Here is a 139,445-nt window from a genome sequence, read left to right as displayed (position 1 = left end):
ACTAGTGTTCACTTAGGAGAAGAAGTAATGGTCCCAGGGGGTGGCGATCCTGTTCAGATGATCCTAGTCTCATTAGGAGACAGTGAAATGGTCCCCACAAACTACCTGCCCTCTAACACTAAGAAATATGGGCAGGTGGTGACCATCAATGGTAGGAAAGCTGAGGCTCTTAGAGACACAGGAGCCAGTGTGACTGCAGTGAGGCAGCACCTGGTGTCTCAAGAGCAGGTTGTACCCCATGCCTACTGTAGGGTTGTCAACGCTGACAATTCTGAGAGCCAGTGTCCGATGGCTCAAGTTCCCTTCGAGTGGGGGGGGGTCTCTGGTACTCTACAGGTCTGTGTGAGGAAAACCATGCCTGTTGACTGTTTGCTAGGGAATGACTTGGAGGACTCCCCTTGGGAAAAGGTGGAGAAAACGACTCACCTGAAGATGGTGGGTCTACCTGACTGGGCGTGCGTGACCACCCGGTCAATGGCAGCCAGTAGGGGTGATCAAGAGGTCCTGGGACCTGAAGGAGAGGCCCAGGAACCGGCCTTAGAGAGAAGGCGCAGGGGGCGCGGGAAACCGGCCCCTGCTGTTCCCACGGTCCAGGAGGAAGCAGACCTTGAGGGGGATGCCCTGGAGCCTACAGGGGAACAGATTGCTGAACTGGGGGACCTGCCTGAGCTGACCCATTGGCAGCAAGAAGGAGGCCCCTCCAGGGAGGAATTCTGCAGGGAGCAGAAAGAATGCCCTTCTCTCGTGGGTATGCGGCAGCAGGCTGCAGACCAGGCCAATGGTGTTCAGGCCAAAACACATTATGTGTACTGGGAGAATGACCTCCTGTATTCAGAGCCTAAGGCTGCTGAACCTGGGTCAGCCCGTGTGCTGGTGGTACCCCAGAAGTTCAGAGCCTTCCTACTGGGACTGGCTCATGATGTGCCATTAGCAGGGCATTTGGGGATGGACAAGACCTATGACAGGCTTGTCACCCACTTTTACTGGCCCCAAATGCACAAGAGCTCAGATGCTCATTGTAGGACCTGTCCAACTTGCCAGGCAAGTGGGAAGAGTGGAGGGAAGAACAAGGCTCCCCTCCAGCCATTCCCTGTGGTCAGTACTCCATTCCAACGAGTGGGTATTGACATTGTTGGGCCTCTGGACCCCAAGACAGCCATGGGCAACAGGTTCATCCTGGTCTTGGTGGATCATGCCACCCGGTACCCTGAAGCCATCCCTCTGAGGACAGTGACGGCCCCCGTGGTGGGACGTGCACTGATGGGAATTTTCTCACGAGTGGGATTCCCTCTAGAGGTGGTGAGCGACAGGGGGACCAACTTCATATCCAAATATATGAAGTCCCTTTGGCAAGAGTGTGGTGTAACTTACAAGTTCACCACCCCTTACCATCCCCAAGGAAATGGGTTGGTTGAGAGATTCAACCGAACCCTGAAGGGCATGATCATGGGCCTGGAAGGTCCAATGAGGCGTAAGTGGGACGTCCTCTTGCCATGCCTGCTCTTTGCATACCGTGAGGTGCCCCAGAAGTCCCTAGGGTTCAGCCCCTTTGAACTGCTGTATGGTCACCCAGTGAGAGGACCACTGAGTTTGGTAAAGGAAGGCTGGGAGCAATCTCCCAGGAAACCTCCCCAGAATGTATACAGTTACATGCTGGCCTTCAGAAACCAGACCAGGCGCTTCAGACAACTTGCTGAGGCAAATCTGGAAGCCAGCCAGGAAGAGATGAAGCGGTGGTACGACCAGAATGCCACTCTGGTAGAGCTTCAGCCTGGACAAGAGGTGTATGTCTTGGCCCCAGTGGAACCCTGTGCACTTCAGGATAAGTGGACAGGTCCATTTGAGGTTGTGGAGCGCAAGAGCCCAGTGACATACTTGGTGGACATGAAGACGCCCAGGAATCCTTTAAGGGTCCTACATGTTAACCGCCTCAAGCCCCACTTGAAGAGGTCCGAAGTGGGCATGCTGTTGGCAACTGATGATGGAATGGAAGAGGAGTCTGAGCCTCTTCCTGACCTCTTAGTGGCCTGTGAGAAAGATGGGTCAGTGGATGGAGTTAACCTCTCACCCACCCTGACCCCTGAACAACAGGAAGACTGCCGCCAATTGCTGGGGCAGTTTCCAGATCTGTTCTCCCTGGTTCCTGGTGTCACAGATTGGTGCGTCCATGATGTAGACACAGGAGACAGCTTACCTGTGAAGCATAAGGCTTACAGAGTGACTGACAGGGTCAGGGCCTGCATCAAGGAGGAGGTCTCCAAGATGCTTGCTCTTAGGGTGGTTGAGTCTTCCAGCAGTCCTTGGTCCAGCCCCGTGGTCTTGGTCCCAAAGGCTGCTGCGCCGGGAGCCACACCTGAACTCCGGTTCTGTGTGGACTACAGAGGACTCAATTCAGTCACCAAGACTGACGCGCACCCTATCCCCAGAGCTGATGAGCTCATTGATCGGCTAGGGGCTGCCCGGTTCCTCAGCACGTTTGATTTAACGTCTGGGTACTGGCAGATCGCCTTGACCGATGGGGCAAAGGAGAGGTCAGCATTCTCCACACCAGATGGGCATTTCCAGTTCCGGGTTATGCCATTTGGGATGAAGAATGCCCCTGCCACCTTTCAGAGGTTGGTCAACCAGGTGTTGGTTGGGCTGGATGAGTTCAGTGCCGCCTACCTGGATGACATCGCAGTGTTCAGTGGTACCTGGCCAGAACACCTGCGACACCTCTGGGAAGTGTTGATGGCCCTGCGCAAGGCAGGCCTCACAATCAAGGCGAGCAAGTGCCAGATTGGGCAGGGTTCCGTGGTGTACTTGGGACACCAAGTGGGGAGTGGCAAGGTGGCACCCTTGCAACCCAAAATTGAGACCATCCTGGCTTGGGAACCCCCCAAGACCCAGACTGCAGTGAGAGCCTTCCTGGGGCTCACTGGGTATTACAGGAGGTTTGTCAAGGGCTATGGCACTATTGTGACCCCCTTGACAGAGCTGACTTCTAAGAAGCAGCCCAGGAATGTGATTTGGACTGACACCTGCCAGAAGGCTTTTGACACCCTGAAGACTGCCATGTGCACGGCGCCCGTGCTCCTGGCTCCTGATTTCTCCAAGGAATTCATAGTGCAAACAGACGCTTCAGAGCATGGTGTAGGGGCTGTTCTCTCACAGATGACTGAGGAGGGCTGGGACCAACCTGTAGCCTTCATCAGTAGGAGGTTACTTCCACGGGAAAGTAGGTGGAGTGCAATAGAGCGTGAAGCATTTGCTGTGGTCTGGGCACTGAAGAAGCTAAGACCCTACTTGTTTGGGTCTCACTTCCGGGTTCAGACAGACCACAGGCCCCTCAGATGGTTGATGCAAATGAGGGGTGAGAACCCAAAACTGTTGAGGTGGTCCATCTCCCTACAGGGTATGGACTTTACGGTGGAACACCGCCCTGGCACAGATCACGCCAACGCTGACGGTCTGTCCAGGTTTTTCCGCCTTAGTGATGTGGAACTCCCTGGGGAAGGGTAGTTCCCCCCACACTTCAGCTGGAGGGGACACGTGTTAGACCTGGCACCTTGGCGTGAGTTTCCCTTCCACTTTTTGCTGTTGTGCCTCAGATGTTTTTGCTGGTGTCCGCTACTCAGGGCACTGCGCCACGGCCAACCCGTGCCGCAGTGCAAGTGCTCCCTACTGTAAAGTGTACATGTGATTGATGTCCATGATTGGTTCATTGGATTTACTGTTAGTCCCCAGTAAAGTGCACCAGGAGTGCCAGGGCTTGTAAATGCCAATACTGCTAGTGGGCCTGCAGCGCTGGTTGCGCCACCCACAGAAGCAGCCTTAAAATGTGTCTAGGGTCTGCCATTGCAGAACCTGCGTGCAGTCTGGTACCGTCATGCTGGCTGGGCAAGTGCACACACTTGCCAGCCCCTAAACCTTCCCTTAACTTCATATTAGTCACCCCTATGGTAGGCCTGAGGGCAGGGTGCATTGTAAGTGTAAGGTAGAACATGCCCTGATGTGTGTGGCATGTCCTAATAGTGAATTACTGCCAAATTCGTTTTTCACTATTGTAAGGCTACCAGTTCCCCTCTAGGCCAGATGGGCTGCTGGAATTATTACACTCTATAATCCCAGCAGGCTCAGGGAACATGGTAGAAATTAATGTTTAGTATGCCTGAACTCAGAATAATAAAATACTTCTTTTAGTAAAGTTTATTTTAATATCCTGGGTTTGCAAATGCTACTTTTAGAAAGTTAGCATTTGCTTGTCTAACCATTTCAGCCCGCCTCTGCTCTTGTGTGTATCTGACTGTCTGAGTTGTGTGAGTGACAGGGCTGGGAGTTGACAGGTTGTGAATAGCAGGATGACACCTTAGTGGGTGGTGGGAGTTTCCCCTGAATGATGCATCAGGCTGTGCTCTGCCCCCACAATGCTGGCTCCGCCCTCCTGGGGAGCGACTGATGACTCAGCCTGCACCTGGCCCAGGAAGGACCGAAGCTTGTCAACAAAGTGCTCAAGCTGCCCCTGTCCTCACAATGCCGGCTCCGCCCCCCTGGGGAGCGGCTGATGTGCCTGCCCTCACACTGAATGCAGAAGCTGAAGTACCCACCACAAGTGCTCAGGAGCTGAGAGCAGTTATGCAGAGGCCCCCCTGGCCAGTGAGAACAAAAGAAACTGTGTATAAAAGTAGGAGCCCTGCTCCTTGTAAATCAGAATCCTGTTTTACCACGAAGGACCTCTACCCGACTAGAAGGAGAAGAGACGCTGGGAGGACTGGCCTGCTGCTTGCCTTGCTGAGAAAGGAGAGGAGAAGACTTGCTGAGAAAAGACTTTGCTTCTTTGTGCTTTAAACATTCTCCAAGGGCTTGATTGAGCTTGCCCCCTGACCTGGACCCCAGGACTAGTGGGTCCTTGGTGCTTTTGCTCGTCTTGACTTTCGAGCCGTGTGTGCTTCCCTGCTGGAGCCAGACTGCGCCCCTCATCGCCCCCTCCTAGGGCTGTGGCACTCGGGAGCTTGCCAGCCTCTGCCCTGTGAGAGCCTCGCTCCGATCGGAGTCGCTCTCTGCCCCCAGGCTTGGCTTCCTGCTCCTCTGCCCCTTGCCTGCTACTGGAGTGCCTTGAAGCGCTCTCACCCCTCCCGCCGGAATTTCCTTGGTGGATTGTGATCCACGCCGGGTCGACAGCTGCACAGTCCGTGCCCTGTGACCCCGCTTCGCAATTCCCGAGGTTGGCCAGGCCGCGCCGCCCCCGCTGAGGAGACCCCCGCACCGTCGTGCCCAGGGTCGCGGGCCGCGCCTGCCTGCCTGCATACGCCCGCTGGCGTCAAGATCCGAGAGTGCCCCCATCGTTGGAGTCGCACAAGCCTGTGCCGACTCTGATCCAAGTGACTGAGGTGTTCTGCCAAGTCTCCCTCGGGCTCGGGGCCCGCAACGCTTTCCTTCCCTGCCCTCCAGCTGTTGCTCGACTGAGAGCCGAGCCGAGAAGTCCCCGAGTGCCCAGGAGCCCCCACGGGTGAGTCAGAGCTGAGTGCTCCGTCTGCACTCCCCGTCAGGGACCCCGAGGCTCCTCTCACCCCTCCCTGCTCCTCACGGGGCTCCTCTCATCGCCTGCTTGCTGCTCTGCTCCGAGCTCAGCCCCCACCTCTGGAAAAGGCCCAGGGTTTTTCAAGCCCCTCTCTGGTGTCCATTCAAAGCCTACCGCGAGATGCGTGAGAGTTGGTAGGGGCCGAGTCAGTTTCACCCTTGAAGGCAGGAGAGGCGCTGCAAGGCGCTCCGAAGGCCCGGGGAGGGTCCCAAAGCCCCGGAACAGAGAGAGGCTATCCTTTGAAAGGGGATAACACGGAGAGAACACTTACAGAACTGTTTTTCTGAAGGAAAGCAATTGAATTATTTTCTTGGAACAAACAAACAACCATTGAAAGCTACAACTAAGAACCTTTGCCTATTTACAACCTGTGGTGCTACAAAAACGTTATTTGGTCTTGTGATAAGTCTGACCTAAGAGATATATATATTTTACATAAAGAAGCGTATTTTTATATACTCACAGCTTGGTGTCCATTTGTGGGGGGATTGGTGTATTTTACTGTGTGTGTGATTACAAATGCTTAACTAACTAACGCCTGGAGAATAGCCTTGGCTGCTCACGCCACGCACCTAGAGGGTGAGCAAGGGTCATTCTAAGGGGTCATCCTTCGCCCTGACTTAGAGGAGAGGGTCCCTGCTTGTCACAAGTGCATACTTGCGCCAACCAGAGACCCCCAATTCTAACACTGAAGTTCACCTCCAGTCTTGCAGGCAGGCCTACGAAGTGGCACACCCTATAGCGACAGTAACTTTGGCACTGAGGTCAAAGGACCCTTGACGCCCGTACACCTCACCCATTGGTGCCTCCATGGGCCTTGTTTCAGCAGTAGTAGTGCAACACGTCAAAAATGGACGTTGCAGGATTTGCTCCAACACTAAACAAAGTTCACGGTCCATCTGCTGGGTACATCAAACGCTCTCTTTTCTACTGAGGCATATCTGTCTACTTGGGTAACATAGCTTAAAAATATTGCCAAAGTCAATAGCTCCGGCTAATCACTTATAAGGTCCCAAAGGTTTATTTTCAAGGTTTTATATAGCGCTAGCTCCACCCGAGGGTATCAGAGCGCTTTACATTTGCAAGGTTATAAACAAGAAAGCAACAATTGTTATGAGTGAAACAAATTATACAAGGTGGTCTGACAGAGCAAAAAGAAAAATTTAGAGTACGTAGTGAGATGAGTGAGGAGAAGGTAAATTAAAAGAACAAGAATGTCTTTATTGATAACAATTTTACAGTATACCAAGGAGGGCTCGGCAGACTTGGTAGGGTGTGAGAGAATATAGGAAAGCGAAGAGTGGAGGGATTGAGAAAAGAATGGGTTGGTAAGGGAGGAGAGAGGGGTGTGGAGGGTGTCAGGAGGGTGGTGTGTGAGTGCGAGAGGTAGGCGGAGTTGCCTGAGGAAGGAGGAGGGAAAGTAGTCACAAAGGAGAAAAGGGAATTCATTTCCCCAATATTTAGTGAGAAAGTGTATTTTAAGGTCTCTTTTGAAGCTGGTGAGACCTATTGGCTATGCCAGTACTTGTTAATATATGTAAGTTACCCCTAAGGTAGGCCCTGGATAACCCCAAGAGCAGGGTGCAGTATTAAAAAAGTTGGGCATGTACTTTTATGTTTTACGTGTCCTGGCAGTGAAAAGCTCTTACATTTGTTTTTTACTACAGCGCAGCCTGTCATCCCATAGGATAACATTGGAGTTGCCGTGTTACATTTTAGAAGTGTAATTTCCTAATGGTAAGAGATGTTTGATTAAGGTTTGGTGTCTCTGGAATCCTGAATTAAAATCCTAACTCATGTTGATGTCGAATTTTAAATTACAATACTGAAATGCCACTTATAGAAAGTTACCTTACAAAATAATGGGGTTGCCCCATGTCCATCAGAACTGGGTTATTTAATTATATTGGCTACAATGTGTTCAGTTGGGTGTTGCAATTGCTTTGCGTGAAAAGTTAGTTCTAGAATATGTCACCAATGTATGCAGATCAATATGTGGCCTGGAAAATTAAGGAAACAAAAAGCACAACGCAGATAGAGTGTGACCCTATCCGGGATGTGGAAATATATATATATATTTTTTTTCAATTCAAATAATCTTTATTTCGATCATAAGAGATCATAAAAGATGTACAAATAAGTGCCACCATTAAAATCATTATAAAAATAAGCTATGTGTTTTAAAATACCCAAATCACAATTGCAATCTAATTAAGATAAATACATTTTTGGTTAAAAGCCAGGAGTTCATACAGCGTCAGAGTCCTTTATAATTCTTGCTCGTAGTCTCCATATTGCTGTCAGAAATGTTGCCATTACGAACACAGTTGGAGCTGTTAAGTCTGTTTTGAGCACTCTGTAGGCTGGGGCATAAGTTCGGAAGCCCAGGTTCCTTAAATAGGGGACCAGCCAATAGCTCCTAATTCTGCTATAGGCTCTGCAAAAGAGGACCACGTGAAGGTCACTTTCCAGTTTATAATTACATGCTGGGCAGTTCTCCGAGTCCAGGTTGCCGTCCCAAGATTTGGTGAGGGACCTCAGGGGAAGAGAACCGTACCTCCATTGCATAAAGATCTTCCTTGCAAAGACTGGCGTCATACCGTCTAAGACGTACTCAAGACTGTAGAAGTCTTTTACCTTGATAAATGTATCGGTTAAGGATCCTTCCCGTATAGAACTCAGAGATTTCTGGAGCATGAAGCTGTAAAATAATTTGGAAAGTTCTTTTCTCGGGAGCCTTGCAGACATTACTTCCGGATTGGACCATAACTCTGGGACTCCGAGGGTCGTACACATGTCCCTGATGTACTTTAGCCATGGGATTTTGGCCACGTGGATTAGTCTGAGGAGGTCTTGCAAATCACTTCTATAGTGTACCAGGTCCTGGCTGCTCCACAAGCGCCTCCAGTAAGTCAGGGGTTTGAGGCCCAGTTCCTCCGTAATTGGTCGTAGTGCCAGGTCCATTCTGAGTGGGAGAAGGGGAGTGCTCGGTGGAAGAGCAGCCAATTGTCTAATAAAGTTGTTTTCTGCAACTTGTATGGTCTTTAGCGGTGTGTGTCCCCATAAGTGATGCCCCCCCGGGCTTGGGCTTTGTAAATGTGTCTGGCAGGTGCCAGTGGGCGAAGAGGTGATTTTTTGGCGATTCTTGTAATGGCACCAGCCCTCTGAATTAATTTTGTGGTTGCTTTTGTTTTATGTGGCAGCCAGGTCAGGTTCTGGTTAAGGGTTATGCCGAGATATTCAATTTCATAGACTCTTTCTAGGATTATAGATCCCAGGCGGGGATTTGGGCAGCTTTTGGGTTTATGATTAAGAATCATGAATTTAGTCTTGGAGGGGTTTATTTCTAATCCCTTTTCGTTGCAGAACCCCCAAAACCCCCTCAAGACTCTCTGTAGCCCCATTGGTGTCTTTGACAACAGCAGGGTGTCGTCCGCGAACATAATCGCTGGCACCCTGCTATTGTTCAATTGTGGCGCGTCAATATTGGGGATCCTGCTCAAATGCTCAATCACCCCGTTCGTGAATAGGCAGAACAGGGTCGGCGCCAACACGCAGCCCTGCCTTACCCCTCTTCGGACGGGGAAATATTTTGCAAATCTAGTTGTCCAAGGGACAATAAGGTACAGAAATCTACTAGCACTGGATGTACGTCGTTAAACCGCGATGTTTTACATCGCAGTACTTTACGACGCATGTTTTACAACGCAAGTCGTTACCACGACTTGCATTGTTGGGGGCTGGATAGTGAATAGTTTAATTTACTATTCCAACTCCAGTCCCCATGGATAGTTGGGAAGGAGTTGGAGAGTAAATTAAACTATTTACTATCCTGGAGCGCCCCCAGCGCAATTCGTTGTTACAACTTGCGTTGTAAAAGTTGCGTCGTAAGGGAACTGCGGTGTAACATCCGCGTTGTAAAGGATGTTCCCCACTAGCACTGCACATAAATCAATTTGCCTGGCCTACTTCATAAATCAATTATACGGGCTTCCCAAAAAAATGTACCTCTTATGTGTAGTGCAGACTATGACAATATTGACTTTACACAGTGAAGCTTTCGCTTGAGGAAAAAAAGTTCTATAAAGTTTCATGGTGTCCACTGTACTGGAAAATCAGTATCATATATTTACACAGTATTCATTTTGCATAAGGTATTGCAAAGCAATAAAATACAGTAACAAGCATTTCAAACCCAAGCTGGTATTTACAAAACATCTGTGATCCAGCCGTAAGTCAGAAATGGACATAATGTTTGAGTGTATCTCAAGTACAGCTCTGTTTTCTCCGCCAATGCGAAGGTTAGCTTTTCTAATACATCAGGCAAGAGCAGGGGTGTGAGGAATCCTTTCTTAGGAGACAGTTCTGAAGACTTCATTTCAACTTACAGCAAAGTATCATCTCACAAGGTGTAAAGGATTCTCATTTGAATGACTGACATTGCAATACTTTATGGCCATATAGAAAACTCATTGGTGTACCCCAGCTTGACCTCACTGTGGGGCAAGCGGCAGGGTAGACAGGTTTATGACTGAGGTATTGCAGTCTTACCAGCAGTCCCAAACAGAACTTACAGTGATACTTGGTGATGAGTTTATAGGATCGTCAACGAACAAGACCTCATTTTTTTTACAGAGGCACAAAAAAAGGATTAACACTTCCCAAAGGAGAGTGCTACGTGAGAGTTGTGGAGGGCTTGATTAGACCCCAGAGCCATTTCCATTGCCTGTGCTAGCGAGGCACAACTGATGTGAGAACAAGCTGTGTAGCAATGCTCAAATATGAAATGGCTACCCTCGTGATTAGCCGGTATCAGGGCCAAGGAAGGGAAACTCTTATCAATCTTGTCTGTTCCCAGCAGGCTTTTGATGTTCCTTGGTACAAACTGTAAGGAATTCTGTGTATGGAAATGTGTTTATATGCTTATGATACACCGCTGGATGAATCCTGCGTCATCAGTATGAACATGGTATCAGAAAAGAAGGCAGTGCCATTGTAGTGTAGTTCCTATATTCCCAATAGGCTCTGCGCATTGGAATAACATAAACGATAGTTTAGACGTAGGACTGAGGTCATCTAGGTCTCTATTGAATATGTTAGACTTAATTGTGAATGCCAGCTAGCTCAGAGGTCACTAGAAAATTTCTCGAGGGAACAGGAAGGAGTTAACTTTCCTGATTAGACAAGAAGGGATTAGTTTCTGACAACCGCATAAACATGACAACTTTGGAGGAGAGGAGGAGAGGCCTGTCCAGGGTTGCAGAGGAGGAAAGGCCTGTCCAGGGGGAGGAGAGGAGGAGAGGCCTGTCCAGGGTTGCAGAGGAGGAAAGGCCTGTCCAGGGGGAGGAGAGGAGGAGAGGCCTGCCCAAGGGGGTGCAGAGGAGGTGAGTTCTGTCCAGGGGAGTACAAAGGAGTTGAGGCCTGTCCTGGGCTTGCGGTGCAGTGGAGGTGAGGCCTCTCCAGGGGTGCGGAGGCGTGAGGCCTGTCCAAGCGGGTGCAGAGGAGGTGAGGCCTGTCCAGGGTGTCCAGAGGAGTTGAGGCCTGTCCAAGGGGTGCAGAGGAAGTGAGGCCTGTCCATGGGGGTGCAGAGTAGATGAGGTGTGTGAAGGGGGCGCAGAGGAGGGGAGGCCTGTCCAAGGGGTGCAGAGGAGGTGAGGCCTGTCCAGGGTGTGCAGAGGAGTTGAGGCCTGTCCAGGGGGTGCAGAGGAGGTGAGGTGTGTACAGGGGGCGCAGTTTAGATGAGGCCTGTTGAAGGGATGCAGAGCAGGTGATGCCTGGCCAGGGGAGTGCAGAAGAGGTGATGCCTGTCCAGGGGTGAAGATGAAGTGATGCCTGTCCAGGGGGTGCAGAGGAAGCGATGCCTGTCCGGGGGTGCAGAGGATGTGAAGCCTGTCCAGAGGGTGCAGAGGAGGTGAAGCCTGTCCAGAGGGTGTGCAGAGGAAGTGGGGCCTGTCCTGAGAGGTGCAGAGGAAGTGAGGCCTTCCAGTGGGTGCAGAGGAAGTGAGACATGTCTAGGGGGTACAGAGTAGGTAAATCCTGTCATGGGGGGGTGCAGAAGAGGCGAGGCCTGTCTTGTCCTAGTGGGGGTGATGCAAAGGAGGTGAGCCCTATCCAGGGGTTACATTGGAGGTGAGGCCTGTCCAGGGGGTACAGTGGAGGTGAGTCCTGTCCAAGGGATTCAGAGGAGGTGTGGCCTGTCCAGGGGTGCAGAGGAGGTGAGGCCTGTCCAGGGGGTACAGAGGAAGTGAGTCCTGTCCAGGGGGTGTAGAGGAGATGAGGCCTGTCCAGGGGTGCAGAGGAGGTGAGGCCTGTCCAGGGGTGCAAATGAAGTGAGGCCTGTCCAGGGGTTACAGTGGAGGTGAGGCCTGTCCAAGGGGGTGCAGAGGAGGTGAGGCCTGTCCAGGGGGTGTAGAGGAGATGAGGCCTGTCCAGGGGTGCAGAGGAGGTGAGGCCTGTCCAGGGGTGCAAATGAAGTGAGGCCTGTCTAGGTGTGCAGAGGAGGTGATGCCTGTCCAGGGGTGCAGAGGAGGTGAGGCCTGTCCATGGTGCAGAGGAGGTGAGGCCTGTCCAGGGGGGGTGCAGAGGAGGCGAATCCTGTCCAGGGGTGCAGAGGAGCTGAGGTCTGTCCAGGGGAATGCAGAGGAGGTGAAGCCTGTCCTGCGCGGGTAGGAGGAGAGGCCTGTCTTGTCCTAGTGGGGCGATTCAAAGGAGGTGAGGCCTGTCCTGTGCTGTTATGAAACCTGCCATGTTGGGTTAGGAGGAGAAGCCTGGCTTTTTGAAAAGTATCCGGAGTTATTATCGAGCCCCAGATGGCTCCTGACAAAGGCACACATCTCCTCCAAGCATGGAGTTTATTTTTTAAACCACTGTCTTTAGTGAAGTAACGGATACTACAACCCCCAGAATGCACTTATGTATTATATGAAAGTACAGGCATGAATATTCAGGGGATCACTCTACAGAAATATTTGGTACCTTTCTGGGCATCGTGGCAGAGAAGAGAAGAACAGTTAATGTGCAAGGACTTTCATTCTCAGCCTCTTTCTGCAGATTGTGAATCCAGTGAGATCAGAGATAACGTGGATCTCTCTCAAGGAGATTTCACACAGTTTTATCTGTTTCAGGGAGAAATACAATGAAAAACTGGGGGTGCAAGTCCAGCGCCCCAGGCTCTGGTGTCCTTGGATCAATGTGCTGGCCCGTGCCTGGTCCTGCAAGAGAGGACGAACCGGCTGTTTAGCCTGGCCTCTGTAAGGGAGCGAGAGCTGGCTCAGTATCCTGGTCCACCAGACCCCCGGCTCAGCATCCTGGTCCTCACCATACTCCGGCTCACGTCCTGGTCCTCACAAGCCCCTGGCTCACGTCCTGGTCCTCACAAGGCCCCGGCTCACGTCCTGGTCCCAACCAGGCCAAGGCAGATAGGGAGATCCACTGGTTTTTGGCCACAATGCCACCTCAAACAGGAAGCAGACATATGCAAATTAGCTTTAGACTCCTTCCAATAGGAGCATTCCAGCCTGAAGAGCCAATCCAGATCCTTTCTGGACCGGAACAGAAGCAACCCAAGACTGGTTTCAGCCTATCTGGGCCTCGACTGTAGGGTGCGGCTTGATTCCAGCGGTGCAGCAAGCACGGGACCCACATCTGGGCCCTGACTCTAGGGTGCAGCTTGATTCCAGCGGTGCAGCGAGCACGGTACCCATATCTATGCACACCTCTCATATTTAGGAATAAGAGAAATGATGGGTGGAATGTTTGAGTTCATCACAGGCTCTGGTAATTACGCTGGGACACATCCAAGCCCAACCTTCTTGTTCCTGCCCTCCGTCGCACCTCAACCTGCAGCCATTCATAGTGTTTCACCCAACATTACTTCCAGATGTCTTCTCCAGTAGTCACAGCAGTTCTAACTCTAAGGATCGGCCTGTCTCTCTTCTCCTGATGTTCACCAAAGTAACTGAGGCCACGGTGAACAAGCAGCTCACCAAATACCTTGAGTCCCACCCACTTCTGCACAAAGTCCATCCAGGGCTCCCACAGAGCTCTCTGCAGAGACCGTGCTGGCTAAAGCCACGTGGGATATTAGAGACATTATGTAAGGTGGTGGGGGGGTGGGGGCTCTGATCTGATTAGATCTGTCTGCAGCCTTTGACACCATCTCCCACTCCACTTTACTACCGAGATTGCAGATGGTGGGTCTTAGGGGAAAGTGATTACCTGGTTCTTATCCTTTTTGAAAGATCTGACCCAAGGGGTGGCATCAGCTAACTTCGGCCCCTCAGACGATCACCACAGGAGGCCCCCAGGGACGTGTTTTGAGCCACAATCTTTTCAATCTTTACATGGCCCACTTGGCCAGCCTGATCGAGTCATTCGTTATCACCTCTACTCGAATATACACAAATCATTAGATTAGAATTAAATGCAGATAAAATGCCCAGTAATTTCAGGAGCTGCCGCCAGAAAGTTGATGATTGGATGACCTCAAATCCCTGACGCTGAAAAGTGAAAAAAACGGAAATAGTGGCATTTGGGTCCGGAGCCTCACGGCACAAGGGTAGTGTTCGGTGTCGTTGGGAGATCTGTCCACCCCATTCCATCTGGTCATTAACCTGGGAGTTTGGGTGGACTCTCATCTGTCCTTAAAAGGATACTTTAAAGTCACCTGCTCTACAGGCTTCTGACTGCTGAAAGTTATCAGAAAAATACTTCCGTTCATCCCGGCTTCATCTAGGAATGACCTGGTTCTGGTTCTGATCCTATCGAGAAGGAATTTCTGCATCTCTTTATACTTATCGCCTTCATAGATTGCTGCTGCTACAAAAACAGCAGCTGGGTTGGTTCTGAGGATAAAAAAATCAACGTCGATCTCCAACAAACTGGTCAAATTGCACCGGCTTCCTGTCCTGAAAAGATGTCAATTTAAAGCACTTTATGTCATAAACGCTCTACAACCAGGGGTTCATTCTTATTTGTCCTTTCTTTTTCCCTGGTATCAGCTGGCCGAAGGGTGAGATCCCACCATGCTTTTCTGGGTAAAGTCTCTAAGTTTAGCAAAATCAGAATAGATGGCTGCTCTCTGCCTGTGGTGACTGCAGGTACATGGAATGGTACCCCTTTTGTATCGCTTTGTTCGCCCTAAGTGTGGCAGGGTATGCTCAGACGTGAGTCCCTTGCTCACTTGGCCACTGGATTCAAGATAGCCTGGCTGATGAGGATTATGAATCCGAAACCGGTCCCAGGATGCTTGTTTCCGGTCCAGGGAAGACATGGCTTGGCAGTTCGGGCTGGACTGTTCCCATAAGGCACAGGGTCAGACTGATTTGCATATGGCCATGTCTGAAATGGGGTGGCAGAGTGGGCTAAAGAATGGTGATGGATTAAACCCAGATCAGTTGACTGGGGGTGAGTGTTTGATTTGCTCAAACGCTCCGTCCATCATCCCCTTTTGTATCACCTGGAATGGAATGCCCTCCCACCTGCCCTGTGCAACCAAGAAAACATGAGTTCTTTCAGGAAACAAATCAAAACCTTTCTGTTCGTGTTCAGGGGCCGTGGGATTTTGATACTTATGTGCTCATATTAGCGCCAGGACACTTCTATCCCGAACTAGCTGTGCAGCGCTATATGAATTGGCTTTCATATCCCGTCATAAGCCATCGCTCGCTGGGCCACAGATTGTTGCTGCAATAGACGCCCTAGGAGGAGGAAAGGCACCGGGATCTGAAGGTCTGGTGTCGAGTTTTACAAACAAATACCAGCTGCATACCTGCTGGAGGTGTATGCCGAGGCATTGAAGGGCGGTGTGTCGCTGGCGTCTATAAGTGATACAGTCATATCAGTGCCCCCTAAGCCTGGAAAAGAACCTGTAAGTGTACCTCTTATTGCCCTCTGCCACTGCGTAACAGTGATAATAAATTCCTGCCTGAGGTGATGCCACTCGGCTATCCCTCCTACTAGAGAAAATAACCTCCCCTGTACAGTTAGGATTTGTCCCTCATAAATCCACAGCGGTTAATCTACGGACGGTAGTCGCAGTTTTCGCAGTGCTGCATCAGGTGAACCCAAACATGAAGTCAGCTGATGCCGATAAGACGTTTGACTCCCTGGAGTAGCCTTTTGTGATCGAGACGTTTAGGCGGCTTGGTATGTCAGGGAGTTTGAGATCACGTATGAAGCTGCTGGACACACAGCCTATGGCCTGCGTTTACGTAAATGGGCTCAACTCAGACGGCATTCAGATCGCCTGGGGCACTAAGGTTAGTGTCATAATTTCTGATGTCTTTGTCTCAAAGTGGAGGGTCGCTAATTTGAATCCTGGTTGGTGCACAAGGGAATAGTGCAGCTCGGTGATGCCAGCACAATGATAACAGCCTGGTAGGGCGCACACAGCTCAGCTATAAAAGTCCTGCCCGTTGGGTAGCAGGAGCTTCCAGGCAGCAAGGATCCCGAAGTGAGTGTCCACATGCCAGTTTGTGGATCGTGTTCACAACCCCATCAAACCATATCAGCATGCTACGATTCTTTGCCGCCACCACACAAGCAAAGTGACCCAGGGTTACAAATTAGCCATGGCGGCTCCGGGCCATTGCTTACATTGATGGCCCACCCAGGTCTCTGGCCCTCTGAACAGCTATCTAAACAGAGGACATGCCCTTTTGAGAAGCTGGTAACCCCAGTGCTTCTTCGAACAGTTCTTTTATCGTGGCGCTCCATTTTAAGTGACCCACTCTCACCCCAATGGCCTCCCTCCTCAACAAGGTACGATGTTGGGTGACATTCATTCCGCAAATTCCTGAAGCGTGCATAAAGCACAAGCCCGAAACCCATCAGCCTATATCTTCCAGGATCAAGACCTAACAAGAAGAACAAACACAGAATTCAAATGTTTTGAAAGACCAATTTCATAGTCACAGTTTGATGAACCGTATTAGCAGGTCTTTTGTAATTAGGCGCTCCTACCTGGAGACTGTTGCTATGTGGTCACTATTAATAAGGGGTTATTGTCCGTCATTGCGGATACACTGTCTAACTTGATACTTCTGCTTTTCCTTAAACTTTGTGTTGATCTAAAAGTACAAGTAGGGGGGCATGGCTAAGATGGCGGCGGACTATGACGTCTTTCCCAGGCCCTCCGACACCGCCCAACTTTCAGCGTTGTGCAGCGCCCTACCTGGTGCCCATCCACGCCATTAAAGGGGCATAACAGGGCCTCGGTGCAGTCCCGATCCCGGTGGTACCCCCCTTTTTGCTCCTGGTGTGGGCATTTCGGCGATCGGCGTGGAGCAGCCCGGACTCCCCCTGGGCCCGGCTCGCCGCATGGTCTGCGCTGCGGAGACTGGCGTGCCGCTGGGCGGCGCATGGTGAGTGGAGAGCGGCTGCCCCTCGATCCGGGGCTTGAGAGAGGTGCAGGGGAAGCAGTGACTGTTGCAGAGCTCGGGCGGCCTCTCCCGGCGGAGCGGAGGTCGGCCCAGAGGTGATTGGAGAGGCAGGGGAGCTCCCGTGATACAGGCAGCGGTCGAGCTCCCCGGTTGCGGCCCAGAGGTGAGGAGCGAGTGGGCGGTCGGCCCGGGACTCGGTCTGCGGGTCGGCGGATGGCGTGGGGCCCCCGCGGGGGCTCCGGGTGGTGGGCCCCGGCATCGGCAGTGAGTGAGTGCGGACCCAAGTCTTGGCAGCTCTCCAGACCGCATGGGGCCTGTTGCTGAGTAGACCAGCGACGCTTCATCCCGACCCGCGGATCGGAGGGTGGCTCAGTGGGGGGCCCTTCCTCCTTGCAATCTGAAGAGCGTGACCGCCTGGGCTGGTGTGCGGCCTCCTTTCGGCCAGCAATTCGGCAGGCGGCCCACTCTGGCATTCCCTGACGTCCCCTGGCACTGGCGCTTCATTGAGGGGCCCCTCTCGGGGGTAGTAGATGGGGTGAGATGGCGGCCAGGCACAGTGAAGGGGAGAGACTTAGTGGACACCCAGATACTGACGTGAGAGCCTGGGTGTGGAGAGCCCGGGAGAGACGGCGGCCTACCTGGAGTGGTGCCTAGGAGGACCATAGGGTTTTCTGGACCTGACTGCTACTGCCTGCGAAGACTTTGGGGAGCACGTGGGGCCTTTGGTGGTATAGTGCCGCGATGGCTGGAGCGGCGGGGACGTGTGTAGGCGGCGGCCCTGGTGGAATCTAGTCCTCTGCAGTTGGTGGTGTAGGGGCCCACTCCCCCGTGGGCGCTGCCTAGGAGAGGAGATTGCTGGTGAGAGGAAAGTGCGTCATCGACCCGTGTGGCGGCAGGGGACGCTTTCGGGCGGTTACCTGTGCCCGGACTGAGCGGAGAGGTGCACTTGTAGCGGGAGCCTGTTGGTGCCTCATGGGGCCCTCATTAACATCGCTTTGTCGGCGGTTAGGGGCAAGAAGGATAAACCCCCGAAAGATCTACAGCAGAAGATGGTGGGTCCGACCGCCTCGCAGCCCTAACACCAAGCTGCGCAGCCTGCTGATGCGGACGCGCTGACGACTAAGGCCTTCATGATGGAGCTCTTTGCCGCCATTAAGGAGGACATCTTGGACCTCCGCTTCCAGCTCTCCTCAGATGTCCGGGAGATGCGCCGAGACGTCAATGCTATAGGGGAGAGAGTGGTGACTCTGGAGGAACCCGACTTGGGCGCTGCTGAGGAGATCCGCCAGCTCCAACAAGACGTTCACCGCCTGACGGAACAAAATCTGGACCTGTGAGCTTGCACCAAGCGGGGCCCTTTCGCAGGGGGGGAGACAATGGTTGCACGACGGGGGGCTGCATGATGTGTGGCGCGCTCACCACCCCGTAGAACGCGATTATACATATTACTCCTCAGCTCATAAAACTTATGCGCGCTTAGATCACTTTTTGGCTACGACCTCTCTCTTCCCCCACCTGTCCGCGGCAACTATCACCCCGCGCTCTTTGGCAGACCACGCCCTTATTTCTGTTCAGCTTACCGGTAGTGGGCAGCGGCCGCCATCGTCTGGCTGGCGTCTCCGAGATTCTCTCTGCCATTCGGAGTCGGGAGTCACTCGCATTAGGGAAGTTATCACCCAGTACTTCGCCACCAATGATGGAGATGGTATGGCCCTGGAGTCCGTTTGGGAAGCTCTCAAGCTAGCGGTCCGGGGAGAGTTTCTTGCGCTGTCTGCGACTTATGCTCGGATGCGTAGGAAGAAATGCACTGCACTGGAGAAGGAGGTGGGTGAACTGGAGGCGATACATAAGAGGACAGGGGCTCCATGCGTATGGAAGGAGTTAGAGACGAAGAGACGCATGCTAAAACACCTTGACCTAAATCGAGCGGAGTATGCCCTTTTGCACTTTCGTCACAAGTTTTATCTTACGGGGGACAAGGGGTGTCGGATGTTGGTGCACAGGTTGAGGGCTCGGGCGCAGCAGTCAGCCATCCAATCCATCAGGGACTCTCAATCAGTGGAGCAGACTACCGACTCCCTTATTGTGGACTCCTTCCAGCGGTTTTACCAATCCTTATATCAAGGAGAGCCCTCGGACCCCAAGCGAGTAACAGCTTATTTGACATCTAGCAGCGTTACGCCTCTCCTTCAGGTCTCGGCAGAGGCTTTGGATGCTGAGATACGTAACGAGGAAGTCATCTGTGCAATTGCGCGGCTGAAGTTGGCCAAATCTCCGGGGCCGGATGGCTATTCAGCTGTTTTTTATAAGACGTTTTGTGTGGAGCGGGCTCCCTTTTTAACACGCCTTTTTAATTCCTTTCTAGAGGTAGGAGAAGTGACCCCCTCCATGGCGGAGGCTGCTATCACAGTCATTCCCAACCCCGGAAAGGACCCCGCAGAGTGTGGATCATATTGTCCGATCTCGCTCCTTAACATTGACGCCATGCTCTTCGCCAGCATCTTAGCCGCACACCTCAGCCCGTTGATGGACTGCATCATAGATCCGGACCAAGCTGGTTTTATTCCGACGCGACAGGGGGGGGGACAACACTAAGAGACTTCTGCACCTCATGGATTTAATTAAACATTCTCGTGTGAAGGCCCTCTTTTTATCCATATACGCAGAGAAGGCCTTCGATCGCGTCGATTGGACATATCTGTTTGCTGTATTGAAAGCCTTCGGCCTGAGGGATAACTTCGTGCGATGGGTTCGCTGCCTGTATGCGGCTCCGAAGGCGGCAGTTCGTGTAAATGGGTGCAAGTCTGCTCTTTTCCCTATCACTAGAGGGACGAGGCAGGGGTACCCCTTGACCCGGCTGCTTTTTGCGCTCTATATGGAGCCCTTTGCTCAGCGGGTGCTGTCCAACGGGGGCGTTGCAGGGATTCAGTTTGGTGCAGATATACATAAAATCAGTTTGTACGCGGATGACGTGATTCTTTCGCTTACGCAATCCCACTCTTCCTTGCGGCACCTGTCGGCAGAACTGCACGAATTTTGTAGAGTAGCGGGATTTAAAGTTAATTTCTCCAAAGCGCAGATTTTTAATGTGTCGGTCCCGGCAGCTGATGTACTGGAACTGCAGAAGGACTTTGCCTTCCAATGGGTTCACTCCGACATCCCGTACCTGGGAATCCGCCTTGCCCCTACAATAGCACAGACAGCTTCCATTAACTACAAGCTGTTAGTGGACCAGACAGCTAAATCGCTGTCCGACTGGTCCCGTCTTCACCTGGCTTGGTTCAGAAGACTGGCGGCAGTTAAAATGATAGTACTCCCGCGCATCTTATACCTCTTTCAGATGCTCCCACTGAGTCCTCCGCCGGGTTCCATCCAGAAGCTACAAGGGCATATTAGTAAGTTTTTGTTGAATCATAAACGCCCACGGCTTCCTTTATCACTGATTACAGCCGCTAAGGCCAGCGGTGGGATGGGTTTCCCCTAGCTGAAGGCGTACTTTCAGGCAGCCTGCCTGCGGTACATCCTTTAATGTAATAGGCCATGGTCCAGGAAACACTGGAACTTCATGGACCAGACGGTGGCGGGGTGCAATATTTGGCGCGAGCTGTGGCTTCCTCGGAAACATAGAGCGTAGGGTCTCTACTCTTCCCCTGTGACGTCGCCGACTTGGAAGGTATGGGACCAACTGGCGCAGCGTAAGGGTTGGACTACTTTCTCGTCCCCTATGACGCCCATCGTAGATAATCTAGACTTCCCACCGGGCTGTGCTTCCCCGATCTTCCAGCGCTGGAGGGAGGAGGGTTGCAAGAGAGTGGGCTCCCTCTTTGATCTTGATGGCCTAATCCCGTTCCCCCTGCTTCGCCGGGACTATTTCTTTCTTTTAGAGTCCGATGCATTTCCTTATACGCAGGTAGCGCATAGCTATTGTTGCTGCCGATTTATTTTATTGCAGCACAGCAATGCCTCTATTATAAATCGAACATTGATTATTTGAATAGTATTGATTTAATTCCAGAGTGACTTTTGCACCATTAAGGCGATAAATAATACGTTGACCTCATATTTGAGTTGGATCGGTTAATACTGTTAGAGTCGTGTCCTTCGTCGTCGTTTTCTAGTGAGCGGCCTAGGCTCTAGAGGATCATAGGGCTCTCCCCCTCCTTTTGCTTCGACAGTGTTTGCCTTTGGAGATGCTGATATGCAGTGCGGAGACCTGCACTTAAGCAGCTCTGAACGAGTGAATAAAATCCATGCTGGTGGTTTGAGCTGGGATCGTGCCTTTCATGTTTATTTTTTCCATCCAGCCTCCTTCGAGGTGCACACATTGTCAGATAAGGGGACTGAGGCACAGAAAGTGTAGGATTTGCCTAGTACTAAACGGTTTAAGTCTGATGAACACAGAACTACTTTTTCCAAAGGTTATTACTTGGCCACGTTACATTCTGGTAAATAGTCCATGAGAGTGGGCGCTGTGTAACCCTCCCCCCCACCAGAGGCAATGTCTATGTGGTAATCAAACTCTCTTGTCATCGGTATGCTAAGGGTAAGATTTATTCACCACTCACCCAACTGCACCAGGAACGTAACTGCTGGGACCAATCCCGGCAACGTATCAACAACAACATTCCAGGAGCCGCTGGAAGGAATCTTGAGTTAAAGACGCAACACCACATTCTGGGCCCATTTTTAAAAGCACAGCTTTAGGATGGTTGTAAATAGCCCCGATCTTGGACATAAATGGGGGGAGAGGCATAAATTTACTTAGTGATTCCTGAAGCGCACTATTTCACAAATTGTAGGTCAGGGTTAAACACAGAGTCTCCTGGTTGCACAGTTTCCTAGTGCAGTAAACCGCACGTGAGGTGGTGGAGATCGTGAGGGAGAGGCCGAGGGACTACAATCCCAGAATAATGACCTGTATAGTGGCCCTGTCGAGAAATAACATTTGGTGTCTATTTCCAGCATCTTTAGGTAAAGTGGTAAAACCGGGATTAAATGTTATGTCTCCCCTTGGCCCCTCCTAGGATGTTTGCTCTGTGTGTAAAGGCGCTTTCGTGTTCTGGATTCATGTGAGGTGCAGAGCCCATTTCAGGTGTCTCCCTTGTATCTACGCAGCCTCTAAAGTGTGTGCTGTTCCATAACGTTAGTGATACTCTGCATTCTCTCCTCTCACTGCATGTCCCGTCGCTGCTTTGTAGAGTCACTCTCTGTATTGAAATTCTTTGTAAAGCAGATGACCCTTGAAGGGAAGATTATAATATCTCTGAAACCCCTTGGTACGTAATATCCCGTACCTGGCCCAAAAAAAAACAGACTCAGCATTATTTATTATATGGTAAATACTTCCTTAAAATATTGCTAATTTTGCCCATGCTTCACTCCATATGAAACTAGTCTTTGCCCTCCCACCCTCTTGTCCACACAGTACCCTGGATCCCGCCAGCTATTACATGCTCACCTGCACCAGATTCTCCTGGCGCCTGGCCCGTGTTATTGCATTATTTGCATCAGATTCTCCTCGTGCCTGGCCTGTGTTATTCCATTGTTTGCCTCAGATTCGCCTCGTGCCTGGCCCGTGTTATTGCATTGTTTGCATCAGATTCTTCTAGTGCCTCACCTGTGTTATTGCATTGTTTGCATCAGATTCTCCTAGTGCTTGGCCTGTGTTATTGCATTATTTGCATCAGATTCTCCTCGTGCCTGGCCTCTGTTATTGCATTGTTTGCATCAGATTCTCCTAGTGCCTGGCCTGTGTTATTGCATTATTTGCATCAGATTCTCCTCGTGCCTGGCCTCTGTTATTGCATTGTTTGCATCAGATTCGCCTCGTGCCTGGCCTGTGTTATTGCATTATTTGCATCAGATTCTCCTCGTGCCTGGCCTCTGTTATTGCATTGTTTGCATCAGATTCTCCTAGTGCCTGGCCTGTGTTATTGCATTGTTTGCATCAGATTCTCCTCGTGCCTGGCCTGTGTTATTCCATTGTTTGCCTCAGATTCGCCTCGTGCCTGGCCCGTGTTATTGCATTGTTTGCATCAGATTCTTCTAGTGCCTCACCTGTGTTATTGCATTGTTTGCATCAGATTCTCCTAGTGCTTGGCCTGTGTTATTGCATTATTTGCATCAGATTCTCCTCGTGCCTGGCCTCTGTTATTGCATTGTTTGCATCAGATTCTCCTAGTGCCTGGCCTGTGTTATTGCATTATTTGCATCAGATTCTCCTCGTGCCTGGCCTCTGTTATTGCATTGTTTGCATCAGATTCTCCTAGTGCCTGGCCTGTGTTATTGCATTGTTTGCATCAGATTCTCCTAGTGCCCGGCCTGTGTTATTGCATTGTTTGCATCAGATTCTCCTAGTGCCTGGCCTGTGTTATTGCATTGTTTGCATCAGATTCTCCTAGTGCCTGGCCTGTGTTATTGCATTATTTGCATCAGATTCTCCTCGTGCCTGGCCTGTGTTATTGCATTGTTTGCGTCAGATTCTCCTAGTGCCTGTCCTGTGTTATTGCATTGTTTGCCCAGGATTCTCCTAGTGCCTGGCCTGTGTTATTGCATTGTTTGCATCAGATTCTCCTAGTGCCTGGCCTGTGTTATTGCATTGTTTGCATCAAATTCTCCTAGTGCCTGGCACGCGTTATTGCATTGTTTGCATCAAATTCTCCTATTGCCTGGCCTGTGTTTTTGCATTGTTTGCTTCAGAGTCTCCTCGTGCCTGGCCTGTGTTATTATATTGTTTACATCAGATTCTCATAGTGCCTGGCCTTTGTTATTGCATTATTTGCTTCAACGCTGGTGCCTGGCCCATGTTATTGCATTGTTTTTGTCAGATTCTCCTAGTCCCTGGCCTGTGTTATTCCATTGTTTGCATCCGATTCTCCAAGTGCCTGGCCTGTGTTATTGCATTGTTTGCCTCAGATTCTCCTCGTGCCTGGCCTGTGTTATTGCATTGTTTGCGTCAGATTCTCCCAGTGCCTGGCCTGTGTTATTGCATTGTTTGCATCAGATTCTCCTCGTGCCTGGCCTGTGTTATTGCATTGTTTGCCCAGGATTCTCCTAGTGCCTGGCCTGTGTTATTGCATTGTTTGCATCAGATTCTCCTAGTGCCTGGCCTGTGTTATTGCATTGTTTGCATCAAATTCTCCTAGTGCCTGGCACGCGTTATTGCATTGTTTGCATCAAATTCTCCTATTGCCTGGCCTGTGTTTTTGCATTGTTTGCTTCAGAGTCTCCTCGTGCCTGGCCTGTGTTATTATATTGTTTACATCAGATTCTCATAGTGCCTGGCCTTTGTTATTGCATTATTTGCTTCAACGCTGGTGCCTGGCCCATGTTATTGCATTGTTTTTGTCAGATTCTCCTAGTCCCTGGCCTGTGTTATTCCATTGTTTGCATCCGATTCTCCAAGTGCCTGGCCTGTGTTATTGCATTGTTTGCCTCAGATTCTCCTCGTGCCTGGCCTGTGTTATTGCATTGTTTGCGTCAGATTCTCCCAGTGCCTGGCCTGTGTTATTGCATTGTTTGCATCAGATTCTCCTCGTGCCTGGCCTGTGTTATTGCATTGTTTGCCCAGGATTCTCCTAGTGCCTGGCCTGTGTTATTGCATTGTTTGCATCAGATTCTCCTAGTGCCTGGCCTGTGTTATTGCATTGTTTGCATCAAATTCTCCTAGTGCCTGGCACGCGTTATTGCATTGTTTGCATCAAATTCTCCTATTGCCTGGCCTGTGTTTTTGCATTGTTTGCTTCAGAGTCTCCTCGTGCCTGGCCTGTGTTATTATATTGTTTACATCAGATTCTCATAGTGCCTGGCCTTTGTTATTGCATTATTTGCTTCAACGCTGGTGCCTGGCCCATGTTATTGCATTGTTTTTGTCAGATTCTCCTAGTCCCTGGCCTGTGTTATTCCATTGTTTGCATCCGATTCTCCTAGTGCCTGGCCTGTGTTATTGCATTGTTTGCCTCAGATTCTCCCAGTGCCTGGCCTGTGTTATTGCATTGTTTGCATCAGATTCTCCTTGTGCCTGGCCTGTGTTATTGCATTGTTTGCCTCAGATTCTCCCAGTGCCTGGCCTGTGTTATTCCATTGTTTGCATCCGATTCTCCTTGTCCCTGGCCTGTGTTATTGCATTGTTTGCCTCAGATTCTCCTAGTGCCTGGCCTGTGTTATTGCATTGTTTGCCTCAGATTCTCCTCGTGCCTGGCCTGTGTTATTGCATTGTTTGCCTCAGATTCTCCCAGTGCCTGGCCTGTGTTATTGCATTGTTTGCATCAGATTCTCCTTGTGCCTGGCCTGTGTTATTGCATTGTTTGCATCAGATTCTCCTCGTGCCTGGCCTGTGTTATTGCATTGTTTGCATCAGATTCTCCTAGTGCCTGGCCTGTGTTATTGCATTGTATGCATCAGATTCTCCTAGTGCCTGGCCTGTGTTATTGCATTGTTTGCATCAGATTCTCCTAGTGCCTGGCCTGTGTTATTGCATTGTTTGCATCAGATTCTCATAGTGCCTGGCCTGTGTTATTCCATTGTTTGCATCAGATTCTCCTAGTGCCTAGCCAGTGTTATTCCATTGTTTCCATCAGATTCACCTAGTGCCTGACCAGTGTTATTGTATCCTGCCCGCCCCATTAAAAATACATTGCATCCTGTGGCAATTATAAGGCAGACAGGATATCTGTCACGTTTTGATAATGCCTTGATGTATTTTGCAGAGTTTTACTCCGCTGAATTCCACAAAGTGCTGGGGAAACTCCGTTGCACTCTGCAGACTTCCGCTTGTGGCAGAGTTTAAGTTGCGCTGCGCTTACTGATTTTTAGTCCCTGGCCTGTATTATTCCATTGTTTGCATCCGATTCTCCTAGTGCCTGGCCTGTGTTATTGCATTGTTTGCCTCAGATTCTCCCAGTGCCTGGCCTGTGTTATTGCATTGTTTGCATCAGATTCTCCTTGTGCCTGGCCTGTGTTATTGCATTGTTTGCCTCAGATTCTCCCAGTGCCTGGCCTGTGTTATTCCATTGTTTGCATCCGATTCTCCTTGTCCCTGGCCTGTGTTATTGCATTGTTTGCCTCAGATTCTCCTAGTGCCTGGCCTGTGTTATTGCATTGTTTGCCTCAGATTCTCCTCGTGCCTGGCCTGTGTTATTGCATTGTTTGCATCAGATTCTCCTTGTGCCTGGCCTGTGTTATTGCATTGTTTGCATCAGATTCTCCTCGTGCCTGGCCTGTGTTATTGCATTGTTTGCATCAGATTCTCCTAGTGCCTGGCCTGTGTTATTGCATTGTATGCATCAGATTCTCCTAGTGCCTGGCCTGTGTTATTGCATTGTTTGCATCAGATTCTCCTAGTGCCTGGCCTGTGTTATTGCAATGTTTACATCAGATTCTCATAGTGCCTGGCCTGTGTTATTCCATTGTTTGCATCAGATTCTCCTAGTGCCTAGCCAGTGTTATTCCATTGTTTCCATCAGATTCACCTAGTGCCTGACCAGTGTTATTGTATCCTGCCCGCCCCATTAAAAATACATTGCATCCTGTGGCAATTATAAGGCAGACAGGTTATCTGTCACGTTTTGATAATGCCATGATGTATTTTGCAGAGTTTTACTCCGCTGAATTCCACAAAGTGCTGGGGAAACTCCGTTGCACTCTGCAGACTTCCGCTTGTGGCAGAGTTTAAGTTGCGCTGCGCTTACTGATTTTTAGTGCCAGGAGTTTAACCCGCACTGTAAAATCAGCACGAACAGCACTACGCGTCACGCCAGAGGGCGCTGCTGCTTTCTGCCGCTCTAATTGATATTCTAATCGAATGGCAGCTTCATCAACGAGAATGGCAGATTTTAACACTCGAGTGGTCGCGACCTGCCGGGACTTCCCGCAAAGAGAAACCTCGCCAGGAGGAGGTCCAGCGTGCTATATTTTCTCACAAGCGCTCGCCAACTTACCGTTGGCGACCCGCTTGAGAAAAGAACTCTGTTCTACATGGAGTTTTTTGGACCAGGAGTGGGCAAAACTTTGCGAGCTCGGCCGGCAGAGCGGAATTCTTCACCCACCCCTAGTTTTGAGGCAATAATCTGTTGGACAAACTCCTAACTAGGCCCTATGTCTGCAATAAGTGTTGTAGAAGTGAGATCCATGGCCTTGTGAGTATGAGGCAGTTATCTGACTTCTGATGAACCCCACAGAGTGAGTGCGCAGCCCAGGGACAGTAGGGGGGGCCGAAGGACAGGAAATTAGGTAAACTTGAATATGAGAAATATGGAAAGGTAGAAATGCCGCATCACCTGTGGATACCTGACACCTGCTCCCACTCTTCAAAATGCCCATCCAGTCACAAAGTGGCATTCAGGGCCCCAAACGGACAACGTCATGCCAGATGCCATGTAATGTTGGAAAATGGGGAAAAAGAGTAATAGGCACACATCTGCTGCGTGGATATGTCAGGTAAATTATTGGTTGTGATGGATTCTCTATAAGTACTAAATGACTGATATTGTTGAATATAACATTTATATGAATCAACGTTTGTTTGCCTTATCTGCGCTTATAATGTAAAGGACGAGCCTTACAGTGAACCCCTCGCTCTGTTTTACACAAAAGCCCTGGAAGGAGCTGCATCTTACAGAACTTTATCTACCTTAGAAAGAACTAAAGACTTGCTTTTTAATGTTGTCTTTCAGGGCCAGAACCAGGCTCGGTAAGCTGCACTAGTTTCAGGGAGATGGACAGATGTTATGGCGATAGGAAACCCCCCTCAAACCACAATAATGTTCCAATCTTCCAGGTTAGAAGAAACCAGAAATGCTTGAACCAAGGGAGCTGTTGAAAGTGTCAAAGGTGACTTATGAACAGCGAGGTAAAGACAGGAGTTGGTATTTGAGATGATCTTAAGTGAATAGGAAAGAATGAGTAGAAGTGTGTGAATGGAGTTACTTTTGTTGTATACTTCGTAAAGAGTTACTGGAAATTTTACAGCCCAGCCTGATCCATCTCTTTTTCTAAAATCTACTGTTGTTTAAATGAAATCTTGACCATATGCGTCTATCTTAAGCTGTACCTCTAGCACTTGGGTGCTACGTGAGTGCCCTTACTTTGCTCAGTTACTCTGTAAACATTGGTAAATCACCTCTTTTCCAGACATTAATCAAATGTCACCTGATCAACATAACATTTAGTTAAATATCTGTGTATGATGACATATTCCTTGCTAAGTTTCAAAAGCGATACTAAGATTTTGCACTGTGTTTGCGTCACAAAAGAGGCACAAAATGGCGCAAAATCTTTTTTCCTAATTTACTTTCCAGCGCTAAACTGGTTTAGCGCTGTAAATAACGTTAAAGTAATGTGAGACTGTGCATGGCATTGTTTTGCATTACTTTGTGCCATGGGGGCCTGCCAAGGGTATTGCATGGGTGTTCTTGTGCAACCACAAAACTAGGTGCAAGGAAGTAGAAATGCTTTCATTTCTTCTTCCTTTTCTGACTTTGCATGTGTGCTGCACTGTGCAACACGTATGCAAATTGGTAAAAGCTTTCCCTCGTGTCGAGGCATAGTAATTTGTACAGGAAGGGCGTCCTTCCTGTACAAAACCCATGCTGGACTCACAGACACACACACACACCCTAGAGCTCTGGTGCCAAGGTGTGTGCAAGGCACAGGGCTGCTGTAATCAGTGCCAGCGCAAGGGAAAGGGAGGGAGAGAGCCGTATCTCTGAAAATATGGTGCTTTCCTGCTCCCTCCCTGTCGAGCATCGCAGCCTTGCGCGGGGGGGGGGGGCTGCGCTGCATTGTGTGGAGTGTCTTTTACAACCAGTTAAACATTGTGAATTCTCATTCCATTATGTTTCCATTTAATACTTTTAAATATCTTTACATCCAACAGAAAACAAGCCTTGAATGTGTGACATGACCATCAATAATGAAGCGAAGGCTGTAACTCTTCAAAAACAGCAGAAATAATGAGCTTCAGTATTCAGGAAAACATCAGCGCAGTCGGCGACAGAGGAACCTGAACACAAACTGACAGATCCCGGGTGAAGGATCAAGGGCAGTTCAGTGATTGCAAGAGACTGAGCTGTGCACCTCCACGCCACAAGACGAAGAAATGACCTTAGGAAAATGAAGGCAACAACAATAACAAACCGCCTCCTGTATAAACAAGTGTCCAACACCAGCTTTGATCATGGGATCGGTATGATGTGATTACCACAATGCTTTGTTTTATAAAATGACGACGAGCCATCATTCCGTGCTCTAGGTGAATTCTAAACTCTGGCCGAACCACAGTAACCAGAGAAGAGCACAACAGAGCGGAGCCGGACAACTGACGGGTAAAGGAAAGACGAGTTCTTATATCTACAATACAACAGACTGTCCCAATTTGCACCGGTCAGAAGGAAGATACATCTTTACCCGCAAGTGTACATAGCCATAATCCAATCTAAAGGCACAATCGCCTACAAAGACACCTTCTACATATTAGGAGTGTGGCAAATATTTGGTGGCTATCGCATTTTATTGTTAAAACAGAAATCAAACGTGGAAAATACTGCACACATATAAAGTGTGTGAGAAAAAGCCAAGTGTTTTATCAGCCATGTCGGCCCATCAGGAAATGCAGTCATGGGATGCAGACAAATATATACCCGACCCACAGACACTAACCAAGAAAGAAGAATCATACACATGCAGCAAGAGCTTTAGTTTGTCATCACTACGCAAGCTTCATCAGCAAACCTACACAGGAGAAAAAACATTCAAGTGCAGTGAATGTGTCAAGAGCTTTAGTCGATTATCGGACCTACAAAGACATCAGCGAACACACACGGGGGAAAAACCGTTCAAGTGCAGTGAATGTGCAAAGTGCTTTAGTCTGTTATCACACCTTCAAAGACATCTGAGAACAGTCACGGGGGAAAAAACGTTCAAGTGCAGTGAATGTGCAAAGTGCTTTAGTCTGTTATCATACCTTCAAACACATCAACGAACACACACGGGGGAAAAACCGTTCAAGTGCAGTGAATGTGCAAAGTGCTTTAGTCAGTTATCACAACTTAAAAGTCATCAGCGAACACACACAGGGGAAAAACCATTCAAGTGCAGTGAATGTGGTAAGAGCTTTAGTCAGATATCAGACCGAAAACGTCATCAGCGAACACACACAGGGGAAAAACCTTATCATTGTAGTGAATGTGACAGTAGTTTTCGCAACTCTTCAGCATTAAGGGTTCATCAGCGGACTCACACAGGGGAAAAACCGTTCAAGTGCAGTGAATGTGCAAAGTGCTTTAGTCAATTATCAAACCTTCAAAAACATCAGCGAATACACACAGGGGTAAAACCATTCAAGTGCAATGAATGTGGGAAGACCTTTAGTTATATATCAGAACGAAAACATCATAATCGAACGCACACGGGGGAAAAACCATTCAAGTGCAGTGAATGTGGGAAGTGCTTTAGTCAGATATCAGCCCGAAAAATTCATCAGCGAACACACACGGGGGAAAAACCTTATCATTGTAGTGAATGTGACAGTAGTTTTCGCGTCTCGTCTTCATTAAGGGTTCATCAGCGAACACACACAGGGGAAAAACCATTCAAGTGCAGTGAATGTGCAAAGTGCTTTAGTCACTTATCACACCTTCAAAATCATCAGCGAATACACACAGGGGAAAAACCATTCAAGTGTAATGAATGCGGGAAGAGCTTTAGTCGGATATCAGACCGAAAACGTCATCAGCGAACACACACGGGGGAAAAACCTTATCATTGTAGTGAATGTGACAGTAGTTTTCACGACTCTTCAGCATTAAGGTATCATCAGGGAACACACACAGGGAAAAAAACATTCTAGTGCAGTGAATGTGCAAAGTGCTTTAATCACTTATCACACCTTCAAACACATCAGCGAATACACACAGGGGAAAAACCATTCAAGTGCAATAAATGTGCAAAGTGCTTTAGTCCGTTATCACAACTTCAAAGACATCAGCGAATACACACAGGGGAAAAACCATTCAAGTGCAGTAAATGTGCAAAGTGCTTTAGTCAGTTATCAAACCTTCAAAGACATCAGCGAACGCACACGGGGAAAAACCGTTCAAGTCCAGTGAATGTGCAAAGTGCTTTAGTCTGTTATCACACCTTCAGCGTCATAATCGAACACACACGGGGGAAAAACCATTCAAGTGCAGTGAATGTGCAAAGTGCTTTAGTCAGTAATCACACCTTCAAAAACATCAGCGAACACACACAGTTGGGCAGAAGGATAATCCTTTCTGGAGAATTTGGTTGTGTGTATCAGTAAGGTTTGTAGTAGACAGATTGATCACCAGGTTATTAGTTAGGGTTTCGCCGTGTACAGTTCCTTCTTTCTTGCTCTGGTTTGAACTCCTATTGTACTTGGTTTTGGTGTCCCCAAGTTTGGAGGTCTGGTGCGATTGTCTTGGACATTCCCTAGTCGATGTCGTTGAACTTCCTCCCGAAAATTTACTTGTGGGCGAGTATTGCAAGTTGTTGGTAGTTCTTCTACTGAGCCAGCTTCCGATGAGGTAGGGGTTTGATTTGTGGTGCTGGTATTACTGTTTGATGTTGAGGTGTTAATGTTGTCATATTTTTGTGCGAAGGTATAGACCCTTCCCTAGTCATTCAAGTCTTGTCTAAATTTGCGATTTTTCCTTTGGATTATGTCCTCTTCATATTCATCCAAGATTTTGTTTAGGATATCATAGTTTTTCATTGTAATATCACCCCAATTTGCTTCCTCAATTCGTTTGGATAAAGTATCAACCTCTGATTTGTTTTTTTCAAATTCTTCTTGCGCTATATCTATTAGCTGTCTTAGCATGTTATTGGAGGCTGTGCGTAGATTTTCTTCCCAAAGTTGTAATTTTTCAGGAGCCGTGGTCTCTATTGGAGGAAAGATAAGAATTCGTAATCCACGAGGGATAAGATTGCGTTCCAGATATTTTTTGAGTGATGCTCCTTCCCACCATTTGGAGGTTTCTTTTTTGGCTACTTTCTCCAATGCTTGAAATGTACTTTTAGCTGATAATAAATTAGTTGAGCTCAATGTTTTGCTAATGGCAGCGCCCGAGGGGTCAAATGCTTCTTCTAATCTATGGTTTTGTCTTTCGCGTCGATTTGTATAGGTGGACATTTTGGATTAGGATCTTTTTATGCACCAATGCTTTGTTTTCTGGCAAATGTCGATTTATTGATGTAGGCTAATCATTTGATATCTTATGATATGGTCCTGGATAATCCGTAATTTAAATTTTCAACAAAAACAATAGGCCCAAGGATTCCAGGCCTATATCTGTTTTCACAATTTTATAGAGGCAAGGGAATCATACTCAAAGCTCTGGATCCTATGAGCTTCAAAGTTGCAAAGTTTTGAGGAAAGTATGAGTATGTCTTCCTGTTCTGTAGATGTATTAATTTGAGGCTAAGTCCTTTTTCCTTGGGTGCACAGTGCCGTTCAGACGTAAAAAAATTCATTCCATTTTCATTAATGTTTTTCCAAACAAGTCCTTTATTGATTCAAGATTGAACACAAACAGCCGACACGTGTTTCGCCCTGTGTGGCGAGTGGCGCCAGGGCTTTCTCAAGGCTGTAAATTAAAATGAAGTGTATTTATAAAAAGATTTCTCTGTAGTTTGAGTGACCCCAAGAGAGCAGAAGTAAAGAAACCAAAGAGTGCAGAGGAATAAGTGGAGCAATGTAATAGTTAGTGATCAGATATTATAGATCATGGAGACAATTGCATCATTTTGAACTATTATACCACATTCCAGGTGACCCATGCAATCTGATATAAGGGACCCTATTTTGCCTTACAAGAATAGATAGAAGTGAGATTTTAGAAAAGGGAGTATGAAAACACCCACAATGTCTGTGCAAGGGATAGCATTGAGCTTTTACAGAAACAGTAACAATACCTATTTCAATTTCATTTGAAAATTCTGTGTGTTTCTTCAGTTTTTGTCATTGTGTATAATTAAAAAAAAGATGGTTTCCCAAACTTAATTATGTAGATAAAATAACTCATTGATTGCTGGGAATGTTTGAAGAGCTTTAGTCAGTTTTCAACTCACGAATACATCAACAAACACACACAGGGGGAAAGCCACTCAAGTGCAAAGTCATCACACCTACAAAATCATCAGTGCACACAGGGGAAAAAACCATTCAACTGCAGTGAATGTGTGAAGAGCTTTAGTCGATTATCAAACCTCCAAACAACTCAGCGGACACACAGGGGGGAAAAACCCTATCATTGCGGTGAATGTGACAGCAGTTTTCGCTTCTCTTCAATATTAAGGTATCATCAGCGAACTCACACTGGAGAAAAACCATTCAAGTGCAATGAATGTGTGAAGAGCTTTAGTCAATTATCAGACCTACAAACACATCAGAGAACACACACAGGGAAAAAACGATATGATTGCTGTGAATGTTTGAAGAGCTTTAGTCAGTTATCAATGCTACGAAAACATCAACAAACACACACAGGGGGAAAGCCACTCAAGTGCAATGAATGTGGAAAGAGCTTTAGTCGAATATCAGAGCTACAAAGTCATCAGTGAACACACATGGGGAAAACATAGAAGGGCACTGAAAGTGAGAAGGGCTTTTGTCAATTTTCGATCCCACACAGCCCTCAGTGAATACACTCCTTCATTTAACTCACATGGAAATAATCCTAGCGATGCAGAGATTCCGGAAAGAACTTAAGAACATCAAACATAATATTGACCCATCTGAGGACATAGACAAGAGCTCAACAGTGCAGTTATTGTGAGAGGAATGAATTATGGAAAAAGATAAAATTCAAATTATGTAGGCCATTGAAATACCAGATGATAGAAGACCCGACTAGCAGTAAAGAAGAAAAACAGATAACAGTGTTTGCAGAATTATAAAAGTGTTTGTTTCCAATGATTGTTCACTTCCGTACACATAGCAAAGTGACGTGATGTACCAGGATACACAGTGGGAGACAACACAATGTGGATTAAAAGAAAAGAAAGATTGTTGATTTTTATTTGGTGAAGAAGAGATACAAAGGAAAACATTAAATCGCCCCTGACCACACTACCTGTAAAAGCATCACTGAACAATACTGGGACTAACAGCGGTATTTTCAGCTAACTTGTCAAATTAGTGATAAAACCTATAAACCCAACACACCCAGAGTGGACATGCTGTCAGGGCTCTGGAGATGGAAGCTTCATTGGTAAAATGCATGTATTACTATTAACAAATGCCACTGCAGTATCTGTAATGAAGTAAAGCGAAGCACAGGTGTTATTTTTAGATATAAAAGAGCACATACCTTGTTTTTAAGTAACGTTTGCTGCATCTTTTACAGACTGTTATCAGTTGATGGATCAGTTCGTGCCTCGCGCCTGATTACTAAGTGGGACCCGTGACTCCTCTCCGACTTGGCTCTCCCTGTTCATTTTGTGACTTGCCAAACTCTGCTTTTTACCAGAATTGAGCCATTGTAAGCAGCAGACTCTGGTTGAAGAATGTGGTGAAATAGCAAAATTCCACATCAAAAGCATATATGTGCCAGGACAATCAGTTGCACTCCCAGCAACTCGTCTTCCACACTTGATTGTCCCTTGTCCTCAAATGTTCTGAAGGATTTGTCGTATGAATGCCAGAAGTGGCAGTGACATTCATGAAGCTAAAGCTAACAGGAGTGTGTGGGAGATAGAGAGGGGGAGAGATAAAGAGAGTGAGAGAGACAAAGAAAGGGGGAGAAAAAGAGAGAAATGGAAGGAGGAGGAACAGCATGTTATTTGTACTCACCTAAAAATAGAAGTAGCAGCCGAATACATGCCAAAGTGTGACATCACCAGAGAAATGGGCTGAACACCTATGAGTTTAATGTTTATTTTTAACACCTATAGACCCATGTCATGCCAATGAACAGGGCACAAGTAAGGAAAATAGTGAAGGAGCCCATTATCATATGCAAATCACAGTGACGTCACATGTAGTGACATCACAAGAAGTGATGTCAGGCCCTTATAATAATTTTCACGTGAAAGGTTGACGGCCTGTTTTAAGAACAAAGAACAAGAAACATAAAATAATGTAAAAATAAGTTTTTGGTTTCAGTTTTTTACATCATGTGTTTTGCCCACTATTAGTTTGTAACTAAACTCGGAAATGACTGAAAGTGTAAATAAAATGTGCTTTTAATTTGCCTTTGTTTCCTGACGTTATTCTTTATCCAGCCCATAAACCCCACAGTGTTTCATAATTACAATGTATTAAGCAATAGAAGGACTAATGTTGTCAAGTTCTCTGTTCCTCTCTTGCGCCACTCACACAAACAAACACTCAGAGGCCTGTGTCTGCAGTGCTGGGGCACAAAGTAACAATTACCAGTTGCAGGCTAAGGAGCTAGGTGGAACTCAGTCCCGTTTCTAGGTGATAGTGGGGGGACCCTTCAAACTGTGGCTACCCTCCGACTTGTGCCGTGCTGATAAAGCAATAGTGAATTTGAATAATTTATGATGAATTGAAATGAGAAAAAAGAAGAAGAGAGCGAGGTGCAGGATGTATTAAAGAAAATGAGAAAAAGCGACACAAGACTTTACCCTGTTCTGTGCACAAGCATTGTACTTAAACAAGTTGTGCTGGGCGTTGTGAACAGGCTGTCACCCCCTTTGTATGTAAATGAGCTTCTGTGATCAGACACCCCAGGCTCCCATCTCGTCTAGCGTGGATGATAATGTGAGCACTGTAAGGTAATCACAAACTAGGGCTTTATTGAGACACAATCGGCTTCCAGGTCTCACAGCTGTGGTTATGTAGTTCTGTATTATTTTTTTTATTTACTTTAATTTGCAGCAATTCTCCATGTTACTTTTTCTCAGTATTACGCTTCAGGTCGCTCATAGCTCTCCATCAGTTAAACGTGATGTTTGATGTAGGATTTGTTGTTAGTGTTCCTAGACCATGTTCCAATCCCTTTGTCCTCGATTTGTCGCATTGGGTTTTGTCCACACACTGGTCTCGGATGGGCCTTCTCAAGGTAGAAGGCGCTGTAATAGGAATAATAAATCAGACATATATGAAATTTTATGTACACAAATGTGTGCCTTTCAGTTATCAGGCACCACCAGACTCACATCTACACATGGAATTGAGCACCAGACTAAAGTGACTCCTCCCTGAATAAATATGTGCCTTCAGTAATCGGGCTGATGGTTCTACTGATGCTCACAGCAAATACAGTTTCTGGCATTGTGCGCATTGGCCTAAATTTTAGTTGCTATAGTTTCACGCAGTTCCGCGGATGCGCACCGCTTATAAGGTTTGTGGATATTGTGCACTGGACGCAGATCACTGAAGATCACCCTTTAGTAGTAACTAGGTCAAAACATCGTACATCATGCAAAATGTCACTGTCCCTCCCTTCTTGTTGACATCTCCAGAAGTTCCCCCTCTCGTGGAAGAAGGTTTCCACACATTATGCTCGTGTCTGTGGCACTTCCTTAAGTGCAGAGAGGAAAGCCTCATTGTTAATGCATTGTTTGGGCTCTGAGGGACAAGAATTCTTTGAACACCTTCCTGAACTCTCTGATAGTGACTCCGACACTCTTAATGAATACGTTGTGTAACACCCTTTGGTACCTTTAGATTTCTAAGAATGCCTTTTGGACTGACTTCTGCAGCTTCAGTTTTTTCAAAGGGCGATGAAGGGCATTCTTGGAGGCCTTCAGGATGTCAAGGTGTACCCAGATGGTGAGCTCATCTTTGGTGTGGATTTTGAGGAGCATAATGGGAGGCTGAGGTCAGTATTGAAGAAGTTACGCGATGCTGACTTCGCCCTTAGGGCTGACCAGTGCAAATTTCGTGTCAGAGAGATGGAGTACTTAGAGCATTTTGTGTCCTCTGCAGGCATCAAACCCAAAGACTCATTGCTAAACACCTTTTGTAATTTGCGAACCTCTTTGAACAAAGAAGAGTTTGTAGAGTTTCTGGGCATAGCTGAATTTTATCACTAGTTCGTTCTGAACTTTGCAGGGAAAAGCTTTTTTGAGGTCCCTCCTCTAGAAGGGAAGTACATTTGTTTGGTCCAAGTGTTGTGAGGAAGAGTTTGAGTGCATTAAGAAACATCAGAATGAAACACCTTGTCTAGGAAGTTTTGACCCCAAAGGTATCTTATCTCATGACTGATGCTAGCTTGAAGGGGTTAGGAGCAGTTCTTTTGCAGACAGTTGACGTGGAGGTTAAAATGATTCTTTTCTTCTCTAGGTCCTTGAGGGGTCCTGATGCAACTGTTCTTTGTGGAGTATGACGCTCTGGGTGTTTTCTGGGCGGTGCACAAGCTGAGAAAGGTTTTGTGGGGGAAAAGGTTCAGAATTCGTACTGACCACTGTTAGAAACGTGATCCCTGGCTGGCCAGGGCTTGCGCCAAAGTCAGTCAGAGACCACCACTCCTAAGTCAGGGCAAGGGAGTTGCACGCCAAGATAACCCCTGCTCACCCTCTAGGTAACGTGGCGCGAGCAGCAAGGCTAAACTTGGAGGCGATGTGAGTTAAGTATTTGCGCACTCACCCCAGCAAGTCAAGTCAAGTCAAGTCAAAATTTATATAGCGCACTACATACCCAGAGGGTCTCAAGGCGCTTGAGGAAGGTTTTTTTTTTAAAGTCTACCAAAATACGGTTTACCAATACATTTTCATTATTTTCTCTTTGGTATCTCATTATGCACATGTTAATAAACAGGTTCATGCATTATTAGCTAAATAGCATAAAAACACACTGAATTATTAACAATAATCTTTGAGATTTGGGTGACCAGATGGCCGGAAATCGAAAATCGCCTCGTATGGATTCAACTTCCATTTCGTGCACTTTCTTTGTGGGCCACATGCATAAGAATTGGTACAATAATGCATACGAATCTTAGCTAGAATCTGCAATTGAAATTAAGTCTTTAACTTATATGCTTCAAGAATTATAGGGCACATTCTGCTATGTATAATATCCTATCCATTTCAATGGGACGACCAGATGGCCGCAAATTGAAAATCGCGTCATATGGATTCATATTGCGTTGTATGTACCTTACGTGTAAGCCACATGCATTTAAAATGACACAATGTAGTAGGGTATGCTATAGAATGTGTTGCAGTTGGAAATCAAGCTCTATCTAGTATGGATCATGACTGATGACACAATATACGTGACTCATTTTGCAAAAAATGGAGGCAAATTTTATAAAACATGCGTTTAATCACTGAATGATTCTCACCACTTCTAAGCATGGCACAGGCATGACAATGACCACAGGGCAGTGGCATGATGGTAACTGTATGCTGCACTCAGAATTATGGATCCAGATTGTATGGTTTTAGAATTATGGGCCACAACGTAAGGCATATTTTTTCACACATGTGACGTTATTGAAAAACATCATACATTCAACTTCACATTTTGTAGCCAAAAGCATAAAGTGTTCTTCAACACACATGAAAGTGAAAAATAAAAACTTTTCCTGAAGATTACACTTGATTTGTACCTTGTCCCTATAAGCCACAAATATGAGAGTTACCACTATAAAGTGTAGATGTCTTAGCTACATACTGTGATTGAAATTAGGTCAGTACCTCATATGGTTCAAGATTTATAGTGCACCACATACTATGTAATATATCCTATCCATTTCAATGGGTGACCAGATGGCCGCAAATTAAAAATCGCCTCGTATGGATTCAAATTGCTTTGTATGCACCTTGTGTGTGAGCCACATGCATATCAAATGGCACACTGTAGTAGGCTATGTTATAGAATGTGTTGCAGTTGGAAATCAAGCTCTATCTAATATGGATCTTGACTGATGACACAACATACGTGACACATTTTGCAAAAGCTGGAGGAATTTTTAAAAAAATATGTGTTTAATCGCTGAAAGATTCACACCACTTTGAAGCTTTCCACATGCATGAAAATGAACACAGGACAGTGGCATCATGTTAGCTTAATGCTGCACTTTCAATTATGGATCCAGATTGTATGGTTTCAGAAGTATGGGACAAAATGTAAGGCATACTTTTTCGTACATGCGACGGTATTGAAAAACGTCATACATTCAACCTCAAATTTTGACAACTTTACAATACGCCACACACATAATAATTCACATGGGTAAGATGCACATCACTAGGAACAAAGTGCTGTTTAAATTATGTCTCTATAATGTACAGACTATGAATTATAGCCAAAAGTATAAAGTGTTCTACAACACACATGAAAGTGAAAAATAAAAACTTACCTGAAGGTTACACTTGATTTGTACCTTGTCCCTATAAGCCACAACCATGAGAGTTACCACTATGAATTGTAAATGTCTTAGCTACATACTGCAATTGATATTAAGTCAGTACATCATATGCTTCAAGAAATAGAGTGCACTACATCCTCTGTAGTATATCCTATCCATTTCAAAGGGTGACCAGATGGCCGCAAATTAAAAATTGCCTCGTATGGATTCAAATTGCTTTGTATGACTGTTTTCAGGTCCCTGTAGCCACCAGGACCCCATAATATATCTCAGATGATATAACAAGAGTGGCTAGGGCTCATTTCCAGCCTCCAGGTACATGTCTGACTCCTATTTGTGACATTTCGAGGTGTTTGGGATCAAACTCATTTTTCCCAATATAGGCCATAGAGCTCAGAGTCACATCACATTGAGCTCAGAGTCGCATCAAATTTCTAGTTCTGGACCTAAGGACCCCTTAGTATACCTCAGATGACATACCAGGAGTGTCTAAGACCCATTTCTGGCCTCCAGGGATGACTTTTTGAAGTTTTGGGGTTTAAGGGGGCATAGTCACTTCTTCCATCCAGGCTACGTTGCTCAAAATCGGGTACGATGTCAGGTTCTTCCCTTGGCTGGAAGCTGAAAAAAAAACTTCAGATAATAGCAAAGGTAGATAGATGAATATATCTCAGATGATATAACAAGAGTGGCTAGGGCTCATTTCCAGCCTCCAGGTACATGTCTGACTCCTATTTGTGACATTTCGAGGTGTTTGGTGTCAAATTCATTTTTTTCCATTATAGCTCCTAGATATCAGAGTCACATCAGATTTCTAGTTCTGGACCCAAGAAGACCACAGTATACCTCAGATGACATACCAAGAGTGTCTAAGATCCATTTCTGGCCTCCAGGGGTGACTTTTTGAAGTTTTTGGGTTTAAGGGGGCAAAGTGACTTTTTCCACCCAGCCAATGTTCTCAAAATCGGGTACGATATCAGGTGTTTCCCTTGGCTGGTAGCGGAAAAAAAACTTTATATAATATCAAAGTTATATATATCACATGAAAGCATCAGAGCTGACCTTTCTAACAAGTGTATTCATATCTTGCGCACTCAAACAGTGTCTCTGATATCCATTCTGAGCTATTTGGAAAATTAGCAAATCTTGTCAAAAAAAATTTTTGGACGATTTTTGCTAATTTTCAGTATCAACCCACCTGACTGTTTTTGGGTCCCTGTGGCCACTAGGACCCTATATTATATCTCAGGTGATATAGCAAGAGTGTCTAGGGCTCATTTCCAGCCTCCAGGTACATGTCTGAGTCCTATTTCAGACATTTTGAGGTGTTTGGTGTCAAATTCATTTTTTCCATTATAGGCCCTAGATATCAGAGTCACATCCCATTTCTAGTTCTGGACCCAAGAACAGCATAGTATACCTCAGATGACATACCAAGAGTGTCTAAGACCCATTTCTGGCCTCCAGGGGTGACTTTTTGAAGTTTTTGGGGTTAAGGGGGCAAAGTCACTTTTTCCACCCGAGGTCGTGGAACTCGGAGCTGGGTAAAAGTTTAGCTTGAGTGCCCTCCCCATGGAGGTCAAAAATGTTATTGCATCAAAATCATTTAAAAACTATATAGGTGTAATTGTAGTGCCCTGAATGCTATATGGCTGCATTTGCACCGTTCTATGTATTTACAAAATGAATTTCTAACACTTTTGAAGTCTCCATGAAGTGAAAAATGACTAAGTCCAAAAACTTCACTGGTGCATCAAAGTGGTCAAAAAAGGTCAACATTGGGTTAAAATTAACAAAACATAGTGCTGCAGTGGTCCAATAGCAGGCTAAAGACATAATGAATGACACAGAATGAACAGTTTTACTAAACACTTTGAAAATTCGATTTTCAATTTCAGGGGGACAAGGTCATGGAAGTCATGGAACTCCTAGCTGGGTAAAAGTTCAGCTTAAGGGCCCTCCCCATGGAGGTCAAAAATTTTATTACATCAAAATCTTTTAAAAACTATATAGGTGTAATTGCAGTGTCCTGAATGCTATGTAACTGCATTTGCACTGTTCTGTGTGCCTCCAAAATGAATTTCTAACACTTTTGAAGTCTCCATGAAGTGAAAAATGACGAAGTACAAAGACATCATTGGTGCATGAAAGTGTTTAAAAACGGTCACAAATGCATAAAAATGAAAAAAACAAAGTGCTACACTGGCCCAATAGCAAGCTAAACACACAATGAATGACCCAGAATGAATATATTTACAAATTACTTGGAAAATGCTATTTTAAATTTCAGGGGGACGAGGTCACAGAAGTCATGGAACTACGAGCGGGGTAAAAGTTCAAACTTTCCACCCCTCATGGAGGTCAAAATTTTTAATTCATCACAATCATTTAAAAACCATATAGGTGTGATTGGAGTGTCCTGATTGCTATATAGGTGCATTTGCACTGTCCTGTGGGCCTCCAAAGTGACTTTCTAACACTTTTGAAGTCTCCATGAAGCAAAAAGTGACTAAGTCCAAAGACCATTTGGAGCATCAAAGTGTTCAAAAACGGTCAAAAATGCATAAACACGAAAAAAAACAAGTGCTACAGTGGCCCAATAGCATGCTAAACACACAATGAATGACACAGAATGAATAGTTGTACACATTACTTTGAAAATGCAATTTTAAAATTCAAGGGACAAGGTCACGAAACTCATGGAACTCCGAGCGGGGTAAAAGTTCAACCTTTCCCCCCTTATGGAGGTCAAAATTTTAATACATCAAAATCATTTAAAAACTATATAGGTGTGATTGCAGTGTCTTGGATACATCCCACATGAATTTTAAACACATTAGGAGCATCTCTGATCAAAATAACCATAAAAATCCCAAAGCTGCATCAGTGCTTCAAAGTGCTCCAAAACGGTCAAAAATGGACGAAAATGAAAAATATTCTCCATATCTGAGTTTTTATAACATTCCTTAGATAATGTATATCTTGAATTAGTTTTAAATCCTTTTATTAAAAAGTTTCTTTTCTATGCTGCACTGGTGCAACGCCTCAAGTCTGAGAAGCTGCACCAGCTTTTAAAAGCCACATCGCCACCTCCGGTTCATTTGAACCCGCTTTATAGTAATACGAGGTATTGTGTGACTAAGCCGCGGTTACCCTCTGTTGGTGCCGTGGTATGTTCAAAATTATCGCATCCCGTTAGACACCTGAGTATCTGTCCCCGAGTGTGAAGGGCCATACCCGATGTGGCAGTTTTTCACTACCCTGATAAGTCTCTTAACGGGACCACCTTAAAGTACAACAGCGGTAGTCCGTTTTACATGGACTCCCTATTGAAGCTCTCTGCGAAGCTTGGCTCCAATAGCCTGAACCTCTTTTTCTTAAAATGTATGCACTCGCGGGTTCGACAGAAACAACACCTCCAACTTTACCCCGGTGGCCCCCCAGCTCCACGAAACTCACTAAACTTGCGGGCCACTGTAAATTAGACCACATCACTTGTTTAATAATATAAAGCTAGTTATGAAGCCTAAGGGTCTGAGTTATTTTGTGAATCTAGCCGAGTGATGTGTTTACTGATTTGTTTTGTTACCCACGATCTGGTCACGCACGAGATGAATTACAAAGCGACCTATACAGACTGATACCTACAGTATTGCCTCTTGCTTATAGCTCACCATACTTCACCAGGGCTTCGTGGATATAACCACTACTTTGTTTCCCAACAGGTATGAAATACGATGTCTGGGCTCCCTGTGCACCCACGGTCTCTGACACCTAGGAACTATATGACGCATGCTACCGTAGCCCTTAGAATAGGTGTACCTGCACCGCGATCAACAGATGTGTCCATTATTCTTTATTATTAGAGCATTGACGCACACAAGTGACTGCTTATTACTGTTTAACCAAGATTCCCCCCTATACATAGCCTTGCGGTGGAAGATCTAACCTGAAGCTTTACCCGCTGGATACTGTTGTTATCGGACCATTATACTTTTTAGGTGATTTTAGATCTGATGCTGCACCTTATACCAATTTGGTATTTTAATGTTTTATGTCCTTTAACTACTCATTTTATCCACATCACTCCCACTGAATGTCCCACACAGGAGAGTGCATGTACACAACTGTTATGGTGCCGATACAAGCTAGTGGAAAACTGCACTGGCATGCAACTCACACCCGATATACAGTCATTTGATGCGTTTTTACAATTCCTGTTGTGATTTGCTTTTCCTCTTTCCTTAACAGGTAATGACAGCTTAACACAGGCAATTCAAGGAAGAAGGGTAATATAGGGCACAGCCTTTTCAATCCCCTTTTTTCCAGTTGTTTATGGTTTTTATTCACACTAGTGTATACACATTATACATTAGGGACTTAGTGTAGACAGTTACTCCTTAGATACCAGCTAAATAGTTCCATTGGTCCTGAAGAATCGCTTGTTAATAAACGCCAGCGAGAAACATGTTGACCGGACAGTAGCACACTCTGGAGGGTCTCTGAAAACATAATATTCTAGTTCCACCCTCTAGAATTTTTTTTAATTAAAGCAGCGGACTGCCTGAATAAATCATTCATTGGTACCCCTAGCTTTATTTTAATCACCTGAAAATGTCTACTAGCTTACCAGGCCCCACACCCGCACTTCATCTATACGGCTGTTGGAAAAAGATCTCCGCCAAAGAGCCCCTCTTTGAGGTGTTGCCCGTTGGGTATTGCACCTCCGGCCCAACGAGGAGCATGCCCAAATGATGAAGCATGACACCTGCAAAGGCGTGTGAGGGCATTAAATCCAACAAAATGGATGCCCAGGGGTAATTCCTCTTTACCCTAACTACATCCTCCGCATCTCTTGACGCATATTTCCCCCCCCACCTCTCCAGGAAGAGCATCAGGATCGCCTACATGAAGAAGTGGCACGTCGGTCAGGAACGCAAAGTGAGGGCAAAGTGCAAGAGCAGCGCCCTAAGCATACTGATACTACGTACCGGCACAGAACTCTGTAAGCTACCCCCCGTCAGCTGCTGTGAGTGGGTGCAAGATGAAGGCCGTCCGCGGCACTGCGAGAGGGCTGTGTTGCAGTGCGCAAGAGTGGCAAGGGGAGGCCCCAACCCAGAGAGCCAGTGTGGGCAAGAACCCTGAATCCGCCGGGAAGGGGTGTACGGTGGCCCCATCAGATCAATTTCAAGGACGTCCTGGGAAGAGAGCCTACTACAGCTCCTGTTCTAGGAGAGACGTGCTGGGGTGAAAGCAGGGCCGCGCATGCAACACATGTGGTGAGACTCAGGTGTGCACCGTGAATAAAGAGCTGCCCACCAGGTGAGGAGGTTTGTGCCTGTGAGCGGCCACAGCTGCGAGTAAAACAGATCCTGGCCTACCGCTGTCTGATAGGGTTTTGGCCGTGGTGGAACAGAGTAAGAAGTGGCACGAGAACAGGGCTGCACTGGGTACCGAAACTGGCCCTGGCAAGCAGTTCAGCCGGCCCCCCTGGTGGGAAGAGAAGGGTGCAGCCAAGATGTTTCCTTGGCCCCTTTTCAGCCGATTTTGTTACTGGGGGCCGATATTGCCGGCCCTTGGTAATGAAAATATCGCTCCAGGGCCTACAACCGGCCCACACTCTGGCGGCCCACCGGGGAAACGCCCAGTGCCCGCTACGGCCAGTCCGGCGCTGCCTAGGAATGGGGGCTGCTGTGGTGGTCAGTAAAGGGGTGGGGAGCACGGCCAAAATCCATGGGGCAGAGGATTAAGCCAAATTAAAAGCACTGATGCCCCTAGGTCTGTAGTGATTTCATTTAGGAACCTGAATCAATATTACCCTTTTATGCCCTTACACGGCTATAATCAATAATATCCATATAACGGCATAAGAATCAGATACATATTTCAGTAAAATTGCCCTTGCAGTCCAAAGCACAGCAAACGCCACTTCCTTAGATTCCTAGAAAGCACAACGAGTTCTTTCAGCACACCAAACCTCCAGCAACCTGGGAAATCCCCACGTGCTTTGTTTTGATTTGTAATAGAACTCCTGAGAAGCACTGTAAGAATGGCCAGTTCTTGGTGACATCTTTATTGACGTCTTATGTCCAACCTTACGTCAAACCCGGCACCTTTCATGTATAAATATGCCAACGCTGCCTTAAGCAAACACACGGTGGTGAATTTCGGAGCCGAGCAGCTATCTACTTTTCCAAGAGCCCAGCAGATGCGAGAAGCCCACGGACGCTGCCCCTCCTCTTTGACGCGCTGAGAAAGACACTGTCTTTTCTCCTGCCGAGAAAATCCAGCCTCCGGCGTTTCCAGCCTACCCTTGCGGGTGACTGGGATATCGAGTCCTGAGAGAGAGATACCAGACCTCCTACAGTCTATTCCCAAGGTACGGAGCTGACTAAACCCTTAGAGAGAATTCTTGAGTCAGATTCTTGGCAAAACCTACTTAACTCAAACTACTACTTATTTACTCCTTCCCAGTATTAGGCTTAGGTCAGGTACACAGGGGTAGGCGTATTTAGAAGCACCAGTTGAGCACATTAGCTAATGTATATATGTATGTATATATTTTATCCCTTTTAAAGTATTTTATGGCTAAGAAACCACATCAATGCTTTAACATAATACTCCTGGTACTGTACGCACTTTACTTTATAATAAGTATTGCAATTGTGGCAATTCATTTCTCTTGCATGAGAAGGAAGACTGCTCAATAAATAATATCTTTTATTGAAAAACGCCCGTCTCTCCATTTTCTGCACCCTGGTGAAACTAAGAACGCACCACTGACTGAGTGAAATAATTGTCTATTGTTTTCACACGACTCTAGAGATTTACTCTTATTCTGAGGGAGCAAAGTTGTCATGTTTATGCGGTTGTCGGAAGCTGAATCCCTTCTTGTCTGAGCCAGGGAAGCTGATCCCTTCCTATTCAGTCAAGAAAGTTTCCAGTGACCTCTGAGGTAGCTAGCGCAAACCTAAATTAAGTCTAACATAGTCAGTAGAGACCTAGAAGACTTCAGTCCTACGTCTACACTGCTGTTTATGTTATTCCAATGCGCAGGGCCTATAGGGAAAATAGGAACTACACTACATGGCGCCCAACGTTTGGTAAGGCAATAAAACTAACGCAAGACGTTAGAGTAACTCAGTCGTGCTTTTTCACACAGACCCTTTTGCCCGTAAATTCTCCAATAGACGTCTGGAGTGGGTGAAAGGTTAAAATCCGCCGGAACCTAGTAGGAAGAGATTCCTATGTAAAGTTTTTGGTTTAGTCAACGTTGAAGGATACAGTGTTCCAAAATATTGTGCACCTAATCTTTTGTCTCCTTGAGAACTAGATCTACAACAGAAAAGCACTTGTGACAGAAAATGCCAGATAGTGAAGATGAAAGAGAAGCAGCTAAATTAGCAGCTCAACTATTAGAGGAGGACACAAGTCTCCTACAGAATGACAGGAATGCTATTATCATTCCGGTCAACATAAGAAAAAGTATAACTCTAAAACTTATAGAAAACGGACTGACAGCACGAGGTGGTACAGTCATTTTTGTGATAGAGGCACACGAATATCGGCAGACAGAGGTATTCTATTCATTGTAATTGTAATTGTAATTGTAAAGGGATTTATAAAGCGCATGGTTGCCTGTGAGCGTCCCAGCGCTAACAGAAGATCCGGATGGATCAGACGAGAACAGGAAAAGATGGTTACGGGAACAGCCAGGTCTTCAGAAGCTTTCGGAAGGACAGAAGATTGTGTTGGGCACGTAGGTCGGGCGGGAGGGCGTTCCACAACTTGGACGCGTGATAGGAAAAACGTGCGTGCTTTCTTGATCCTAGGTATCTGAGTTAGATGGGCATTAGAGGATCGGAGAGTTCTGAACGTGGTATGCGGGACAACAAGGTCCTTGAGGATCGGCGGGGCTTTTCCATGAAGGATTTTGTGGGTTAGGCACAGGCACAGGGCCTTAAACTGCACCCTTTGCACCCCGGGCAGCCAATGTAATGCTCTGATCGCAGGTTTAGCCGTGCAGCGGGTCTTAGTGTCAGTAAGAATCCGGGCCGCAGCGTTTTGCACAACCTGTAGCCTGGCGGTAACTTTCTTCGGTGCGCCGAGATACAGGGCATTTCCGTAGTCCAATCTGGACAGGATAAGGCCCTGTAAGAGGAGCTTTCTTGACTGGAACGGGAGGAGGGGGAGGATCTTACGGGTAGTGCGTAGTAGACCAAAGCAGGTTCCTGCCGTTTTCCTTGCCTGGGTGTTTAGGGTGAGGTTGTGATCGAGCCAAATCCCCAAGCTTTTGATGTCAGCTTTGGGGGCGGACCCATGCACGGGGACCACAAAGACTCCGGGCAAAAGTGGGACTGATTGCCCATCACCATTATCTCCGTTTTGTCGCCGGTGAGTTTTATTATTTATTTATTTATTTATTTATTTATTTATAGTTTTGTAGAGCGCGTAGTCACCCAATGGGTATCCCAGCGCTGAACCTTGTTACTCACTAAGGGGTGTAGTCAGGGGAATGCCAGATTAGGGAAAGAGTAGGGTTTTGAGTGCTTTTCTGAACCGAAGGAGGTTGGGTTCTGTTCTGAGGCTCAGAGGGAGAGCATTCCACTTCTTGCCAGTGTTAACCGAGAAGCGGCGACCACCTATCCGGGCCTTTTTCACCTTAGGGATCGTGATGAGGTTTCCATGCTCCGAGCGAAGCGCTCTCGTGGGTCTGTAGGGACTGATCCAGTTGTTAAGTATGGGCGGGCCGGTATTGTGGAGAACCTTGTGGGCAAGACAGAGGGCCTTGAAAGCGACCCTTTCCCTAATAGGGAGCCAGTGCAACTTCCTAAGTGCGGGCTTGGCAGATGATCTGGCCGGGGTGTTAGTTAGGAGTCGGGCTGCGGCGTTTTGGGCTTTTTGCAGGGTATGAAGGGTGGATTCAGGGGCGCCCAGGTAGATGGCATTGCTGTAGTCCAGCCTGGATAAAATTAGGCCCTGGATCAGCATAAGACGCGACTGGAAAGGTAGTAGTGGAATTACCTTCCTGCAAGACTTAAGTAGACCGTAGCATATGCCGGCTGTCTTTCTTGCCTGGGTCCCAAAGGTAAGGTCCGTCTCAAGCCACACTCCGAGACTTTTTACCTCCTTCTTGGGGGTGGGGGGTTCCCCCATGCAGGCGGGCCAGATGTTAGGGGGGAGGCTCATAGTTTTTTGTCCTAGGAGCAGGATCTCCGTTTTGGAGCCGTTTAGCTTCAAAGCGGAGTCGCTCATCCACTTATGTACGCTGGAGAGGCAGTCGTGGAGGTTGGAGGGCTCAAGCTTGGGGTGGGAGAGTGTCACCACCAGTTGTGTATCGTCAGCATAGCTGACGATAGTGACTCCAAAGGGTGAGACAAGTTCCTCCAGTGGGGCCATGTAAACGTTAAACAACGTAGGGCTCAGGGAAGAGCCCTGAGGCACGCCGCACTGGAGGGGGATGGAGGGGGAGCGGCTTTCGCCTTCCCATACTTGGTAGGAGCGTCGGGAGAGAAAAGACGATAGCCACTTCAGTGCTCTGCCCTTGACCCCGATATTCTCGAGACGGTGGGTTAGGACCTGGTGACTAACCGTGTCAAAGGCCGCACTTAGGTCTAGGAGGACCACTGCCACTGATCCTCCTGTATCGATGATTTCCCTAGTTCTTTCTACGGCTACGAGGAGGGCAGTGTCCGTGCCCTGACCTGGTCTGAAGCCTGTCTGTGAGTCGTTGAGGAGATGGTTTGACTCAAGATAGTGGGACAGCTTTTTGTTCGCGAGTTTCTCGGCGACTTTACCTATCCACGGGAGGAGTGAGATAGGTCTGTAGTTGGACAGGTCTGTGGGGTCGAGCGACGGTTTCTTAAGGAGCGCTTTGACGGCAGCTTCCTTCCAGTTGGAAGGGACCTCTCCCTGTTCCAACGAGGTGTTAATCAGGACTGTCAGTTGGGGAACTATGGTCTGCGTGATGTTTTTGGCGAAGCGTATGGGGACAGGGTCGCTAGGGGCTCCGCTCTTGGTTGAAGTGAGTATGACCCTTACTTCCTGTTCTGTAACTGGGCCAAGTGACTCCAAAAAGGGTTTGTTGGCGGAGGACAATGGCTCCTTGACTCTCTCTGAGGGGTCAGAGTTGGCAGGCGGGAGGGAGGTGAGAATTTTATTAATTTTATCGTGGAAGAAATTGGCCAGCTTAGCACATTTTTCCTCAGCGGCTTTGGGGTCCATGGGTTTCTGAGGGGGGTCCGGGACATGAAGGAGTTCTTTGAGAATAGAAAAGGTCTCCTTGGATGAACTAGAGGAGTCTTTTATTCTTTCCTCATAGTAAGTCCTTTTGGCGTCTTGTAGGGCTCGTTTGTATGCTTTCATGGAGTAGTGGTATGCACTTTTCTCTTCTGTTGATTTGGTTTTTCTCCATGTGCGTTCTGCCTTTTTGCATTGTTTTTTCAGAGCGGTAAGGGCGGGTGTGTACCAGGGAGCGGGGCTAAGTCTTTTGACGTGTTTGAGCGTGCTGGTCAATGGAATGGAGCTATCTAGGGGTCGGACTAGCCAGTCCATGAATTCTCTGTCCGCGGTGTTTGGGTCCGTGGACAAGGGGGCGATGGTATCGCGTAATTTAGTTTCCCATTCCTCAGGTAGTAACTTGTGCCAACGTCTGGCTAGTATCCTTGTTTTATGTTTGAGCGCTGGTGTCATTTCGAGTGACCAGTGCATGAGGATCAGCATATGGTCTGTCCAAGGTAGGGGAGTGGGGTCTTGGGCGTACAGGTTCCCGATGTTGGAGAATATGGGGTCCAGGAGTTGACCTTTCTCATGAGTGGCTTTGGGGTTTTGCAGATGGAGGTCAGCTGTAGCGAGGTCAGCGAGCAGGTTTGCTGCGGCATTGTCCGTGGGGTCCAGAAAGTGCATGTTAAGGTCCCCTAAGAGGAGGAAGTTAGAAACTGAGATAGTCTTGAGTAAGATGTGGTCCATCAAAGTATTGGTGAATTCGCCTAGAGTGCCAGGTGGCCGGTACACCAACAGCCCCGAAAGGGAGGTAGATGGTGAGATCTGGATTATGAAGTGGCAGTTCTCGCAATCTTTGACAGTTCCGGACTCGATTCTACATTTAAGGTGGTTTTTGTAGAGTATGGCTAATCCGCCACCTCTGCCGATTGGTCTATTTAAGCAGCATATTTGGTAACCGGGGGGTGTTGCGTTAGCCACATCGAAGTCACTGTGCGGGGTCAACCAAGTTTCCGTCAGAAACAGTAAATCCAGCATGGAGTCCTGGATGAGGATGTTGATTTCGTGGGCATGTTTAACTAAGGATCTGCAATTCAGAAGGCCGAACCGGAGTCCCTGCTGGCGTTCCGTTTCCTCGGGTCTGCTGCAGAGGGTGCATCCTATAAAGGGGGTGTCTTCCTTGTGGACGTATTTGCACTGGCGATGTTTTTCCAGGTTCCAGGCAAGCAGTGAACCTCTGGTGTATGAGATGCGGTTTTGCGGATTGGGCATAGTGGCTGGGCCTAAGGCCGTCTGGGCCCGGACGGGCCCAGACGGGCTTGCCTTTGGCGCGCCTTCGGCGCGCTGCCGGCGCGCCCGCTGCGCCCGTCCGCTGCGCGTCCGGTGATTGCACATCTTTTATGGGTAAGGACAGGGGCGGGTGGGCGTGGCCTCAGAGTGGGCGTGGCCTCTCTCCCTCGCCGTCAATGGCGGCAGAATTGTTTGTTTCCTGCGTTTAAAGTTGCAGCGAAGGGGTCGCTGTTTCGGCGATTCTGGCCCCGCTCCAGAGGTGGTAGACGGGTGAGTGAGTTTTAAAAAGTACAAGAATATGAGCGAGTTGTGACACAAAATACAATTTTAAAATAAAGTGATGGTCTCCCGGCTTCCGCCTCAGGAGATGGCAAGATTCTAATATCGTGGCGCTGAAGGCAGCGTTTTTATGCCGTGATCGGCGGGTGGGCGTGGCCTCAGAGTGGGCGTGGCCTCTCTCCCTCGCCGTCAATGGCGGCAGAATTGTTTGTTTCCTGCGTTTAAAGTTGCAGCGAAGGGGTCGCTGTTTCGGCGATTCTGGCCCCGCTCCAGAGGTGGTAGACGGGTGAGTGAGTTTTAAAAAGTACAAGAATATGAGCGAGTTGTGACACAAAATACAATTTTAAAATAAAGTGATGGTCTCCCGGCTTCCGCCTCAGGAGATGGCAAGATTATAGGTGGGATGAGTTCATCCAGCTGACTATGTCTCCCAGGCAGGAGTACAGATCGACGGAGATATTTTCTTGCCGGCTGAGGGAGACAACCAGCTGGGTGTCATCCGCGTAGGTCAGGAGTTTGATTCCATACGGGATGACAATTTTTTCAAGGGGCGCCATATACACGTTGAAGAGTGTCGGGCTCAATGACGAGCCCTGAGGCACTCCGCAACGTATAGGGGTCTCCCTGGAGATGAAGTCGCCTTCCGCCACCTGGAAAGAGCAGTTGTGGAGATAGGATTTTAGCCAAGACAGGGCAGACCCTGAGATACCAAGGTCTCTGAGCCGCTGAGCCAGGATGAGATGGTTTACGGTGTCGAATGCCGCGCTGAGGTCCAGGAGGATCACTGCCACCGATCCTCCTGCATCGATGATCTTCCTGGCCTCTTCGACAACTGCTACCATCGCTGTTTCCGTATCCTGGCCCGGGCGAAAGCCTGTCTGAGAAGGTTTTAACAGTTCGTTGGTTTCCAGGTAGTTCGACAGCTGACCGTTGATTAATTTTTCAGCCATCTTGATGATGCAAGGAAGGAGGGAGATCGGCCTGAAGTTGGCCAGATTACTGGGGTCAAGGTTGGGTTTTTTGATTAAGGCTTTGACTACCGCCTTCTTCCAGCTGGGCGGAACCGTTCCGTTTTCTAGAGAGGTGTTTATCAGGTTCACCATTGGTGCAAGGATGGTAGGAGCAACCTGTTTTAGATGTTTGACTGGTGCTGGATCATGTGGGGACCCACTTTTGAGAGATTGAAGGATGGGCCCTAGGGTATCTTTACTGATGGGAGAGAACATATCAAGTTCTATATTCAGGTTCTGGAACTGCAACGAGTGGGGAGGTGGGGGGTCCACAGGGGAAAGAGGGGGGAGATGTAGGAGGATGTTTTGTATTTTTTGGTCAAAAAACGTGGCTAACTCATTACAATGATTGTCCAAGAGATTATGCGTGCATGTTGGTTCTGGGGTTTTTAAGAGTTTTTTCAGCTGCAGATCCACGAGGAGAATCACCCGACATTGCCTTTCATCACTGTGTCTTCGCTCCTCGCTATTACCTGGCTTGACGTGCTCACTTGCTCAGCACTCCATTTTTTTCCTGATGTTCGTAGGAGTGAGGCTGGCACATCGGCGGAGACTTTGGAGAGTGTGCTTTACTACGGTCATCGCAAAGGCTCTGGAGCAGTTGGAAACAAGGAAAAAAGCGATTGAAGACAGAATCTCCACCCACGCACACAACAGCAAGGAACTCTTCAGCATCATCAAGGAGTTCGCCCAACCCACCAGCGAGTCTACCGACATCCCTCCCTCACAAGACCTCTGCGACAAACTCAGCACCTTTTCCACCACAAAATCAAGAGCATCTACGACAACTTCGACGAAGACAACCAACACACTGAACCCTCACCAACCACCCCCGACTCCCGGAAACCAGCGATTTATGACTGGACAGCCCTCACCACCAAAGACACACTGAAGACAATGAAGTCAATCCACTCAGGGGCCCCCACGGACCCCATCCCCCACCACATCTTCAACAGAGCCGCTGACACCATCGCACCCATGCTCTGCCACACCATCAACCACTCCCTGGTGACCGCCTCGTTCCCCGACGACTGGAAACACGCCGAGGTCAACCCCCTCCTGAAGAAACCCTCAGCGGACCCCACCGACCTCAAAAACTACAGATCCATCTCCCTGCTCCCTTTCCCAGTGAAAGTCATCGAGAAAGTCATCAACAGCCAACTCGCCACATTCATTGAAGAACACCGCCGCAACAGACGACATCCGCACCCTACTGGACAAAGGAGAAACAGTAGCCCACATCCTCCTAGACCTATCAGCGGCGTTCAACACAGTCACAGACACAGTCTCCCACCGCACCCTAATACGCAGACTCTACGACGCAGGAATCCAGGACAAGGCCCTCGACTGGATCTGCTCCTTCCTCTCCGGCAGGACGCAACGGGTCAGACTCCCCCCTTTCCTCTCAGACCCCACACCTACCAACTGCGGAGTCCCCCAGGGCTCCTCCCTCAGCCCGACGCGCTTCAACGTCTACATGGCTCCACTTGCCCCCATCGTCAGAACCTACGGACTCAACATCGTGTCATACGCAGACGACACCCAGCTCATCCTCTCCCTATCCAACGAGCCCAACACCTCCAGATGCAACTTTCAAGAAGGCATGGAAGCCGTCGCCAAATGGATGAAAAACAGCTGCCTACAACTAAACACCAACCAAACAGAAGTACTCATCATGGGCCCAAACCCCGACGCCTGGAGCGACACCTGGTGGCCCACCGCCCTCGGAAACCCGCCAACCCCCACAGACCACGCACGCAACCTGGGAATCATCCTGGACTCCGAGCTCAAAATGGACCGCCAGATCAACTCTGTCTCATCTTCCTGCTTCCACACCCTCCGCCTCCTTTGTAAGACCTTCAAATGGATCCCCCTCGAACACCGAAAGACAGTCACTCACGCCCTGGTCACCAGCAGACTCGACTACGGCAACGCACTCTACGCCGGAATAAATAAAAACCTCATCCGCAAGCTACAGAACATCCAGAACGCCGCCGCAAGACTGGTCCTCAACCTGCCAAAACACTGCCACATCTCCCAGCACGGGCGCACACTCAACTGGCTCCCTGTCGAGGCGAGAATCACCTTTAAGATGCTCACCCACGCACACAAGGCCCTCCACGGCACCGGACCAGCATACCTGAACAGCCGACTCAAATTCCGCTCACCCCAAAGGACCCTACGATCAGCCCAGCTCTCCTACGCCGAGGTCCCCCGCACCAGAAAGACCAGATCGGGAGGCCGCTCCTTCTCCTTCCTTGCGGCCAAAGCATGGAACCCCCTTCCGCTCCACCTCAGACAGACAACATCGCTCCCCATCTTCGCAAGAAACCTCAAAACCTGGCTCTTCGACAGACCCCCCTCCTTGATGGAATGGAACCTGCACCCTCCCACCCCTAGCGCCTTGAGACCCTTACGGGTGAGTAGTTGCACTTTAACAAACCCCTGATTGATTGATGGTTGGTGCGGGATTCTGTTCAAAGGCTCCTCGCTGCGCCTGTGTTGCCTGTGGTGCCCGAGGTGCCACTTAGTGTCGCTAATAGCAGAGTCAGTGGGAGCAGTGCTCTGGAAGGCCCAGAGATGCCTCCGAAGGAATTGTCAGCAGCAGCAGCAAGGGCAGCTGCCGCAGCTGCGGCCCGCAAGGCCCGTGTGGAGGGGGCAGCGGAGGCGACAGGGGCAGCAGAGGCAGCAGAGGGAGCAGCAGGGGGGGTGGTATTTGGGACCCCCCTCCACGCTCACCGGATCTAGGGAAGCTGCTCTCCCCTAACCCTAATCATGACCCGATAACACCACCATTGCCACCAAAGGGAGGGGTGGAGCCCCCTCCAAAGACCGTCCAGTGGGAACTTCAGTAGTGGAGCTCCTGCAGAGGGTGAGGGCGTCCAAAGATTCACCCAAAGACTCTGTCAAAAACACGGATTCGGTACTGGACAGCTGTGCAGAGATCACGGAAGATACCCCCCTGGCCGAGGAGGTAAGCCAGGTTGTCACGAAGGTTGTTACGAAGGGGGATATTCTGCAAGATGTGGCTATGTCTCCCTCCCCCCACCCTATTCCAGGGGGCCCAGAGACCCTAGTATCCTCAGGAACCCCACATAACGTCAGGGTCCGTGACTGTATTAGTCGAAAGCAAAGAATCTGATAGCCCCATTCAGCTGAGTACTGTGCCCGTCCAGGATAATAATGATAAAATGGTGGTTGGTGTGGAATTAGGGGGGCTCCCCCAAAGCTCAGATAAGCCGGATAATTTTGATATGCAGGGTAAACATGATAAATGTGCTGATAAATCTGTTGCGTCCCTGAATGCTAGCCTCCACAAGGTGCGACCAGACCCGGTGCTGAGCACACTCTCTAAATCATCTAAATCATCTAGAGGGGGCTGTCAAATGAATGAACAAAAGACTAAGGAAAGGGGAGAGCAAGAGCAATAGGAGCAGGAGGAGCAGAATGGGGAAAAAGTGGAGAAAGAGCCTAGCGACTGTTTCTATTCTCTTTCTGAGGGAGCCGAATGGTCTGATGATGGAACAAGCGCGTCACTAGGAGGGAGCAGTGCTGATTCAAATGGAACTAGGCAAGACAGCCGGAAGACCCAAGCAGGAATGAGGAAAATTCAGGGCATTGTCAGCAAGCTATCAAAGGCATTTTCCAATCTGGGGGACAGAGTTTCGAACTTGGAGGAGAGGGTTGTTAGTACTGAAGCTGATGCGTCCAAGGCTTCATCCATGGCAGAGGCACATTCGGAACAGATCAGGGATGTTCAATGGAAACTTGAAGAGTCAGAAAACAGGCAGAGATGTAACAATCTTCGTGTATTGGGAATTCAAGAGGGTCTTGAAGGGTCCGACCCCAGAAGATATGTAATTGACCTCTTGAAAGGGGCCTTTCCTGAACTGTCGGAATGAAACTGGTCATTGGAAATCCAAAGGGCACACGGCATTCCGTTGAAACCTTAGACACCGGCTAAGGTCGGGGAGAAACCCCAGGCCCTACTCGTCTTTTTTGGCAACTTTCTCTTGCGGCAGGCAATATATGAAAAGGCGAGGCCAGACGCCAAAAGATCAGTTGGTGGGGTCTCCTTCTTTGTCCGCCCTGATTTTTGCCATGTAACAGTGGAGAGACGTTGGCGGCTAAGACAGCTCATCAAACCATTTCAGGACAAAAAATTACAGGTGTTCTTGATCAACCCAGCCCAATTGAAAGTTATAAATAATGGTTCTGTTCTATATTTCTCATCAGAGATTAAGGCTAAAGAATATCTGGACACATTGGACAATTAGGAGGCTCCCCTATTGTTGTAAGTCCTGGCAAAAAGGAGGGTGCAAGCTCTAGTAAGTTTGAGAGCTGTCGGTTCTTTGGTACAATGAGCACTGATAGATATGTAAGTCTGACAAGCATCAGAGGAGGATGAGGGTATGGGGGGGCACGCGGGGTGGTGAAATGTGAAATGAGGTCTATGTTTGCAATATCTGTATTATGGACAGCTAGTCATGGGGCTGGTGGGGACAGCGAACGGAACTCCCTAGTAAGTAAATGTTTGACTAGGGCTCTCTTCCCAGTGCGAGGCAGGACCTGTCAATCTTGTTCATTTATTCATGATAAATAAGGGTCACGCTAAGGTTATTTGTGCATGGTAAGTTAGCCACTGTCCACTCTCGCAGTGTACATCATATGCTCAGACATTTGTCTGAGAGTCCCAATGGGGTGGAAGGGGGTTCTAGGGGTTTCAGGGGGAGTGGGAGGGAATGTGGGGGTGGGGGTGGCGGAAGGGTACAAGGTGTGGTGGACGGTTCTATTAAAGGAAGAAAAAAGGTTACCGGGTACGTAGGCCTTGACAGTGTGGCCACTATGCTTCTTGGATCAGCCCTATACAGTTGTGCAAAAAGGCAGGTATGAGTATTTTTGTTGAACGTAGCAATGGGGAAGCTTAAGATATGCACTATTAATGTGGGTGGGCTGAATGATTGGTCCAAGAGGCAAAAACAGGGATTCCTAGCGAAATCTCATCAGGTAGATATAATTTGTCTACAAGAAACCCACCTACCATGGGCCAAAAAACACTTATTAAGTTTGAAAGGTTTTGATTTACTGGTTTGCTCCACCCAGACATCTAATATAAGGGGGTGGCCATACTGGGGAAATCATCTCTGGGGGCATTGATCACTCGCTAGCAGATTCTGGGGGGCGCTGGGCAATTACCAAATTGAAAATTGGGCTCACGCTGTATGTAATTTATGGATCTAACCAAGATGACCCAGAAGTATTTAATGAGCTGGAAATAGAATTATGCAAAAACCACAGTTGATGGACAGAATGCAGAACAATGTCATACATTCACCCCAGTACAGAGATCTGTCCCTAAATCCATCGTTTTTTTGCACTCCACACCACCCCAGTTCAGACATGGCCATATGCAAATCAGCCTTGACCCCGTGCCTCATGGGAACAGTCCAGCCCGAACTGCCAAGCCATGTCTTTCCTGGACCGGAATCAAGCATCCTAGGACCGGTTTCTGGCTATCATCCGTCTTCAGCCAGGATAGCTTGACTCCAGTGGTGTGGAGAGCATGTGACTCACGTCTGAGCATACCCACATATTTAATGAGTTGGAAATAGAATTAGCAAATTGGACCCCACCTCTCATTTTCTGCGGAGATCCTAATATTTCTGCTGATCTTAGGGGTAGGGACGGGTCTAGAATGTTTAAGGGCAGAAAGCCCAGGGTGTTTAAAGCTCTGTACTCCTTGGTTGACTCGCATAGCTTAATTGATGTTTGGGGACATAAAGAGAAACATGACCCAGGTTATACATATTTTTCACACCCACATAAGAAATATTCTAAGCTTGAATATTTTTTTATTTCATCATCAGAAATGTTGAGGGTGTGGACCAAAAAGCTTCCGAAACTTATATCGGACCACAATCCCCTGGTTTTAACAAACGACTTTGAGAAAACACCAAAAATCCGATCGAGATGGACATTTGAGAGAAGACTCTTGGCCAATCCCCAATTTATAGAGCACTTGAAAAAATGGGCTGTAGAGTTCTTTGATGCAAACAGGTTTAGTGCCTCACGCAATTGTGTCTGGGACACTTTTAAAGCAGGTCACAGGGGGAGACATTTAGCTTCTCAGCTAGGCAGAGGAAAATCAACCAGGAAGAACATGAGGAATTGATGGGGCAGCTAATAAAGGCAAAGGAACAACATCTTAGTGATATTATATGTCGAAGTAAAACCTTTCAAAGTGCTGATAAAATTACGACTATTAAGGCCGACTTGAATAAATGGATATCACAGAAACATGCAGAAGAATATCAGATACATAGGGGAGCAATGTATGAAACAGGGGAGCAGGTTGGGAAGCTCTTAGCTCTTAAAATTAAACAGGGAAATAGCAGAAATACGCGAAGATGATAAGGAGTTTGTAGAACCAGCTGATATTTGCAGAGTATTTAAAAACTTTTACTAGCACTTGTACACGGAAGAGGATAGGACTGCACGACTGGGACGGGATGGCACAACAGGAAGAGGTACTGATAATTTTGGCCATAAACTAGGAGAACAAGATAAGCTAATGTTAGAATCGGATTTGACTATGAGCGAAGTTGAAGAAGCTTTGCAAGAATTGGCTGCAGGTAAGGCTACAGGGCCAGATAATATCCCTATTGAGGTATATAAGTGCCTTCAGGATGTTTAGTACCATTTATGTTGGATCTCTTCAATGGGGTATTTTGCTCTGGTACAGTGCCGAGCTCCTGGAGAAGTACAAACATCGTCGTTTTCCATAAAAAGGAGAAGGTCAAGGAAGATTCAGGCTCCTATCGCCCAATATCCCTCATAAATGCAGATGCTAAAATATTCTCGAAGGTCTTGGCCAAGAGGCTGGGGGGGATCATTGGGGGTCTAGTCTTGCCATGGCAGCGCGGGTTCGTACTGGGGCGCGACACTGCTGATCACATCAGGCGGGCGAACGCGTTATTCGATGCCCAGGCAGCCGTGGGGGGTCGGATCGCCATGATCCTCCTCGACGCGGAAAAGGCCTTCGATCGGGTCACATGGAGCTATTTGAGAGGGATATTGGAGCAGAGGGGCTTTGGTCCTATCATCTTGAGAGCTATAAAGGCTATGTATGCTAACCCTGTAGCAGTAGCAAGAGTCCAATTCATGGGAGACAGCTCTGAGGAGATAGTTATATCTTGTGGGACTCATCAGGGCTGCCCTTGCTCCCCAATATTATTTGCCCTATGCATAGACCCCCTGATTAGGAAGATTCTAGGTTGTGCGGGTATCAATCCTGTGGTCTGCAATAGTTTCGAAACTAAGCTTATGGCGTATGCAGACGATTTTGGCAATAACAACACCAGATCCGGAGCAGGCTATGGCTGCCCTTTTAGAAATCACCTCAGACTTCGGCAAATACTCAGGCTACCACCTCAATGAATGTAAAACTCAAATAATCTGCTCAAAGAATATTCAAAAGAAAGGATGGCAGATATATGGATTCAGCAATCTATCGGGGCGTTAGGATTAACGCTAAGGTAGATACAATTGTTAAGGATAACTATCTACCAGTACTTAAGACTATTACTGCAAAGCTAAAAAGAATTAATTCTGTACATCTATCGCTAATAGGCAGAGTCAATGTCATTAAGATGACCATGTTCCCCAAGATATTGTACCTATTTCGCACGATCCCCTTGGTGGTCAGTGAGGATGTGCTAAGGCCCCTGGAAGCAGCTTTTGCTAATTTCATCTGGCAATACGGAAAAATCAGACAGTCTTTGAAACACCTCTCATTACCATTGGATAAGGGAGGGCTAGCGCCTCCTAATTTAAGATTTTATATGTTGAGTTGTCTCTTTAATCAAATGGCCATCTAGTTAGGTTAGATAGTGCCCAAAATATGTCTGACCTTCCACTAGGGGTTACACACCCACCCTCCATCTTCGAGCTATTATGGGGCAAGGAGACGACTGGCGTACTCTTACGCAAAACCAATAAGCGCTATTATAACAAAAAACGCTACAAGATATTGGAAAATGCCTGGCAGGTTTGGATGAATATTCAGAAACTCCTGGGAATTCCGAAAATTAATCATTATACCGCACTTTGGAAATCTAGCCTGTTCCTGTTTTTAAGCAGTGATAGTCTATTGGGTTTGTGGGAGGGGTTAGGAGTTAGAAGAGTTGGAGACTTGTATACTGGAGAGAGAATGCTAACCTTTGAAGAAATCCAGGGTAAATATCAAATTTCCGCTGCTCAGGGATTTACATTTTTGCAGTTACAACATATACTGCTAGGTATTGAGATCCGCCTATCCCCTACACTTATGATTCTTGGGTATGACAACAAATTAAAACTGAATAAGGATGAAGAAGGGTTTGTTTTAGTCTCTGTGGCTATCCTTCGGATTATACTGGCAGCAGGCTGGAAGGATAGTGAGGCCCCATCCTTTCTCGCCTTTTAGGGATCCATAATATAGAGTCTGCCCTCTATGGGGGAAGAAGCAGGAAAACTAGAGAATCAGGTTTAAAACTATGGGCCCGCATATAGCCCTATTCCTATGATACTCTAGCCGTAAACAGTGAAATGAATTATGATATTAGACACAGTTGATACATCTGTACTGCGTTTTCTTTTTCTCTTTATCGCCTTGATACATGTATAGTGGGTTTTATGCTTATAATGCTTATTGTATACTGTATTTAATGGACTGTACCGGGTAACGAATTAAAAAAAAAAGAATACCACAAAGACATCAGCCTTGAATATTGAGGCATTGTATGCATGTTCCTCCAGCAGCAACAACCCTCCACTGTGAGATTGCAAATGTTTAGTGCTAAAATAAACATTACCACAGAAAAAATAAATGAAAAAAAGACGACTCAGCTTCTACACCCCCACCCGCCAGCTCCACTCCGCCGACCTCGCCCTCGCCACAGTCCCCCGCATCCGGAAAGCAACCTCCGGTGGCAGATCGTTCGCCCACCTCGCCGTCAAGACCTGGAACACCCTCCCCATCCACCTACGGCAGACCCAAGACCTGCTCACCTTCAGAAGACTCCTCAAGACCTAGCTTTTCGAGCAGTAGCAGCACCCCCCAACCCCCAGCGCCTTGAGACCCTCACTGGTAAGTAGTGCGCTTTACAAATGCTGTGATTGATTGATTTTAGTTTGAAGAACATTTTTCTCCTTTTTTATTTGATCCTTCGGTTGTATTTCCTTTACCTGAATATTGATCTGAGAATTTAACAAGTTGTATGCTAGGATCCGGAGATTTCAGCTGTTCCGGTGTTATTTTTAAAGCTGTGGATACATATACTATCAATCCGCCTATTGCACAATCATATTGCTTGCATTTTCTGAAGGTACTTTGTAGTGAGTTATACCTACTATTGGAATCTCTTCCTGCAACCAAGTGTCCTGCAGGGCTATTATGTCACAATCTGCCCACTCCTTAAGTGGAAGGCCCTCCTCAAGTAATCGCCTAGCTCCAGCTATGTTCCAAGATAACATGTGTATAGCACCTATGTCAGAGCCGGTAGCCATAACTCTCTTATGTCAAACACTACTGTTGTTGCTTGGTATACTGGGTAGCCAGTTCGTTTCGTTTCATGAACTTTATTCGATTGTTATAAAAACATCATAAAAGTATACAAGTTAAAAACATGACAAATATGATATTACACAGGGAAAGTACATATCATGACATTACTTAATGGGTAAAACATAGACTAGCAGCAGTAGTTATAATAAATGTGTTACTAGAAAACCATGCTTTTTCTTGCAGTAATAGATTTTAAAATGACGGTTGCAGTAAAAAAACATAGATCTGGGCTGGCAAGTGAGAATAATAGTTTCATAGCATTTCCTGTAGTAAACACAGAATATTTTTTAAACAAAGGTTTAAGGTAAAAAATACGCAGGGATTTATACAGGGGACAAATTAACAGAAAGTGCAAGGTACTTTGCTTAGTTAATCCGTCGCATGGACAAGGTGTGGCAGAATGGTTTTTCATCATTGGAAATGCCACCAAATTATGTACAATCCCAAGTCTAAATCTTGAGAGGACAAATTGATGGGACCGTCTACTAATGACATTGAGGTACATGGGTAACCCAAGTCCTTCATCTAAATTGGAAAAATAAAAAGCGTGGGTTGAGTAGTCTTGTGTTTCAACTTTACGTTTATTGAGTTTAGCCCTCAGAAATTCGCCTTTAACCTCCTGTTTGGATAGAGTAATTACACTTGCAGGATCTTTACATACATCCATATCATAAAGTTCACTGAAGGTAGAGATCACATACTTTAACCAAGGAATTTTGTAAACTTTATCCAAATGCAAACAGTCTTTAATAATTTCCTTAGTAAAGCTTGTTTCGGCCTTGGTCCAAATAGATCTCCATACCATTAAAGGTCTCAGTTCAATTAGGTCGGCTATGTAATCCATCCCTAGTTCTTTATGGGTAAGATCGGTGGATGCCGAGGGTGGAAGGCACAGTAATCGTTTTAGGAATAAATTTTCCAATATTTGCAGGTCCCTTGGAGTCCAATATCCCCAAACCCCTGAGCCGTATAGTGCTATTGAAGCGCATCTGTGTCTATAAATATTTAACATATCGGGAATCCGTCGGCTTCCCAATTTAGTGGCAAAACGGAACACACCTAGGGAAGCCTTCCCCATCCTTGCTTTGACATTATTTTGCTCTGGGGTCCTGGACCCTCCACTGTTAAAGGTAATGCCCAGATAGCAAAAATTATCCACAACCTCAATACGGTTTTCTTTAAAATGAAAAGGTTTAAGATGATTTACCTTCTTGCCGCATGCCATAATAAAAGTTTTGGAGTTGTTGATTTTGAGTTTCTTTCTCTGTATAAAATCATAAAAACAGTTCATAAGCTTCTGGAGGCCTAATGGGGTTCTTCAGAGTAGGACAGTATCGTCGGCGTAAAGCAACACCGGGATAGGTTGGCCTCCTGCTTGCGGGACGTCTGCTTGGACATTTTCTAATTCCTGCTCAATTGAATTAATAAAAAGAGAAAAAAGCAACGGGGCCAGGACACAGCCCTGCCTGATACCAGATTTAACCTTGATCTTTCTAGTACATTCCCCTTCTGGTCCGTAGCGGATCTGGGCTGATAGGTTGGAATAGAGTCTTGCTAGAAAGTGGATAATGGCAGGAGGTGCGCCCATATCAAGTAAGGTTGTCCACAACAGGGTGTGATCCACCAGATCAAAGGCACTAGAAAGGTACGCAAAACATAGGAACAGGGAACCCAGTTTGGCCTTAGTGTATTTTCCTACTAGCAGATTTAAGTTAATACACTGTTCTATTGTGCCAAGACCCTTTCTAAAGCCAGAATGTTATTATCTTCGGCCCATTCTTCCAGGCGTATCAATAGGACCCTGCTCATGATTTTAAGTGAGGAATCCAGAAGGGAGATAGGGCGGTAGTTCTTAGCCGCTCCTCTATCTCCCTTCTTATAGATTGGTATGATTATGGATTCACTCCACGTTGCGGGGGTATTGTAGTCGACAGCGGCATTAAAAACTTTAGTCAATAGTGGGCTCCACAGGGCCAGATCGTATTTATAGAGGTCAATTGGGACCCCGTCAGGTCCTGGGACCTTCCCCCCTTTGCTGGTGTTAATTGCCATGTCAACTTCATGAAGGGTAATTCCCAATGTCTGAGGTGGTGTAATGGGGTTATGACAGGTATTATCTTGGCTCTCCCTAATTGGGTCAAAAATCCCAGTAAAATGTAAAACCCAACTATCTTCACTTACTTGGGCAGTGAGGACTGGGAATTCTTCCTTCTGGAGGAATGGACTATTGATTGTGCTCCAGAACAGTTTACTATCCCGGAGAGCTGCAGCTTTATTCAGGTCATCCCAGGCTTGTTCTCTGAGTTCTTGTTTCCTACGCTTCAATTCAATGTTGTATTTGGCCCTCAGAGTTTTAACCACTTCCCTATCTCTAGGGAGATTAGATAGGGCCTTCTTGAGGGCTTTTAGCGCCAAAGTACAAGCTTGATCAAACCAGCCTAGCATTTCCCGTTTAGTTGTGCCCTTGTTGTTGGTAAGGGATTTCTTGATTATAGTACCAAGTTCCTCAAAATCATTTATGGTACTTTCGGGAGGGGCCTCGGTTTCGAGGCAACGAATATCACTTTGGTACCGGCTATCACCACTATGCGGTGTAGTTTCTCAGATTTTTCTACACACCATTTGATCCGTGTCCCGTTTTGCCTACATGGGGTGATGTCACCTACAACCCTACCGGAAAAAACATTTCTTGGACCCCATGTAAGGATATACATTGTTAAAGCATTATGTTCGCTCATACCAAAGTCCACAATAATTGGGACCGTACAGAGCGGAACTATCGGGGTCGAAATCAACAGGTAGTCGATCACAGAGGCTGTATCCCTCCCAGTGAAAGTGGGAGCGATATTACCCTCTTTATCTGGGGCAGGTTGATGGATAACCAGGTCGTACTTTAACAAGAGATTATTAAGAGAGACCCCATAGGAGGAGTGTAACAAATGCGCTAAGTACTCCCCAGTATCCCCGTCGAACCCACAAACAGAGGTATAAGAGTGCGGGCAGGTTCTAATATTGAAGTCACCCCCCCAAATGATGTCATATGATTTGGGTGATTTATTACAAATTTTGTTCAGGGCTACTTCAAGTTCATCCACAACAGAAGTGCTGGCAGGATCAAAAGTATTGTTGTAATGATTGATCAACAGGATGTTCCTACCCCTGTTAACTTCTAGTTCCAATACTTGGGAGTGGGAACCAACTGTGAGACAGGATCTTACATGAACTGGGAGGTGCACAGACAATAAAACCAACAGACCACCTTTTGCCCTCCCCATAACAGATTCTTGGGCATGACAATTATAAGAAACGAAACCGTCATAATAGATGTCCGTGGTAGACCAGGTTTCCTGTAGGCATAGGATGTCAAAGCCTAAAATATATTCCCTCCATCCCAAGGCTGAAACTCTCTGTCGCCAGCCAGCAATATTCCAGCTCGCCATTGAATAACCTAGTTGACTGGAAACCGGCACCTGTTCTGTAAGGGTGTTAGTAATGGGGGGGCTATACTTGCACTTCCCATGTCAAAAAGACGCGGGGCAATTGGTGTAGGATGGATATCCGTCGGTTCAACAGGTGGAACAGGTGTCGGGGAGATCATATCTGATATAAAGGGGGCTGTCAAGCATTCATCTAAACATATGGCTTTAGCCAGGACATCCCTATCTATAGTATTGGTAGCCGATTCAAGGGATGGAAGCTCGGGGATGCGGGATGGAAATAATCAGTCGACTCCCTCAAGACCCTCTAGGCAGCTATACTGATTATAATCGGAAAAAGGATTGTGCTGGGGCAAATATTGGGGTGGCATAGGAGGTCTAGTGTCATATAATCTTTGCCTGCCCCTACGTTCAACTCTAGTCCAATCGTTTCTTCCAGTATAATGGGTGGCAACATTGGGTGGAAAAAAGAAAGAAACTGGAAGAGTTTGAATAGTGGAATCAAATGACCTGTTGAATCCCGCACATATGTGGGATACCGTACGGGGGTCTCTAAAACCTACAGTAATGCAGTCTCCATTAATGGATTTCGTCGTCTTACCAATCCAGGGTACCCTCCTTACCATAATAATTTCATTATGCAGATGTGCCGGTAAGGGTCTATTCCAATTAAGCCATTTAATGATTTTACTTTTCAGGGAGCTAAAAGTTTCAGTTTCCCCTTTTTCTAATGGGGGTGCTCCGGCTAAAACTACCATAAACCGATTAGCTTCCGGCGGGAGATCAGGACGTCGGAGTCTAGGAGGTTTATATTCTTTTATTGGGGAACCTTGTGTTTCGATGGCCATAAGTCCGGGGGGTTGGGCATACCGGGTTGAGTGCTTTGAGGGTGTTGGGGAATTGCAGGATTGTCTTTGCTAGGTAAAGAGGGGGCAGGTTGGGAACTTACTATAGAAGAAACAGGGGGTTGGGTCACATTAGTAGAGTGGGGGACTGGGGGGATTGGGGCAATATGAGAGGTACATAGACTGTTGGGCTTAGTGAAATTGGCTAGGATAGTGGCTGTAGTTTTCTCAATGTTGGATATTCTGAGATCCAACCTGTCTAATTTGGCCTCTAATGGAAATACGATTGATTTAACTAAGGCAGCAATCCTTTCCAAGGAAGCCTCATAACTGGGGGTAATCACTTCTTGAATAACATTTGGTGGTGTCGGGTCGTTATGTAATTTAGCTGTTTTAGAGGACCTACCAGCTTTTTTGTCTTTTTTTTTGTAAGGTCTTTTCCGTTTTCTAATGGCACCTTCTCTTTCCCCCTGGGTGTTAGGATAGATAGAGCTATCCTCGGTAACAGAGATGATGGAAACATTGTTACTATCAGGGGCATGGTTAATTTCAACTACGGTAACAATTGCATTTGTCATAGTATCAGGGTCAGCTCTTGGTGGATGAACTACTTCGGAAAGGGGAGGTTGGGTATCCACCACAGAGGTAAGATTGTCAATAGTTCTTTCCGGTGTTTTGGCATTGGCCAAAGTCCCATGGAAGATCGTTTTAGAGACATTAGTTCATTCGATAGGCGTTTCTCCAGTGTAGTGATTTCTTTATCAATAATGTTATTCGCCCTAATAAGAAATTTTTCCATCCCTACAGCAGCAGAAGAAGATCCTCCCGCTAACAAAGACTTACTCCGTGTTTCCCATCCAACCATGGTCCAGGTGGCAAATGGATACAAAATAGTTAGAGGGGTGGCCCGATCCGGTCACTACTGGTCACGAACGGGCACAAACGGGCCCGCTCTTGGCCCGATCTTCGCCCGTGCGCGTCCGCGCGCGTCCCGCGGGCCGAGAATGAAGGTCCACCAATATAGATCCTTTAGGGAAGACCACGCCCCTGATTTCTAGGCACAGGGAGGAGGAGGCGGCGGGAAGAGGACCAGCTGTGGCAGGTTAGCGCACTGCCCGCTGGTCCTCGCAGTCCCGCGGCAAGCCTAGGATGCAATACGGCTTCAATCCTCAACTCGCTGTTGCTGGTGTCGCCCAAAGACACGCGCGGCGCCCGCAAAGCGGGAGCCGTGAGGCGTGGGTCAGGGTTCGTGAAGACAGCAGGTAAGGCAGGGGTGATTCCACAGTGCAGCCCATTCCTCCAAGGACGATTCAGAAAAGGGGGTGGTGATGAACAGAGTGTCTGAATTAAGCAGACCACTCTTACCCAGTCCAAAGATCAGGGCTTGATCCATCACCGTTATTTAGCTCACTGCCCCATCCCAGCTCAGAACCTGGCTATATGCAAATTAGTCTGTCCCTGGCCCAGTGCATCATGGGAACAGGGCAAACCAAACTACCAAGCCAATTCTTATACTGGGAAGGAAACAAGCTTCCGGGGACCGGTTTCTGGCATTTCAGCCGTCGTCGGCCCGGCTTGCTTGAATCCTGATGGTGCAATGAGCAAGGGACTCACATCTGAGTATACCCTTCCACGCTTATGGTGGACAAAATGATTCAGAAAAGGGGGTGGTGATGAACAGAGTGTCTGAATTAAGCAGACCACTCTTACCCAGTCCAAAGATCAGGGCTTGATCCATCACCGTTTTTTAGCTCACTGCACCATCCCAGCTCAGAACCTGGCTACATGCAAATTAGTCTGTTCCTGTCCCAGTGCATGATGGGAACAGGGCAAACCAAACTACCAAGCCAATTCTTATACTGGGAAGGAAACAAGCTTCCGGGGACCGGTTTCTGGCATTTCAGCCGTCGTCGGCCCGGCTTGCTTGAATCCTGATGGTGCAATGAGCAAGGGAATCACATCTGAGTATACCCTTCCACGCTTATGGTGGACAAAATGATTCAGAAAAGGGGGTGGTGATGAACAGAGTCTCTGAATTAAGCAGACCACTCTTACCCAGTCCAAAGATCAGGGCTTGATCCATCACCGTTTTTTAGCTCACTGCACCATCCCAGCTCAGAACCTGGCTACATGCAAATTAGTCTGTTCCTGTCCCAGTGCATGATGGGAACAGGGCAAACCAAACTACCAAGCCAATTCTTATACTGGGAAGGAAACAAGCTTCCGGGGACCGGTTTCTGGCATTTCAGCCGTCGTCGGCCCGGCTTGCTTGAATCCTGATGGTGCAATGAGCAAGGGACTCACATCTGAGTATACCCTTCCACGCTTATGGTGGACAAAATGATTCAGAAAAGGGGGTGGTGATGAACAGAGTGTCTGAATTAAGCAGACCACTCTTACCCAGTCCAAAGATCAGGGCTTGATCCATCACCGTTTTTTAGCTCACTGCACCATCCCAGCTCAGAACCTGGCTACATGCAAATTAGTCTGTTCCTGTCCCAGTGCATGATGGGAACAGGGCATACCAAACTACCAAGCCAATTCTTATACTGGGAAGGAAACAAGCTTCCGGGGACCGGTTTCTGGCATTTCAGCCGTTGTCCGCCCGGCTTGCTTGAATCCTGATGATGCAATGAGCAAGGGACTCACATCTGAGTATACCCTTCCACGCTTAGGGTGGACAAAATGATTCAGAAAAGGGGGTGGTGATGAACAGAGTGTCTGAATTACACCTTGTGAACTTAGCCAGTTCCATTTATCTTTATTTAGTTAAGTCTCCCTTTGTACTTCTGTGGCTAATCCCTCTGAAGTCTGGACTGTACCACTCCAACCCTTTGCATTATGTAAAATTTAATAAACCTGTGTGGAAACTGCAGTTTGATTTATTTTCTTTTTGGAATGCTGCGTTTCAATTTTTTTCAATGGAAATGGGTAACGAGGCATTGATCCGAGCTACTTATATTAAGTGTGCCAACTCTGATGCCTGCCATGTAGTTAATGTTCGTACTTTTGTTGTGTTGTTATCTCCTGGTAGAAATTGGACTGCTACAAGATCTGACGATTGTACATGTTTTAGTTCCTGAATTTCTGCCATAAGTTTTATAATATTGCCTCTATTTAAGATATCGTAACTGCTCAGAGTTTCAGATTCTGGGGTCCATATTAACCTGTGAGTTACCTGGGTACTAGGTGCAGTTCCCCGTCTTATTTCTTTGTCCTCCAGATTCTTAAGCTGAGATTTAATTTGATTGGAAATACAAATACTTAGATGGCCATAAGAGGGGCATTGCTGGTTAGTTTGTGTTGGAGTTTGAAATACTACTGGAGTACATTGATCTGTCACTTCTTTTACTAGATGTCAAGGTAAAGAAATCTTATCTACCTTCTCTGCATATGTAATTGCTCCAGTCACGCCTCCTTTTAGCGTGGAGAAGCGAGTTTACCTTTCTCTCACTACGGGGTTCAGTTGGTATAGAATGACACAAGCACTCTTTGTGCATCACTTTTTATCTTTTCTTTTTCATCCCCTCTCAAGCATAAATCTGACACTAATTTCACTTTTTCACAGCCATGAAAGTCACCAATGATGAAAAACGTGAGCAAACGGTAAGTACACCACAGCACAGAACTATTTTAGACTTTAATAAAACCAACGTTCTAATCTAATACAGATAGTGTGTATTGATGTAACCATAAAAAAAACCAGTGGCAAATGCAATTACCATAGAGAATATTAAAAAGAACTGCAGCATTGTGATGGTAGTCAGAAATCAATCGTATTGAGTGATGGAACCAGTCCCCAATCACCAACCCCTCTAACTAAGCTGTCTTAGCACCAAACGTGCCACCTGAGTATCTTGAGATGGTCCTCTGTCCCACACGCCTTAGCACAACAACAAGCCTGTTCTTCTGTAGGTAGGTCGTTTGCTGTCCCTGTCTCCTTCCAGCAAGCAGACCTCTCAGGTTAATACCTGTCTGTGCCCAGTTTCAGAGCACTTTGATGGTTATTTTAATATGGCATGCCTAGCAAGAATGATGGAAAATTAATCTAAAATGTAAGAATTAGCACATCCATCCATTGCACATTCACTTAATTCTGTTACATAAATCAAAAACCAAATGAATAGACCTATGCAAATAATTCCTGTGCCATGAAACCTAGTACAAAGCAAATGTTTACATATGAAAGCAATAGCAATTTTAAATGCAACACATGTGTATATATTAAACATTTGCACTGAGATACATTAATATATCAAATGCACTGGGAGTACATAAGCAGAAAGTCACAAAGATCAGTGCTCTGTTTTTGTTATTTCTTTATAATTTCCTCTTGATTTAATCAATCACGGTGATCCACCTATAACCTTCACCCTTATGTAGCTTAAGAGTTTGCCAGCATTTATTGCCCCCTCATACAACCCCCTTTGCCTGGGTAGATGCCTTGCCTTTGCTTCATTTCACGATAGGGTTTGGATTTCTAACTTCTTTGCATCAATCTCATGTTCAATCACCAGGTCCTGTTTTTCGAGGTGGACTCTCTCTAGGATCAACAGCGCTTCTTCCGCTTTGTCGTTTTCTACATTTACTTTCTGAACATGATATAGATCCGCTCTTTATCATAGTTAAATGCCTCCAAGAAGTATTTCCCCCCAAGAGGTTTTCAGCACATTCTCTCAATTGGTCAGACACCTTTTTGTTGTGCAACATTCACACATCAAATCACCATTCATTTGCTTTCTGGCTTTTCTTTGTTCAGATCACAATCAATAGTGGTGGTTGATCTAGTGTCTCTGAACAGTGGCAAGGGCTCTCGCGCAGTGTGCATGTAATGGATTCTTGAGAAAGTTGAGGTGGTGATTGAGGTAGACAGGTCAAACATTGTTGAGGGCTATTCCTCCGTGGGTCGGCAGTCTGAATTGGAATCACTTCTGGATTGGCAGCCAGTGTAGCTCTCTGGGGTGAGGCGTGATTTGTGGGTTTGCCAAGTATGCTGAATATGAGTCTGGCGGTACAAAAGGGGGTGGTGATGGACGGAGCATCTGAATCAATCAAACACTCACACCCAGTCAAAAGATCTGGGTTTAATCCATCTCCGTTCTTTAGCCCACTCTGCCACCCCAGTTCAGACATAGCCATATGCAAATCAGTCTGACCCTGTGCCTCATGGGAACAGTCCAGCCCGAACTGCCAAGCCATGTCTTCCCTGGACCGGAAACAAGCTTCCGAGGAACGGTTTCTGGCATTCCAGCCGTCTTCAGCCCGGCTTGCTTGAATCCAGTGGCAAAGTGAGCAAGGGACTCACGTCTGAGCATACCCTGCCACACTTATGGCGGCCAAAAGCGGTACAAAAGGGGGTGGTGATGGACGGAGCATCTGAATCAATCAAACACTCACACCCAGTCAAAAGATCTGGGTTTAATCCATCTGCGTTCTTTAGCCCACTCTGCTAACCCAGTTCAGACATAGCCATATGCAAATCAGTCTGACCCTGTGCCTCATGGGAACAGTCCAGCCCGAACTGCCAAGCCATGTCTTCCCTGGATTCGCACCGGCAACAATCTTCGGTAAGCCCAGTCCCTCACCTCGACCCCTGTGACCAAGCCCCTGTAACCACTGGCTTGCACCTTACCAACCAGCATTTAATTTTTCCTCCATAGGGGCTACTATTGTGTTCCCCCCTCCCAGCAGACCTGCGGTTTTGGTAAGCGCTTCGGGCCTTCTCCCGCAATATTATTTATTTATTAAATTATAAATGCAATTCTTATGTTGTAACTCCCGTTACAGGTCTTGCTTAATTAACTTCGGTAGTGACGCAACTTCTATTATCGTCACGGTAAGCCGAGCTCTCGCTTCTTGACTACAATTCCCGGTTACCATCACCCAGGTTTTTCCCCATTCACCGGAATTAGTCACTTTAAACGCACGGGTCGATCTTTACGCCGTTCTTTTAATCTTCACAGTCAGTGTCCCACGCCGTATTTATCTCTCACTTTCGCTTAGTTGTTCTATTTTCACCACTATTCTCCACAATGCGTGCCACAATGCCTGCCCCACAGGAATAGACCACGTTATATCACTATGCATGTACAACCAGATTCATACCTCGTACTTCGTACTGTTTAAATAGGCTCAGCAGACATGACCTTGTATGTGTCCCTTATAAGATCGTTTTTCTTAATCCTTGTATTTTTCTTCCCCCCTACCCACCCCGTTTTCTCCCATGTCGATTGCTCCCATTGTGTTAATTCATTGTCTATTGTCTATATGCTTCACTTAAATGTTTGGGCTTGATTTTGGTTTTAAGTATGGAAAGGCATGTAATTTGAATGTCCTGATGATGATCCCGCTATACCCTAAGGGGATCGAAACGCCGTCGACACCTCACACTGGATGATTTGATTTGATTACTAGTTAAATCACAACAGTGTACCTTGTACAATTAATTGTCTGCTAAAACTTGGAATATATGCAGACTGCCTGCTCTTGCCTCACTCGTGTTAATATGTGTCACAATTGTCTCTTATACAGTAGTAGGGCACAGGCTGTGTCCCACTTTGATATTGTATTTAATTGATTGACAAATTCAACAATTGTGTTATTAACCCCTTCCACACTCATGACGAGCTGGGCTCGTCATGAAGTAGCCTCCTCACACGCTCATGACGAGCCCAGCTCGTCATCTTGTGTGGGATTTCAGATTTCTCAGCACAGCAGGGGAATATGCTGAGCAGCCATGGGGTTAAACCCTGTCCGGATGGACAGTTTATATAGATTTCAATTTCTGATCTATATTTATTTTACATCATCTTCTACTTGTTAGGGACCACTGTTCCTTGAAACAACTACTCAGGTCACAGCTTAAGACTCCTACTGTGACCCTGCAACTTGATGGATAGTGGAAAAAAGAAATGTCTCTCAAAAAGTGTAATCAGAAAAAGGAAAAAGAAAGTTCAATTGTTTTTCATTGATCTCGATCTTAAATTGTACCGAGTCTTATTAGGGATCGTTTGTTCTTGAAACAAAGTTTCTGGATTTACTGTGTTCAATCGCAGATGTGATGGTACAGATTCTTGCAACACGTCGTCGTCTTCTTTCTCAGAGTTCATTCGATCCAGGCGTGCACTACTAAAAGGTACAAATTGAGGGACCCTTTTGCCTTCACTGTCACTCATACCCTTACGAACCCACTGATCAAAAGGTAGGGGCAAAGGTACAATGCACGCCTTGGACCCAGTTCTTCTTCCCGACGACCTTTACTGCTGTACGTGTTGCTAACAAGACTTGCCGAGGTTCCAGATTCTTTTTCCGCTGGAAATTCTTCAGACAGACACAGTCACCGGGTTGGATGGAGTGTCCTGGATCTGCAGAGGCCTCCGGTAAAGCGTTTTGAACTTGTTGATGAAGAACACGTAATTTAGTGGTGAGGTCATGCAAGTACTCAATCAACATTGGGTATGGGATGTCAGAATACTTTTTAGGTCGAGGGACTCCCCAGACGTTTGCACCCAAAAATTACCTCATATGGGCTTAGTCCTCAACGAGAATGTACAATAGTTCTCGTGGATAGAAGTGCCAAAGGCAAAGCGTCAGGCCAAGCAAGACCCGTGCTGGCCTGAATCTTCTCTAATTTAAGCTTGAGAGTACCATTATGGTTCATGAGATTTTCAAAGATCTTGGCGGGGCACGGAAGGCAAGCTATGGGTCTATAGTTGACTGATGCTAAGGGGTCGAGGGAAGGTTTTTTAAGAAGGGGTTTGCTGGCTGCTTTTTTCCAAACGGAGGGGTAGGAGCCTGTAAGGAACATGAAGTTGCAGATGTCAGTGAGTGGAGGCGTAATGACCTCGGGAATGAGTTTGAGTATGGAAGGTGGGCAGGGGGTCTAGGGGAGAACCTGACCTAATGGAGACAATTAATTTACTGATCTGTTCAGAGGGGACTTTGTGAAAGTTGGAAAAGGTGGGGGTAATGGGTGAGAGGGAGGGGTGAATGTCGGATCCGCCGGGGTGTGTGTAAGAGGTGAAAGCTGACTATATGGTAGTGACCTTGGTGGCAAAAAAGTTAGCTAAAGAATTACAGAGATCTTGTGACGCCTCGATAGAAGGACATGTAGGAGGATTGGAGCGGGTGTTAACAACCTGGAACAATTTCTTTGAGGAGTTCTGGGCGGACTCAATTTGGGATAAGTAGAAGGAGCTCTTTGGTGTAATGATGGAGCGCTTGTACGTAGCCAATGCGTCCTTATAAGTTTGTTTGTCCTGAAGGTTGTAATGTTTACGCCAGTGTCTCTCAAGATTTCTGCCATACTGTCTCCGGAGTCTAAGGTCCTCTGCGAACCATGGGGCGGACGGAGTGGATCGACTGGGAAAGATCGATTTAATCGGTGCTACCAAATTAAAAGCGTCCTGAAGCCAGTCCTGGTACATGTTGGATACTGTGCTAGGATTGGAGGAGACCTCGTAAAGAGAGTTGGAGAGGGTGTGAGTGAGTGGAGGGATATCTAAGTTTTTCCAAGCTCGAGTGATCTTAGGGATATGGGCCTTAGACTGAGGTGGATTGGGATTGTGGGCCTTAATTGTGAAAATCACTGCAGCGTGGTCCGACCATACCAGGGGGATGATGGTGAGCAAAGTAATATCAGGGTTATTGGTAAACAGGCCATCGAGAGTATGACCTGCTTGGTGAGTACAAGTTGACACTAACTGACGAAGTCCAACCGCTTGAAGGTCAGTAATGGAATAAGTGAGGGCCTCGCAGTCCGGGGGATTCATGGGTTCTATTTTGGTAGGGTATAGGGCTTTGTGAATGATGGCTAACCCGCCACCCTTCCCTGTGGGTATTTACTGTCTAATCAGAAGTCAGGACCGGAAGAGGCATCGCCTCAAGTTTCTGTAATGAACAAGATGTCTAGGTCTTGACTGCTGGTAAACTCCATAATGTCCAAGTTGTGTTTTAGGGAGGGATCGGGCATTGATAAGTGCCGCGCGAAAGAGGGCCCGGTGTCTGGGTGGGGAGATGTAAGTACAGGGAAGGGAAGGGGGAAGTATGAACGTGCATGAGGGGCATTGAGCAGATAAGTTGATTTCCTTTAGCTGTGTTGATGAATAGCATTGAATGTTGCCATTGGAATTTGAAGCAGTAAGGCCAGGGGGTTCCCTAGGCCCCATCCAGGAACGGATGGGTGCGGACGGGCTTGCCTTAGGCGCGCCCGCTGCGCGTTGGTAGGGGCATGAGATTTTTATGCCGGTGGAGGCGAGCAGCTAGACTGCTAACCTCCGTCGAAACCGGAAGTGTAATGACGCACTTCCTGGTGTGGCGATCTATCCCTCCACAACAATCTGAATGCTCAGTGGTGGAACGGGGAACACGCCAGGACAACACAATGGTAAGTTTCCAATCAAATTACAATTGTGACACAAAATGAAAGTGCAGTGAAATGTGCTTTAAAATCCGCTAGGAGCCCTTAAGAATGAGCCTCCGTCGGCGATTTTAAAAACAAGCTCTTGGTGGCATAAGCAGCGCTAGTACAGGACCTGAAGCTGGTCAAGAAAATCTAGATGCGTGCTCGCAGCGCTTAGTAGGTGTCCCAAAGAATCCATAGTCCATGCATAGTCCAGTTCAAACCAGTTCTGGGAGCCATTGGCTCCTGCTCTGGTGCGAAACTGGACAAAGGACATGGGTTTAGCCACCTCTCAATCCTGTCCCTCTCCAGTGGGTATAAGAGGGCTTACATGACTTTAGCTCTTTGGATTGTACCTGGGCAATAGTCTATTAAGTAGGTACCATGTACGTCGACTGTCTGCATGACGCTGGACATCTGAAGAATCTCCCTTGGAGTAAAACAGTTACTCCCCTGCCCTAGCAGGCACCTAAGCCCATCTGACCGGTTTGTTGCTCCCAAGCTCCTGAGGACTCCCAAGATTTCAGCAACAAAGGAGGTGGGTTTCTGAAGGTCCCTGGGGTCGATCTGCTCTCCCAGCAAGGTTGAGGCCAGTATCTCTCATGGGGACCGCATAACCCGAACCCCTGTGCACTTCATACATTTGCAGTTGCATATGCTTGTTGCCAATTTCTGAGCTTGTACATTGGACTCCGTGTAGTCTAGACCCCAAGCAAAATTTGCACCAAAGAACTCGGGCCTCCTCACACCGAGTGCTCCGTGGGCTGGTACTTTGCAATCTTGCTTGAAGTTTCCTCGCGACTCCTGGTCCGTTGGCCTGTGGGTCCTGGCGAGGGTCATCGTGTTTGTTCTTGGGCTTCCCTTGGCGCTCCAGACGTGCCCTGACTCTCCATTGCTTGGAGAGTCCCCTTGACCCTGCTGGTCTACACCGTAACCTGTTTGTCCTTCCTGCGTGGGTTGCATTTCCCAAGGCTTGTTGGTGCTCCAGGCAGACACTGACCCCTCAGCACTCGCCATCCTTCATGGGACAGTTCACCTCCGGCTCCTGGTTGCCCTTGATGTTTCCTGGTCCACGTGGCTGCAGAGTCAAGCATCCCTTCTTCGCACCTGAAGCATTCGACATCGGTGGGCATTCGTCTATCGTGCCCCTGGTCATCTGAAGTGACTCGGACTCGGTCCCCTCCGCTTTCAGCTTCTTTCCTTCCAGAATACAGCCTTGGATTCCACCGGACACTCTTCACCTTCACGTCAGCCGTGCTTCTTCCTAGTCCTCTATTGAGAACGATGACGTCTCTAAAACCTCCTATGTTCCAAAGGGTTTGCTTGAAGTCCCCCAGAAGTGTCCTTAAACTCTGAAATTGTAACCACGACTTTCCCATAGAGTTGTACGGAGCCCGCCCTCGTGTTCACACACTGCTCCCGTCCTCCGTTGGGTCCTGATGTACTCACCTTGGGTGGTTCCTTGAGGTCCTAGCAATTCTATGTGTTCTAGGTCTTGTCTTGATCTCAGTCGTGACTGTTATACCACTAGTTTAGTATATGGTTTGGTCTTCCCCCGAAATCCCACTGTGTATTGTGCTACTTACAACTGTTCTATTGATATCGTATTGTGCGCTTTGTGTTGTATCCTCGTGTAGAGGATAGTAGAGAGTGTTATATTAATAAAATACATATTTTTATATAACAACTTGTGATTCTCCTTTCATTTAGTCATTCAGGAGGTGATATTCTGGTAAAACAAGCTGCTTTACATTCCTTCAAGATTAAGCCTGAAAGCACCACTAGCCTTTCTGCCTCAGGGCTATAACTGTTGTTTACAGCCCTCTCCCTTCTTATTGAGCCCCGCCTGTAGCACTGGCCTATAATTCTGGGTCAAGGCCGTTGACTACTGGTTTAGCCCTCGCTGGTGTGATTTAAGGGTATATAAAAGAGACATGTGTATGAATAATGAGTATATGGAGATCAGGGGCAGGCAAGTCTCTGATAGAGTTCTTTGGGATATCTTGATCCCAGCGGGTACGCCAAGCAATGGGGAAAGAAGAAACTTTTTTTTGTTTTTTCAACATGAGTAAAAGATGCTCTCTAGAACCTACTGAGGACATTCATTGCTGCAAACCTTGTATCATGTGTTCTGTTAGGACCACTCATTTCTTAGGTGAACAGTCCCTCAGCGCTACAGTGTTCAGGAAGGACCCTTCAGACTGCCAACACATCTGAGGTCTGACAACTCTCTAGAGTGAAGAAACATAGAGAATGAAGCATCATGTGAGGATACTACATACATCATATCCTGGGGTGGGAAAAATATGACAAACTATACACATATTTGTCTTTGAAGCCCTTGTCTGCGACTTTAACTAAACTTTAAAAATTCAATCCATGGTGCAAAATAGTTGCGTGTACATTACATGTGTATCTGCTGCTGAAGCCCCACGTGTCCACTGTGGGATCAAAATAGACGCACCGAACACAAACATCTGCGTGGGCAGTACATGTGCATCTGTTGTTGCAGTGGCCAATGTACGGTCTGGGAGATCAAAATACACATACACATCTATGCAATTGGGACATTTTGAGACTCGCGTTGCAAAATCTTGTTAAAATCATTTTAAAATTGTTTTTCTGCTGTAAAAGTGCAGTTTTATTCTTAGCTCTTACTCGCACACTAAAACTGACCTCAGCCATCCCGCTGTTTTAGCGGGAATAGAGTAGCGGGCGTCTTTCTCGAGCGCCATCTTGGGTGAGGGGATAAGGGCTCGGCCGCACTTTGGGGGCTGCGTTCTAGTGATTGGACACCCCCTTGCCTATTTAAAAAAAGGCAATGCAAGAGTGCAGCCAGAGGCAAGCCCGTCTGCGCCTGTCCGCACACTGGCCGCGCACAGCGCCAGCCACGCTGCCTGTCGTAGTCCAAACCAGAACAGATTAGTATATACCAGGGAACAGCTACTCACTATAGGTAAGAAGGACAAAGGGGGGATACGTCCATTACCCACTTATAAGGATCAATGTAAGAACACCCTTAATTGTGTAAAGATTAACTGTAGATCCCTGGGTAAACATTACCAAGAGGTATCTACAATGTTAGAAAATATGGAGTTGGACGTCGTCTTCCTAACGAAAACCTGGACCACCTCAGACTCTCTGGTGCAAATGGGCTTTGCTTGCCCCGATGGCTATAAAATATTTCATAAACCGAGGACATCTGGAAGAGGAGGGGGAGTCGGGGTGATTTTTAAGAAAGAGTGGGATTTCGCACCCCTACAGGTTGATGAGGTCGTTGCGATTGAAAGGCTGGGCTTCTCACTCCAGGAGACTAAGGGTAGATTACTTACAGGGGTGCTCTGCTACAGACCCCCGGGGTGGACACCCAGTACCAGGACCTATTAAATTCCATTACTGAAGTGAGCCTAACCCATGCACGCATGTTGATATTGGGAGATTTTAACTTATGGGATGATGGTAGTCTAGATAACCACTTATGGGACCTAAGGCATACCTGCGAGAATCTTGGTCTCCATCAAATGGTAATGCAACCATCTCATTTAGGAGGCCATGCTTTGGCCCTCCTGTTTGCGAATCAGGCCGAGACAGTGGTGGAGAAGCGTGGCTCAGTGGTTAGAGGCGGCAGACCCGGAGGCTGAGATCGGCCGTGGACCAGGTTCGATTCCCCGCCTCGGCGGGTCTCGGGCTCAAAATTCCACGGACTCGACAATTCTCGCTCCGGTGCCTACTCGACTCACGGGGTCACACTCTGCGACTCTGGGCAATAGCTTGCTTAATCTCCACTACGGCCCCTCGCGGCGGGATGCCTGGCTTTCACCTTGTGGATACCCTGCCGGGGTATCTCACAGGGGAATACCAGGACGGGTTCCCTAAGCAAGCGCCTTGAGACCCCTGGGTGATTCGTGCGCTATATAAATCGAAATACATTTACATTTACATTTACAGTGGTGGTCGGTATTTTGCCTCAGAGCTGGACTGATCATTTTTGAATTCATTCAGCCATTGAGTTGCCTAACTCAGGGGACAAAAACAATCAGTCATCGGACTTCCGGAAAGGAAGAGAATGGAATAAGGTGGTAAAAAATAGGACCCAATTGTCCTTTCAGGGTCAAATTTTAGCCCCTTCCGCTTCCTCGGTAGAGGAATACTATCAGACCTGTTGTAAGGTGGCGGCAGAAATACTTGACTCTGTGGCCACGATAAGGCGTATAACAAACAGGAAAAAAAAATCTGTCTCCTGGTATAATGACGAACTGAAACAGCTGCGGGGAGCCTGTAAAAGGGCGGAGAGAAGGTGGAGGAGGGCCTATTTGGACTCGGACAAAAAAGCGCTGAAGCTAGTACAGATCCAGTATAAAGAATCTATTGCTGGGGACAAAGCAGAGTTTTATGCCAAATCTATTCTACAAGCCCCCAATAGTAGAAACGCACTTTTTAATATCGTTAGGGATCTATCCAGCCCAACCTGTACAAGTAATAAGGTAGTGGCATTGCAAAAACTTTGTGCTGAGATTGCCTCTTTCTTTGAGGACAAAATAACCAACATTGTCGGAAAATGACAGTCTGATGGCCCAGCTGATCCGGCTTGGAAGCCTGATATAGTTACTCAGAATGCCACCTCCCTGGACGTTTTCCGGGGCCCTTCAGAGGATTCTTTTAACCAGCTTGCTTTAAGTGTGTCATCGGGCTCTCCATTAGATCCTTTTCCTCATAAACTCTGGAAAATCCTGGGCGAAGAAACCTTTCATGGGCTATGGAGGATTTGTTGTCAGTCATTGGAGGATGGTGTGGTTCCGGGGGTATGGAAACAAGCAATAGTAACTCCATTGCTAAAAAAACCATCCCTGGACCCCACCGATCCAGCAAACTTTAGACCCATTTCCCTATTGCCCTTCCCGGTTCAAATCCTGGAGAAGGCAGTCAGCAAAAAGCTTATAGTGTTATCTTGAGGATAACTTTTTGCTGGACAGGGATCAATTCAGTTTCGGCCCGGGACATGGGACAGAGACGGCGCTGGCAACGGTAATGGACAATCTGCGAATGCGTGCTGACAATGGTGACTCCTCAGTCTTAGTACTATTGGACATGTCAGCCGCATTTGACACGGTGAGCCATGCCGTGCTGGTTGAGAGACTGGAAAGCATAGGGATTAAAGGGCGAGCCCTGCAGTGGCTACGATCTTACTTGTCAGGAAGACAACAGGCTGTATCTTTAATGCCGTTTATTTCTGACATGTCCCCAGTACACCACGGGGTTCCACAGGGCTCGGCAATAAGCCCGATTCTTTTCAACATCTGCCTGCGCCCTCTATTCCCCATCATTAAGTCCTTCGGGGTAGACCTGGTCAACTATGGGGATGACACTCAATTGATATTCTCCCTGGAGGGGAAGCAAGTGGTGTCTATAGACACCTTCCAGGAGGGTATGTGTTAAACGGCAAACTGGCTCAGGAAAAACTCCCTAAAGCTTAATGGGGGAAAGACAGAGGTGGTGTATTGTCCTGCCACCCGAGTATCTCGACACCTGCCGATAGAGTTTAAACTGACCTCGGAGGCTGAACCTCTGACTCCAGCTAAAGTGGTATGCAACCTAGGAGTTATGGTTGATGAGAATCCCCAAATGGACATACAAGCCGACAAAACTGCCAGTGTGTGCCTTTCTTTGCTTCGAGTATTGCGTAAGATCCTCCCCCTACTTCCAGAAGACACTCGATCACTTGTAGTGAGAAGTGTAATATTGAGTAGGTTGGACTATTGAAACTCTCTGTATCTGGGAGCACCACAATATATTGTGCAGGGGCGCTAAACAGACAACGAGGGTCTTTCACGACACTGGCGCTAAGAGATCTTCACTGGCTGCCCATCAAGGAGAGAATTTGTTTTAAATCAGTCTGTATTGTTTATAGGGCAGCACATGGATAGGGTCCTATCCCCTTGCAAGAAATGTTCACTTGGTATAACCCACGGAGGCAGCTCCGATCGTCAAATACCAATTTGATCACAACTACCAGGTTTAAGAGGTCCCGGAAGGGGGGGGAGAGCCTTCGGAATGCGATGCCTCTGACTTTTAGGCAGGAAAGCTCACTGATCGGGTTCAGGAAGAGTCCGTAAACCTGGCTCTTTCCAAGGAACGCTTCTTAGCTTCCCTGCTATTGACAACTGACTCTGCTATTTGATGCTCTCTCTTTGATCCACGCGTCAGGATACCTGTAGGGTTGCAGTTTTGTTCTATACAAGTTTCAATTCCATTCAATGCATCTGCTCTTAGTACATGTGCATCTATTGTTTTGCATCTACTGAGGACACTGAAACTCCTGAGGCGGAAGCCGGGTGTGTTGTAAAACTGTATTCTTTTAAAACATTTCTCCTATCTGATTTTTAATCTTTGCTGGGCACTTCTCACCCAAAGCCCTGGTGGATATTCCCTCGCAGCGGACGCAAGCGCTGACGCGGGCAGGTGAAATTGATTGCTGCCATTGCCCCCCAAGCCCTTAGGCCACGCCCACTCACGGGAGGCCACGCCCCGCCTCTCACCTCATAATAATGTGCAACCCCCAGACGCGCAGCGGACGAGCGCAGCCGGCGCGCCGGCAGCGCGCCGAAGGCAAGCCCGTCTGCGCCCGTCCGCGGCCGGATGGGGCCAGGGGCACTGCACTCTGCCCATTTGGTTTCGTATACCCCCGAAACATTGTGCACCTACCAAGGCCCATGGGATTTGAAGCAAGCCGTACTGGACCATATCGCTGAGGTCGGGATCTCAAGTCCTTTCCCTCTCCCCTCCTTACCTTCCAACCTACCCTCATTAGTTCGACTTCCCGTTCGCTCTGATTCACCTACCCCTCAAATAAGCGATACACTGATCATCTCTGCTTTCCTGTTGAATACTCGGTCAGCAGTAAAACACCACCTTGATCTGTTTATCTTTCTGGACACTCAGAAACCTACTCTACTGTTCCTTACGGAAACCTGGTTCTGCCAGGACTCTCTGCCTAACCTGCTTGCGGCCTTACCTTCCTCCTACTATGCTGATCGACCTCCCGGCAAACCAGGTGGGGGAGTGGCCTTGATTATTCGCTCCGATTTACACTTTCAACTATTACCCCACTCGCCCATCCCAGCGGTTGACTATCTAGTCGCACGTTCTAATTCCTTTCAGACACCTATCACATGTGTCCTGATGTATCGCCCTCCCAACAATATGCCACATTTCCTTACAGCCTTCCAGGACCTGCTCGCCACATTAGTCGTGAACAACTCAGCGGTCCTGGTACTTGGAGACTTTAATTTCTGGCCATTGGATCCAGCTGAGGATGCCCTCTCCCGTGACTTTAAGGAATCACTTCTTAGCCTTAATTTTATATCTCACATTCACACCCCAACCCACATTCAGGGTCATATTTTGGACCACGTTTGGTCCCTCAACATCCCTATTCACGCACCTATTGTTACCCCTTGTCTGTGGTCCGACCACTATCTAATCTCCTTCTCATTGGATCTTAGTCTGACCACAAAACTTTCCCTGCCCAAGAACATCTGGGCCCGCAACTGGGGCAAAGCCGATATCCCGGCACTCTGCTCCTCCCTACTAGCATCTAGTCCTTCCTTGGAGGGACTTACCACATTACGTCAGGCCGAGACTCTGAATACTTGGCTGACTAACGCCTGTGACCAACTGGCCCCCTTAAAACGCATCAAGATAAGACGTGCTCACGACGTCAACAAATGGTTCAGCCCAAAACTTAAGGAGAAAAGACTTGCTGTCCGTCGCGCCGAACGTGTATGGAGATGCACCTACTGCACTGCCTCCAAATTACTGTACTCCTCCGTTCAGGCAGAGTACAAAAAAGCCATCTTAGACGCCAAAACCTCCTATTTTTCGAATAAGATCCTCCGGGCCGGGAACCAACCCAGGGAAATTTTCGCAACAGTTTTCGAACTGGCCTCCTCAGACAGGACCACATCCAAGCCAGCACCTTCCCAGATCTTGTGTGACTCGCTGAACAATTTTTTCACCAATAAAATTTCAGACATCAAGGCCAACATTATCCCTCCTTCCCCAGCATTTTTAAACCCTGATCCCCCACCCAACACTTATCACCTAGACCATTTAGCTCCGTTGTCTAAAGAAACTTTCCTCCCTCTGCTATCTAGCGTCAAGTCGGGATCCCCTTCTGATCCCTGACCGGCCCATATCCTGCGAGACATCTTTCTAACTTGCCCTTCCCCTCCCCTCACTTTCCTTAATGAGATCCTCAAATCAGGTACCGTCCCCACCTGTCACAAAGCTGCCACCATTATCTTAAAAAAAACAGGCGCGGATCCCACAGCGCTTGCAAATTTTCGGCCGATTTCTCTCCTCCCTATTTAGCCAAAGTCTTAGAACGCCACGTCACTAAAGTCCTCAGCTCTTTCATCGAGGACAGCTGTTACCTTGCACCTTGCCAAGCTGGGTTCCGCCCTCTCCATTCCACTGAAAAAGTGGTTGTATCTGTCTTAGACACACTTAGGGAGGGGCAGGACACGAATCTCCCCCAGGCAATGGTTCTGCTCGATTTGTCGGCCGCCTTCGACACGGTGGACCATACCATCCTTCTCTCCCGTGTCGAGGCGGCAGGCATCGGAGGCTCTGCCTTGGCCTGGTTAAGACAATGTTTGAGCGATCGCTCACAGGCGGTCAATCTGGCGAACTTCTCCTCCCAGGCTCGCAAGGTTCAATGTGGCGTCCCCCAGGGATCTTCTCTCTCCCCCCTTCTTTATAATTTATATATCTTTCCCCTCATCTCTGCACTGCAGGGGATGGAGGTCACGGTGTTTAATTACGCCGATGACCTCCAGCTAATTTTTAATCTCTCTGATTCCCCTGACTCTATTCTTAATTTCCAATCAGTGATGGTCTTTGTCAGAGATTGGATGAGCTGTAACCACCTTAAGCTCAACCCTGACAAGACCGAGCTTCTTCTCACTGGCGGTAAACTCAACCCCTGGTCTCCTTCTTTCTGGCCCCCCTCTCTTGGTCCTTCCCCTTCCCCTTCTTCCTCTGTTAAGACCTTGGGGATCACTCTTAACCATCAACTCACTCTACACACCCAGATCAGCACGGTGGTTTCTTCTTGTTTTTTTACCTTGCGTTCTATCCGGAAGGTCTCACGTTTTTTTTCTCTCTCAGCCCTCAAACTGATCACGATGGCTATGGTTCTCTCTCGTTTAGATTACGGGAATGTCCTGTACAATGGCGCCCCTGCATACTCCATCCGACGGCTTCAATTGGTGCAGAACCAAGCCGCCCGCCTGGTACATAGCTTACCCAAATCACATCACACCACTCCCCTCTTAAGATCCCTCTATTGGCTCCCTATTAGAGAAAGGGCCCTTTTTAAAATGGGATGTATGACGTTCCAGGCCCTCGCGGGAACAGCGCCTTCTTTCATTAGGTCCGAAATCGTACCCTATATCCCTAGCAGGCAATTGCGTTCCTCTTCTTTGTCCCTTTTGGTGGTGCCCAGGTTCGAGAAGAGTAGAATGGGAGGCTCTAAGTTCTCCGCCCTGGCGCCGCAATTTTTTTAATAAAATTGATATAAATAAAAAATATAAATAAAAAAATTAAAATAAATAACTTCTTGTAGGAAGAGCGCTAAGCAAGACTTGTTAGTTAGGAAAAATACAATCAAAGATCTCCTTATGAGATCTACATCATCTTATCTGGAGTTCCGCAGCACCCTAAAAACCCATTTGTTTTCACAGGCTTTTAAAATCTAACCCCTCCCTTCCACCCAGGAACCATTCTCTTTCCTCAACAGCGCCATGAAACCGCCTGGTGTACGAGCGCTTAATAAATATTTTTAAATTCAAATTTAAATTCAAATACATATACCCTGCATGCACACTGCCGCGTAGGGTATTGTGCATCTGCTAATACACATACTGTACATGTACATCTGCATCTGTTGTTAATACACACGCTGTACACGTACATCTGCGTTCATAGTACATGTTCATCTGTTGGTAACACACATACAGTACATGTGCATCTGATGTTAGCACACGCTCTACATGTACACCGCTGCGTACATTACCCCCAGGTCACTCCTGTCCTTGTCCCCTTCATTCTAACAAGTGAGATAATCTATCTCACCGACAGAAAAAATGAAAGAAGGGATGCTGGTACCACTCCTCCCCCTCCCACTGGGAGTACACAACCGTACTCTTCCCAGCATTCCTCCTGTTCTTTTTTCTGTCTACCGACAGTATGAAGGATGTTCGGGAGCCTGGAGGCTCCTGGTATTTGCCTGCTGCTGGGCGGCGGGTACGTTGCTGTTCTCTTTTGACTCCCTCCCCGCCGGGCTTGGTGGAAGTCATGTTGGCTCCTCTGCCTTCTTGGGTCCTCGTTTCCCAGGGTGACTAGCTCTAATCCTGCTGGATGGCACTTGCTCGTTGCTCTGGCTGTCTAAGCTACGCCTCCCGGATTGCCGGCATGTCGGGGGTGCAGCGGTTCCAGCTTGGAATCCGCAGCCCCCAGGGACCGGGGCGCTTCCTTCTGATGGCGTTGCCTGACTTCCGAGTTGTTGGTGAATGAAGTCAGGCATTATGGTATCGTGTGCCTGGTGGGTGTGGAACAGGTTGTTGCCAGCCGGCGTGTAAGTACCACTCAGGGGTTTTCTTTTCTAATTTAATTGTGTCTGGTTCCTAAGGCTTGGATGCTTTCTTGGCCTTGGGGATTGACTTTGACTGCAGTCTATGGATTCTGTGCTTTGGCAGTGAAGTTGCCTGTGGGATCCCTCTGTGCTACCGTCTGCTGGGGATTTCCTTCTCCTTGCGGAGGTTCTCCTGTGTTGGCTGTCGACTTTTTCAGATTCTTTCTGGTGTCTTGCTGGAGAGGTAGTGTTGTGCTCCTGGTCTTTCCTGCTTCCCGGCCTTGTGAACATGGGCAAACGTTCTAGGAAGAGCAGGCATCTGGAGCATTCCTCCTTTTCTTCCTCTGTGCCTTCTTCCTCGCCCTCCCCTGCGCGCTCCAGACGGCATAAGGAGGGTGGTGATGGCAGACTTAAGCGCTTGATCAAGGAGACCTTGCTGGAGATGGGTGGCGCTCCCCGGTCCAAGAGCTCTGGTCATGCTCCGCCTTCTCATTCTTCTGACTCAGAGGAGGAGTAGATAGGGGGTGAAGAACTTGAGGGCAAGTACATTGACAGGGATATGTTGCCCGACCCGACTTGTTGAAGCATGTAAAGTCCAATATGGGGTTTCCTTGCGATGATGCAGCCATGACTTCTGGGGATTCCTTGCTTCGCCATTTTCAAAGCTCTGCTGCAGTTCCGGTCCAAGCCGATATCCAGGAGGTTCTTAAACAGGAGCGGAAGGACCCTGATCACATCTTCCTTCCCCGGTTTATGGCCAAGCTCTACTATCTTCAGGGTATGCGGAGGACTTGCCTGACTCAATTCCTATTGATTCTTTTGTGGCCAGTCTAGTGAGTCGTACTTCGTTGGCTGAAGATGCGCTGGTCAGGGATCCCATGGATAAGAAGGTGGAGACTTCCCTTTGGAAAGTTTATACTGGTTCCCATCTGGCTCTCAGGGTGGGTATTTATGGGACTTATGTTGTTCAGTCGCTTATCTCGGATATCAAATCTCTTTATGGGTCTATGGATGATTCTACAGACTGTTCGGCACATCTGGAGCATATTGAGTGGCAGGTGGAGTTCCTGTCTGATGTTTCCTTCGACGTGGTGAGAGCTTCGGCCCTTTCTGGGGGGGCTTGTGTGGCGGTTTGGTTCTGAAGGACTAGAAGACAGATTCGGCCCAGAAATCCTCAGCCCTTCCGTTGCCCTTTCAGGGTACCATGATATTTGGGGAGAAGTTGGATGGCAAACTGCATAGTCCCGCTCAAACAATTGTCCTCTGTGGCAGTTTCTTCTAAACCCAAGTCCTTCTTCCATCCCCCCTCTCGAAGGCAGTTTTCCCGTGGTCGTGGGAGGTTTTCTTATGGTAAAGGTCGGGACAAGAAGGCTAAGTCTCTTCCTGCGAAGCCTCGTTCCTGACTATCTGGCGGCCAACACCGGGTACTTGGTCAGAGGTAGGCTTCGGTTCTTTCTCCCAACTTGGATGTCGGCTTGTTCCGATATGTGGGACCTGGACATTGTGAGACTGGATTATCTCATTGACTTCTCGGTGCCTCCTCCGGACTCTGGGGTCCATCCAACCCACTGGCCATCTTGTCCGACCATGAGATCGGAGCTGTGTCTGGTGATCCAGGGTCTGTTGGACAAGGGGCGGGGCAGGAGTTTCCGCATTTGGAGAAGGGGAGGGTGTTTTACTCCATAATTTTCCTGGTGCCCAAGGTGACAGGGGGTTCCGTCTTGTCCTAAATTTGAAGGCCCTGAACAAATGTTTGTTACATCTGCCATTCAAGATGGAGACTTGCCAACGGGTGATTCATCTGATTCTCCTGGGTCATTTCATGTGCACCCTGGATCTCCAGGACTCTTATTATCATGTCCCTGTTCACATCCAGTCTTGTCGGTTCCTGAGGATTTGTCTTCAGGGGTGGCATTATCAGTTTCAGGTTCTACCCTTCAGCCTCAAGTTGGCCCCCAGGGTATTCACTTAGGTGGTGGCACAATTGGTGGATTCTTTCCATCACCAGGGTGTCCTGATTTACCGTTACTTGGATGATTGGCTGCTCCATGCTTCTTCCAGGGATCTGTTGCTGCTGGATCAGGAGTTGTTGTGCTCAGCATTGAGGGCCCATGATTAACATAACATATGGCTCCTCCCTGCTCTGGGCTGGTGGACGGTGTCAGACAATCTCGCCAGGTGTCTGCCTCTGCAGCCCTCCCTTCTGGTTGTTCTCACAACGGATGCCAGTACGGTGGGGTGGGGAGTAATGTTGGGGTCGGATTTCCTTCAGGGTCTTTGGTCCCTTCTAGAGGGTCAGAGGTCTTCGAATTGGCGCGAGTTGTCAGCCCTGTACAGGGCTGCCATGGGATTCCGGGATCGATTGTTGAATCACAATATGCTGGTTCGTTCTGACAACACGGTGATGGTGGACTACCTGAATCAGTACATATACATGGGGGAGAAGGAGGTATACAATGCTAGGTCACCCTCCAAAGACGTATCATGAAAAACAGAGCCTGAGGTATTGGGTTCTGAGACCTAGCTTGTGACAGGGCTACCGGCCAATGTGGTCAGACAAAGCCCAAAAGAAAGAAAAATTTCTTTCTAGAGTCCCCTCACTCACCGGGGTTGCCCCACGGTGACATGCTTCCTCATTGGGGCCATCCCAGCCCTCTACGAACTGGGGCGTGCTACGACTTGCGAACTACGTAGGAGCACTATATTGTGAAGGACTATGTGTGGTGCAAAGTGTAGTGGAGGGGGTGTAGGAGATTTAAAAATACCTTGCTAGTGGGCCTAAACAAATTGTATTCTTGCTCCTAGGTTGGTGTGGTTTAAAAATGGGGTAGAACACTGTATGCCAGCCTATAATGGAGATGGGATCAGTGTTACGGTCGACATGTTTCAAGCTTCCCCTAGCTTTTCTTCAGGACCACACAGGGACCAGCCCTGTGTATGCCACTCCTGTTTAAACCTAAATAGGAAAAACAAATATTAAAGGATAGGTGGACGCTGCTACTAATAAAAGCATGTGAAAAATACATACGATTTCTATTCTTCGCAGTATATTTGTAATATAATAAGGAAAAAATATTAGTGGTACAAATCCCCTCTCTCGAAACACAATGATATATCCTGAGCTCGGTAAGCTGAAAGAAATAATTTTTTAGTCCATCAAATCCAATCCAATCAGAGAAACTAGTGATTTCTTATGTCTTCTTCATTTATTTCCAATTTGATACGGAAAAACTTCAATCTTCACCCAGAAAACAAAACAAAAAGCCGTTGCCAACACGTGTTTCGTCTTGGTATGGTAACCAATGACTTCTTCAGGGCTATGGCTAGGGTAAAATCGGTTCATAAGCGGCAGGTTATATTTATACTGATCCACCGCTTTCACCAGTGTAATTAGAAGAAGTTGTATTCCACGCTTTCGCTGGGTGGTGAACAATTTACCAATCAATAAATGGAGATCCGCCGATCTCCATGGAAATTATGGATCAAGGTCCACAATGAGTATTATTTTCGTGTATCAAACACGTGGTACCCTCCGAGTACAGAGAGTAGAAACGACAGTGTCTCTGTAAATCCCCTCTCTCCTCAGAGTCGGGGTACACAACTTCCTTCATGCTGCACGCAAAATATGGGTGATTGTTTGCTCCATATCGGTGCGTGCAAACTCTCAGAGCCAAGTTATGTGCTGAGTAAGTAATGCTCGTGGTGATCTGTGGCGTGAATTCACACAGAAAAACAACACAGGACTTAATATGACAGTAAAAAAATCACACACACACTATCTAACACACATAACATAGGATAGTTAAGTCCCCAATATTTACTTGTAAAAGTGCCTAATAGTACTCCATGGTCTCCTTTCGAGATACTCCTAGCGTTTGAGGATGAAATGAAAACACAAAGGCGGTTACCAGGGGTTATATCAGGTCCAAGTCCCTGAATTCAGTGGTGTCCCAGTTGTTTTGCTGGACGGAGGTGCACCTCTTGTCTCTGACAGCTGTTCGTATTCGAAGGTGGACAATGGGGCGGCAGATGTGCTCAGTCTGTATTTCCCTGCCTCCCAGGAGTTAGCTTTGACTCTTGAGGCCTTTCGTCTGGTGTGCGTGAAGTTTGGTCTTCCATATATCAACCTCTTTGCTTCCTGGTTCATTGCTCAGCTTCCCCGCTTCTGCTCCCGGGTACCTCAGGCAGGGTCTTGGGGTGTGGATGCTCCGACCATTCCTTTGTGGTCTCATCTGCAGTATGCCTTTCCTCCCCTTGCTCTGATCTCTCGGTTTCTGTCTCGTCTGGTGGTGGAGGATCGGGAGGTGGTGGTTGTGGTGCTCTTCTGGACCCGCCCGTCTTGGTTTCCCCCTCTGAGGTGGTTGGCTGTTCAGGGTCCTTGGTTCCTCCCGTTCCCTCCGTCTCCCTTGCGGTCTTTTCCAATGTTGTCCCTCGGGCAACTTCATCTGTCGGTCTAGGGGTTGAGAGGCAGGGGTGGAGGATTCGGGTTATACCCGAGGATTTAGCTTTGGCCATTCAGCAGTCCAGGAAGCCTTCTACTCTCAAGTCCTACTGTCATCATTGGGGTAATTTCCAGCGTTGATGTCAGAGTCTGACATTGTCTCCTCTGGTGTGTACCTTGCCTGATGTCCTTCAGTTTCTCTGGGAGGAGTTTGAAAAGGGGTTGTCTCTCTCCAGTTTGCGGGCTCAGTGGGCTGCTATCCAGGCTTTCCGTTCCTCTTGGGAGAATTTGGCTGATGTGGACGACCGGGTTTCCCGGCTACTGCGCAGTTTTTCCTTATCCTGTCCTGTGGTGCTGCCTTCTTTTCCTCTTTGGGACCTCCCTTTGGTGTTGAGAGTCTTGGTGGCTGCTCGTTTTGAACCTTTGGAGGACGTTGATTTGAAGTTTGTTACTTATAAAGTTGTTTTTTGGTGGCCATTACTTCGGCCAGGAACCTTGGGGAGTTGGGTGCTTTGATGGCTCGAGTGCCTTTTCTGTTCTTTTCTGATGATGGAGTGGTCTTGTGTTTAGATTCTTCCTTTGTTCCCAAAGTTCCTTTTCAATTTCATTGCTCCAAGAACTGGTCCTGCCTGCTTTGTGTGCAGAGCAGGTGGAGGGTGGTGATCTTCGGCTTTCTTGGATGTTTGCCAGGCATTGTGGATCTAAGTGGAACGTACTCGTCCTTTTCGGAAGTCTAACTCCCTGTTTGTTTCTTTTGGAGTTTCCTCTTGGGGTGCAGGGCTTCTTCTTCCTCCATTGATGGCTGAAGTAGGTTAACGTGTTAGCCTACACCCTTTCGGGGTGCAGGGGTTTTCTACTGGTGGGGTGGTGGCCTCTTGGGCTGAGGTTTGGGGGTGTCCCTGTCTGAGAGCTGTAGGGCGGCCACTTGGGCTTCGGCTGATACCTATGTTAGACATTATTGCATTCAGAATGTTCTGGTGGATGATGCTAACTTTGGTATGGGGGTTCTTCAGGCTGTGTGCTCCTGATTCCCTTCTTTTCATTTCTGTGTTTCAATAAATCACTGGGTTTGCTGTTTGTTCTATGTCCTGGTGATTTGTTGCGGGATGTAAATGTAAATGTAGTATATTTTGTAAAGCGCACAGCTGCCCCAACGGGGCGTCCCGGCGCTGTATAACGCTGTGGAACCCGTCCTGGCTCTCCCTGTGAGATGCCCCTCCTGGGCACCCCCAAGGTGAAGCCAGGCATCCCAGCGCTTTCGGGGCCATTGTGGAGATTAAGCAAGCTATTGCCCAGAGTTGCAGGGTGGGACCCAAGATTAGAGTAGGCTCCGAGGCGAGAATTATCGAGTCCGTGGACATTGAGCCCAAGACCCTGCCGCGTCGGGATTTGAACCTTGGTCCCGGGCCCGATCTCTGCTTCAGAGTCTGCCGCTCTAACCAGTGAGCAGGTTGCTGCTTGGGTATTCTCACTTGTTAGTATGAAAGGGATATGAACAAGAGGCACCTGTGCTAAGGGTGGGTGAAGTTGGGACCTCCATGAAACTCCACTCCGTTCCATCTCAGCCCAATTAATAAAATAGAAACCTCACTTACCTTTGGTAAAACAACACAAAACTATATCTTTACATGCTAAAATGCATTGTCATCTCACAAAAGTGAAAATTAAAATATAGCAAGCAGTGAGAGAGGTGATGATTTTGGGTCCTCCCTAACCTAGGGAGAGAACCAAGCAGATGCCTTGAAGACAAAGCACACATCATGCTGAACGATTGGGTGGTGGTCCCATCCTCCTAGGACCACCACAAGCACAGTCAGCTATGGGCAAAAATACAAATGCAAAAACAACAATTGATGGACAGAATGCAAAACAATGTCATACATTCACCCCGGTACAGAGATCTGGGCCTAAATCCATCGTTTGTTTTGCTCACCACACCACCCCAGGTCAGACATGGCCATATGCAAATCAACCTTGACCCTGTGCCTCATGGGAACAGTCCAGCCGAACTGCCAAGACATGTCTTTCCCAGACCGGAATCAAGCATCCTAGGACCGGTTTCTGGCTATCAGCCGTCTTCAGCCTGGATAGCTTGACTCCAGTGGTGTGGAGAGCCTGCGACTCACGTCTGAGCATACCCAGCCCACTCGGGGTGACAAATGCAAAACAACAGTTGATGGACAGAATGCAGAACAATGTCATACATTCACCCCAGTATAGAGATCTGGGCCTAAATCCATCGTTTGTTTTGCTCACCACACCACCCCAGGTCAGACATGGCCATATGCAAATCAACCTTGACCCTGTGCCTCATGGGAACAGTCCAGCCGAACTGCCAAGCCATGTCTTTCCCAGACCGGAATCAAGCATCCTAGGACCGGTTTCTGGCTATCAGCCTTCATCAGCCTGGATAGCTTGACTCCAGTGGTGTGGAGAGCCTGGGACTCACGTCTGAGCATACCCATCCCACTCGGGGTGACAAATGCAAAAACAACAGTTGATGGACAGAATGTAGAACAATGTCATACATTCAAAATGTCAATACATGTCAAAAATACAATCCCAACCAAAAGCCCTGCAAAGCAATATGGGACAAGATTCTAGAGTACAGTGAATATTATAGTATGCAATATCAAAACATTCCTCAAGCTCCACATCTCTCCCGGCTCAGCTGAGAGCTAATACTATAATATCCACTGCACTCTAGAATCTCGCCCCATAATAAGTACACATGCATCTGTTGTTAACACACGTACTGTACACGTACATCTGCATTTACAGTACACATTCACTCTTTGTAAATACGCATACTTTAGATGTACCTCTGCATTAAACAGTACATGTTCATCTGTTAAGACACATCCTGTACACCTGGGTGTATATACTGTACAAGTGCATCTGCGTTTACAGTATATGTTCATCTGTTAATACAGTCACTCTATATATACAGTGCATGCGCACCTGTTGTTAATACGCTACTCTACACGTACATTTGTGTGTACAGTACACATGCATCTGTTTTTCATACACATACTGTACACGTACATCTGCGTTTACAGGACACGTTTATATGCTGCTATACACTTACTGTACACGTACATCTGTGTGGGAAGTAGATGTGTACCTGTTGTTAATGCACATACTCTGCATATACACCGGTCTGTTGTTAATACACATACTACACATACATCTGCAAGTACAGTAATGTTCTCTTTGTTTTAGATAGTAAATGAAGCCCCATTAGATGAATCTGCTTGGAATTTGTCAGCAACTGGGTGCAGCTTGTCCAACTCAGATTCTTACTTACAAATTTCATGCCTGTTGGTCATGGAGAGCAAAGATGTTTGGTGTGATAGAAAATGATAATTTAGGTGCATTTTAAATTGTACAGAAATGTTTCTTGCCTGCTATAGCACAAACTGCTGGTTGGAAGTACACCAAACTAGTCCTGATCATAGACCTTTACTCATAGGCGATTCTTGAGAGAGGGGCGCTGTAGATACTTAGAAGTTGGGACTTGCCGCGATACACAAGGTTTGGTCAACCCATTCAAACGGTGACTAACGTTCAGCAGGGAAAGAATCAAGGAGTGAGGGCAGCTTGTAGGATCCTGTGAAGGTGCTGAAGGGAACTAAACAAGGTGAAGATGGAACAGCCTAAAGGAAACAACGCTCCTTCACCAAAGGTCCACCCGACTCGCCTGAATGCCGGTGGAGCCTCATAGTGAACCCAACTCCCTCTGGCAGCAGAAAACCCAGAGGCAATGCAGGGAACCCTTCCAGAGAAACCCTAGAGGGGCATCCAGGGCCTGAGAGAAGAGAGGGGCCCACCCTCTGCTGACACTGGAACACTAAAGAACTATAATGTCATGGATGAGGAAATGGAGAGACCCAGAGAACCAAAGACTTACCCTGCATGAATCTCCCAATGAGGTCAGAAACTGGGAGGACCTGGCAGGGCGATTATTTTTTTAATGCTTTTTTGCCTGCTTTGGTTCCAGGTTCTATTGAGAAGCGAGTTAAAAGCATGCTACCATTTGACTGTAAGTCTTTCAAAACTGGGCAAAAAGGGGTAGTCAAGTGTGTGAAGACTACAGGATTATGGTTTGGCATATGCAGCAAATGGCCGCATGATGACAGGCTGTCCTGGGATGCTTGGAAGATGTTTCATGCATAAAGCAACTCACTAAGGAGGCAGAATAATCTAGAAAAGCGGAGTACTGGTCCCATAGGGAATGTTCCATCTACATGTGGTTTTGGCTTTTTATGTGGAGTTTTATACAGCGCGAACTAGACCAGGAGGTATCAGAGTGCTTTACATGAGCAGCAGTTACGTTACAGATGGACACACTCGTTTTTAGGTCTCGCCTTCGCAGTGTGCATGCGCTGCAAAGGAAAAATACCTTTTCCGATCGCTTAGGCTTTTCAGCCAAGCACGTGCACGCGTTCCATTGCCTTCAACGGCAACGCATGCACGTCAGGAGATTCACTTGCGGGAGCACGTGGCCCATCTGGTCGCAATTATCGCTCCCGCGAGTGAATGCCTCCCCCCTGCTGCAGCGCGAGCTATTGTTAATGGTGCCGTCAGGACACTTGCTTTCTCTGTGAAGCTGATAAAAAAAACACACTGTTCTGCTTGCTCTATGCATTGGTTCTGTAAAATATACTGAAAACACTGCTTATTTGAGCAACTAAATATAACCTAAAACAATTGAGCAAGGGAGAGACGACTCTGCACGCGCACTGGCGGTGTATGTTGTTAACTAATTAACGTATACATTTCCTGCTTGTCCAGCGGAGTTTCTGTGGTAATTAGCTAGCGTTGCTACAAGTGGGCAAAGGTGTGGCAGTATTTAAACAAACTGTGGGCGGCAATTCAAAACAAATCACTGAGGTTAGAACATTTCCCGGATTCTAATTACACGTTTGCAGCTTTACATCCGACACAGGTTAACCTCACAACCAACAAGCATGCATAAATGCTATCCCTGCAACATATAGTGTAGCAGGAAACCGTGCAAGTCGTTTTGTCATGAAAACAGTTGTGACAGCGGACTGATGCCATCAGTTATCCAACAGGGGCTTGTTTAACTTTTGCACATGCACTCTTGTAGAGTGCATGTGTCTATTGTGCCTCTTCCTCAACCCGCCCTTCTCCCGCTGTCGTTCTGTTTCCCCAACCCCCTTCACTTCTCCGACTATCTGTTCTGTTACACCAGCCCCCGCCATTCTCTGACCATTTGTCTGTCCTTTTGCAGTCTGTTCAGTTTAAACCAACCCCCACCCTTCTCAAGTTGTCTGTTCTGTTTAACCCACCCCCGGTGTCCTCCCGCTGTCCGTTCTTTGTATTTCACATTCACCTCGAACCCCCTACCACTCGCTGGACTCGGCAGCTTGCTTTCTGTGAGTACACGGGGCAGGGCCATAAGAGCGGTGAAGAAAGTTTGGGTGTTTTGAATTGTAGGTGGGGTGGGGGGTGCAGGGGTCACGTCCTGTTTCCAATTCCTGGCATTTGAGTTCTGTTTGTCTCTAGTACCCTGGAAGGAAGACTGATGCTTTTAAGTCTCGTTTTAAATAGTTTGTTTATTTTAGCTTTGCAGGGGCGGGAGATGGGGTCAGCACGCATTTGCCACATTGCAGCCTGTCCTCTGAGAGAGAGATGGTTTGATAAGGGCGATAGCTTGCAGCTGGGCTCTCTCACATAACACGCCACCCCGGCCCTTCATGGCCACGTGAGCGGGATGGTGCATTGGCTTTGTTAAGTTAGTGGACGGATAACTTCTCCCCGGGACATTTTCTAACAAGCGTTTGCAATGCAATAGGTCTTGCATGTTGGAAACTCTGACCTATTAGTATTGTAAATGACAAATGCCTTTTATTAGTGCAGGTTTTTTAAACACATAAATAAAAGGCATTGTCATATACAATGCCAACAGCTCAAAAACTCGCAATTGCGAGACCTATTGCATTGCAAATGCTTGTTTTGTTAGGCACGGGGAGATTAAGTGATTTGCCCTGAATCACAGGATGTTGAGTGTCCCTTCCGATACTCAAACCCGGTTCTCCAGCTCCGAGGTCGGCCGCCCTAGCCGTTAGGCCTCAGTCTCTCCCGTGAGGGTACAGAGTTGGACCATAGCAATAACACAAAAACGGATGAGAGGTGGCTTAATCTACTGAAGAAACAGCATATTGTAGGCATACAGGAAACCCGGGCACAGTTAACGCTTTCTACATGGATGGGTATGCCTCCTTTTTGTCTCCAGCATTGCCGTCACCCCATGGCAGAGCCAAAGGGAGACTAGTCACCTTAGTATCTTTAAAACGCCTGTGCAAGTCCAAACAGCTGGACACGTGCTCTAATTATTTGTTGGTGACACCGCTGGACTTTAAGCAATCCCCTCCCGCTTGGTGGTAAACATTTATAAAATGTTTTCCCATGCAGAGTCTGGGGAACATCTGCTGACCTTGATGTGCTTTCTAAAATCTTATATGGAAAATTAGGCCCACCCATTTGTGTTACTTGTGATAGGACATTTTAACATTCATCCGTGTCATTCCATGTCTCATCTTAATGAGGATTCACTTTCTGAATGTTTTTTTCAAAGTCGCCTTGAGCATACGGGTCAAAGGCCACTTACTGATGTTTTAGCTGAATTCAACTTGGTAGATACTAACGAAACCAGGAACAAGGGGGCTCTTTGGTCTTGGATTGGAAAATGAGAGCGGAAGGTAAATTCACCATCGGTCCTAAGCACTCTGACATCACCTGCAGGATCAAGCGCACATGTTGAAGTGGCAGAAGAACCCTCTATATTCCTTTTTAATGAACCTGCAAGGGGTCTGCGGGCAAGACATCAGACTATGTTCAGATGATACCACGCAACCTGAGGCCCTATGAGCTGCTCTAGCAGGATCTGTTATTATGTTTAGGGTGGGCGGTAAACTCATGCACAAAGGGGAAAGGTGGTTGGATCATAACTGCTCTAAAGCTCACCAAAACTTGCTTTTGCCCTTAACCGCGGTGGTTTAGCGGAGTGGGCGGGGCCGCATCGGCCAACGGACATGCGCAGCACTGCGAAGGTAGTGCGCGCGACGGCCGTTGGCCGACAGAAGCACACAAGGGGTTAAAGGTCATACCTAGGAGCAAGGCGCTTATAACTTCTTGTAGGAAGAGCGATAAGCAAGCCTTGTTAGTTAGGAAAAATACAATCAAAAAGACATCTGGGATCAATTACTTCAGACTGAAGTCCAAAAAAACAGCGCTAGATTTTGGCAAATTGGAAACTGGCCTTTTTAGGTCGAGGTACTATCTGGTTCGGCAGAACCGGAAGTAGAGAGATCTTATGTTTCTTAGAGGGGCTCTTTATCCCGCCTCTAATTTTGGCTCTCTCCCATTGGCTGGCTTCCTAAACAGAGGCCAGCCATTGGAGGAGAGAGCCGTCCCTCCAAAGAAGCTCCGTCTTTTTCGGATTCGGGGGCGTGATTTTTTTGCGTTCTTTAGACAGTGACGTTGTCTGTCACTCAGAACCACAAAACCACGCCCCCGATTCCGAAAAATTCGAAAGCTTCCGGCCGCCATTTTACGGCTCCTTAAGATGAGGTAGGCTTGCTGTCCTGGTTTCCCCGCTGTATTTTTCCCGCCCCCCCTCCCGCTGTCCGTCTCTGTTTCCGCCCTCCTCCCGCTGATTAGGTCCGCCGCTGTGCCGTTGTATTCTTTCCCTGCCGTGGTCTTTTTCCCGCCCCCCCTCCCGCTGTCCGTGTTTGTTCCCGCCCTCCTCCCGCTGATTAGGTACGCCGCTGTGCTGTTGTATTCTTTTTCCCACCCCCCTCCCGCTGTCCGTCTTTCTTCCTGCCCCGCTCCCGCTAAATAAATCATTCAGTGGTGGCCGTCTTTTTTGCCGCCCCCTCCCGCTGTCCGTGTCCCGCCCGGTTCCCGCCGTCTTTTTTCCCGCCCCCTCCCGCTGTCCGTGTCCCGCCCGCACAGGATCTCAGCATCGCAGCTGGTATCTTGAACGCTGAGTGCTGCTGCAACTCGGAAATGTGTCGTAACAAGGTACACTTGGAGCTGAAAGTGCACAGGGCTGACTGGCGTGGAAATTGCACTGGGTCTGAGGTGACCGAGAACAAGCTGATTATATTTCAGTGGGCTGCCAATGGACGTGGCGCTGGAGAAACGGGACGTGCCCGGATGAAGCTGGTAAGTGTTGGTTGAAGGTGTTTAAATTCTCGTGCCAGTGCAAGATAAGATAAAATGTGAATTATATGAGGCATATTTTATATATCTTCATAATCACTATAATTATAAGCACCCCTATATTTTCTTAAAACACGATTAATTCATAATACACATCGCTGGGCCATCTTATTTGTTAATGGCTCTAAACTCCTCGCACAAAGTATTATGTTTTCAATAGAACTCTAAAATGTGTGAAATAATAAATTCTGTTTTCCTAAACCGTGCCTTTGCATCTCACTGGATCGTTTGCAGAAAAGTTTCCACTCTGTCTTGGGCTCCCCCGTGGAAGCTTCCACTCTGTACTGAGGAGATAGGATATTAATATCTCTGTAAACAACAACTGCCGCTCTCGCTCCCTCGCCCTGATCAGTCAGCAGTCTGGCCGCTTCTCGCCTCTTCCTCCTCCTCAGCGCCTCGGGGGCAGCACGCTGTGTTCGCAGGGGGAGCGCGTTGCGTCAGGGGGTTTGTGGTGTCTGAGGACAGCTGTTCCCACGCCTTCTCGAAGAGAATTATCTTGGTTGCAGCGTGCAGATGTTTCTTTCAGCCTTTGGATCTTTTCGATAGCACCGTACCACTAACAACATGTTTAACACCGCATATCCAAACAGTATGCATGACAACCGCGGCTGAGCTGTGCGTACAGTCTTCGCACCTTACCTTACCTGCTGCGCAACCAAGACATGACCCAACCCATCGCCTGGCACGTGGGGAGCCACGAGGCGCCAAAGCACAGACGCACGCACAGCCACACGCACGAGTGCAGGAACAACAGGGTTACATCGCTGTGTTTTGAAACGTCAGCATGAACGGTATTAGTAATGGCATCACCATTTATTTAGGTATCAGGTTTTATATGGCGCGAACATGATCCTAGCGGGTATCAGAGTGCTTTAATATTGGCCAAGAAGGAGAAGCAGGCTGAGAAAACAACAGCATACTTGAGAGCAGTACAAGATGTAATAATAGATCAGGTCAGGGAGGAGACAAACACAGAGGCCAGAACAATAGATCAACAAGCAAGAGAATAACAAGCGATCAATAGACCTAGGTGTAGATACTGCATCATATCGAGGCCAGGTGAGTAGAGCTGTGAAAGAAAATATCACTTGCCCTGTCACTTCCTCTCACGACTCAAAGATATTCATTTTCAGAGACTTCTGTCCTGAGCGGACATCGACCAACTTTCCTGGAGCTAGAAAATGATTTTTTTTTTGATTGGCCGGTCCTGGCCTATGCAATGTCTGTCCCTTGTATAGGGTATGAAAAAGGATAACAGCCAGCCGCTCTTATTTTGCTAGAGACACCTTTATTCCGTTCGTGCTTTTATAATTAACATTTTGCATGCTGGGGTTGTAGTTTTGTCTTTTCCTTTTTAGGTCGAGGGACCGTTAAAGCCCCATTAACTAGCTTGGGCCTTGCCTGTTCGCTGTGGTGCCCTGGTCCTTCCTCACCTCCTGTTTGGGGTTTTGGGAATGTGTTTGGAGGAGATCACTTTACAAAAGTCGCTGCAGCCTCTGAGGGATCCCTCTAACCCAAGGCCTGCTCCCAAGTGACAGCAGGCTCTCTCGATAGAGACAGGCCAAAGCGGGCCCACCAACTCCCAGGGGTGCTCCCGTCCCGCTGTCCGTGTCTTTTTCCCGCCCCCTCCCGCTGATGAGGTTGCCGCTCCCGTTTCTCTTGTGCCTGGAGAGTTTTGCAGTGTATCAGGAAAATGTTGCCTTTTATGCCAGGTCCATGATGGGCAGTGGAACGAGCGCTAATGAGCCTGGGATAGATTGTTCTCGTTTCTCCTGACAGCTTATGCGTGCTGATCAGCGGCATGAGAGGTAAGTGCCGGTCTTGGGGTGGGAGGTATTTGTAGCATGTTTGTTTGTTGCTTATTGTTAGCATGCATTCCACATCACTCTACCTCACAACTTTACTCTCTCTCTATCTCACTAGCTCACTCTCTCTCTATCTCACTACCTCACTCTATCTATTTCTATCTCACACTCTCACTCTCACTACCTCACTATATCACGACTCACTCCCTCAAAAAATCACTACATCACTCTCTAACTAACTCACTCTCTATCTCACTACCTCACAACTTCACTCTCTCTCTATCTCAATAGCTCACTCTCTCTCTATCTCACTACCTCACTCTCTCTCTTTCTATCTCACTAAGTCACTTTCACTCTCTCTTTCACTACCTCACTCTCTCTTTATGTCACTACCTCACAAACTCACTCACTGTTTCTATCTCACTACCTCAGAACATCCCTCTCCCTCACTACCTCACTCTTTCACTACCTCACTCTCTCTCTCACTACCTCACTCTCTATCTACCTCTCTCTCACTACATAACTCTCTCTACCTCACTACTCCACTCTATCTATCTCACTACCTCACTATTTCACAACTTCTCTCTCTCAAAACATCACTACCTCACGCTCTAGCCCACAACTTCACTCTCTCTCTCTCTAACTCACTACCTCAATCACTCTCTATCTCACTACCTCATTCTTTCTATCTCACTAACTCACTTTCATTCTCTTTCACTACCTCTCTCTATCTCACTACATCACAACATCACTCTATGCTTATATCTCACTACCTCACAACATCCCTCTCCCTCACTACCTCATTCTTTCACTACCTCACTCTCTATCTCAGTACCTCACTCTCTATCTACCTCACTCTCTCTCACTACCTCACTCTCTCTCTATTTCAATACCTCACTCTCTCTCTCTCACTACCTCACTCTCTCTCTGCTAATGAAATAGGTATCACATATGCAAAAAAAAGTTAATACCAATATAAATGACAATGCCATTTATTTAGGGATACAAAAAAGATAAAAAAATAATGAGCAATACCAATAGCTCTACCTATAATATTGCCGAGACCATTGCATTGTAAATGCTTGTTTTATTGGAGTGTCTAAGTGTGTATTAGATTTCACTATTAGCCCAGACACGTGGGTAACGCATTTTAAGGGGATTTATGGGAGTGACACAATGGATGCCCCAAGTAGCTCGAGCAGACACTCGGAAGAAGATTGTAAGTTGAAGATCTCTGATGAAGAAGTTACAGAGGCTACCTCCACATTGTCTAATGTCAAGGCGCTTGGTCCTGACGCGGTAGCAGCAGATCTATATAAGACAGGCCCCAAGTACTGGGCTAATATCCTGACTAACGTCTTAAGCTCTGCCTGCACCGCTGGCATACTAAGGTCACGGTCTAGCTCTATTATCATCCCAGCCTTCAAGAAAGGCGCCAGAGACGACCCGCGATGCTTTAGACCAATCTCCCTTCAGGGCCAGCAGGGGGTCAGACAAGGCTGCATCTTAGCCCCACTTCTATTTACACTCTATATTAACAACGTAGGCCCTACACTGACTGCAGCTTGCAAAGATATCCCATGAGCTGGGTCACAAGCAATACCATCTCTCTTATATGCAGATGATGCTGTGTTGCTAGCCAGAACTGTATTGAGACTTCAGCTAATTCTTAACTCCTTTGTGGATTTCATGAACATTCTGGATCTGGCTACTAATTATGTCAAGTCCCACACTATACTGATCAATCAATCAACGAACTTGTAGGGCACACTACTTACCCGTCAGGGTCTCAAGGCGCTGTGGGAGGGTGCTGCTACTGCTCGCAGAGCCAGGTCTTGAGGAGCCTCCTGAAGGTGAGCAGGTCTTGGGTCTGCCGTAGATGGGTAGGGAGGGTGTTCCAGGTCTTGGCGGCGAGGAAGGAGAAGGATCTGCTGCCAGAGGTTGTTCGTTGGATGCGCGGGATGGCGGCGAGGGCGAGGCTGGCGGAGCGGAGCTGGCGGGCGGAGATGTAGAAGTTGAGTATGTTGTTCAGGTAGGCTGGTCTGGGGTTGTGGAGAGCCTTGTGTGCGTGGGTGAGGAGCTTGAAGGTGATCCTCTTGTTGACGGGGAGCCAGTGCAGGTCTCTTAGGTGGGAGGAGGTGTGGCTACGGCAGGGGATGTTGAGGATCCGCCGGGCGGAGGCGTTTTGGATGCGTTGTAGTCGTCGCAGGTGTTTGGCCAGGATTCCGGAGTAGAGTGCGTTGCCGTAGTCCAGGCTGCTACTGATGAGGGCTTGGGTCACCGTTCTTCTGGTTTCGGTTGGGATCCACTTGTAGATCCTGCGGAGCATGTGGAGGGTGTTGTAGCAGGAGGAGGAGATGGTGTTGACCTGTTTTGACATGGAGAGGGAGGAGTTGAGGATGAATCCTAGGTTGCGTGCGTGGTCCGTGGGTGTCGTTGCTGTTCCCAGTGAGGTCGGCCACCAGGAGTCGTCCCAGGCAGAGGGGTGGGGCCTAGGATGAGGACTTCCTTCTTGTCTGAGTTCAGCTTCAGACGGCTGCTCCTCATCCACTCGGCGACGGCCTTCATTCCCTCATGGAGGTTTGTTTTCGCGGTGTGTGGGTCCTTGGTGAGGGAGAGGATGAGCTTAGGAGATGATGTTAAGGTTGAACAGGGTCGGGCTGTGAGGGATGAGCCCTGGGGTACGCCTCAGATGATGTCAGTGGCTTCGGAGCAGAAGGGTGGGAGGCGGACTCGCTGGGTTCTGCCGGAGAGGAAGGACATGGTCCAGTCCAGGGCCTTCTTCTGGACTCGGGCTTCTTGGAGGCGTGTTCTTAGTGTGCGGTGGCAGACCGTGTCGAAGGTGGCTGACAGGTCGAGGAGAATGAGGGCTGAAGTTTTGCCGTTGTCTAGTTGGTGCCTGATGTCATCTGTGGCGGCGATGAGGGCGGTCTCTGTGCTGTGGTTTAGTCTGAATCCGGTCTGGGATGAGTCAAGGATGTTGTTGTCCTCGAGGTGGCGGGTCAGCTGTATGTTGGCGATTTTCTCGATGACCTTCGCTGGGAAGGGGAGCAGGTAGATGGGCTGGAAGTTCTTGAGGTCTTTGGGGTCCCCCTTGGGCTTCTTGAGGAGGACGTTGATTTCGGCGTGCTTCCAGCTATCCAGGAATGTCGCTGTGTCGAAGGAAATGTTGATGACCTTCCGTAGTTGGGGTGCGATGGTTGCGTCCGGTTTGTTGAGTACGTGGTGTCGGCAGGGGTCTGACGGTGATCCTGAGTGGATGGAGTTCATGATTTTGCGTGTCTCGTCATTGTTGACGCAGGACCAGAAGGTCATCTGATTGGTGCAGGTGCTGTTCGGGGTGGAGTCTGCCGTAGTTGGCTTGGTCAAGGTGTTGAAGCTGTTGTGGATGTCAGCGATTTTGCGATGGATGAAGGTGGCCAGTGAGTCGCACAGGTCTTGCGAGGGCGGGATGTCGTTGGTGTTGGCGCTGAGGTTAGAGAGTTCCTTCACTATGTGGAAAAGCTCTTTACTGTTGTGTGCGTTGTTGTCCAGGCGGGCTTTGAAGGAGGATCTTTTGGCTGTTCTAATGAGGTGGTGATGCTTGCGGATGGCGTCCTTGTGGGCTGCGTGGCTGTCTGGAGTGCGGTCGTGGAGCCATTTCTTCTCCAACTTCCGGCATGTACGTTTGGAGGTCTTGAGTACTTCGGTGAACCAGGCGGCTCTCTTGCTGGAGTGGTTGATGGGGAGTTTCTTGGGTGGGATGAGGGTGTTGGTGCAGTCGTCGATCCACTGTCTGAAGTTTCGGGCGGCGGCATCTGTGTTGGTGGGGGCGGTGGGTGGGTTATGGGCGAGGGTGGAGGTCAGCTGGTCTTCGGTGACTTTGCTCCAGCAGCGGTGAGGGAGCTGTTTGGTGTGGTGGTGCGTGGTTAATTTCTTGAAGGTGAAGTGGATAAGGGGGTGGTCGATCCAGTGGAGTTCGGTGGTTTTGTTGAAAGCGATGTGGGTGCTTGTGGAGAAGACGGGGTCGGGCATGTGGCCGGCGGCATGGGTGGGTTCGGTGACGAGTTGTCGGAGGCCGAGGTTGGCAAGGTTGTTGATCAGGGTGGCGGAGTTGGCTGTTCTCGAGGTGGAAGTTCGGGTCCCTGAGGAGGATGTAGTCCATGGAGGCGAGTGCGTGGGTGCTGGCGAGGTCGGCGATTAAGTCGCTGAAGAGGGCCCGGGGTCCGGGAGGTCTGTAGACGAGTGTTCCTCTGAGGGTGGTGTTGGGGTCGGTGTGGATCCGGAAGTGAAGGTGTTCTGCGGATTTGACGGAGTCGTCTGCGAGGGTGTGGACCTGGAGGGTGGCCTTGTGGACAAAGGCTATTCCTCCTCCAATTCCATTGGTGCGGTCTCTGCGGGAGATCTTGTAGCCGTCCGGGATGGCTATGGCGATGTCAGGTGCCGAGGAGTCGTTCCACCAGGTTTCGGTTAGGAAGATGACATCTGGGGCGGAGGTGTCGAGCAGGTCCCAAAGCTCGACTGTGTGTTTGCGTGTGGAACGGGTGTTGAGGAGTATGCAGCGGAGGTGGTTGGGTCCGGTCCTAGGAGGCTTGGTGGTTTTGTCGCATGTGAAGCTGCAAGTGTGGCAAGAGAAAGGTCCGTTGGTGCGTTTCGGGGCGGCCTGGAAGCAGTGGTCGTTTCGGCCGGTGTTGAGACCGTGGATGGTGTTGGCGACATATCGGAGTCTGGCCTCGTGGTATGCGCGGGGTCCAGGGTTTCTGGTGCTGGGTGCGGTCCAGTCGCGGACGGGCCCAGACGGGCTTGCCTTTGGTGCGCCAGTGGCGCGCCAGCGGTGCGGCCGCGCAGTGGCCACCATTTAAGGCAGGGAGGGAGGAGCAGCTGGGAGGTGGGAGCAGGGCAGGGAGGGGGTGTGGCCGCAGGGGGCAGCGGCGGGAAAGAGCGAGGATACGGAATAAGAGACGGAGGGGTGGGGGTGACGAGCTGGTCAGAGAGGCAAAAGGAACAAAAAATACAGGGGGCACAAAAGAATCAAAGGAGATAATAACACAGGAGCAGTGCGAGCGCGAAATGTGGTGAGCAGCGGCAGAGAGGATACAGCGGGCACGAACTCGAGCTCAAGCAGGAGGGGCCAGGTAGCAGGTGGAGGTGATCGGCAGCAGGTGGGTGACCTGGCCTGCAAGCGATAGAACCTAAAAGCAAAGGTTAGAGAAAGTGTCTAATTGAGGGAACTGAAATTACCAGGGCGGATACCTTTTCCTAATAGGGGTTCTATTTGACGAGAAAGGTAGCTGGGTCCTGCTAAGAAAGGCAAAAAGGAATGTTATAGCCAGATCGGTTGCACCCGTCTTTGATTTTGCTAGCACACTGGGTGCTAAACCTGTCAAAGCCCCGATCAAAGTTTATCAATCTAAATGCATCTCTCTGGTGAGCTATGGGAGTGACATTTGGGGATACAAAGAGACCAGGGACTTGCAGACATTAGAGAATACATTTCTCAGAAGCCTCCTCTCTGTCTCACAATCTACTGCATCATATATTATCCACGAAGAGCTGGGTGTGGGGTATATCTCTGACCTCCTAGCTCTACACCCCCTTGTGAGGTGAATTGGGATTTGGATAAACCCTGACTTAGAATTAAATCTGATAATCATTAGGGACTGCCTCTCTCTCTCTCTCTCTCTCTCTCTGGCAAGGGCTAACTTGATGCCATGGCTAAATGACATTAAATCCATAGTGGATAAGTTGAGACGGTCAGAGCTCTTTAGATCACCAGAAGGGATTAGAAAGAAGGAACTGGGCTGGGTCAAAAAACACTTTCTCACCATTGCACAAGCTGAGAGAGAAGTGTGTGAGCTTACTAAACCCTCTTCTTAAAAACATGCCCCTCAATAGAACCTTATTTATCTGTGGTTACAAGGCCCTACTATCGCTTTCTGCTCACGAGATTTAGGCTAAAGTGCTAAACCTAGAGCACTGGTTATTAGCAGACTCTCAAGGGTGGAATAAAGTAACCCTGGGTGGAATTCGCGGAGTAGCGCTACACGGAACTCCGCGAAGTGGCAAAAAAACTCTGCCGCACTACACGGAGCTCCGCACGTGGCGGAGTTCCATAGAAAAATGTAGTTTGCAGTGATTGCCCAGCGTGGATGCTTGTCCGCACTGTGCAATAATCGCAAATGGCACCTTGCACAGTGCAAGCGGTCCCTTCTTTCCCTTTTCTGCCACTCAAGTAGATTTTTACTTGAGCGGCAGCATTCCCAACGCGAACAAGCAGTTTCTCATTGTGAGCGGTCGCGAGCATACGCGACCGCTCGCAATGAGAAACCTGAACACCCCGCGTTGAGAAATCTCTCCGGGATGTTTATTTTCCACGCATGCGCTCGCCAACTTGATGCTGACAATCACGAATGAGGAAAAATCTTGCCGGGAGGTCGGTTGTCCTTATTTGCGCTAGCCAACTTGACGTTGACGAAAGCGAGCGAGGAAAAAAACTCTGCTCCGCAACGCAAAGCAGATTTTTTTGGAAACTCCCCAAACTTCGCGAGCGGAGCGGAGCAGAGTACTCCGCCCAGGGTTAGAATAAAGTTAGCAATATGGGTCCTTACAGTTGTGACTACTTCTCAGAGCAAGATTCCATGCACTTTATCATGTTTTGTGACCACTATAGCGAGGTAAGACAACAATTTATTTTGCCGTTGCTAACAGAAAAACAATTTGTACAAGTAAGGCCAGCTTTTTTATATTTACAAATGTTGCCTAGTATCCAATTTTGTTTTAACTTAGCTAGCGTTTTAAAGGAGACTGTAAGAAGCAGAAAGAGACAATGTGAATTGTCTTAGGGAGTGGAGGATCATTAATAATGGTCAATGTGATTTTAACACATTTTTAAAATGATGCACGACTTTTATTGTTTGTAGGAAGGTGGGATCCTTCTGTCATTGTTACCCCCCACTTTTTGCTGGTCTCATAGCTGTTTTTCGACTAGTCTGGCTGGGATCCTGCTAATACGGACCCCAGTCCCTGTGCTTTTTCACTAAATTGGCTGTGGTGCACTCCTATTTGGCTAACTGGGGCACCCTGGTAAGTCCCTAGTATATGGTACTACTGTGCCCAGGCATGAGTGCCCCAGGGGTCCCCCCTGTGGGCTGCAGCACGTATTGTGCCACCCACAAGGGACCCTCCAAACTATGACTACAGGCCTGCCATTGCAGCCTGTGTGAGACGTGCGAGCACCTCTCATGCGAGATATGAGTTTCATTATATCTCCCAGCACTACACTTGAAACCTGTAAGTCATCCCTCTAGCAGGCCTTTCAGTCCCGAAGGCAGGGTGCTCGGTTACGAGTGTGAGGGTGGCCTTCCATGAGCGGGCCAACCCTACAAACCCCGGAGTCAATTCTCCAGGCTTTGTAAGTGAGGTAGCCATTCCGATGCAGAGAGGCCCCACGTCATTACGCAAGGACAATCTCTAAACTTGCTGAAACGAACCTGGACATGTTTGGGATCAAACATGCTGGAATCATACTCCAACACCATATCCAGTATGATTGCATCCATTGTAGGACTCCTCCGGGAAGCCCTCCATGTTCCTGGGGCCGACCTTACTGAGCCTGACAGCAACCTAGGGCTGCTACCGACCCTAGACACGATTCTTCCCTCCTGCTGCTGGGCCAAGCCCGAGCAGGGGAAGGTAGGACAAAAGGTTTCCTATGACCCCCTCCCAGACAGGATTTAGTGTATTAGTCCGGGGTGGGGGAGCTTGCTAGCAATGCATGGTCTGCTAGAATGGAACATTTGGTGCCCTCCCTACATACTTTAATAAAAACCGATGAGGGAACTGATGGATCTCTGCTTTGACGCGAAACTGGACAAAGGACATGGGAGTATCCTCCCCACTGTCCGACCCTTCCTCTGGGAAGGACCCCATAAATGTCCAAAGCATCACCGTAGGGTACTTAAGGGCTTACCTGTGGGTGGGTACCTAGGTCTGTCATGGGATTCGATTCAGATCAACTCCACCTCAACTTCGACTGTCTGGGTACACTGGACTTCGCTCTGGACTTCAGGACCGCACCCAGGGAAGATTCCTGCTGCTCTGGGAAGTTTCCTGCTGCTCTCTGCAAGACCGTTGCAACATCAATGCCCGTGCTCCATACAGGTCCGACCAAAGCCTGTGGAACTCCAAAGAAAACTGAAAGAATCTCCCTTGGAGTGAAATAGTCATTCCCTGCATCTGCAGGCACCACAGCACAGATGACCGGTCTGCCGACCCTGAACTTCTCCGGACTCCACAAGGTTCAGCAGCACAGGTGGTGGTTATGTATTCCTTCAAGGCCCTGAGTTGTCCTCTTGTGCAGTTGAAGCCAGCATCCCTTGTCAGACTCTCTTCAGCCAAACCCCTGTGCACCGCGTCACTGTATCACTCCCTCATATGGTGACAGCTGCGGTTACCTCGACCGACTCATGATAACTGAGTTGAGCGCATCAGAAGATTCTGCGTTCAAGTCTGTCCCCGCTGTAACTGATCCATGTTGATGCGGTTGGTTGTTCGGACGGACTTGGCTGTCTCCAGCAACACAGTAGCTCAGGTGGAGCTGCCACTTCAGCGCAACAGAGCCTGGGGCTCTGCAACAAGTATCCGGTATCTACGACACCGAGGTGCCCTCGTCTTCTGTGCACCCTGCATAGACTCCGTCCCTTCTGCTTTCAGGTACACAAACCTGAATTGGGTTCCAACGGACTCTGTCTTCCTGACAACAGACTCTCCATCCTTCCACCGCAGTCCTCGATTTGTGTCAACAGGGGTTGTTGGTATTCTGCCTCCGAGGGTATCCACGGATGGGGTGGCTCCTTAACCTGCTGTCTTCCACGTGGTGTCTTCATGGTAAGCTGGAAAGGGTCCTTTTTTTCTTACACACTGCAACCGCGATTTACCCAGTGAACTGCATTGAATACGCGGACATGTATCACTTTAGCACACGGCCGTCGTGGGGTTCCTAGACTCTCACCTGGGGTGGTATCTTGGGTCCCCAACTCTTCTGCATCCTCTGGGCTTGGTCTCGACTACTGTGTATCGGTGCTATTATACCGATTCTCTCGTTGAAGTATTGTGTGCATTGGTTATTGTTAGTAAGTACTGTAATAAATATCTATTTTTATAAGTACATCGTGTGGTTCTTTTTCTCTTAGCCTACACTGAAGGGTTAGATTCTAGTAAACTCCTCCTAGACTAAGCCTGAAGGCTTCTCTCCACAGCTACCACTTAGAGAGCTTTCACCATTATCTAAACCACTCAAATCACCATAAGGGTTGCCTTTATTGGTGCAGGGTGCTACACTTCAATGAGTGAACACCATATACCAAGCCAGCTCTCCACATTGTTATTACGTCTCATGAAATCAGTCTTTTTAATTAATGTGTCTGTAACGTTTATGGTTTTAATTAACCGAATAAAGTATATTTTAACTTGAGCTTGGACTAAGGAGGTTAGGGTAATATACTAAAGGTTCTTGGTTAATGGTGAGTAAACCCTGGCAGTTACACGTACAACTGAATTAAGTGGTATGACATATTAACCTGCCCTGTATCTATCTTTTGAATGAGGAATGTAAGAGTGAAACCCGCCAGCTTTGATCGACCAGCCACGCCCTCGCCGCCGTCCCCTGCATCCGAAGAGCCACAACAGGAGGAAGGTCCTTCTCCTACCTGGCCGCCAAGACTTGGAACTCCCTTCCTACCCACCTCCGCCTGACCCAGGACCACCTCGCCTTCAGGAAGCAGCTCAAGACCTGGCTGTTCGAGCAGTAGCGGACCCCCCCTCCCCTAGCGCCTTGGGACCCTCCGGGTGAGTAGCGCGCTTTACAAATGTTTCTGATTGATTGATTGATTGATTGATATTCAAATAAAGAAAAAATATCAATTTCGCCCATGGCTACTTACGTTGTCCTTTATGTGAGGAGTGGACACGAAGGGGCTGGTGCTTCAAGGCTACTGAGACATTTCTAAGGAGATAACAAAACAGTACTGAAGATAAGTCTGGAGGACTTTAACCATCTCTGTGAATTAAAAGGAGTGCATTTTTCTTCTCTAGGGCACACTCATGAATAAAATGCTAGACATGAACACAAATCTACTTACCTCATTAATCTGGACGTGTCCGGTACTTGACAAACCTTTTTTAGGTCTGGCCCTAACCATGAGCTTTTGACAACAATGATAGACAGCGACTGGGCTTTGGGCCATCCCCTTTTGGCCACTGGCCTCAATGGGCCAAATTCCTTCAGTCATAGCTTCCTTGAAAAATCATGCAGGGAGTGGCAGGATTATTGCTGCATGGTTGATTGGACCTGCAGTGAGTCCCTCACTCCCTTTCTTCATGTGGTTGCTGTGGCGGCAGTGTTGTAGGCGCTTGGCTGCCCAGATGCAACCGTTTGTTAGGGGTAGCAGCTACTTATTGGTTTTTTTTTTATTGGTTTTTTTATTTATTATTTTTATTATTTTTTTATTTATTATTATAACCTCCTGGTAAATAGTAAATTTTCTCTGCAACTTACTTGCCCACTGGTTAAATAGTAGAAATTATTCACTATTTAGCTGGTGGTCTTCAAAGTGGCAGCTACACCTTGCTATTTGCATGACTCTGCATTGTTTGGCGACAGCCATGCTATAATAAGGAAACTTCACAGTTTACCTAGCCACTGGCCAAAGGGTTTTGTACTATTTGACCACCAGTCAAGCAAACAAACAAACTTTACTCATTAGCCAGCTGCTGGCAAAACAGCAGACAAGTACCATCAGGCCAGCAGACATGCAAATAGCAAATATCAAATTAACTCAATTATTTTTGTGGCTGATAGTTAAATAGAAGAAATTATATATAATGTGACCAGTTACCTGACAAGTAACAAAAAATTCAATATTTACCCGACAGCTGGCTAAATAACAGAAATGATGTACTGTATTGCTGGTGGTCTTGTTAATACCTTGAAAAGAAACTTCATTATTTTCCTGGTGGCTTACTGAAAAGTAGACAAGGTGCACAACTTGACCAGTAGCCGTGTAAATAGCGGGGGAACTTACACTATTTACCCTGCGCGATGTTTAAACAGCATAATTTGGTTTCCTTATACCGTATGCAGTTTTCAACATATACTTACACCAGGTAGAATTGCAAACAAGAAGTGAACTCAATTGGCATCCATCCCCTTATGAAAGTTAGGGCTCTGGTGTATTATTTCATTCACAGAAAAAGGTCACAAATTCTGCATCTACATTTTGTGAATGGAATAGTAATTTGCAAACCGACTGTAGGACTTTAACCAAACATGACACCAAGCCAGAACATTTTGAAGAACAGAACATTTTAATGAGTCTTATTATTGTATGGTATGTTATGGAGCTCTTTTATAGCGCGAGACTCACACGGGGGCGATTACCTAGGAGATTACGGAAAGGAAGTCCGGATAAAAACGACACAACAGAAAAAGCAAAGTTAAAACAAAAAAACTTTGAGTTGTTTTCTAAAAACCAGATAGGAGGTAGATTTACGCAGGGCCTCTGGCAGCGAGTTCCAGTACTTGGGAGCAATATATGAAAAAGCTCTACCACCCGTACGAGTAAGACGAATACGGGGGGTCTTCAGAAGGCCAGTGAATTAGACCTTAGATTGCGTCCAAACACCTGTTTACAAAGCTTTTATTGTAAATGATGGAGAGCCAGTCCCTTGGTTGCTTTGAAAATGAGGCAACAGATCTTAAAAAAGATCTTTTTTTCACTGGGAGCTAATGGAGCTCTCTGAGCACGGGAAGTGATGGGGATCCCGGGAGGGGGGGGGGATTTATGACCATCCTCGCTGAAGTATTTTGGATCACCTGAAGTTTAGCTAGCGTGGTCTCACACGCTTCTGCCAGTAGCGCGTTCCCGTAGTCGAGGCGGCTCATAACCATCACCTGTTCTGCGATGTTCTAATGGCAGATAGGGGAGTATCCTACGTAGGAGGCGGAGACTATAGTAGCATGAACCTGAAATGTTCTTAATGTTATCTTTCATGGTCAGCCTGTGATCCAGCTGTATTCCTAGGCTTTTTACTGAGGAGGTAGGACAGGAGGCCTCTCCCAACTGGGAAGGCCACCAGTCGGCCGACCAGATGTTAGGGGCTCTGCCAAGGAGCATACGCTCGGTTTTCCCAGGGTTAAGTTGGAGACAGCATTCAGTCATCCATTTTGAGGTGGTTAACATTCCCACCGAGAACCGCAGTTTCTCGACGATGGGATTGGAGCCAATTGGAAATAAGAGCTGGGTATCATCGGCATACGATACTATCTCGAAGCCGAATGGTTGAACAATATTGGCCAGGGGAGCCAAATACACATTAAAAAGTGTGGGACTTAGGCATGAGCCCTGAGGTACTCCCTTGTCCAGCGAGAATTTTTGCTAGACCCCTGATACCACGCTCATGCAGCCTCTCCACAAGCAGACGATGAGAGATAGTATTGAATGCTGCGGAGAGGTCCAAGAGGATCAGTGTCATAGATCCACCAGCATCGAGAGTTAGTCTTATTGAGTCAGTGACAGCCAAAATGGCCGTCTCTCTACTAAAACCCGGGCGAAAGCCCGACTGTGAAGGGTTGAGAATATCATCGAATTCTAAATAACGGCTGAGTTGTTTATTTATTACAGTTTCCAATATTTAACCGAGCAAGGGCAGCAGAGATATCAGGGAACACTTGTGCTCTTGGGACTCAAATAAGGGGTCCCGTACCTGTGTAAAAGAACTTCAGATGGGGAAACACCCTCTAACCCACCAATAGCCTCTTAGTACAGAGCCCAGACACTTGCCTGCAGCCACAGCCTTTTGACAGGACCACAGACGTTGGGTCCTCAGCTCCTCTCTTCCCCGGTGCCCCTTTGGCCTCCATGCTCTTCATGTTTTTCATAGTCCTTGTACTTCTTGAGATTCTGTGTCCATTGTCAATGATCCTGTTGATCCTTTTCCTTATAGATTGGGTTCTTCTGGGTCTGACCCACCCGCCATCCTCGTCTTGGACTCCTTGGTCCTGGTCGTCCTGGTCTTTCTTGTCCCCTTGAGCTTCTTATAATAATCTTTTCCTTTTGGCCATCATGGCTCTTCTTGGTTTCCCCAGTCTTGACCCATCTGTCTCTTTTTCTTTGTAGTCCTCTTGTTACTAGTCACCTCGACCTGGTTCTCTTCACCATCGACATACTATCCCTGGTGCCTCAGATCCTGGTCCATCTTGCTTCATGTGTCCTCTCAGTCCCGCTTCCGGTCCTCCTGGTCATGATCCTTTTAGTTTACCTAGTCCGCTTGTTCTGGCCTTCTTGGTGCCCTTGGTCCTAGTGCCCTGCTTAACCTAGTGCCCTGGACCTACTGGCCATTGTCCTTCTGGTTCTGATCTTCATAGTTCTCTTCTATCTGGTCCTGATCGTCCTGGCTCTCGTCCTCCTGCTCCTTGCCCTCACGGTTCTGTAATAACTTGTTCTGTCCCATATCTCCTAGTCTTTCCTAGCTCTGATGTTTCCTGACCTCCAGTTTATGCCAGATTAAGAACTACCATGCACGGTACTCCCCAGTCCTGGTTTAACTGGTCGTCATTCTTATCTACTCCTGGATCTACTGTGTCACAGGCTCCTGGTCCTGGACCATTTCCTCCTCCTCCCCCTAATTCTCGTCCATCCGTCCTTCAGGTCCTGCTTTCCTGGTTTATCTAGTCCCCTGGTTTGCCCGTCCCCAGTCCTTCTGATCCTGCTCCCCCTCTTCTAAGTAGTCCTGGTCTTAGTTCTGGAACTTATTTGTCTGGTGCTGGTCACACTGGACTTGGTTTCCGTAGCCCTCCTGCTCCATCCTCATCCTAATAGTCCTCCTGCTCTTCTGGTTTGCCTGTTCTAGCTTTTTCTTGTCCATCTGACTCTGGTCCCTTCTATCACGGCCTTCCTAGCCATGGTCCTCTGGGTCTGGTCCTCCTAGTTTCCTTGCTGCAGGTCACCATGCTTCATGTTGTCCTTATAACACTGGTTTGGGATCCCTGTGAGTCTGTCTCTCATTGATTTCCTGGCCCTTTATTTCCTTTATATCCATCCTCATCATTCTGATCTAGGGTCTCAAGGGCCCGGCAGCCCTCGTCCTTCCCAATTGTGGTATTCTATATCCAGGACCATTCGCATCTGGCCTGTTGGTCCTCCTTCGTCTGATCTCTGTGGTTTTAGTCCTCCTGTGTCTGATCATTCTTTCCATTTGTCTCCGGGTGCTGATCCTCTCTGTTTACTGGGGTCTGCTACTCCTGGCCCGGGTCGTCCTCATCCATCTGCTCCTGGTCGGTGCACTCCGGCATCTCCCAGCCCCCCTTGTTGCTATGGTCCAGAGCATTCTGTTCCCTCTACCCCATCTCCTTCTTTTACTTTTCCACTGGGTCCAGGTCCTCCTGTTCCACATCCTCCTTCATGGCCGGGTAGACGTGCTTTTAGAGAGCTTCGTGCAGTCACCTGAGACAAGCCAATATCCTGATGAATCCTGGCTCCTAAATATGTGGGAATTGATCCTTCGAGACCCGTGAGAGTAACGACTGACACGCGGGTACACTGAAGAGATGTGAAAGGCCAGGAGAGTGGAAAAATGAGCCCACAACGAAGAAGTGACAGGCACCATTTTGCGATTGGCCGGAGGTGGCTGGCCGAAGACGCCGGGACTGTGGTCTAGCTGCGCTGTGCAGAGAGGAGAGAGAGCGGATTCTGGCCCCTGAGGGTGAGGCGCTGCCTCCGTTCACAAAAGGCCGGACAGAAGATGACCCCACGCCCTTGGCAGCATTTAGCTGCACTGTAACTGCACTTACTATTAAAGAATTTGTATTTTGATTTGTATATGTTGGATTTCTGTCATTTTGGTCTTGTTTTACTCAGATAAATATTGGCTATTTTGCTAAACTGGTGCGGAGTACTTGTGTGGTGTTTTCACTGTGTGTTAGTGTGTGGGTGTGCGCACAAATAATATTTCAAAATATCAACCTACAAACTTACAGAGTTTGTTAGAAATGGGGTCTCAGGGTAAATGTCGTACACACTAAGCTTAGCCATGCTTACCCTCCAGTAGCTTGGCACAGAGAAGTCAGGCTAAACTAAAGAGGCAATGTGTAAAGAATTGTCAGTTCTTCATATAAATGTGTGGTGTACTTGTGTGGTGTACTTGTAAAGCGCACTGCGACTCCATGGAGTATCCTGGCGCCGTAGACCGCTGGGGAACCCGTCCTGGCTTTCCCTGTCAGATGGTCCCTTCTGGGTATCTCCAAGGTGAAACCAGGCATCCCCGGCATCTGTGGGGGGCCGTTGTGGAGATGAGGCAAGCTAATGCCCAGAGTTGCCGAGTGTGTTCCCTGGTTAGAGTAGGCACCGAGGTGAGAATTATCGAGTCCACTGACCCTGGTCCACGACCCTGCCGCGTCGGGAATTGAACCCTGGTCCCGGGCCGTTCTCTGCTTACGGGTCTGCCGCCTCTAACCAGTGAGCCACACCATACCAGGCATCTAAAGGAATCCACATCTGCAGAGGCACAACCACAAAAATTATTTATTTTCTGAGTCAGGTAAGCGGCCTCAATTGATGGAAAGTTCAATTCCAGTCTGATCTTTGCACGTGGGGTTGAATTTCGCGGATTAAATAAACGGTGAACATTTTGGATGAAAGTTATTTCTGGTTTCTTTATTTTCTTTTCATTTAAAATTACCAAGGAGTCAGTTTTGCCCTTAAAGCTATTAATGTGGGCCTAATCGCACGCCCTCTGTATATTTGGGCAAACAGTTTTAATGCTTTTGTGACGGTGACGGCCTTTGTTTTTAGAGAATACCGGTGTGGTGCGTGTGTTAGGCACCTATCCAAGTGAAAACCCAGGTAGACACATGAGTTTACTGATTCCACTGAACTGTTTCCTAGCTTCCAACTGAATTTCTGTACGGTCCTCCCGACAGATATAATTTTTGTTTTGCTAATGTTGGCTGTTAAAGCTGCCCACTGGTTATATTCATTAAGAGATGTAAGTTAATGCTGTAACCCCATTGGAATTTGAGAACGAAGCATGGGCTCGATAACTGACAAGAGAATTTCCGAGTTTTGGTGATAACAATTCTGGTTTCTGGATGTAATTCCCTATGTATGAGATACATAGTGAAAAAAAAGAGGGGGCTAAGACACAGTCTTGTTTAAGACTGTTACCAATTGTGATTTTTGGAGAGACGTGCGATCTATCTGATAACTTAGGGGGTCGATTACGATGGCGGTCGGACTTGGTCCACCCGCCACCGTAGCGGTGAATGCGTCCGACCACCATGCGTGTGGCGGTCCCGGATATACAATTATGATGGGACTGCCACAGCGGGGGTCGGATTCCGCACCTTTAACATTGCGGCGGTGGCTGCTGACAGCAGCACCGCCGCGATGTTAAAAAGAGCATGTTGTGCATTTCACTGCACTACGTGGCAGGCACTGCACTGTGCCTGCCACTTGGTGCTGTGAGATGTAGGGGTACCATGGGTACCCCCCTGTACACCCACGCCTCCTCTCAACACAAGGGGGCCCACAGCAGGCCCCTGAAGACATTCTCCACCAGACTTCAATGGCGGTTCAACCTCCGCGGAAAGGCTGGCTGGAGACCTCATCATAATTTGGAGGATGGAGCTTGCCAGGTACCACCACCATTTCGTGGATGCAGCCAGCTCTGCGGGCAATCGTAACTATTGCCTGTGGCGGTTCCGTGGCGGACAGGCTTTGCCTCCGCCGCAGTCTGAATCCCACCGCCATCGTAAAATGGCAGGCGTAAGGACCGCTGCTGGAGTGCGCGAAAGGTCATTTTCCGCCAGCACCGCGGATGTGCTTCCGCCCACCATCGTAATCAGCTCCTTAATTCGTACTCTACAATTTGAGTGCAATGTAATTATAAGGTGCTGCAAATTACCTTATCAAAGGCATATAAGTAATTCACAAAACAAACATATAATAGTCCTCTATGGTGTAATGCCTTTTCACTAAGAAGTGTCATTGTTACAATATTGTCAGCATTATTCATTAGTAGTTGCACTTACTTTCAAATGCTTCATAAACGTGGCATCCCCATTACAAGATGGCCGCCACCATACTATTTCACGGAGTCCCTTTTTCGTTCATGGGCGGCAAATTGTGCATCATCTCTACTATTTAGCCTGTGGCAGCTAAACAGCAGAGATTATGTATTAATTTGCCAGCCAATGGGTAAATAGCATAGATTATGCCTCTGCCAAACTGCTACTGCCAAAAAAAGCAGACATGTACAAAGAGACCAGAGGCCATGCAAACAGCAAATCAACTTAATTACTTATGTGACTGCTGGTTAAATAGCAGACATTTTATATGATTTGACCAGTAGCCTGGCAAGTATCAAAGGCATTTCAATATTTGCCTAGCAGCTGGGTAAATAGCAGAAATGATGTACTGTATCACCGGTGGGCTTGCAAATAACTTGAAAAGAAACTTCATTATTTACCTGGTGGCTGGCTAACTAGTAGCCAGAGTGCACAACTTGGCCAGTAGCCGTGCAAATAGGAGAGAAACTTCACTATTTACCCGGCTGCTGCCTAAACAGTTAAATTTCTGTTTTATTATGCCTTATGCCAATTTTAACAGGTACTTTCACCGGTTAGAACTGCACACAAGGCGTAAACACAATTGGCATCCATCCCCTTATGAAAGTTAGGGCTCTGATGTATTATTATTTCATTCGCAAAAAGTGGACGCAAATTCGGCACATACGTTTTACACATGGAATAAATAGTATTTTGCAAACTGACATATGTACTGTTTGGTTGATTGATTCACAAAATACTGAATGGCAGGCAGTTGCAGAATGACCTGCTGTGGAGAACCCCTCCCCCGTCCACAGCGCTTACCTTCAGGAAGCCCGTAATTCAATCCTCCGCAGCAGGAACCGCCGGCAAACCTGTGAAAGGGAAGAGAACATGTAAATGTTAAATGTAAATGTTTTTTGAGCTTGTAAAGCGCACTGCTACCCGTCCATAGGTTTCCTGGCGCTGTATAACTCTGGGGAACCCGCCCTGGCTTTCCCTGTGGGATGGTCCCTTGCTGGGAGTCCCCAAGGTGGAGCCAGGCATCCCCGGCGTTGATGTGGCCGTTGTGGAGATTAGGCAAGCTAATGCCCAGAGTTGCCGAGTGGGACCCATGATTAGAGTAAGCACCGAAGCGAGAATTATCGAGTCCGCTAACCAAGGTCCACGACCCTGCCGTGTCGGGAATTGAACTCTGGTCTCGGGCCGACTTCTGCTCTCGGGCCTGCCGCCTCTAACCAGTGAGCCACACTACTCCACGGACAGTAAGGCAAAGGAAGGAATGGGAAGGAGACAAGCGCCATAAACTTTGAGAAGGGCTTCTCTTTCTTGGTGCAGGGGGGTGGAGCTATGGCTGCAAAGGATGGCTGGACTAAGGGAAAGAGGCACAGGAGAATCCAGAGAGCAGCCCAGTGAGGTACTGAGGACGTGGGAGGAGGACTCGGTGGGAGCCCTGGCAGAAGAAAAGACCCAAGGCATCAGGGGCCTCATTTATGAAGCCTTACGTCAGTTTTGCGCTTCCGATGCGTCACTTTTTGTGACGCATCGGCAGCGTAAAACACGCCTCCTGTTGTGCACTATTTACAAAGTGACGCATCTAAGCAGATGCATCACTTTGTAAACCCCTGCGCTACATTATACCTGCGTCAGGTATAATGTATGCAGGGGGGGCGTTCCCCCCCAAAAAAGCCTTGTAATAGTGACGCAGTGAAATCTATGAGATTTCACTGCGTCACTTTTAGGACGCTGTTGCGTCAAAATCTTGCGCCTGCCTCACAGCAGGCGTAAGACTGACGCAAGCCCTTTCACATGGGGCTTTCACAATGTGAAAGGACGCATTGCTGGAGTTGCGTCACTTTTGTGACACACTCCAGCAATGCGTCACTTTTGCACTTACAGATACGTCAGAAATACTGACGTATCTGTAACTCCTTGGTTATGGGTGTGCACTGCATCGTCCCGACGTTGTCTCCCCCCTATGCTGTGTTTGAGGGCATGTGTTAGTTCCATCTTGGATGAAGAAAAAGTTTTGAAAAATTAGAAATGCCTGGATCCTATATCCTCTAAAATACACAGACATTGGACACTCAGTGAACACTCAGTCTGACACTTGGAAAGTAGAACTTCTGTCAATTTGTGAATTGGGGCGATCAACTAGCTAGGAAAGACAGAGGGGCTGATTATGATGGTGGGAGGAAACACATCTGCGGTGCTGGCGGTGACGGGGAATGCCCTTTTCCGCAATCCAGCAGCGGTCCTTCCGCCCGCCATATTACGATGGCGGTGAGCACCGCGGCAGAGTGAAAGTCCGGCCACCGCTTTTCCGCCAGTGACAATCGTCAATGTTGCCTGCCGGAGCGGTCAGCATGCTCATAATGGCGGTGGAGCCTAGAATGCTCCGTAAGCACAATTATGATGCAAGCGGAAGCCAGCCTTTCCATGGCCGTTGAACTGCCATTGAAAGGCTGGCGGAGAATGTCTTCCGGGGCACATAGTGGGCCCCCTTGTGTTGAGGGGAGGTGTGGGTGCACTGAGGGTACCCATGGTACCCCCTACATTTCACTGCACCAAGTGGCAGGCACAGTGTAGTGCCTGACACATAGTGCAGTGAAATGCACAACATGCTCTTTTTAACATCGCGGCGGTGCTGCTGTCAACAGCCACCACCGCAATGTTAAAGGTGCGGAATCCGACTGCAGCGGCGGCAGTCCCATCATAATTCAATAGGCGGGACCGCGGCAGGCATGGCGGTCGGACACAATCACCGCTACGGTGGCGGCCGGATCAAATCTGACCGCCATCGTAATGAGCCCCTTTATTGGGGCCTGGATGGTCACGTACAGGTGAGCTGGTGAAGGGAGTAAAAACAAACCAGTGTAATTAAGACCCTAATACTTACCACCCTTTTTACCAGTTTTCCCTGAGATTACTAGCAGTGACAGCCTCCTTAGAAGACCTGCGGAGAAGAGGAGAAAAACCACACCATCTAAGTCATCTCTCATCATCAGCCTGGAAGAACACCGCTTGATATCACACATACTTGTAATTCATAACTGTGATAACAATAAAGCAACAGGATTCGTAAATCAACGCAGCCTCCGCGACCTTATATCCACCTATCCCTCGTACACCTGCCTAAATTAGGCAGGTGCCAATTTGTGACCCTCTGTGATTGGCTGTAATCACAGAGATGGTGGTACTATCATCTCTAAGACTGCATTCCAAAATAGAAAACATTGTTTATTCTAAAAGTAGCAAATGTTCCTTTAATAAACCAATGTTGGTTTAAAAAAAATACTTCAGTGTTGGAAAACTTCTCCCCATTGAGGCTGCCAACATGATTCCCAAAGGGAAAGAGATCCTTAGGGGATTCCTTCCTTTTAGCTACCACCCCAACTCGGGAGTCGTTATCTCATAAATGGTTTGCCACAGCAGTTGCAGTCCAAACTATCAATAAATTCCTTTTTTAATTGCATAATTGAGGGAGGAAACCCCTTTCATGAACCTTGCTACTTGCAATTCATAAACAATTTCAAAGTCCTTTCACTAGTTGAAATCATTTTCCAAATCATAAAACAGGTTTGCACAGAATGATGAGCATTTTTGTGTTCCTAAATCCAGTGATTTTGGGGGTAGTCAGACAAAATATCGAAATTAAAATATCGATATACAATAATATCGATGTTTTAATTTCGATGGTATAGAATATCGATGTCCAAAATATCGACTGACAGAATATCGTTTTTTTAAGGTATGTATGTTACTAATATCGAAATTTACTAATATCGAAATTTTGTTTAGTGTTATGTATTTTATTTATGTTGTTTATATGTTTGTTAAATATGTATTGTAATGTATGTTTGGAAAATAGTAATTTTGTTTACATTTTGCGTTTTAGTATCAGAGCGGGTTGTGGGTTTATAGGGGAATAGGGTGGGAAGTAATTTAATAATATTTAATTAATTAATATATTTTTGTAAATATTTTAAATTAATAATTAATTGGTAATTAATTAATATTAATTCGTTAATTAATTAATATATTTGTGTAAATATTTTTAATTAATGATTAATTGGTAATTAATTACAAATAATTAGTTAATTACATTAATTTGAGTTAATGTTTTAATATATATACATTTTTGTTATTGTTGATTAATTAATTGGTAATTAAATAATATAATTAGTAAATTAAATTAATTAGAGTTAATGTGCTAATATATTTAATTTTTTGTTATTGTTAATTAATAATTAATTGGTAATTAATAATTATTAAGTGATTAAATGATGTGATTTATTTATGTGTAGTGGGTTGTGTGTTTATAGGGGGATAGGGTGTGATATAATTAAATGTAATTAATTAAAGAGATTGTATTTATTTGTTGGTATTTATTGTTAAGTAATTAGTAATTAATATGTGTTAATTAATTTATAATTACATCAATTTAGTAATATTAATTGTTATTAATTGATTAATTGAAATTTATATTAATTGTGTTTTTTTGTATGTGTAGTGTGTTGTGTGTTAAAGGGGGAGAAGTGTGGGAAGTAATTTTTACCCCCATGCTATCCAACATGATTCCCAAAGGTAAAGAGATCCGTAGGGGATTGCTTACTTTTAGCTACCACCCCAACTCGGGAGTCGTTATCTCATCAATGGTTTGCCACAGCAGTTGCAGTCCAAACTATCAATAAATTCCTTTTTTAATTGCATAACTGAGGGAGGAAACCCCTTTCATGAACCTTGCTACTTGCAATTCATAAACAATTGCAAAGTCCTTTCACTAGTTGAAATCAGTTTCCAAATCATAAAACAGGTTTGCACAGAATGATGAGCATTTTTGTGTTCCTAAATCCAGTGATTTTGGGGGTAGTGAGACAAAGTATCGAAATTAAAATATCGATATACAATAATATCGATGTTTTAATTTCGATGGTATAGAATATCGATGTCCAAAATATCGACTGACAGAATATCGTGTTTTTTAAGGTATGTATGTTACTAATATCGAAATTTACTAATATCGAAATTTTGTTTAGTGTTATGTATTTTATTTATGTTGTTTATATGTTTGTTAAATATGTATTGTAATGTATGTTTGAAAAATAGTAATTTTGTTTACATTTTGCGTTTTAGTATCAGAGCGGGTTGTGGGTTTATAGGGGAATAGGGTGGGAAGTAATGTAATAATATTTAAATAATTAATATATTTTTGTAAATAAATAGATTAGTTAAAGCTGTTTACTCTTCTAAAGCTATATATGTCTCTTACTCACAAAACTATGGAAATGTACCGGGGCCAAAAGGCTCCTTGTTTTCACAACACCCCTTTACAGCAGCAAATCCGTGCATTCTGGAATGATCATTTTTGGTCCATTTCAATTCAACACATCAGACGGAAAAAAAGAGAAAGCGTTGATTTGTAAAAGTAAAAAACAAAACTGGAGATGTTGTACCCTAGTGACATAATTCCATCTAATATTTTGTGTGATGTTATTAAAATATAGACAACTACATAGTGAATGTGTGTTCCTGTAAAGTTAAAATGGGAATAACTCTGGCGCCGGTTGAGGAATTTGCGTGTAATTTTCCAGTGAATATATATATATATACATCCTACTGGAGGTCACCAGTAGGTAGTTATAGTTATGACCTATTATCCATAGGAAATCCACAACAATCTATTTGGAATAACTTTGGCGCCGGTTGACGAATCTTCGTGAAATTTTCAAAACTGGTGGGGCGCTCCAGTCCGCTCCTATCCTGACAGAAGGGAAAAAAAACTGCGACCTGATTTGAGGACAGAGTTAACTCCGTCAGGATGGTGGAGGACAGTACATCCACATTTTGAGGGACCCCTGCCTACCAAATTTAGAGTTGTCCTCTTGCCCGGTGGCCAGTTCTCTACATTGACAGGAACTGCTGTCACAACGGTTCCTGTCTTTTGCCGGAAATGTTTAAAGGACTGTACCGTCAGACACGAAGACTGGCAGGCACACATTAGAAAAATATTTTGTTTTCCAAAGACAAACTGCGAAAGCAGGAGATTGTTTTTGTAAAACAAAAACTCTAATGGTCCCACATGCTGAGGGTTTTCTCCAAGGGTGATGGAGGTCAGTATTTTTTCCTTTCCCTTACAGCCAAGATTTACTCTAAATCAGGTGAATGGTACAAAGTGCTTCCGTCGACGGCCCCCTACTCTATCGGGCCATCAGAGGTAGTATTCCCTCAAGGGGCAACAACGAAAGGAGAGTGACTATAATTAATGGAAGTGAATGTCATTGGAATATGAATGAATTTTCCTCGTAAACCAGAGAAAGACATATTGGCATCAAAAGCACAAACAAAAAGATACTCCCAGAGATTTCTATTCATTGATTTTGTTACAAATATTGTCAGAAATAAGGCAGAGAAAAAACAGAGACAGGTTTTTACCTCCATTCTTGTGACCTGCTGATCATTTCACAGTTCCACTTTAATACTCATTTTCCAGATGGAGATGTGGCCAACTATTGAGTCTTCAGAACTGATTTGGGGTGATTCTCTTTCAAATATAACTTTCCAGCTGCAGCTGAGACTCAGCCCTTGTGTGTGGTGATGGCTCTCATAGTATTAGCAATAGTGCTGGCTCCAAGCAGAATTATCGAAACAAGGACACAATGGAGCGCGAGATCTCGGGAGCTGTCGTCGGCTTTTTTGAGCTTTTTCGGGCATAGACAAAAGGACAGCACTGCTTGGAAACGTTGACATCATTAACAGGAGAAATCTATGACTTGCCCCTCAAGACAAACTAATCAGCAATCCTTTGCTAAAAAGGACCTGACAGGATTTCTTGGAGTAGCCTTTTCTCTATTCCCCTCACTTCTGTTCTGGGTCTCCACCCTCCATCCTCAGGGATGCAGTCAATACACACACTGTGTAGGAAAGCTGGGTCTACTCTTCATCACGCCATGCAAAAAGCATCCCATTGGACGATGCACTTAGGGGCATATTATCAAGGGGGTTTATCTCCGCTTTTTTGGCTTTAAAAGCCAAGAAAGCGGAGATAAAATTATCTCCCTATTACCTAGCGGTCGCTAACACCAGTTAGCGACAGCTAGTAGGAGATAGCGACCATCTGGGGCCCCGCTTTGCATGTCAGTGATATTTATCACTAATGACATGCAAAGTGGGCGTGCCAAGATGTTAGCGACTGGAAACAGTCGCTAACATCGCTATCTCCTATTACCAACTTATGGAGATATTCGCGCTAAGCGCGAATATCTCCAAAAGCTAACACCTGCCCTGAGCAGTTCTTAGCCATGTTATCCAATGGGAGGTGGATAACATGGCTAAGAGCATTAGCTCGATAATGCATGAATATCGCTGACTTTTCAGCGATATTCATGCATTGCGGCCGATTTTTATCGCATTTGCGATAAACCTTGGTAATACCAAGGTTTGTTTGCGATAAAAATCACCGCAGCTCAGCGGTAATTTTTTGTCTCTAACCGAGCAATAGCGATAATTATCGCTATTGCTTGGTAATATGCCCCTTAGACTTTTATCACACAAGGAGTCTTAATACCACATACTTGCTACCTACCGACCGCATATATATGCACAGGGAATGTCAGTACGCAGATCATACAGAATCCATCTTTGAATCCTCCATCAGCCCTTCTTCTGCTCATCTGAGGCTTCGGATCATCCTGCACTCTCCGTTGCTGATTGCCATACCCCTTTGACCCCCGTTGTTAGCCATTGACCATTTTTCCTGACCATCTGAGTCTCTCAAGCCCTCTCTGCCATCCTTCACAGACCACACTCATAGGGCCATACACGCCGCACGGGCAGCTTATTTCACTAGGGACATTGACTCCAGTAAGAACCCTGCTAAGTGTATTTTTAAAATTCTTAACAATCTTAAAAGCGGAAAAGATTCCACTGCCTCTGCTATTACATCTGAGCAATAGTGTAAGGACCTGGCTGCTTTTTTTTGTGAATAAGGTGGAAGTCCTTTCCTGGGGCCATCACAGGTTTTCCAGGTGCACAGGGCTCCCCCCTATCCACATTCTGGCAGCCATTCCCTCTGTCTCACAGGATGAGTTGCTCCTGCTAAGTAAGAAGGTCAAATCGAGCTCACCTACGGATGCTATGAAACCTTCTCGCACCACTGTGTCAGATGATTAACATCTCGCGTACCACGGCAGTTGTTCGTAAGGATGTGGAAGCAGGCTAGGGTAGTTCCTTTACTTAAGAAAACCTCGCTGCATCCAGCAAAACTGGAGAATTAGCGCCCCATATCACTATTGCCATGGGTAGCTAAAATAGCTGAGGCAAGTGAATAACACTCTCACATGCTTTTTGAATAACACTGGCCACTTGGATGTGTCCCAGTATGGTTTACGCCCTGGTCACAGCACGGAAACTGCCCTTCTAGCTGTGACTGAACATCTGCGGACCATTCTGGATGAAGGGCGCACCGCAGCGCTGATTCTACTTGATCTTAGCGCTGTATTTGACACGGTCTCCCACCGGATCCTTTTAACTCGTCTGGAAGAGGCCAGTGTAGTGGGTTGTAGGTCCAGCCTTGGAATCGTTTAAATCATTACTGTCGGACAGAACGTTCCAAGTATCTGCTCCCACCAGGCAGGGCGTCCCTCAGGGCTCTGCCCTCAACCCCATACTTTTCAATCTGGATGTTCAACCCCTGGCCGCGGTGGCCAGGGATACCCCGTCTTACCATGGTCTCGTATGCTGATGAAACACAGTTGGTGGTGGCCCTCCCCGACGACCCGATGCTGGGCGCTACCAAAGTTCGGGATGGCCTAGCGGCGGTCGTGGACTGGATGACCACCAACTGCCTACAGCTCAACGGCAACAAATCCAAGGTGTTGTTGGTGGGGAGAGATCATGGACTATGGGACAGACATTGGTGGCCTAAGACCCTGGGCTGCGCTCCTACCCCTAAGCTGGCAGTAAAAAGCCTTAGGGTTTGGCTAGATGCCACTCCCAGCTATCAGGAGCATACCAAGAAACTAGCGGGAAACTGCTTTTACCTACTTCGAGGGTTGAGCCCTTGTTGGCGTTTTTTGATCCTTCTACCCACCAGATGATAGTACAGGCGGCCATCCTGTCCAGATTGGACTACGCCAATTCGCTCCTGTTAGGGGCTAATAAGACAGAAACGGCTCGTTTGCAGCGTGTGCAGAATGCAGCAGCTCGTGTCCTGCTGAGGCTTCCTAGAACTTGTTCCGCGACGGGGGCGATTCGCCATCTTCATTGGTTGCCTTTGACTAAAAGGATCGAATTTAAAACCCTGTGTCTGACTTTTAAAATCTTAAAATTCTCCTCCCCTGAGATTCTGTCCAAATTACTGGTTCCCTACGTACCTATGCGCCAACTACGATCAGCTGGGCAACATCTAGCTATGGTTCCCCGGGTGAAGCGTCTTCGAGCGGGTGGACGATCTTTTTACTGTTTGGCGGCTAAATTGTGGAATTCCCTGCCTACGCAGATTCCGTTAGGCCGTTAAGACCTTTCTCTTTCCCGTGGCCTAATCCTGTATCCCTTCATCGACACTGCTACTAGCGCCGGGACATCTCTTCGCTGAGGCAGCTGTGCGCTATATAAAATGATTTAACATAACATAACATTTTCACTCATCCACCTTTAAATTCCTGTGCCAAGGTTCAGTCCCTGTGCCCTCGGATCCACCCTCAGAATAGGGTGCCAGCATCAGACCAGGTCTTCTACCCGCGGAAGAGGCGGGGGGTTCTCGTGGTTGGCAGCATAAGATGCATGAATAAGAAGCATTTACAAAAGGGATATCCTAATACATGTGGCCTAGACTCGCATAGGTGTCCTCCTGCTCCCGGTATTCTTTAATCTCTTACAGGTCATTCTGTGCCTTTAGGCATTGGTCCTCCTCCTTGTCTCCTAATCTTAGTTCAAGTCTTTCTTTTCTGGGCTGGTTTGGTCCTCCTAATCCTCATCCTGGCCATGGTCTAACTAGTTCTGGTCACCCTGGCACTGCTTTCCTGAATCTGGTCTTCCTGGCCCGGCTCCTGGCTCACCCTTGTATACGCGCATCCTGGGTCTCCCGATCCTGGTTCTACTTACTGATCCTCTCCCTGATCCTGCTGCTTTGATGGCTCTTTATTCACCGGGCCCTCGTGCCCTGCGTTCTCCAAGGGCTGGCACTCCTTGTCATCCTGTTTGGGTCATCCTGAATCTCCTTGCACTGGTCCTTGTGGTCCATCTGGTACTGATACTCCTTGTTAGCTACTTTTGGGCTGGGACAGGTCATTTTGGTCTTGTCTGGTCCCATTTGTCTTTGTGACTCTGATTGTCCTGGGTCCCCTGATCCTCGCCCGCCTTGTGCTAATATCCGAGCTCCTATTTCTCCTGCTGCACTTGGATCTTACTTGGAAATATAAAAGACGCACAGCTACGGAGATCGCCTACTTAAACAAAACAAACCGTAAGGTCATGAATCTACAAGCACCATTCCAATCAAGGACTCTAATACATTATAGGCACAGATCTCCTAGAAGGAGTACCACAAGGTTTTCCAAATTAGAGAAGAAAGAATAGTCATGCAATGAAACAGATTATTGATGAGCCCTGAAGAAGTCCTTAAATAGGACGAAACGCATTAGCTATCTGTGAAGAAAAAAAGAATAAAGAATAAAGAAACTTGTGAACAATTTCAATTGGTGGAACTGTTTTTTTGCTGTTATTGTCAGCGGATCAAATCAATTCTGTAAAATGTTTGATGTGAAAATTCTTTTCACAAAATAGGAAACTCTGAGGTCTTGTTACCTTTGATCTTCGCGCCACATGTTAACAACTTCCCAAGCAATAAATAAGTGCTGTTTTAAATCCAAGACCTCTTTTATAAATCATTCAACACAGTATATGTGTTTCATTGATGAAGACTAGTCTTTTTCAGCACTTGTGGTGAACACTCATTACTGGAGTAAAAGCGGAGAAAAATTGAGCAAATATTATTTAAATTACCGTACGCTGCTTCATTCAAGACCTGCATAGAGACAAGACACTGGCAAAGATGTCTACCAACAAGAGCTCATGCACGAATTGACCTTTTGCAATTTCCATGCACCAGTGGTGCGGGAACAATTTTCCGAGTGGGGGCGCTGCCATAAATGTCAGATCACTGAAGTCACAGGGATCATGAAAAATCCGTGTGTCACACAAAAACAAGTCTTGCCAAATTCTTCAGCAGGAGAGTGATAGGATGTAGTGTGTAGTTAGTGTACATTTTGGAGCATACTGCTGCAAATATATTACTAAAGCATGTGTGGTAGTGCCCTGTCATTACAACACTGCGCTCCTTTGAAATGACCATTACATTTGCACAGACATGCAGTTTTACTGGTATAACTGTACAGTGCAAAAATGACAATGCGTGGACATCGGCATCACCCAGTGTATTGATTTGTTTTGACTGTATTAGCATCTTTGTTTCCAGCACATTTCAGAATTACAAACAAATGCTTCATTTGTGCTTTCCTAATTCTGAAATATTTGTACAATTCACTTACAGGCATTTAAATTTTGTTTTCTGTTACATAGAAGCAAAATCCTACAGCATCTTCACACTCACACTTCCCTGTAAGATTGTCTCATAAATCCTCCCACTTTGCAGTCAGAGAAAGAAAAGTAAACATCAAGTTCCCCGTTGAAACCACAATTTGTTGGCAGACAGAGCCTGACATTTGACCTCTGTCTCTGAATGCACAGCAAATGTGACGAGATAAAAACAAAATTGCTATATTGCTGATTTGACTTCTCCAGAATCTTTATTTTGGGGGTGCTTCAGCACCCGCCACTCCCCTACACCCAGTGCCTATGGCAAGGACATAAAAATGAGGAAGAGGGCTGTTTGAGTAAAGAGCAGGGGCCAAAATAAACAAGCTCGGAGGCAGAACATTTCGCCTCACAGGCACGCGAGATTTATGAACTAGTAGTAGCAGAGATACGTAGAATCAGTCAAGCAGAAATATAGGAGGTGGGAAACGTTTTCAAATAAATATCGCACGATTACTGCTATGAACTAGCATACTAGGGAGACAACTGAGAACACGTACTCTCTTGGTAAAGAAAAGAAGAGGCCTAAAAAAAGGGAACACTTGTGAAGGAATGCAAGGAGCCCATCAGAGAGGTGGTAAACAGCCCGTGCTCCAGGGACAAGGACATTCTGGAAACCCTAAAACAAATAAAGCCAGCAAATAGAAAGCAAGCAAATGTGAGTTACAAAACACAAAGACCTACAAACTGCTGAGGACTGTGGCTATGTCAGACAGAATTGTGCGACAGAGTCCCAGGGCATAACCTCAGAATTTGTCAGTATGCTGGATATGTCTGTCCAGAGGCCAGTAGAAGGAGCCCTATCTTGAACCCTGCAGAAGGTGCAGCACCCCTCCCCCTTCTCCCGCTCGGATCTGGTCCTTGTGCTGAAGTACCCGCTGGGTGCAGGGGGGTCTCCCCTTAGGGGGTCAGGGATCTAATCACTCCCATAAGACGCTGGGCCTGTTTGATAAGCCTTGCAAGACTAAGGATGACCAGGGGAAGAAATGGCTGAGCCTAGTGGTGTGCGCTTACAGAACAAGACAATGACAAAGTCATGGAGGACAACATTGCTGTGACATCAGACAACTTGCACCAGGGCGCCAAAGGATGGAGGGACAGGCATCCCTCAGGCGAGGCCAAGAAGAAAAAGCTCAAACACAAGCTGTGATACCCTCATAAGGACTGGGGTTTGAAGAAGGGCCCCTTCGAACCTGACAATAGAACACACCTTCGCTCTTCGCTCTTCGTTCTTCGTTCTTCGCTCTTCGCTCTTCGTTCTTCGCTCTTCGTTCTTCACTCTTCGCTCTTCGTTCTTCGCTCTTCGCTCTTCGCTCTTCGTACTTCGCTCTTCGCTCTTCGTTCTTCGCTCTTCGTTCTTCGCTCTTCGCTCTTCGTTCTTCGCTCTTCGTTCTTCGCTCTTCGTTCTTCGCTCTTCGCTCTTCGCTCTTCGCTCTTCGCTCTTCGTTCTTCGCTCTTCGCTCTTTGGATGGGAGCCCACCCCGAGGGTTCTATGACATGAAACAGAGTTTCCAACTACCTGTAGGTAAGCTGGTGAGGAACCAGGTAAGGGCTGAATGCCCAAGAACCCTCCATTGAGGGTAAAATGGTGGCTGCAGTAGAACTGGACAACACATGGTGGCGTATCTCGGCAAACTGATTCAGGACTTTAAGTGAAGGATAGATAGATCCTGGAGCCACTGTCAGGACAAATTACTAGACATCACAGGGCCACTGGCTAAAATGACAGCGATGGCAGAGGCAGCCAAAGAATCAGGGGGGCACGTCCACCCTTTTGGTATGGCTTTTTGTATTAACTTTGTATATTATGTTCATTAGAGGAAGAGGTAATAGCAATCATTTTACCAAGACGTCTGTGCTCATATGTTCTGTCAGATGCTTTGATCTTTTGTGGATTGTGGTCATCAGTTCAGTTGACACACATGTTGCTCATTGTTCAGAAAGGTTTGGGGACCCCAGCTGCGCAGCATGGCGATACCTCTTGGTTTTGCCACAGCCGGTTTTTAATTACTATTCCACCTGTGGGTGCTCAGTACATGTACACAGACGTGGGCTGGCACACACTTGCAGATCAATATGTTGGACAATTAGTTTTGCACCTTCACATTTGACCTTCTATTTCACCCCCTCGTGATGACCATTTCATGACCACTGATTTCTCCCACGTGTTACATATTTCAAGATAAACATTGGTTGCAAGATATCTGAGAATGGCACTAGAGCTGTCTATTCTTGAACAGGGAAGAGGTGGGGGAGTATTGTGTACAATACTCTCTGTGACAGGGACGCTGCACACAGAATGCCACAGGTGCACACATATGCACTGCTTTTTGCAGACAGTTTAGGTTGTGATCATGTTAACCCTTTAGCTGCTGAAACTTGTTCTCCTGCCCAGAGCTGAACATTTTTTGGGGTGATTAGGTCACTTTGTACTTGAGTGACAGAAACTGTCTGCCCCCTCTCTGCTGGCCCACATGTAAAAAACATGTCCCAAAATATCCGAATGTCCTTGTGCCTGCCATGGGTAGACTCCAGCCCCAGGAGGCAGAAAGACTGTTAAAGCAAAGTTCAAATACCCCTGTCATCGAGTGAGCGTTTGGAGCTTTAAGGGTGGCAGTCTGGCATGATGAGGGCTGGCCACACCTATTATTTTGTGTTACGTTTTTCTTTTTTACTAATACATGCCTGGGTGTACTAGGATATCTATTGGGGGTGCACCACACATGCTGCCTCCCAGGAGCAATCCTGAAGCAGGGTTTCACTACACCGGACACCAGGGATACTGTTTTAGGGCCCCGCACCCCTGATATCCATTGGCCACCCCGCTCCCGCCTCCCAGCTGCTCCTCCCTCCCTTTTCACCTCTTAAGGGGGCTGTGCAGAGGCTTTGGAGGGACCTTTGATCCTGCTCGCAGGCAGGTCACTCCCCAGGCCACCACACAGCCGCCAGCTGCCTCGTTGCTCCTGCTGCCGCCGTCTCCCGCTCCTTCGTTCCCGCCGCTGCGTCCCTGCGGCCCCGCCCCCCCTGATACCCATTGGCCAACCTGCTCCCACCTCCCAGCTGTTCCTCCCTCCCTCTCCCCCTCTTATGGAGGCCGCGCAGTGGGTGTGCCACTGGCACGCCAAAGGCAAGCCCGTCTGCGCCTGTCCGCGCCTGGACCTCGCCCAGCACCAGAACCCCTGGATCCCGCAAACGCCACCTCACCAGACTCCGCTATGACGGCAGCACCCTCTACGCACTCAATGCTGGCCGAAACCACACCTGCTTCCAAGCTACCCCATAACGGACTCACAGACCTTTCACCTGCCACACCTGCAGCTTCACCTGCGACAGAACCGCCAAACCTCCAAGGACCGGACCCAACTTCCTCCGCTGCATACTCCTCAACACCCACTCCACGCGCAAACATGCCGTCGAGCTCTGGGATCTGCTCGACACCTCCGCCCCAGATGTGACCTTCCTGACCGAGACCTGGGGGAACAACTCCTCGGCGCCCCGACATCGCCATAGCCATCCCGGACAGCTACAAGATCACCCGCAGGGATCGCGCCAACGGAATCGGAGGAGGAATAGCCATCGTCCTCAAGTCCATCCTCAAGGTTGCCACCAACGCAGATGACACCCTCAACACCGCCAAACACCTGCACTTCCGGATCCACATCAACCTCACCACCACCCTCAGAGGAACACTCATCTACAGACCATGCAGACCCTGAACACAATTCAACGACTCCATCGCCGACCTCGCCAGCACCCACGCACTCGCCTCCACGGACTACATCCTCCTCGGGGACCTGAATTTCCACCTCGAGAACAACAACGACGCCAACTCCGCCACCCTGATTGACAACCTCGCCAACCTCGGCCTCAGAAAACTCGTCACCACACCCACCCACGTCGCTGGCCACACACTGGACCCCATCTTCTCCACAGGCACCCACGTCGCCTTCGACCACACCACCGAACTCCACTGGACCAACCACCGCTGCATCCATTTCACCTTCAACAAACTAACCACGCACCACTGCACCCAACAGCTGCCTCGCCGCTGCTGGAGCAAAGTCACCGAAGACCAGCTGATCACCACCCTCGCCCAGAACCCACCCACCGACCCCACCAACCCAGACGCCGCAGCATGCAACCACAGACAGTGGATCAACGACTGCGCCAACGCCATCGCCCCACTCAAGAAACCCTCCAACAACCACACCAGCAAGAGAGCCACCTGGTTCACCGACGAGCTGCAGACCTCCAAACGCGCATGCCGGAAACTGGAGAAGATATGGCTCCACAAACGCACTCCGGACAACCACGCAGCCCATAAGGACGCCACCCGGCAGACATCACCACCTCATCAGAATAGCCAGGAGATCCTCCTTCAAAGACCGCCTGGATAACAACGCACACGACAGCAAAGAGCTCTTCAGCATCGTAAAGGAACTCTCCAACCCCAGCGCCAACGCCAATGACATACCGCCCTCACAAGAACTGTGCAACTCACTGGCCATCTTCTTCCACCGCAAGATTGCCGACATCCATGACAGCTTCAACACCATGACCGCCCCGACTACGCCAGACCCCACCCCCCCCTGTGAACTCCACCAGCGCCAACCGCCTGACCTCCTGGTCCAATGTCAACGACGATGAGACACGCAAGGTCATGAACTCCATCCACTCAGGATCGCCGTGTGACCCGTGCCCACACCACGTATTCAACAAAGCAGACACAGCCATTGCACCCCAACTACGGAAGGTCATCAACATCTCCTTCGAAACAGCAACATTCCCGGAAAGCTGGAAGCACGCCGAAATAAACACCCTCCTCAAGAAGCCCAAGGCAGACCCCAAGGACCTCAAGAACTTCCGGCCCATCTCCCTGCTCCCATTCCTGGCAAAGGTCACCGAGCAAATCGTCAACATGCAATTGGCCCGCTACCTCGAAGACAACAACATCTTGGACTCATCCCAATCCGGATTCAGACGAAACCACAGCACCGAGACAGCCCTCATCGCTGCCCCAGACGAAATCAGGCACCAACTAGACAACGGCGAAATATCAGCCCTCCTCCTCCTGGACCTGTCAGCCGCCTTTCGGCACGGTCTGCCATCGCACTCTAAAGACACGCCTCCTAGAAGCCGGAATCCAAGAGAAGGCCCTTGACTGGATCACGTCCTTCCTCACCGGCAGAACCCAGAGCGTCCGCCTCCCACCCTTCCAATCCGAAGCCACCAACATCATCTGCGGCGTCCCCCAGGGCTCAGCTCGACGCTGTTCAATGTCTACATGGCAACCCTCGCACTAGTGGCCCACCAACACGACCTCAACATCATCTCCTACGCCGACGACACCCAGCTCATCCTCTCCCTCACCAAGGACCCACACACCGCCAAAACCAACCTCCACGAGGGAATGAAGGCCGTCGCCGACTGGATGAGGAGCAGCCGTCTGAAGCTGAACTCGGACAATTTGAATTTAAAAAATTTTTGAATTTAAAATTATTTATTCAGCGCTCGCATACCACGCGGTTTCATGGCGCTAGTGTTGATCAGTGGCCAAACGGCAGATAAGAATTAGGTCGGATACGCTTGTGTGAACAAGAAAGTTTTAAGCTCTTTTCGAAACAGAGGATAGGACAGTGAGGTGCGAAGTGTGACAGGGAGGGAATTCCAGAAGGTTGGGGCCAGGACTGCGAACCTCGCTCCGCCAGCCCTTTGCTTTTTAAAGCGCGGGATGGTAAGAAGGGCCAAGTGGGCTGAGCGAAGTTCTCTGCCTGGACAATATGGCTTGATAAGGGAACAGATGAACTGAGGAGCAGTGCCCGATCTAGCCTGGTATACAAGACAACCAAGTTTGAATAGGGCACGTTCTCTGACCGGGAGCCAGTGCAACGATTTAAGTAAAGGTGTGACTCGGTGGTATCGGGGTAAGCCATGGATCAGGCGAGCCGCCTGATTCTGCACCAGTTGTAGACGGCGAATCAGGTATGCAGGAGCTCCGTTATAGACTATGTTTCCATAGTCTATACGGGATAGAACCATGGCTAACATGATGATTTTTAAAGCTGGGGGGGTGAGAAAACGAGAAACCTTCCTAATTACCCTAAGAGAAAAAAAACAAGAAGAGACCACCGAATTGACTTGTGGGTGAACAGTGAGTTGGGAATTAAGGTAAATTCCCAGGGTTTTTACTTTAGTCACCGGGAGTGGAGGGGTACCAAGGGAAGAGGGCCAGAAGGAAGGGGTCCATGGACTGCAGCCACCTCCGGTCAAGATCAATTCAGTCTTGTCCGGATTGAGTTTGAGGTGGCTGCAGTTCATCCAATCTTGGATAAGGATCATGATGGTTTGGACATTTAAAGCAGATGAAGGTGAATGGGAAAGATTGAAGATTAACTGGAGGTCGTCCGCGTAGTTAAATACGGTGACCTCCAGTTGCTGTAACATAAAAATGAGGGGAAAAATATAAAGATTAAACAGAAGGGGAGAAAGTGATGAGCCCTGGGGGACCCCGCATTCTACTTTCCGAGAGGTCGCCTTAAAGTCAGCCAGCCGGACTGCCTGGGACCTCCCAGCCAGGAAGGACTCCAGATGGAGGTTCTCATCCTCGGACCCACCCCCTCAGCCTGGGATGACTCCTGGTGGCCGACCACACTGGGAGCAGCACAAACACCCACCGACCATGCACGCAACCTAGGATTCATCCTCGACTCCTCCCTCTCTTGCCCTGCAAACCTCAAACTCTGGCTAAAATAATGCAATTTCCTCACATTTCTGTGAGGGAAAATTATGGAATCTGTGGGGTGGGGGAGGGGAGCCACAAATTCCTCCAACCAGCATTCTCACACTTCTCCCAATAAAAACTATACCCCACTTATATGGCTGAGCTAGTGCTCAGGATAAATATGTGTGTTTGTGTGAGAGAGAGACAGAGAGAGAGAGAGAGAGAGAGGGGGGGGGGAGACAGGAGAGAGAGAGGAGAGAGAAAGAGAGATAAAGAGAGGGTGTAGGACCATGAACATTTAGAGATGGGTGAATGAGGGGAGAGGCAGAAGAGGTGAGGTGACGCAAGGAGAGTGAAATGACGCATTTGCCGCCGATGCCTGAGAGTGTGAGGGTGAAGGTTGGGCAGACGAGGTTCGCACACTAAGTTTCTTTTAAGCGTGTCCCGCTGTCATTGAAGAAAGACATCTGTTTGTTATGCTCACCTTATTACAGCAGGGATTTGTAATTTCCTAATCATTTTCCCAGGGCCCTTTGGAAGGACCCCGGGGGCACTGGACAATTGCCCGCCGTTCTCGTCCCTTTAAACATCTCTGGACACAATGTTAAAAACTGGAAGAAATAAGTCCCTTCCCTGCTCGTCCTCAGTGAAAGGAAGAACTAGAGAAAGGAACCCTCTAATGAAAAGGGCATGTATGAGGGGCGGGAATGTCTGCATGTAAATAAATCAATGTTAACCAGTTTTCTGGTTCTGAATCACCCCCCCCAGCAGAGCAGTATCTTTCTCTCCTCTGAGTTTGCAAACCAGAGTGGCTGATGCGACCCTGGAGCAGACGGTGCCACCCGCCTGGGCAGCTCTGCCCACTCGGGGGGCAAATGCGTAACATGAGATGCAGAATAAAATATAATAAAACTAACAGAGCACGTGCACCCGACCCAACGCATCAATATAGCACTAACAGCACAGGTTGTGCAATAACTTACATATAGATAGAGAGAGAGAGAGGTGAAGGCTCACCGGCTGTCTGTCTGAAGGCTCTGCTGGAGTGGTGCAGACCTGCTGTCTTGTTTTCGTCTGTCAGATTCCTTCTGACAGTGGTGAGTTTTTGGATACCGAGGCAGTAGCCTCATTACTCCACATTCATTTCGAATGTTTTAGTCGCTGTTTAGGTTGTCTTATTGATGTGTGACGCTTTGTCACAGTTGGGGTTGTATCACATGGTCATCTCAGTGATGGAGTGGTGCAGACAGACCTCAGACCTCCTTATGTACCCGCCACCAGGACGCCTCCTTTACTTTCACTTTCAAAGGACCTTTCGGTCCCCCCCTCCCCTCCTCTGTCCAAAGATCCAAAGACCTCGTGAGAGTGAAAGTGATGAGTCTGCAGAGCGGTGAACGATTTATCAGTTAATGACGGGACTTTATCAATATTGTAAAACACGGGAAGAGGCGCTTTATCTACAGAGGTGGTTAATGATTCCCAGGATAAGCTTCCCCTCAGTGACATACTCAGAGCTCGCACGAGATCAGAACTGAAGCAGCCCTCCAGGAATCAGCCCTCCGTTTGACACGTCATCAGTGACGTCATTTAACACATCACGCCACATGTGAGGTCATAACACGAGCACGACGGGGACACGGGTTATGATTAGTTTAACCAAAACAGAGAAGTTCAGCGTTTTTAGGTTTTGTTTTGTAACTGTGGCTTCTCTTTACCTGTGGGTCCTTCAGAGCGTTTTTAAGTAAGAGTGTAAACATGACATAAAGTCATTTGAAGCTTTGTTTTATTGTTATTTATGGCATGCAGACGCGGCACCCTCCACTGAGTGTCTGTCCCAGTGCACCTGGCATCCTTATCCTGACCTTTGATTTTTGGACCTGGCACCAGGCTGTAGTGTGTGTGCGCAGGCCTAGGCGCTGGGGGCCTCATTTATGAAGCCTTGCGTCAGTTTTGCGCTTCCGATGCGTCACTTTTTGTGACGCATCGGCGGCGTAAAACATGCCTCCTGTTGCGCACTATTTACAAAGTGACGCATCTAAGCAGATGCGTCACTTTGTAAACCCCTGCACCACATTATACCTGCGTCAGGTATAATGTATGCAGGGGGGGGCGTTCCCCCCCAAAAAATCCTCGTAATAGTGACGCAGTGAAATCTATGAGATTTCACTGCGTCACTTTTAGGACGCTGTTGCATCAAACTCTTGCGCCTGCCTCACAGCAGGCGTAAGACTGACACAGGCCCTTTCACATGGGGCTTTCCCCATGTGAAAGGACGCATTGCTGGAGTTGCGTCACTTTTGTGACACACCCCAGCAATGCGTGACTTTTGCGCTTACAGATACGTCAGAAATACTGACGTATCTGTAACTCCTTGTGACATGATGCATCATACTGTAAATATGACGCATCATTGGTGTCGCAAAGAGGGCGCAGTGAAAAGTGACGCATCGCTGTTTTCACGCAGCGATGCGTCACTTTTCATAAATGAGGCCCTGGGTTTGAGTCCTCATTGGCTGAGAGGGGACACATGTCCCAGTCATGTGTTTAGCACATGCCCGACGCTGTCTTTGCACCCTGCACTCAGCCGTCTGGTGGTGTCTTTCTGTTGCTGCCTTGCGTCTCGCCCTGCGCTTGCTTAAACCCCTGGGGCCTGTGCCCTGAAGCCATGGGTACTTACCTGCAAACCAATCACCCCCAGTCTCCACAGACTAACACTGGGCTCCGGGCTTCGCCAATTTCTCAGCGACCTTTTCTGGCAAAAATGATTGAACAGCATGTCTTACAATCTTTTAGTCGCCACCTGGAGCCCAATCAGCTTCTTGAGCCTAATCAGGCAGGGTTCAAAGCCCATCACAGTCTGGAATTGGTCATGCTTTCCGTACTGGACGATCTGAGACTTAGGGCCGACCAAAAAGTGCTGTGTGCTCTGGTACTCCTAGACCTATCCGCGGCGTTTGACACTGTTGATTATCGCCAACTACTAATGCGGATTAGTGATCTACGGATCCAGGGCACGGCTCTGGCCTGGTTGTCCTCCTTTCTCAGGGATCGGTCCCAGAGAGTACAATTAGGAGATCTGATGTCCCAGCCAGCTACGCTGGTGTGTGGAGTACCCCAGGGTTCAGCCTTATCCCGCCTGCTTTTCAATGTTTACCTGCAGCCTCTAATTGCTGCATTAAATCAGTTGGATTGCAGGGTCCATAATTATGCCGACGACACCCAAATCCTGATCCATATCGACCATTCACCTAGGGCTCAGCTGAGAATGCAAGACATTCTCAAGTTTACCATCAATTGGATGTCGGCCAACTCGTTAAAAATCAACCCAGGAAAAACTGAGGTTTTAGCGGCCACTACAACTTCAAACCCTTGGAATGATCTATTCTGGCCGGCAGATCTAGGGCCCTTCCCGCAATCGGCCACAGCCGTGAAAAGCCTTGGTATTAAGATTGATGCCTTGCTATCCATGACACAGCAAGTATCAGCGGTGGGAAACATCCTTTACAACGCAACTTTTACCACGCAGTGCCTTTACGACACAACTGTTACAACGCATATCATTACAACGTATAGCGCTGGGGAGCGC

The 139,445-nt window shown here is 47.6% G+C and overlaps 1 protein-coding gene and 1 long non-coding RNA gene across 5 annotated transcripts; one reads left to right on the top strand and one right to left on the bottom strand.

Annotated features, from left to right (window-relative positions):
* The first annotated feature begins 27,621 nt into the window (after window positions 1-27,621).
* Window positions 27,622-35,154, top strand: LOC144807714 (uncharacterized). The gene is made up of 2 exons (XM_078673371.1): window positions 27,622-27,790; window positions 28,817-35,154. The coding sequence occupies exon 2, from the start codon at window positions 29,531-29,533 to the stop codon at window positions 30,785-30,787; it is 1,257 nt and encodes a 418-aa protein (XP_078529497.1). The 5' UTR covers window positions 27,622-27,790; window positions 28,817-29,530; the 3' UTR covers window positions 30,788-35,154.
* A 769-nt stretch (window positions 35,155-35,923) lies between these two features.
* LOC144808022 (uncharacterized) lies at window positions 35,924-137,098 on the bottom strand. 4 transcript variants are annotated; one of them, XR_013606573.1, is made up of 5 exons: window positions 136,877-137,005; window positions 120,443-120,499; window positions 118,369-118,418; window positions 110,384-110,445; window positions 35,924-35,997 (listed from the first exon to the last, which is right to left on the bottom strand). It is a non-coding gene; the product is annotated as an uncharacterized LOC144808022 (long non-coding RNA). The 4 variants fall into 4 exon arrangements; XR_013606574.1 differs by having other exon boundaries at window positions 136,843-136,967; XR_013606575.1 differs by lacking the exon at window positions 35,924-35,997 and adding an exon at window positions 38,178-39,866 and having other exon boundaries at window positions 136,843-137,098.
* Window positions 137,099-139,445: the final 2,347 nt, after the last annotated feature.

Source organism: Lissotriton helveticus, chromosome 1_2, assembly GCF_964261635.1.
Source record: "Lissotriton helveticus chromosome 1_2, aLisHel1.1, whole genome shotgun sequence".
Taxonomy (NCBI): Eukaryota; Metazoa; Chordata; class Amphibia; order Caudata; family Salamandridae; genus Lissotriton; species Lissotriton helveticus.
This window is presented reverse-complemented; position numbering and strand designations above follow the sequence as displayed.

Bases quoted from the DNA above. Each gene is read 5' to 3' on its own strand.
- LOC144807714 (XM_078673371.1), top strand. From the start codon at position 29,531: ATGTCGGCCCATCAGGAAATGCAGTCATGGGATGCAGACAAATATATA.